This window comes from Dreissena polymorpha, chromosome 11, assembly GCF_020536995.1.
Source record: "Dreissena polymorpha isolate Duluth1 chromosome 11, UMN_Dpol_1.0, whole genome shotgun sequence".
Classification (NCBI taxonomy): Eukaryota; Metazoa; Mollusca; class Bivalvia; order Myida; family Dreissenidae; genus Dreissena; species Dreissena polymorpha.
Genome location: NC_068365.1, coordinates 65,485,516 through 65,629,694, shown reverse-complemented (window position 1 = coordinate 65,629,694; position 144,179 = coordinate 65,485,516). Strand labels below are relative to the sequence as shown.

The 144,179-nt window shown below is 35.6% G+C and overlaps 5 protein-coding genes and 1 long non-coding RNA gene across 23 annotated transcripts; 2 read left to right on the top strand and 4 right to left on the bottom strand.

Annotated features, from left to right (window-relative positions):
- The first annotated feature begins 7,937 nt into the window (after nt 1-7,937).
- LOC127851071 (uncharacterized) lies at nt 7,938-16,145 on the top strand. The gene is made up of 9 exons (XM_052384548.1): nt 7,938-8,044; nt 8,684-8,744; nt 10,257-10,402; nt 11,387-11,559; nt 13,139-13,251; nt 13,585-13,666; nt 14,651-14,831; nt 15,430-15,583; nt 15,934-16,145. The coding sequence occupies exons 2-9, from the start codon at nt 8,684-8,686 to the stop codon at nt 15,978-15,980; spliced, it is 957 nt and encodes a 318-aa protein (XP_052240508.1). The 5' UTR covers nt 7,938-8,044; the 3' UTR covers nt 15,981-16,145.
- An 18,240-nt stretch (nt 16,146-34,385) lies between these two features.
- Nucleotides 34,386-71,293, bottom strand: LOC127851066 (adenosine deaminase-like). 14 transcript variants are annotated; one of them, XM_052384527.1, is made up of 11 exons: nt 71,269-71,293; nt 49,789-49,831; nt 48,952-49,044; nt 48,236-48,297; nt 46,835-46,963; nt 44,755-45,008; nt 42,304-42,434; nt 41,307-41,378; nt 39,368-39,537; nt 36,162-36,288; nt 34,386-34,796 (listed from the first exon to the last, which is right to left on the bottom strand). In XM_052384527.1, the coding sequence occupies exons 3-11, from the start codon at nt 49,018-49,020 to the stop codon at nt 34,707-34,709; spliced, it is 1,104 nt and encodes a 367-aa protein (XP_052240487.1). In that variant the 5' UTR covers nt 49,021-49,044; nt 49,789-49,831; nt 71,269-71,293; the 3' UTR covers nt 34,386-34,706. The 14 variants fall into 14 exon arrangements, with proteins under 14 accessions (XP_052240487.1, XP_052240484.1, XP_052240483.1 ...); XM_052384524.1 differs by having other exon boundaries at nt 49,760-49,831; nt 71,269-71,286; XM_052384523.1 differs by lacking the exon at nt 71,269-71,293 and adding an exon at nt 66,688-66,708 and having other exon boundaries at nt 49,760-49,831.
- Nucleotides 71,294-79,249: 7,956 nt separating this feature from the next.
- Nucleotides 79,250-90,059, bottom strand: LOC127851069 (uncharacterized). 2 transcript variants are annotated; one of them, XM_052384544.1, is made up of 4 exons: nt 89,939-90,059; nt 87,195-88,095; nt 80,379-80,445; nt 79,250-79,648 (listed from the first exon to the last, which is right to left on the bottom strand). In XM_052384544.1, the coding sequence occupies exons 2-4, from the start codon at nt 88,077-88,079 to the stop codon at nt 79,467-79,469; spliced, it is 1,134 nt and encodes a 377-aa protein (XP_052240504.1). In that variant the 5' UTR covers nt 88,080-88,095; nt 89,939-90,059; the 3' UTR covers nt 79,250-79,466. The 2 variants fall into 2 exon arrangements, with proteins under 2 accessions (XP_052240504.1, XP_052240503.1); XM_052384543.1 differs by lacking the exon at nt 89,939-90,059 and adding an exon at nt 89,159-89,298.
- Nucleotides 84,770-86,141, bottom strand: LOC127851079 (uncharacterized). Its single transcript, XR_008035651.1, has 4 exons — nt 86,042-86,141; nt 85,424-85,486; nt 85,098-85,172; nt 84,770-84,885 (listed from the first exon to the last, which is right to left on the bottom strand). It is a non-coding gene; the product is annotated as an uncharacterized LOC127851079 (long non-coding RNA).
- A 3,126-nt stretch (nt 90,060-93,185) lies between the features above and the next one.
- On the top strand, nt 93,186-99,920 carry LOC127851072 (lipid droplet-associated hydrolase-like). 4 transcript variants are annotated; one of them, XM_052384553.1, is made up of 4 exons: nt 93,186-93,358; nt 95,271-95,388; nt 96,516-96,650; nt 98,526-99,920. In XM_052384553.1, the coding sequence occupies exons 2-4, from the start codon at nt 95,277-95,279 to the stop codon at nt 99,200-99,202; spliced, it is 924 nt and encodes a 307-aa protein (XP_052240513.1). In that variant the 5' UTR covers nt 93,186-93,358; nt 95,271-95,276; the 3' UTR covers nt 99,203-99,920. The 4 variants fall into 4 exon arrangements, with proteins under 4 accessions (XP_052240513.1, XP_052240512.1, XP_052240510.1 ...); XM_052384552.1 differs by lacking the exon at nt 93,186-93,358 and adding an exon at nt 93,936-93,961; XM_052384550.1 differs by lacking the exon at nt 93,186-93,358 and adding an exon at nt 93,974-94,210.
- A 12,379-nt stretch (nt 99,921-112,299) lies between these two features.
- LOC127851065 (phosphatidylserine synthase 1-like) lies at nt 112,300-140,237 on the bottom strand. The gene is made up of 12 exons (XM_052384521.1): nt 140,081-140,237; nt 132,154-132,245; nt 130,800-130,844; nt 128,488-128,606; nt 127,265-127,423; nt 124,744-124,895; nt 123,379-123,520; nt 121,128-121,240; nt 118,358-118,423; nt 117,543-117,642; nt 113,272-113,331; nt 112,300-112,626 (listed from the first exon to the last, which is right to left on the bottom strand). The coding sequence occupies exons 1-12, from the start codon at nt 140,227-140,229 to the stop codon at nt 112,444-112,446; spliced, it is 1,380 nt and encodes a 459-aa protein (XP_052240481.1). The 5' UTR covers nt 140,230-140,237; the 3' UTR covers nt 112,300-112,443.
- Between the last annotated feature and the right edge of the window lie 3,942 nt (nt 140,238-144,179).

The following is a 144,179-nucleotide window of genomic DNA, read 5'->3' as shown; positions in this document are numbered from 1 at the left end:
TCACCCTGACTTGACCTTTGTAAGTGTCCAATAAAATTCAAATAAAATTTCCCGCGGCTAGGTACGAATGAATACACTTCATTTACTCCATTGGCTGATTTGAGTATACCACCAGAACATTGGAAACATATCCGCGTCTTTGTACCACTGTTTTACTGTATGAAACAATTTTATCTCTTATGAAAAGGCTTAATAGGTAGAACAGTTTTACACTCAATTCTCGACATCAATACAGTTTGTGCGTACACCTTTTATTTTCAGAGTATTACCAGCGCAAAAGCGTTTATACTTAAAAGGCTATTTTCTCATATTTAGTACTTACTTCCATATTCCTGTCAACATGTTAACATGTAAAAGTATAAAGAGCAGTGGAAGCGAGGCCTCACTTTAAAGAATTGCATTTCAACCCGCGAGGTTTCGGGTCAAGTCGCGGGCATTCAGAGTTTATATACAGGTCATCACCGGAGTTCGCGGTCAGTAAAATAATCGTTATATAATAAAGACGCTATCCGTGAACTAGGTTACCTGGAATTTTCTTTAGACCAGAAATATGTTAAAAGAAGATATTCATCAATATAATTATGGTATGTCAATAATAGATTCTTAATGTGTTTTCAACAATACAATGATAAATATTATTTTTAATAAATTTAACAATAATTATTCCACCATATTGCCTAATGTACTAAAGTGATATTATGAGCATGTAACAGTTTATAGGTGTCTATCGCAACCGTTGATTATTTTTGATGTTTCTACTTCATATACACTTATAGTAATTAATGCAGCATCAACATACTAAAACAATATACCAGAAAGAGAAAAATAATGCATTTGAATATTAACCGTACTTTCGTTTGACAACTGATCATGCGTTTACGAGTTGAACCTAAATTTAGTTTTAGTGCAGATTTGTTCATACGACACAAAGACACAATATTGTTTTACGGATCATTTCGGCTTACAGGACTGGGTGGGTCACGTAAGAATATCGAATATAAAATATATTTTTATAAACAACTGGTAGCAAGGTGAGTTGCAGATAATTGATCAGTAACCACATTTTAACTAACTATTTTGACCTGTTAATTCTTTTCAGCTCAATTCAACAGTGCAAAATGCCCATAATATCACTTTAAGCATGAGCACGATGATTCTCGATACTGTTAATAATCGAATCAAATAGCAATGCCCGACAGACCACTAAAACAGGTTTGTTCTCGTGTGGCCGGTTGACTCATATGTTTAAATTTCACTTCCATTCTTCTTTTGGTTTTCTGTTTTGTATCTATAGGTTTATGACCAGCAATATGTTATAATGTAAAATAAGCCGCGAAAACTCCCCGTAACATCCCGTACTGCGTGTGATGCAGCTAAGAACTGCACAGAAAAAGACATTCGCTATCCTTGATCTCATTCATTAAACTATTTACGCCGTATATATCTTTTTAAAGATATTTCTTGTTTCTTTATATATGCAATCCTGGTTGTATCAAAAAAATACAACGACAACAACAGAATTCTCCAAATTATTCAATTGTTTCGCGTTGCAACGATTTATAATTTTCAGGTTTTTAAATCATCAAAAGATGCACTTAATGGATATTTTAGAGCATGGTTAATGTTCAGTATTACTGTTTCCTCACAAATAGCATAACTTCAAAGAAAATTTGCGAATCTGAAACAATTTTTTTTCAATTTGTCAATTTACCAAAGGGTGAAAGAGTCTCTTTAAAATCTGGGTCGCTAACAAACACCTTTATGTCATCTTTCGCACATGCGCAAGGCACCGCTCAAGTACAAACTACACAATATTAGCGTTATTGACATTAAAGGGATTTTATAATATTGATGCATTGACAACTTTTTTTTAAATTCAAATTTGCAAAGTTTTTCTGTATACTACTCAAAATTTGCTAAGGATCACTTTTTATTTCCACATAATCTTCAATTTAAATTAATATAATTTAAATTGTTATTTTGCAGGGTTTTATATTAGAATGTTTGATTTTAATTTTATCTTTATGTATTGATTTTTCATTGATGCGTGACTCTGGCTGAATCTAGCTAGGGGTTAACTTTTAATTACACATACTATAAAAAGTGATCCTTAGCAAATTTTGAGTAGTATAGTTATGTGTGTTGATGGGATATATTAATACTGGATATTTGTCATGCTCGAAATTATCAATTATATATACATATGTTAGCGATTGAAAAACCTGAATATTATAAAACGTTACAAACGCGAGTCGATTATATAATATGGGAAGTTCTCTTGTTATCGTTATAGTGTGTGACATCACCAGTGGTGACACTACGAGGATTTCAGATATAAAGATAAAATAATGCAATCTAAGTCAGCACGGATGGCCGAGTTGTTTAAGTGGTAACCTTTTTCCCCAAGTCTCAGTGGTTCGAACCGAGTTGTGCATTACTTTTTTACTACATGGGTGGATTTGCAGGTGACCTCGTTCCGCACATTGTAGCATTCGCCGGTGGTGTCGCTGAACTTTTCAGCCTCCATCATGTATGGACAGATTGCGCACCTCTGTGCCCGACAAGGTCCGCTTCTGTTGGGAACTCGGAAAACCCCCGTTAGCAGCATTCAGAAGAGACTGCAACCTTCAAGACATATTGGTTCATAAAAAACATAACCGGATGTTTTTCAGAGTTCCCAACAGGAGCGGACCTTGTGGGGCACAGAGGTGCGCAATCTGTCCATACATGATGGAAGCTGAAAAGTTCAGCGACACCACCGGCAAAAGCTACAATGTGCGGAACGAGGCCACCTGCAAATCCACCAATGTAGTCTACGCTGTACACTGCGAACGGTGTAAGACCTTCGTATACGTAGGAGAAACGGGAGATACCCTGTACCAGCGACATCGTCTTAACCTGTCCCGGATACGGACTCGACACAACGACCCGGTAGCCGAGCACTTCTACACAAACGGCCTCAGCGTCGCAGACTTCCGGGTCATGGGACTCGAAAAATTAAATGGAACCGACGAGTACCGGAAGACTATCGAACAACTTTGGAAACGCAAACTGAGGACGTTCAAACCATATGGACTAAACACAAAAGACTAAAATTGGCGCGCAATGTAATGTGCGATAATATAACGTCACGTCCGCTAAAGATGATATGCTTATTCACAAATAAACGCCGCTGAAGAAGACCGAGAGGTCGAAAGCTACGGCAAATTTAATAAAAGCGTTTTATTTTATATAAACGGCTAAAAGCGACTTTATTATATATATTTATATATAAACGTTTACACCATTAACGTTAAACGATATTATACTTTTAAGTGTTATGGTTTCTGATGATATATTATACCATTTATTCCTTTTAATAATATTTAGTTAAAAAAATATACTATTGATATTTTGCTAATTCAATATTTTAAACATTTAAATAGGAATCGCTACAGTATGATCGCGTGATAAAAAAATCTAATACATTTCCATATATAACAAACTGCACATAGACATTCAACAATAGAGTGGTCGAACTCGAACTTCTTGTGTGATCGTCCTTCTTCAACAATATTCGTGCCTTGTGAACACACTATACGCCAAATATACACCTCGTGAAGTCTATGAACATAAATTGTGTAGTGTATTCGCCACAGCCGTCAGTCACAGGTGCCACCTCTTTTTGATATGAATTAACAACAGAGTCGTTCATACTTCCGAGGTGGCGCTAAGGACCGGAAGTTTGCTTTCCACACAGGCAAAACGAAATCGATTGTCTCAATAAAATTCCACCATGGCACAACGAATAAAGTTCCCCACTTTTTCAAATTGGTTATTTTAATTTTATGTACATTTGCAGTTATCTTCGCTGAATCGCACAAGATTTCCAGATTCTTTGACCTACGCGATTTGTTTAAAAAAAAAAACATTAAAAAACCTACTCACCCTGTATCATTCTCGTGTATAAAAAAACACTTCCGGTAATAAGCGCAAACTCAAAAGTATTTTCGACTCGATTATGAATGCATCTAAAAAAAGAGGTGGCGCCAGGGGTTAGTGGTCTTATTCGCATTCTATTTGTTCGTGCACGGGGTTCACGGGGTTAATAGTGGAGGTAACCAAAATTGTGTGCGTAACGCTTTAACCGGTTGAACTTTTTTTCAAGTACGGGGTGTAACATATGCGAAGTAAATGTATTTTAAACATGTGCTGTTATGTTCATGCTAACATGTTCTGGTATGTTCATGCTAACATTTTCTGGTATGTTTATGCCTACATGTTCTGGTATGTTCATGCTTGCGTGTTCTGGTATGTTCATGCTTACATGTTCTGGTGTATTCGTGCTTACATGTTTTGGTATGTTCATGCTTACATGTTCTGGTATGTTCATGATTACATGTTCTAGTATGTTCAGGCTATCAAACACTGGTGGGATATGCTCCCCATGAAACTTTGTCAGAACGGCTTTGCAATGATATATCTGCCGTGTTCAACACTCAAGACCATCCAACAAGGCACTGAGTTTTGAGTACTGGTTCTACCCCTAAACACTGATTTAACTGCCTGAATCAATTTGTATTACTTGTTTGCTATAAATGATAACAACAACAACAACAACAGCAAAAACAACATTTCAAACTTGCGATGTAAAAACCTATAACATAATTTTGAAAAAAAATGAGTTGCGTCTAAGATCATGCAATAGCGAACAACTTCAGTGCCTTCAGCGCTTTGATTATTACTTGTTTGCAATCAATAATAACAATATGTATTCAATGCCAGAAAAGCGGTTTCATTCAGAATAAGAGGCGATTCGTTTCCAACATTTATGTATCATGGTGAAATTGAAAAATAAGAGTGGACCCATTATAGAATTGCACTTTTTGTCCAATGGACATGAAACATACATAATTATAACATATGTTGTAATGATAAATGTGTCATGTTTGAAATAGAATTAGGGGACAGGGGAGAGAAAGCTTGTGAACACTAAAAAAGACAATCTTTGAACGTGTGTTGATATATATCTATGTCGGGTTGATAATAGTAACGTTCTGTTGAAAAAAAATCATGGTCGCCCGAGTGCGGTATTTCTCTGTATGTGTACATTCAATACTCATTTAAAACAAAATTGATACAAGTTGCCAATATCTTCATAAAAGTTTGAGTCACTTGTTTTGCCCACAATCTTCCTCATTGGTAAATTTTTTATTTATGATTACTTCCTATTTGTATGAAAGTCATTTATTTCTAGAAAATGACCTTTTTTCACACCCTTTGACATACGTGCACTGACATACATGTTATCCAATCAGAATTTTACATCGCATTCAATGTTGATCGTGTTTTTCGATTAACATGATGATGATCGTGATTTTCGAATGGCGCGTTATTTTTCAAACAGGTTGCAGCCTAATATGATCTGAATTTACAACGGTGTTCAACTGGCAACGGTTAGCGTAGTTCAGACGTGGGGGAGGGGGTATTCAGGATCATTGCAATATTTTATTGTTATTCATTTTCTATAACTAGAATAACAGGTGTATATATTAATATTCTTAGTTTTAAATATATGTATATCTTGTAAGCATATCACGGGGAAACAATTTTTTTTTTCATAAAATAAATGAGAAGATCATTTTCTACCTTTTCTTCCCATAAATAATACCAAAATTAAAGTGTTTAAATTCTGAGATAAAAGTAGTATAAGAAAAGTTCAAAATGCCACAAATTGGCTGCGAAATGATGATGAAGCAATAAGGTTACAAAATCTGAAGACCTTGAGACCGTGTCAATAAACGGATAATAAGTTTATCATTTTTCCAATATGATTGATTTTTAAACTCAAAACTTTGGTTGCAAAAATTCAAAAACACCCCTTTCACCTCTTCGCCCCGTATTTCACCAAGATATGTCTTTTATACCATTTATTCGTCAATATGCATCGTAAAATTTAATAAAAACATCGCTTGAATACTAAAAAACTACAGTACAATCAGTTATGTTACAATAATGTACGCCAAGGGTATAAAAATACAACACAAAAATAGTAATGATTATGAAGGAAAATTAGTATTACAATGATTTATAACTATTTTGAAATGCGTTTTCGTATAACTACACTGGCTATTTTGCAGCAACTTCAGAGACCATGAATTGTAGGCGTTACCATTCTGCGTCATCAGTTATAAATAAAGCGTATAAACCAAGATATATGTTGACTTACTCGTAGTAGGCGTTACCATTCTGCGTCATCAGTTATAAATAAAGCGTATAAACCAAGATATATGTTGACTTACTCGTAGTAGGCGTTACCATTCTGCGTCATCAGTTATAAATAAAGCGTATAAACCAAGATATATGTTGACTTTCTCGTAGTAGGCGTTACCATTCTGCGTCATCAGTTATAAATAAAGCGTATAAACCAAGATATATGTTGACTTTCTCGTAAGAAGGAAGGCGAGGCTGATGCCTATGAACAATCCTTAATTAAAGTAGCATAAATACGCAAAGTCAACGAATAGTTCGGACAGTAGTTCGTAAAATAAAGTTTACCCATAAAAAGCAGCGTTCCTTAAAGTAATAGCCGGAATTTCAACGCTAGATGTGGTATGGTAACATAGATTTAACGAGATACAAAATGATGCTCGTTTTCATTTTTTGTCTTGGGTCCCCGATCAGGCATTGAATAAATAGAACATCTTAAAAAGACAGTGAAGGATCGTGTTTTTTAAAGTAATGTCTTACATATTGTATTACTAGTTCTTCATCCGATAAAAGAAGAAAAATACCATAGTTTTACTATCGAATAATCAACGCAAACATTTATCTCCTTGCTGATGGAAGAATTCATTTATATTTAAAGGCCCTATAAAGGTGACAAATCCAATTATTATGCGTATAAACTTGCCTAATTTTTACCGGATTTCAGTTACTCTTGCAAAAAAATGCATATAACACAGCTGAGGTGCAACGTTGTCAAGAATTATTGAAGATATACCCGTTTCATAATTGGAAGAAATGTTTACAATTTTGCAACTAGCGTGATGTGTAGCCCCAAAGCGGTGACGTATGCTAAAAATAGCCAAAAAAACATTCACTTTTAATTCTAGTTAAAACAACTTTTTAACAGCAAAAAGTAACAAATTAGATCACTACAAACGTTTTGACCATTATTAGAAGAGACATACTTTGTGAGTGATACCGGAAAACATTGAAAATCAACGATATATGTTCGGTGACGTGAGTCACTTTCACTTTCACTTTCCCGAGTAAACAGCGATGTAAATAAACTGATTGTTTGTAAACACGATTCACTTGGAGGACACTGTATTTTGAGCTCAAAACAAGTTGTATTGCTCATATTTTTATGGTAATGCCCAATAGCATATACATATTGTTTTTTGATAACCTTTATATATAAAATACGGAAAAAATATTAAAAATCGGTAAATAATTACGGATCTTTAGCTTTATAGAGCCTTTATTCAGTAATTGTTTTAAGAATCATGTGTGACATTATTAGCGTAACAGGAAGACATTCTTGAACAAAAAAGAAACTGACATTATAACAGAAATAATACATTAATACATTATGTGTTAATACATGAACCCATATTATATGAGCAACACTGTTTTCTATTACATTATAGACAACAAATGAGCTGCGTTCTGAGAAAATTGGGCTTAGTGCATGTGCGTAAAGTGTCATCCAAGATTAGCCTGTGCAGTCCGCACAGGCTTATCAGGGAAGACAATTTCCGCCTAAACTGCATTTTCGGTAAGAAGGGACTTCCTTGAAACTAAAACACAGACTGCACAGGCTAATCTGGGGCGACACTTTACGCACATGCATTAAGCCCAGTTTCCTCAGAACAAGGTTCATAAAGTGAATCCGTCGCATATGCTTGAGGTAAGTACACCACCGTGGTAAGACTTGTTTTCGCGCCATTTCACGAGGATTGCGTGGATAGCTGGTATAAAAAGACACACATCGGTCGTTCTAGTCTGTGACGCTACAGTTTGTAGTTGTGTGTGTTGCAAGGACGTTCAGCAGTTCAAGGTAAGTGTGTTTTATATGTATAATTATTACATTTGAATTTCAGAAGTTTTTTTAGTCTTTTTTTTGAAGTTGAGCGTGTTTTCTTTCGTTTGAAATTTCTGTTTTGTTTTAACTTGCTATGTAATGAACTGTTCGTATGTTGATGGGTGTTTGTAAAGGGCTATCAAATCTGTACATGTCCACTAAATGTATTGCCGATATAAACTACGTTGGCTAGCTTCAAATGTTAATCCGTTATCGCAATTTCATGTTTGAAATATTTGACTTGTGATCTGAACATTTTTACATGAATAAAATTTGAGTAACTTACACGTTATAATGATCATCGCTATACTACATCAACTACTGAAATAAGCAAATTTATATAATGTCTTCTACAATAATTCGATAATAAATCTAATGGTTTAGCTAAGCTTGTCTAAACCACACTTCATATTATGTAGCATTTTGAATCTCTGATTTTTTTTGAATGTTTTACAATTTCTCTTCATGCATTTCTTCACGTCTTTAGCCTTTTTCTCGTTTAATTTAGGAGTAATTGTAATTTCGGTGATGCGTAATCTTTACGTGGGAATGAATGTGTGGGCACAGAATTCTATAATATTTACATTTAGTGCTTAAATACATATTTGTTTGTAGATGTTTCGTTGCCTTCTGTTTGCGGCGCTCGTCTCGGTAACTCTGGCCTCAGTTAATTTCAGTAAGTTGTAGGAGAAATTTGAACCCATTTATGCCTAGTGGACTCTCCCATCCTTCTAAAATTTGATCAATTTATTTCCAAAATTAGGGATGTCGAGCATATTTTTTCTATATTTAGAATATTTCTGACAGAAATTCCTTTTTAAGCAAACAGCGCAGACCCTGATGAGACGCCGCATCATGCGCTGTTTGCCAAGACCTTTTTTTCTAGACGCTAGGCATAAATGGGTTAATTAGGCCAAAAAACTGTATAGTTTCCACTGATATCCTTTCAAAAAATTAGGATGCGTAGTATGTCAATTTTGGTTAAAGCAGGAGACTCTCTCTGTGAAAGGAGTTTTATGCATGTGCATAAAGCGCCGTCCCCGATTGTCATGTGCGGACTTCACTGCCTGATCTGGGAGCTACAAGGCGCACATGCATTTTAACTCCTTTTTTCACGGAGCACGGCCAGTATACGAGTCGCGGTCTGAGAAAACTGGGCATAATGCATGTGCGTAAAGTGTCGTCCCAGATTAGCCTGTGCACTCCGCAAGGCAGATCAGGGACGACACTTTCCGCTTAAAATAGATTTTCGGTAAAAAGGGACTTTTAAACGAAAAATACCATTTAAGCGGACAGTGTTGTCCCTGATAAGCCTGTGCAAACTGCATCGGCTAACCTGTGACGACATTTTACGCACATGCATTATGCCCAATTTTCACAGAACAAGACAATAAATTAACATTTTTTTTTCCCTCTTCAATAAAGGGATATTCATTGACGAATCTTCAAAATCGCATTGTTATAATTACTTTTCTTTCAATATTGTAAGTAACGTTGGCAACATGTTGGAAATCTCCACCTGAAAAAAAAGTATGAGTTGGCACCAAACTGGACTCTTTGCAAGGTGGAAATAAAATATCATATGCGTCATTATATGTGTCTTGTTCTGAGAAAAGTGGGCTTAATGATGCATGTGCGTAAAGTGTCGTCCTTGATTGGCCTGTGCAGTCCGCACAGGCTAATCGGGGACGACACTTTCCGCCTAAACATTCATTTTCGGTAAGAAGGGACTTCCTTTAATATTAAAATGCCATAGAAGCGGAAAGTGTCGTCCCTGATAAGCCTGTGCGGACTGCACAGGCTAATCTGGGACGACACTTTACGCACATCCATTATGCCCAGTTTTTTTAGAACGCCGCTCATATATACAGTTTAATATTCGGGTAATTGTTTTGTTCGATATCCTATTTGAAATAGATATAGGGTAAAGTGCTATAAACTAATTTTATTAATTTCATTAAAAAAACACCTCGTCATGCATATTTATGTCAAACAATTCAGATGTGTTCTTCACCTTGACATTTGAGTCGTGCTCTGTGAAAAGAGGTTTGATATGCGTAATAAATGACGTCCTAGATAAGCCTGTGCGGACTTGACGGGCATGCATTTAACCCACTTTTTACAAAGCACAGCTCATTTAGATGTGTTCGTCAACTTTACATGTGTAACCTTTCATACAATCCTTAAGGTTGCGGTGCAAATGGAGACATCACTGTCGTCGATGTACCCCCAACTAAACAATACGGATTTGCCATTGAGACGAGTTCATCAAAACAGTGCACATACTCTTTTAATTCTCCCACGAACAGCGCAATAATCTCTGGTTGTGATAAGGTTTGTGCACTTTATTTTCATTTAGCCATACTTTCAAGCTCACCATGGCCTATTTGGGCTCGATTGGTCATTGTCGGCTCTGGTACTACTTATATGTACCCCGGGTACTCTAAAGTATACTTATATGTACCCCGGGTACGGTAAATATACTTAAACGTACCCGGGCGATATTAGACTTTACCCGATTTGTATTCCCGCCCAAAATCCGATGTCATAAAACGTACCACCGATAACTCTAAAACGAGATTCTTTATCTTAAACAAACCCATCTTTAAAAACAATTCATCAACATGCTTTTCGGGTACGAGTTTCGATGATATAGAGGTCATTTAACAGAAAATATACATTATTATGTAAACAATTAATTAAAAAACAAATAGCCGACAACGACCGATTTAGCGTTCAAATTCCCGGGTACTTACGTAAGTACATTTACCCTACCCGGGATACATTAAAGTAGTACCCGAGCCAACAATGACCAATCGAGCCCTATTTGGTCTTTATTGTCGCCTCTAAGTTTGGACAGTTAAGATTGTACAGCGTAGTATTCCATACAGTCTGTCCAGTTTATAAACCTTGAGATATCAACTACTACGAGCAAACCATTCAACTCTTTTAGTGCTGGAACCGAATTTTGAAGGCCTTTGCAAATAGTTTGGATCCAGATAAGACGCCACACAACGTGGCGTCTCATCAGGATCCAAGCTGTTTGCTATTCTTATAGTATTTTTTTTTAAATATCGAGAAAAATGCTAAATTTTAGAAATTCAGCAGACGACATTTTAGCATACTGATTTCACAGCATGCAAACGGTTAAAATTACCCGATATCGTCTGATTTTAACGCGAAAATATACTGTTTTAGTAACAACATCGATAAACTTCCCGGTATTGCGTTTAAAAAAATGTTAAAGGTGCAAAAGTCGTCACAGAAATTTTTATGAAAAATGGCATGCAGTGGTAAATGTTGTTGTTGTTTTTTCAGGACCAACAGATTTTACTTACGCTGTCTTCATATAACAATATGACGGCAAACGGTATGCAAGCTGCGGTGTATCCAGACTCGGGATCAGCAGAGATAATAACCTATGTAATAACCTGCCAAGAAATACCAGCGTCTGGTATAACGAAAACGTTGAACCACACCCTTGCGCCCGCGTATGTGTTTATTTACGTTATTTGTTTTCTTGCGAAAACTAAGATTAAGAGAAAGTTAACCCATTTATGCCTAGCGTCTTGAGAAAAGCACTTTGCAAACAGCGTAAACCCAGATGAGACGCCGCATTATGCGGCGTCTCATCTGTGTCAACGCTGTTTGCTTAAAGGAATTTCTGTAAAAAAAATATTATAAATATAGACATGAATATACTAGGCATCCCTAATTGGAAATAAATTGATCCAATTTAGAAGAATTGGAGAGTCCACTAGGCATTATTTAAAGTCAACACTTATTTTTTTATCTGAGTGTCGCGGAAGAAGTAAGTTTATGAATGCTTAATAGTCCATTACATGCTACGTCAGGCAAGTTATACTTTTGCGCAGCGCAGTTCATTCCATATCTGAGGCTATTCATAGGTCACTTTCATGCGTCTTTTCCAAAACTTCGTTGTAAGCGCGTGTTACATTTTACGCAATACTATCATACTTGCACTAAATGGTATTCTTTAAGTCGTGGCTTCTTCACTTTTGAGTCGTGGTTCTAGAAATTGCGTGATAGAACGTTCCCGCATGATGCACTAGGTTACGGAAAAGTTTTGACAGGTCATCATCGTTTTGCTGATCAAAAATACCACAAAACAGGTATACTGTTATTCATCAAAACATTTTTTTTTATAAGTTTTCAAATTTTTCCTCTTCTATGTATTGTTTGTAAATTATTTACGGAGTATTTGCAATAATACACAAGTCTGACATTTTTTCCAAACAAATTAACCATCCCTGAACGGTCAAGTTTTAGGTATATTTATATTTTGCAAATCTGTAAATTACAATAGCAACTATCGGAATCAACAAGAAGAAATTTTCAACATGGCGGGTTGGCACTCTCAACAAATCGAGTATTTATGATTATAACCGACGATAAACATATAGAAAACAAAACAAATATATTAAGGCCGAATGATAATTGTCTTTATGATTTTATTGTCATATATTTATACATGTAAGTTTGTGAAACCTACCCACGACTCAACAATGCATAAAATACATTCTATCAATGACTGTTTGAGGTCTGTGTTCTGTAATTTGGATGGTAGTTAAATGCTTAACTTCAAAATGGTTCTTTTACAGATATAGATTGAAGCGAATATATACATAAGGAGTTATAAGAATCTAGACTTTCGTTTTAATATACGAACATCCGGGCTGCCAAAGTCCATATTTATCCGTGTGTATTAAGATACTCGCTCCATCCTTGAAGCGGTTTGTGAAAGTGTCAAACTGAGTGTCTGCAACTATTACAGTAGCACGTGACTTTACCATGTGGTTTGTTATATGCATTTTGCGCTTCTTGACATGACCGTATGATCTGTTATATGCATTGTGCGCTTCTTGACTTTACGGCTTTGGTAAGTCAATGGCCGAAAATTGTAACGCTTATAAATAATTGGAACACTTATTTATTGTTTCATCTTTCCCAATGGCATGGTTGATCCGGCTTTTTGTGTAAATTAAATAGGCAGTCTGTAAGATATGAAGTCAACACATCACTGTTTATATTTGTTACTTTTTTACTTAGGCTTGTCACCGACGGTCCGAGGACGTTCTCGCCAGCTATTGCAATCGACGCTGCGTTGGGTAGGTATACCGCTAATGTCGGAGACCTCGTTGATTGGATCCTTACCATCCCTGGTACGTTGTTTTTGATCATTCAATCTTTGTATGTATACTACTTCAGATTTGCTAAGGATCACTTTTTATAGTATGTGTAATTTGTAGTTCACCCCTAGCTAGATTCAGCCAGCGCCACGCATCAAGATAAATCAATACATACAAATGAAAAATCAAAAACACGCGTTCTAATATCAAAACCTGCAAAATAACAACATTAAATAAAATTAAATTGATGATAATCTTAAAATAAAAAGTGAAATTAGCAAATTTTGAGAAGCATAATATTTTTGGTATTCAGTCGTAAAGAACTTTCTTTGTGGCGAATAATTAATCTTCATATATTCATTTTAGTGCAATATATTGCGACAGTAGAGTCTTGTGTGGCTGAAGCAGTAGGGAACTCATCCAAAACAGTGACGCTTATGACGAACAAGTATGAACAATATTTTATTTTTAGATGTATTATATAATTTCGTCAAAAAATGACGTCATTTCACATTCGTCATTTCACAGTAACAGTGAAAATTATCGATAATTTTCACTGATAATTTTCACTGTTTGAAACAGTAAAATTACCAGTTTGAATTCACTGAAATTTATAAACCACCGGCAAGCATAAAATGTAATTTTCCTTATGTTATGCAAATAATAAAATTCCTAAAATTGTTTCCAATTTTACTTGCAAATCCTTTCTTTATATTTATGTCATCGTATTATATATAAAGGAAACTGTGCCCGTTTTGGTAAATTAACAAACTTGAAATTCTTATCTGCCAATGTTCCTTGTAGTTATGATAGTTACTAGGAAACAGTTATACCAAACATGTACTATGCTCTAATATATACAGGATTTACATCTTGACGATTTAAAAAAACCTGAATTGTAAATCGTTACAAACACGAACTATTGAATCATTTATCATTCGAGTTATGTTATAGATATATTTTGTGAAATTACGAGGATTGCTTTTAAAGTATAAATACAGTAATGAGGATATTAGCACGGATGACAGTGGTTTAACCCATTTATGCCTAGTTCCCATCATTCTAAATTGGATCAATTAATTTCCAAACTTAGGGATGTCTTGTATATTTATTTCTATATTTAGAATATTTCTTGCAGAAATAAATTTTAAGCAAACGGCGCTGACCCTGATAAGACTTATATCATGCGGCGTCTCATCTGGGTCTACGCTGTTTGCCAATGCATTTTTTCTAGACGCTAGGCAACATGGAATAATTGCTAGACATTAACTCCATAATGTTATTGTTTTAATGAAGCTATTTAGTTAAGTTTTTACATTTTAACAATTTAAACCATTAACTTACAAACTTCGATGCATGCCAAAAAAATGTGAAAAGGTCTAATGAGTAACTCATATATATGTATCCTATTATATGAATCCTATAATTTCAGCTGCGCTGTCCCTCCAGCCTTAATGAAACCCTTTTCCGCTTCTTATGACCCTACCGCGACAGCAACTACACACACCTACACTACTAAACTGACCGCCTTCCAGTTCTACGGACATAATCAAGTCTTGATATCCTGCAGAGTTAAAGTTTGCCCGAGTTCTGCTGGCGACTTGTGTAAAGCGGTAAGTCAAATCGCCCTTTGTCTGTCAACTCGTGCCAATTTAAGCTTGTAAAAGGTGCTCTATTTTCGATTTGTTTAATTACGAATTGTTTGTTTGCTGGACCGTTTTTCTTTCCTACCATGGTTGTCCAATGACCAACATGTACTCTGAACTAGAAAATATTGAAGAAATGTATTTGTATAATTTGCTGTCAAGGGAAAATAGCAGAACGTTACAACAAAATCAACTAAATTGCACGAATTTGTAAATGCAGTCCTTTTCTGAACAAATCTTAACAAATAGTGTATTATATCGTTGGCCATGTACTAGTATCTAAAACCAATGTTCTGATTGCCGTTGGCTGCTTGATTTAACCCATTTATGCCTAGTGGACTATCCCGTCTTTTTAAATTGGATCAATTTATTTCCAAATTAAGTGATGTCTAGTATATTTCTATATTTAGAATATTTCTAACAGAAATTCCTTTAAGCAAACATCGCAGAACCTGATGAGACACCGCATCATGCGGCGTCTCATCTGGGTCTACGCTGTTTACCAAGGCATTTTTTCTAGACGCTAGGCATAAATGGGATAACCTCTTTCTCTCTCCTCCTATAGCGATGCCCTGGAGCTTCTCGCCGACGTAGGGACGCACAATCCACAGCCCTGTCGACCAAGGACGCAGATTCCAGTGACGGCACATTTCTCTACCAGACTCGGAACGTTCTCTTTGTCAATGACCCATTCACCCTTTCCGCTGCCAGTCTATCATGTAAATGTACAATCTATGTAATGAAATGATAGCTTCTTAAAACACTTTGCTGTATGCTTTTATGTCTTCAAAGCATACACGCACGAATCGCTAAGTTCCCGGCATATATAATGGATTAGTGTACATACAAATTGACTATAGGTCACATGCTTGCAACACAACGACACCTTTTAGTTATGATCACTACGGACACTATGTTATTAAATAAACTTGCAAAATTTGTAATTTGTTTTAATAATTGTATACGCTCTTTCAGTACATTAATTAAAATCCTATTAGTAAAACATATATTACAATCTTACAAATGATGAAAACGTGTATATACGCTATACAAAATATTTAAATTTCAGTGCCATCGCTCTTTGCCATCGCTTTCGCACTCTTCGCTGCCCTTTGACGTAGTCGTCTGAGCGAAGTCACCTTCACGACGTCACCTTCACGTCGTCCTCTTCACGGCCAATGACGACTAAGAACCTTTTTGACCACATTAATGACGGAACAGTTTTGTGTTTGTTTTTTGTTAACCATAGCATCAAAATAAAAAAAGTATAGTTGATAAAAACATTGTGTTCTCGTTACATTATCTCGAAATGGTTGCGTTCTGGTATCTTGGCTTCCCAACACTAACAGTTCGTTATAAAAGGAGCGTTGTTCTGAGAAAACTGGGCTTAATGCATGTTCGAAGTGTCATCCCAGATTAGCCTGTGCATTCCGCGGGACTTCATTTAAACTAAAAATACCATAAAAGCGAAAAGAATCGTCTGGGATGACCCTTTACGCACATGCCTTAACCCCAGTTTTTACAGAACGCGACAAAGTATCACCCGGACCATGCGCGGACTACAACGCTGTCTATTCGCACCTAAAAACGTCAAGTCTATTTCAGCTGACCGTTGCAATACACAAACTCTGTCTGCAGACCTATTAACTCTGAAAGTGTTAAAACAAAACGCCTTCACAAAACAAATGTATTTGATTGGTGCACAAAGTCGTTTTGTTTTCAATCTTGACTGTATTTTCATCCTTTAGAGGCTCTATAAAGGTGAAGATCCGTAATTATTTACCGATTTTTTTTTTCATATTTTATTTATAAATGTTATCAAAAAACTATATATATATATATGCTATTGAACATCACAATAAAAAATAAGCAAGGCAACTTGTTTTGAGCTCAAAATAAAATGTCCACCAAGTCAATTGTGTTTACAAACAATCGGTTTATTTACATCGCTGTTTACTCGGAAAAGAAAGTGAAAGTGACCCAGGTCACCAAAAATATAACGATGATTTTTAACGTTTTCCGGTATCGCCCACAAAATAGGTCTCTTCTTAATGGTTAAAACGTTTGTAGTGATCTAGTAAGTTACTTTTTGCTGGTTAAAAGTTGTTTAAAATAGAATTAAAATTGAATTTTCTTTCGGCTATTTTTAGCATATGATACCGCTCTGAGGCTACCCATCGCGTTAGTTGCAAAAATGTAAACAATTCTTCCAATTATGAAACGGGTTTATCTTTCATAATTCTTGACAACGTTGTACCTTAGCTGTTCTATTAGCAGTTTTTATGCAAGAGTAACTGAAATCCGGTAAAAATCAGACCAGTTTATATGCATAATAATTGGATTTGTCACCTTAAGACCCTTTAAACAAATACAATACAAACGGATCATCTCGTCCCTGAATATGTTGCACAGGCTTATATGGAAGGAAACTTTTAAAAGAACCTCTATACACAGGCCGATATTCATATCTATGGATGATTGGAACTTGAATCGCAAATTGAAAGTTTAACTGAAGTTGATATGATTTATAAAAAATCGCGTGATTGTCAAGATGACGACGTCCATTCAGAGACGGGAGTTTTTCGTCAGTTTTATACCATTTTATTACATGCATTAATTTCTTAATGCCGCAGACTTTCAATCCATATCGGCAAAAAAGTTTCTAGCAGTCTATTTCGTGTAAAAAAAATCCGCTATGTATATCGACTTAACTCGCTGCGAAATTATTTAACTAAAGTAATAAAGGGTATAAAACGGCCAAATATACCATCTCGGCATGAACATCGCAGTCGCGTGATTATCCCCTCCGGAAATACTGCCTACAATGAAACGGATACAAATACTGTTTTTATGCCCACGGATCGAAAGATCGGGGGTATATTGTTTTGGCCTGTCTGTCATTCATTCATTGTGTGTCCCAAAACTTTAACCTTGGTTAAAGTTTGATAACTTTTGCATTATTGAAGATAGCAACGTGATATTTGGCATGCATGTGCATCTCATGAAGCTGCACATTCTGAATGGTGAAAGTTTTAAGGTCATCCTTCAAGGTCGAAGGTCAAATATATGGCTTCAAAGTGGCGTCAAAACTTTAACCTTGGTCATAACTTTTGCCATTGAAGATAGCAACTTTATATTTGACATGCATGTGTTTCTCATGGAGCTGCACATTTTGAGTGATGAAAGGTGAAGGTCAATGTCATCCTTCAAGGTCAAAGGTCAAATTTATGGCTTCAAAGCGGCACAATAGGGGGCATTGTGTCTCTGACAAACACCTCTCTTGTTATTAACTGGAAATTACATTTAACCAATTTATGCCTAGTGGACTCTCCCATCCTTCTTAATTGAATCAGTTTATTTCCAAAATAAGATATGTCTAGTATATTTTTATATTTAGAATATTTCTTACAGAAATTCCATTAAGCAAACAGCGCAGACTCTAATGAGACGCCGCATCAAATGATGCGGCGTCTCATCAGGGTCTACGCTGTTTGCCAAGGCCTTTTTTCTAGACGCTAGGCATAAATGGGTTAAGGAATATAACCCGACGAAAATTCCTCTTTTTTCAAATATCAATCTATAATTTGACGTGCATGTCTACGCTAAAAAATCGTAATTTAAAAGGTTAAAAAAAATCTTAACTAATTAAAGGGGCCTTTTGAAGTTTTGGTAAATGGACAAAATTAAAAAATATTGTTTCAGATTCGCAAATTATCGATGTATTTATGATATATTTGTGAGGAAACAGTAATACTGAACATTTACTATGCTCTGAAATATCCATTATATGCATCTTTTGACAATGTAAAAACGTTAAATATTATAAAGCGTTGCAACGCTAAACAATTAAAAAATTTGAGAGTTCTGTTGTTTTCGTTATATTTTGTGATACTACGAGGATTTCTTGTATAAAGTATAAAAACATCAATCATTGTATGAGCACGGATGGCCGAGTGGTCTAAGCGATAGACTTTTACTCCAGGGGTCAGTGGTTCGAGCCAAGGTGATGGTACTTTTTTCTTTTATTTTATTCTTGTTTTTTACTGGAGCTTTTAATATCCAATGTTTACAATTATCAATATAAAGCATTTAATGACAAACTTCAATACATGCCAAAATCTGTGAAAGGCCCGAAGAAACGCTTTCGACTAGGTGACCGAAAATTAGTGTTTTGTTTTAGTTTTGTCTAAAATTTCTATAAAATATTCTTGGAATTCTATTTAAATAGTTTATTTTTGTAATAAAGCTACTATTTTAAAATGATTTATCGACTGATAATTAATGCTTCTTTAGGACATAGGCAAAGTACCAAATTATTAATCAAATACCTTTAGAGCATATCGAGTCCATTCACAAAAGCTACAATGTGTGGAACGAGGTCACCTGCAAATCCACCAATGTAGTCTACGCTGTACACTGCGAACGATGTAAGACCTTTGTATACGTAGGGGAAACGAGAGATACCCTGTACCAGCGACATCTACTTAACCTGTCCCGGATACGGACTCGACACAATGACCCGGTTGCCGAGCACTTTTACACGAACGGCCACAGCGTCGCAGACTTCCGGGTCATGGGACTCGAAAAATTAAATGAATCGGACGAGTACCGGACGACCATCGAACAACTTTGGAAGCGTAAATTGAGGACGTTCAAACCATATGGACTAAACACAAAAGACTAATAAAAATGGCGCGAAATTTAACGTTCAATCTAATATGATTATAGGTGCTACCTAATTTACGGGCAAAAGCTTTTTAAGTTTTTTTTGATAACCATGTATTTTTAATAAATATATGGACATGATTGTGTTCAAAATATGATAATTGTTGCAATAATTGAGTAATGCATCCAAAAACATCAATCTTAAAACGAGTTACATGTTCCAAGCTTAAAGATCTAGCATCTTATTTTTTTTTCTAGCCACAGGAATTAATAGCTGATTAGGTGTCTGTGGTATAGTGGATGGGGTGTCTGCTAACTGGCTTAGTCACTGGGAGGTCTCTTTATTGATCCTTTAAGTGGGAGCATTCTTTAGATAACCCTAAAGACATACTATGGCGTACCATTTGGGTTGAAAGTCAAGAAGACCTACACGTTAAAAAGAGAAATGCACGTCGAAGTACAATAATTGTACGTCGACATGAATATAAAATACACTTTGAAGTATATATTTGTACGTCAAAGTACAATTTGTACTTCGACATACATGTTTGTACTTCTACGTACACATTTTCTGAACAGCCAATCAAAACACTAGTCTCTTGAGCCGCTTTTCCTTCAGATTTATTCATAATAAATGTTTAAAATCCCTTTTTTAGTTGAGGACAAAGTGAATAAAAATATCAGAATGGCAAAAAATAACACAGAAGTTTCAAGTATTTAAAGGGGCCTTTTCACAGATTTTTGCATTTTTTAACTTATTCATTAAATGCTTAATATTGATAAATGTAAACATTGGATCGTAAAAGCTCCAGTAAAAAATCAAGAATAAAATTAAAAAAAGGAAAAGAACATTGCCCGGAGCAGGTTTCGAACCAGTAACCCCTGGAGTGTGTGTGTGTGTACTTGAGATTTATTTACAGGTCGTCCAGCGTCTTCTCGACTACAGCTGTATCGACCTGCCCCTGTGACCCTTCAGGGGAGAAAATAAGGTCATATTATACATCATATCACGATGGCCAATGAGACCTTAATGTGACTAGATGCTTTTTTTTTTTTTTTTTTTTTTTTTTTTTTTTTTTTTTTAATGGATTATGTAGTGGTTTGCCTTTTATCAAAATGGTTTTTGCAGTATTCCTATTATCTCTGGATTATCATTATCCTTATTGGCATTAATGTTAATTCCTTAAAGTTTGTGTGTGGTTTTTGTGCTCTCCGCCCCAAGAGGTGTTAGTGGGGGTTCGAGCGGGATACAGAGGGCGCCCCGATTTCAGAGGCGCCCCTGGTTCTTTTAAGTGCCCGGTGTACAGCACCGATACACTGCACCCCGTTTAACGTCCCTCGCGGAGGACTTGGTAACCCCTGGAGTCCTGCCAGAGTCCTTAAGTAAAAACGCTTTAGCCTACTGAGCTATTCCGCCGAGTACACATACCTCACGTATTTTATACCTTATATAAGCAATCTTCGTAGTTATACAAAATTTAACGACAAAAACAGAACTCTCCAAATTATTCAAACGTTTCGCGTTGCAACGCTTTATAATTTTTAGGTTTTATAATCGTCAAAAGATGCATATAATGGCTATATTAAAGCATGGTAAATGTTCAGTATTACTGTTTCCTCACAAATATCATAACTAACACGAAAATTTGCGAATCTGAAACAACTTTTTTCAATTTTGTCAATTTACCAAAGCGTGAAAAGATCCCTTTAATGCATTGAAATAGATTATATACAAATTTGAAGAAGATTCAATTGTTACCTTTTTAAAATTAAAATTATTCAGCATATTGTGTGTATGAAATGATCATGCGGAGCGGAGTATCACGACCGTCCAGCGCATTACTGTGTAGGAAATTCCCAACGGTAACCAGTTACCAAGCATTAATGGGATAAATAATGTATTATAAACTCCCCGTTGGTCGTATTTTGTGATAACCATAACTAGCATAAGTCAGAGGTTAATTCCGCCACGCCAGGTCAATAAATACGCACAATATCTATGAGTATAATAATAATGGTCAATGTCAAAAATCACTAAAAGCAACAGACGTAAGGTGTCTTCTGATTGGCTAACACTCAAGGGTCGGTGAAAATTGTACGTCGAAGTACATTTTTCGTTCTACTTAGTAGGTCTTGTACTCTTTCGACGTCATGGTACGTCATATAGACACTAAGTACTGGTCCTACCCAGGAAACAGTTTGTTTCATCAAATGTCTCAATTCAACTTGACAGCTTGCTAAAGCAGTTGCATTTAGCATACAGTACACTGATTTAACATAATCACAATCATGTGATGTGTCAAATCAATTTTGATTGACAAATTTGACAGGATTTTTTTTTAATCCAATAAGTTTTAGACTGTCAAATAACACACACTACGTATTGAAAGCCATACCTGGAGCTTTCGTCTGTATATCACTGACTTCATCAGAAGAATGATTTCTACTGTTGGGAAACGTTAACACCACTAATTATCTTCTTATTTATTATCTAGTGTTTAATAGCCTGAACAAACTAGAACATGTAATCATGAACATACCAGAACATGTAAGCATGAACATACCAAAACATGTAAGCACGAATACACCAGAACATGTAATCATGAAAATACCATAACATGTAAGCATGAACATACCAGAACAGATAAGCATGAACATACCAGAACATGTAAGCATGAACATACCAGAACATGTAGGCATAAACATACCAGAACATATCATCATGAACATACCAGAACATGTAAGCATGAACATACCAGAACACGCAAGCATGAACATACCAGAACATGTAGGCATAAACATACCAGAAAATGTTAGCATGAACATACCAGAACATGTAAGCATGAACATAACAGCACATGTTTAAAATACATTTACTACGCATATGTTACACCCCGTACTTGAAAAAAAGTTCAACCGGTTAAAGCGTTACGCACACAAATTTCGTTACCTCCAGTATTAACCCCGTGAACCACGTGCACGAACTAAATAGAATTCGAATAAGACCACTAACCCCTGGCGCTACCTCTTTTTTGAGATGCATTCATAATCGAGTCGAATATACTTTTGAGTTTGCCCTTATAACCGGAAGTTTTTTTTCATACACGAGAATGATACAGGGTGAGTAGGGTTTTTAATGTTTTTTATAACACAATTCGCGTAGGTCAAAGAATCGGCAAATCTTGTGCGATTCAGCGAAGATAACTTGATAGCAAAATATCAAGTTGCTATCTTCAATAATGCAAAAGTTACCCAACTTTAACCAAGGTTAAAGTTTTGGGACACGCAATGAACGAATGACAGACAAGCCAAAGCAATATACCCCCGATCTTTCGATCCGGGGCATAAAAACAGTATTTGTATCCGTTTCATTGTAGGCAGTATTTCCGGAGGGGATAATCACGCGACTGCGATGTTCATGCCGAGATGGTATTTTTGGCCGTTTTATACCCTTTATTACTTTAGTTAAATAATTTCGCAGCGAGTTAAGTCGATATACATAGCGGATATTTTTTACACGAAATAGACTGCTAGAAACTTTTTTGCCGATATGGATTGAAAGTCTGCGGCATTAAGAAATTAATGCATGTAATAAAAGGGTATGATCTAGATGTAGTGATCTATTAAGTTACTTTCTGCTGGTTAAAAGTTGTTTAAAATAGAACTAAAATTGAATTTTCTTTCGGCTAATTTTAGCATATGTCACCGCTCTGAGGCTACCCATCACGTTAGTTGCAAAAATGTAAACAATTCTTCCAATTATGAAACGGGTTTATCTTTCATAATTCTTGACAACGTTGTACCTTAGCTGTTCTATTAGCAGTTTTTATGCAAGAGTAACTGAAATCCGGTAAAAATCAGACCAGTTGATATGCATAATGTTAACATTCATCAATATAAAGCATTTAATGACAAACTTCAATACATGCCAAAATCTGTGAAAAGGACCCTTTAAGCATAGTTGACACGTGGCAGTTATTGCAGGGTGCAGGATCACGTGACTTTGTGGGAACCGGCAAGTGGTGCTTTTTTCGAATAACTTTTTAAAACAATTTTCTTAAGAATTTTAACTAGCGCATCAAAGACAGGTTTGTATTCTGCTAATGGCAATGTGAAAAGTATCATAATTACTTTATTTAATAAGCTTGCGTTTTTGTTTAATAAGTCTTTGACTTGTGTACTGCATTCATTTTTACGGTTATGCTTTACTCAACGAGAAATGTTGTCACCGATTTCAGACGTATTCAATGATTTATTCTTATACCTTAAGAAATCGGCACACACTGCAAGGAAAACTGTCTTTTATCGCTAAAGATTTGTGACAATGTATTTCAATAACTTACGATATTTGCAAAAATATAGTTCTTAAAGGGTGTTTATATTCTGTCCAGCCTGTAACTAAGCCCCTGAAAAAACCCGTTGATTTTTCACCCTGTTTTGTTTTCTTTGAGCTATATACGTACATCTACGACAAAGAAACGTTAATCGATGGACGTCATGAAATACATTAAAATGTAACGTGAAGATTTCTTACACACAAATGGTCATCATGTACATACACATACTTTGCTTCTTTTTTACAGAAACATACATGGGTCTGATTCGCTCTTTGTTTTATTTAACCCATTTATGTCTATTGGACTCTCCCATCCTTCTAAATTGGATCAATTTATTTCCAAAATTAGGGATGTCTAGTATATTTATTTCTATATTTAGAATATTTCTTACATAAATTCCTTTTAGCAAACAGCGTAGACCCAGATGAGACGCAAACAGCGTAGACCCAGAGGAGACGCCGCATCATGCGGCGTCTCATCTGGGTCTACGCTGTTTGCCAAGGCCTTTTTCTAGACGCTAGGCATAAATGGGTTAAAACTTTTGTGTAGATGGTACTTTGTGAGTCAGTCTTACATGGAGCCATTGATAGTATGAATCTTGTGTTCCTGTGATAACAGATATTGTATATGAGAGCACGGAACGCCAACTCTGCGCGGAGATTGTATGTGAAAAAGGAACGACAACTCTGCGTGGAGATTGTATGTGAAAGCAAGGAACGACAAAAATCTTGGTTTTTCCTGGTAGTGTATTGGAGTCGCGTTCTGAGAAAACTGGGCATAATGCATGTGGGTAAAGTGACTGTCCCAGATTAGCCTGTGCAGTCCGCACAGGCTAATCAGGGACGACACTCTCCGCCTAAACAAGATATCGATAAGCAGGGACTTCCTTTAAACGAGAAATACCATACAAGCGGAAAGTGTCGTCCCTGATTTGCATGTGCGGACTGCACAGGCTAATCTGGGACGACACTTGTCGCACAAGCATTATGCCCAGTTTTCTCAGAACACGACACATTGATATGTTACATATATATGAGTAATTTTCAATTTGCAACATTTTTGACTTAAGATAAGGACTGATAGAACATTCATATTAATGTGTAATGTGTGTGGTGTTCTCGAATTTTAGCGAACCTGAGTATTTTAATCGTCTGCTGCATTCCTTCAAATTATACAAAAATTATACAAGCGCCATTTTTTTGGTTCAAAGTCCGTTCTATGTATTTATGTTCCATTGTAATTTATGATATCTTTAACATATATATTATTTTTTGTGATACCAACAAGTAACTTAAAATGGTCACTTTCCTATTGAAAACTTGTGATCACATTTTCTGTTATTGTCTTTTGAAAAAACATATAAAAAATCTGCGAATAATTCTTAAGCAACGTTCAAAAAATGGATAAAACAGCTTTGAAGCACAAGGCCCAATGTATCACTCACGTTTCTACTTCAATTATATCATTGCGCTATATTATAACTCTGCTGTATGTTATAATCTTCATAGGAACTTTTAGATCTAATTTTACAGTGTTCTTATTATAAGTATCAGGGTGCATGATCACGCGACTTTGTGGGGTTCCCCCCTTAACTTTAATGGATGTAAACACGACGGCAAGTGGTGCTTTATTTCAAATAACTGTGATAACAATTTTTTTCTTAAGAATTTCAACTAGTGCATACAAACAGATTTTTATGCTGCTTATGGCAATGTGAAATACGCCAGAATTACTTTATTTAATAAGCATGTGCTCTTGTTCAAAATTGGCTTTGTACAACACGGTTATGTTTCACGCAACGTACAATTCTTATACCTTATAATATCGGCACAAACTGCAAGACAGACTGTTTTTTATGCACTAAAGATTTTTGCAAATGTTTTTCAATTACTTGAGATACATGTATTTGCAAAAATAAAGTTCTTTACTGTGTGATTATAATATGTCCAGTCCGTGTGTAAACCCCTGAAACCCAATGCTTACGTTGTTCTTAAAACGTTATCTTTTGCCACGTGCGACTTGTCCTTTATCCAAAGAGTCTTACTTAAACTGTTGCGTTTCGTCATAGGAACTACGTCACGCGGTATACGTCATACATTTTGTAATTTAAAATCAAAGCGCTGAAGGGACACACATATTGGTGCTTATATTAAATTTTAAGCTGATGGGGAGGGGGTCTGTTGCTGCTAGTTTGATAATACCTTTTGAAAGGCAGTGGAAGTATGATTATTGGCACTAAATGAAAGCATACAGCACCCGATTGAAAAAACAGTTAAACCGGCGGTTAACCACATACCGGCGGTTAAAAGTCGGTAACTTGTTGGTTACTGGTCGGTAAGCGTTTGTATAAATTTGGGTAAGTTATACCGATCGGTTAAAACCCAGTTAAAACATACCCTGCTTCTCTAGGTGGGTAAGTTCAAGTAACCGAGAGGTAACTTACACAAAATGGCCGAGTCGCGCGACATTATAAAAGCTAACCATCGACGACCTTGAACATTTCGACAAAAAAACAGACAATTACAGCGACAGTAATGACACTTTATTTGACTTAATTTACAGGGCAATACGTTTTCCGACTTCGGAGGACGAATTTAAGGACGCGCAGAACGTGTTTTTATATAATGTTATGGCTATGCCGTGTGTGATCCGATGCATCAATGGCGCCTAGTTGCAATAATCCAACTCCCAGCTATTGACCCTCCGGGTCTGGGAGTTGCAACTGGTTTCGCAATTTACCATAGCAAAATCCCCGCCGGGATTTCAGGCGGGGATTTATTGGTAAAATTAGCAACATAAACTATTTTCTGGCATGAATTAACACAAATAGATCGTCAATATATCTATAATGAGCAAATTAAGATAACTTACATGATGTGGTGTGCTCGCAGAAGAAAGATTTTAATCAAAGTTTCAAACACGTCAAGCGTAAATGTAAATGTCAACTTGTTTGCATATCGAACAGTTTTTATTAACCAAAAGAAAAAATTAAAGGAACGCATGCGGTGTGTTTACAACATGTGCTAATAAACGGTTTACCTATGCTTTTCTCCGAACATACAATTTATGTTTTTAAGAAAGGTTATTTTTAAATATTTAATATTTGTTTTAAATGGACAGAAATTTTATATATAATTTGTTCAAATTTTAATTTATACTTATGTTAATTGTATATGAATAGCGCTCAGACAACAGACATTAGGAAGAAACAAAAGGAACGATGACCCTTAGATCTGCCGTAAGGGAATTATAACACAACAGCATCTACAGCAGCAACATTTATTAGCTCTAAAGCATACAATTGCTTTTAGCCATAAACAAAATAGAAAATAACAAAAGTGTAGTGCATGGATTATAAGAATTATGAAAACTAGGAATTGATAGAAGTTACAAAAAGTAATCACTGATAAGTAACATAAGTTTTATGACTTTCAATTGATAATGACTTATTCATCAGATATATTAATAAGGTAAGACATAAATTAAAAATTCACTTCTTAGTAACATAAGACTTATCACTTTAATATTGATATTGAGTGTAATTCATTTACTTCTGAGATAGACATTATTATACATTATAACAATAAGTAAAACACTGGAGCATGATTTAAGAACAATGATTTATATAAAACAACCCATTCAAAGTGTAACTTGTATTCATACATATATTCGAAAACCATATATTCATATGTATAGATACATATAATCAGGGATTTCCCCAGGCGATTTTAGCCACGCGGACTAAAATGCGTGCGCTGAACATTTTCAGCTTGCAAGCTTTAATCCGAATGCTGTCTACATTCGGCCAACGTTCAATCAAAACATGCACGCTCTTATCAGCGGTGTGTGCATAAGGGGCATAGGTAACACGTTTGAACGATTAATGGGCATCGAATATGGTCGTAATATCATAATAATGGTCGATAATGATCTATTATTACCGGTACATGTAGAGGTAGAGCAATTAAAGATATGCTCAAATTGTTTGTTTGTTTTATTTTAATTAGTTTAAACCTATTTATTTTAGCTCGATTGCATCGAAAGCCGTATGCTTTTATAAACGCTCTCGAATCTGTTTCCTGGGACAAGAACCAGTACTTGGTGTCTTTTGGGGGAGATCGAAGGAACGCTCACAGTGAGGTTTTAACCCGTGACTTCTCGATCGCTAGGCGGACACCATATCCACTACGCCACGGCGATCTTTTAAATATTTTAATTGTTAACGACTATTGCAGAAAATAAAGAAGTATAAAGAACTTGCTTCAAAAATAAACCGTAACTGATGTGTGTTGCGGTTGTGCGAATTTTAAGTTATGAATACAATTAATTGGAATCAAACGTCTTATTTCATTGCTCCCGACCATTTAAAATTTGTTCACACTATTTTCTTAACGGCGACTATAACTTCACAGTACCAACATTTAATATATTCATATACAATATATACATATATATAGTTTCTTTCATATTTACAGAATTCGCTATTCACCTAAAACACATTTTTCTTTAGTCTTTGTGCATGACAGAATACAATCTAATAAACGACAAGAAATTGGAAGCAAGATTTTCCATTGGTCACAGAATGTTTTTCAATCAATTTTTTGCTTTCTGTTTATTTTGGTTGTTATTTAATTTTATAATATATGACTTGACTGAAATGAACTGAGGACAAATACATAAATATTATGAAATTTTGTGTTTTAGTAGCTCCAAAGTAGTGTGGATTTTGATTTATAACATTTAGAAAGTATATAAAGTAATCGACACCAACCGCCTGCCGCTGTGCCTGACCAAATTTCTGGGGAAATGCCAGTACATATATATTCTTCGCTTGTTATTCTTGTCTGTGTATCATTACATTCTCATCAGTGACAATTATCAAATGAAAAATCTCTCCAAAACACCTATCACACCAACACATCCGCATTTTGCACAGCACCTCGAACAACACTGACAAAGATCACACTCACATACAGAACAATTCTTTAAAACGCAACCTTCCCTAACGCATAACTCACTTTCACCCATCTCTTTAGTTAACAAAGTCTTTAATACTGACAGCCTCAAGCACTCAACACTCTTAAACGTCTCTCTCAATCCACTGTCTCCCACTAACGAACGACCGTAGGGATAGACAACTGCAAGGGACGGTTTCCCATTCCGGCCTGCCCTGCCCACCTCCTGCCAGTATGACAAAGGATTTCTTGGTGCACCCAAGTGGACGACTAGACGAACATCCGCAATGTCAATCTGTAAATGACCAGATGTTAGATTTGTATTTTCAACACGGAACATAATGCCAACGTTATCGAAACATAATAAGTTCACCAATGCATACATACGCATTGCCCTGTACGCCATGAATTAATCGCTCTGTACTCAATCAATTTATCAATAACTTTATAATTAATTCGATAAATGAAGAGACTTCGATTATCAACAAGGTTCATGTATTCAATGTACCACATCTCCATGCCGTAATATCAAGATCAAACAAACACGTTTCGTCAATCTATTTACAGAAAGCTCGAGTAGTTGGTCACATTATTAATTGTCCAGTAACTTACCCCCAATCCAAAGGCGATAGTCGCCACCACGATCTTCACACTTCCGTCCCCGGAAAACTCGTTCAGGATTCGATTCTTTGATAAGTCGGTGGTCGAAGCATGGAACATCTATTTCAATTTGTATTTCAATACATGCATATACCAAAACACTCATATGGTAAACAAATTAACACATGCATTACCGCCTTTCAACTTTATGTACGTCTTCAATGCGGACTCGAAATATAAAATGATTTAATTAAACAATAGTAAATTATGCTCGATTGGTTATTGTCGGCTCAGATACTACTTCAAGTACCCGGTGTAATTAAAAAATATACTGCAAAGTATGTGGGGAACAGAAAATATATACCGGTTTTAAAAAGTATTCGGAGTATGACCGGGTGCGTATTTTCCGTATCCGGGGTACATTGTAGAATACTTCTGAGTACTCAGGGTACTTTTAAGTAGTACCTGAGCCGACAATGACCAATTGAGCGTAAATTATGTGTGGTGTCCCTCGATCTTGGTTAGGCTTTCGCTTTTAATAAGCACGATCACACACAGGGAAATATATGTAAATTTATCAGCTGTATGTGTGTATATGGTACCCCAGGTACTTTAAAGTTTACTACACTGTTCCCGGTGTACGGAAAATATACTAAAAGAACACCGTCGTATTGCCGGGTGCCTTTAAACGTATTATTCGTACCCGGGGAACATTTAGTTTACCTAAGGGTACACGGGGTACTTTAAAGTAGTTCCTGAGCCGACAGTGACCAATTGATTATGTGTGGTGTCCCTCGATTGTGCTTAGTTTTTCGCTTTCTGTAAATCTTTAAGCTGTATGTGTTTATATTTCATTATAACAATGCATAATCATTTCTTTGTTCTTTCTTGTTTTGTTTGTTTAGTTTATTTTATGGTGTTTCTTTTTTTCCATTTCTTTATACTTTGTGTGTGTGTGTGTGTGTATGTCTGCAATATTTTCTATGTATACATGTATATTAAATAATCTAGCGTAATAGCCGAAAACAAATGTGGAATATGTTCAATAACTATTTTAATTGGTTCAGAAAGTGTTTCATAGCATTTCAACCCTCATTCACTTAGTAAAATAGTAAAAGTTACACCAACACCACATAGTATCTTTATTTTAATAACAACTTGTTTACAATGCAAACATACGCCCGATATTATTCAACTTACTAACGGAACATGCCACTTATCCGATCGCAGCGAAATTACAGTCATAAGAATGTGTCCTAATTCAAACTACAATGTTATACACACAATACAATTTCAACTGCTACCATAAGACCATGATCGTCAGATACAACTGTGAAAACAATTTGTGCAGTGTAACCCTTTCTTTCCCTTTGCTCTAATCGACAATAACAACTTCCGCCATAAACGATTTGATATCAATTTTATGTTTTGAGCATTTCTCAACAAAGTAGACGCAAATTGATGTCGATTGTAACAGGTATTGTGTTTGTAACACTGTATTAGGTTGATTTAACTCGATTTTATGGACATATGTGTGACATTATTTTTTTACATTGATTTTAATTTTACAAAGAAGAACTATGAGCGCCCATGTTAAAATCATTTCTCCGAAAACAATAAACGACACAAGAACAAACAAAAACCGAAACACGTTCGAACTAGTATCTTACCTTTAATAATCCTTTAAAATCCATAAATAATCCATTTAACTCAATAATTTACGATTTTGCATCTAGGGTCTTTAATAATTATTTTAGCATAGTTTAATAAAGACCCTTATGCCACCCTATTACTATTTTCAAATGAGTTTATGAACTCGATAAACTTTCTTTTTCGTCAAACGCTACGTCACGTACTCTACATTACTGCTGTTCAAATGAACCGGAGCAGTTTAACAAATAATAGCCGTTGGTAAACTCGGTTACATTTGCAGATTTCTGCATACAAACATATGTTTAAACTTACACAATGTTTTATTTGTCTATGGTAAATGTGCTTATTGTACACGAACATAATTTAATATATAAGTAAACAAAGAATGAAAAACATTCCATTACACAACAGATACATGAGTCGTAAATACCCGTGTAAAAATGGGACATTCCGAATTCCAGTGTGGTGCTATTTTTATCATCATATACTTTACACATCTCTATGCCTAACATGAATTTAATCGGAATGCAAATATTGCAGATTATTTATGAATTGTGCGATATGTGTATGGCTTGTTGTACATTCTAAAAATGTCAAAAGTATATGCACGGATTATAAACAATGCACATTGCACGAAATAAGGAAAATGTGATCAATTGACAATTGAAATGCGTCGATATACAGTGCATGTACGTGTGAAATAAGTCGCGTTTATAATAAATCGTCAAAAAGACTCGCACTTTTCTCAATTTCAATATGCAATATTGGACTACAGACAGAGTGATTTTCGGACGTAATTTTAAGTTAATGATATACTCAGCGTTGTGCTTTGAATGTGTAAACATCGTTATTCGGCGAAAGATATAATTTTATAACGCAGTCATATGAAAACGGGTTATAAGCAAAATTAGAAGAATAGGCTAGCATGTTACGACGACCATGAATATGTTACATCATTTAAAAAACAAGAAAATTAGGCGTCTTTGCAAGCACTCTCTCGCAGTTGGAAGCACCAGGGATTCCGCTAAATGAGGCAAATCCCGACATCATGATTTTTCCCTGGTCTGTGACATATGTTCGTAAACATTTTGAAAAATTTGATGAACTCATAGTTAAAATGTACACTTTATTTTATTGTAAAAGCATTTGTAAATGAATTTGATCAAAAAAATACATGACGCTGTTTATTGTGTTTGTTTACGAAATCGAAGCGTGACACTTCGCGCGAAAATTACGTCATAAGAAAATGCATTGTGGGAATGATTTGGTTAAATTTACCGTTGGTTAAATTCCACTATGCGCGGTTTAGTTACTTTGCGGTATTTCGTGTTTATACAATCGAGTTACCTTGACGGTTACTAAACCTGAATAACCGCAAACTTACCAAGGTTAAAACGTAACCGAGCGGTAACTTGAACCAGCGTTTATACAATTTGGTGCAGTTGTTCGTTCCAGAAATGATTGAAAGACAAACCCCACGATTACCTTAATAGGGGCCTTATCACAGATTTTGGCATTTTTTTAACGTATTCATTAAATGCTTTATATTGATAAATGTAAACATTGGATCGTAAAAGCTCCAGTAAAAAATCAAGAAAAAAATTTAAAAAAAGGAAAAGAACAGTGCCCGGAGCAGGTTTCGAACCAGTGACCCCTGGAGTCCTGACAGAGTCCTGAATTAAAAAAGCTTTAGTCTACTGAGCTATTCCGCCGAGTACACATTCTTGACGTATTTTATACTTTATATAAGCAATCTACGTAGTTTCACAAAATTTAACGACAAAAACAGAACTCTCCAAATTATTTAATCGTTTCGCTTTGCAACGCTTTATAATTTTTAGGTTTTAAAATCGTCAAAAGATGCATATAATGGCTATATTAGAGCATGGTTAATGTTCAGTATTACTGTTTCCTCACAAATATCATAACTAAAACGAAAACTTACGAATCTGAAAAAACTTTTTTCAATTTTGTCAATTTACCAAAGCGTGAAAAGATCCCTTTAAGCAGATCCTATTGGTTTCCTAACTGGATTACACCTTAACGCTATAGGGTGAACCTTTTACCTATATCAAGTATGGATGCACATTTTCCCAAATCAAGGAAATGTAACGGTCTACACAAATGTTGTATTCATCTGCCAAGTTTTTATTCCGTTGAATAAACACATGTGTGATGAGTCATTAAGATCAGGAAGAAATCTGGTTTTCTCAATAAGAGTGACACAAAAAATATATTGGCTGGAAATGAGAGTGTCTGAAATTATAGAACGTCCGAAAACTAAAAGCAAATTACAGTGGAAAATAAGTACAGCATGTCTATGAAGTGATCTATCCGAGCGATGGTAATGTCCGAAAACAATGTATCAGTTGATGTTTAGCTTTGGGTCAAACGAGAATGAGCGGTATGCAAAAAGAGACGGTGTGAGCCGTGTAAACATGTGCAATGAGGACAGTGTTTGTTAACATATGGTAGCATGTAATAAACTTCAGCGATTCCAAACAAGTAGCCACATTGCCAGAACATGTGAGAATAACGGGCCGACACGTTTGTTTGCGATGGTTATATGGTAACTCAAACATAATTGTGTGTAAACGTGTGTGCAGTTTGCGTATTAAAAGAGTTTCTATGTGAACAAGTGAGGAAAATCGTGTGTAACATGGCCTGATATACGCCCATCATATGAATGGACCCTTTATGTAGAAAAGTTGGTGAATAGTCGGCGAAAAGGTAATGAGTTGAGAGAGAGATGAAACGGCGAATTTCGCATGTTTGTATGAACATAGGTCAACGACTCACAAGTGCCTGGTTTGATTTTTCTGGTGTGGAACTAATTCTCCATTTTCAGTAATGTTTGAAAGTTTGGCCCGTGAATACGTCGCTGCTTGACTCTGATCGTCTGGTAAAACGCCTTATATTTGAATGGAACAAGAATAGCTGGATCAAATCCCTACCTTCATTACCATAGAAAGCGAATTGAACCATTTGATCTGCAAAACTATGTGCCGTGTTTTGAGAAAACTGGACATAATGCATGTGCGTAAAGTGTCGTCAGAAATTAGCCTGTGCAGTCCGCACCGGCTAATCAGGGCCGACACTTTCCGCTTTCATGGTATTTTTAGTTTCAAGGAAGTCCCTCCTTACCGAAAATCAAGTTTAGATGGAAAGTGTCGACGCTGTTTAGCCTGTGCTCAATGCACAGGCTCATCTGGGACGACACTTTACGCACATGGATTATGCCCAGTTAAAAAATGAATAATTTTGTGAAATTTTTCAATGTTGATTTTTTTGTCAATGTATAAAAGCGAAGATTTAACTACAACACAACTTTATTGCAACACAACTGAGCACTGTTGTTTATTTAGATATAGACGATGTTTTTATGTATTTATTTGGATATACTGTGAAATATAATAATGTAAACCACGAAATACCATCGGTTATTTTGTTCATCGGTAGTCTGTCTTTTAACCAATAATACACGGCTTTATGTGACTGACAATGTGACTTTAGTTAACGTTTGTGACGTCATGCATCGTGAGGTTTTTGTTCATTCCGCGTAAAAAAAAACTGGACTTGTGACGTCATGAACCGATGTAAGTTTCCGCAACTCCGCCTATGTTCCACCGTTGTCAATGGTCACCGTATACTTGTTTTAGCTCGCGGACTATTCTCTTCCTTTCGTCGTACGACGCAAAACAGGAACGGGCGGCGTTGAAAATCTGCAATAAACAAGAGTTTTGTCACAGACGTGACGAATACCCCCACATGCCGCATTGACACAGAATATTGTGCATGTTGTCTTCACAAAAACAATGGACACCATGCTCAATGTTTAAAACGCACTTAGTGACCCCGTGACTTAGTTTTTGACCCGGCATGACCCATATTCGAACTTCATCTAGACATCATCTAGATACAACATCTGACCAAGTTTGGTGTAGATCGGATGAAAGCAATATTTTAAATTGGATACAGTAAATTAAAATTGTTCTTTCTCGACAATATAGTGTTGGGTTACCCCCGGGGGGGGGGGGGTTAACTTCCCAAATTTTAGGGTAGGGGTGTCCCGCTGAGACTTCCGAAATGTGACCCATTTATATATCGGAACTCTGATAAAGTAGACCCATTTTGATACAAGATTTTTTTAAAGCATACCCATTTGTATACGATACAATTGAGAAATTGGACCCATTTCAATACAAGAAGTTTGATAAACTGGACCCATTTAAATACTAGAATTTGATAAAGTGGACACATTTCATACTAGAATTGTAATCTCTTTCATATCAATACAGTATACTTATTGAATTTGCTATTATATCATTCCCGCTACTGAAATTTACTTTTTGATACCCATTTATATACAAGAATGACATTTATCATACCCATTTTGATACTGATACTTTCAAATCTATATGCATTTATATAGAAGGGAATTTCTGATTTAAATACCCATACCTATACTAAGATGCTCAAAACCATACCCATATCTATAATTTTAGTAGAAAAACACACCCCATAAAATCGGCACACCCCTATATACCCGTATATAGGAAGTTACCCCCCCCCCCACCCCCCCACCCACCCCCCGGGTGGGTTACAGTCACACATACTAGGAATTACTTGAACATCATATAAAAAAGCAAGTAGCTCCGTATGATCTCATAATGTAAGGAAGAATACATTACCCCCTTTTGAGCCATTATGTAAGGAAAAAAAACATTACACCATTTTGAGCCATTATGTATAGAATAATACATTACGCCATTTTGAGACATAATATAAGGAAGAATTCATAATAACTTTTGAGCCATTATATTAAGAAGAATACATTTCCCCCTTTTGAGCCATTATTTATAGAAGAATACATTTCCCCCTTTTGAGCCATTATTTATAGAAGAATACATTACACCATTTTGAGCCTTTATTTATAGAAGAATACATTACACCATTTTGAGCCTTTATTTATAGAAGAATACATAACAACATTATGTATAGAAGAATACATTACACCATTTTGAGGCATTATGTAAGGAAGAATTCATTACCCACTTTTAGCCACTATACAAGGAAGAATACAGTACCCCTCTGATGATTTCCTCGTCGGTTAGCCCCATGTCGCCTGCGAACTTGAAATCGTCGGTCAGGGTGTTACCGAGTACGACTGGATCGTCGGTGTTGATCGAATAGCTCACCCCGTCCTTGACAAATCTGCGAACAAACGATCGACGTTTAAAGCCACACACCTAATTTGGCATAATAAATTTAAGTATAAATAAGAAACATATTTTATCTACGCCATTTAGAATATATCTGGCGTTTACAAGGTATAAATCCGTCTTTTTGCGCTTTAAAACTTAAAAATAATCGCGTTTGTCGAAATGGACGTATACGTCTAGGAATCATACTTTCGGTTTTAAAAGCGGTACCTTTTGAAAAAAAACGACAACTTGCTAACTAGGCTATATATTTGATTTTATCTATGCCAATAAGAATATAACTGGTGGTTACACGGTAGAAATCCGCCCTTTTTGTGCTTTAAAACTTACAAATAATCGCGTTTGTCGAAATGAATGGACGTTTACGTCGAGAAATCCTACGATCGGTTTTAAAAGCGGTACCGTTTGAAAAAAAAACACTTGCTAAGTAGCGTATAGATTTAATGACAATTTTGCACACTTTCAAATTGCATCTATATGTATTGATAAACATGTATTTCTTTTCAAATTAGAGGGAGTGTGTGTGGCTTTAAAGCACGTCATCGATTAATACGCATGCAAAAATATGAACAAACGCTCGACGTTTTAAGGTTTAAGTTAAAGGTGCGGTTTATAGTCTGCTTCGATAACGTATGCATCTTCAGCCGACTTCGACATTAACCCCTCCTATCACTGGGATTGAAGTGGTCCGTTCACACTTGGCGCCGAAGGCAGCCACGGCACATTCGCTTTTTTTCCTCACAGGTACCCATTTATACACCTGGGTGGAGAGGAGCAAGCGTGGGATTAATTTTTTCTCAGAAAAATCCAGTGCCCGGAGCGGGCTTCGAACCAGCGACCTTCCGATCCCTAGATCAGCATCCTACCACTAGACCACTGTCCCACACGTTTAAAGCATGTATTCGATAAACACGCATGCAGAAATATGAACAAACGCTCGACGATTAAAGCATGTATTCGATAAATACGCATGCAGAAATATGAACAAATGCTCGACGTTTAAATCATGTATTCGATAAATACGTTTGCCGAAATATGAACAAACGCTCGACGTTTAAATCTTGTATTCGATAAATACGCATGCAGAAATATGAAAAAACGCTCGATGCTTCAAGCATGTATTCGATAAATACACATGCCGAAATACGAACGAACGCTCGTCGTTTAAATCATGTATTCAATAAATATGCAGGCAGACAATTTTATGAACCAATGCTTGACGTTTAAATCGTGCATTTGATTAATAGGTATGCAGAAATAGGAACCAATGCTCGACGTTTAAATCATGTATTTGATAAATACGCGTGCAGAAATATGAAACAATGCTCGACGTTTAAATATTGCATGCGATTGAAACGTATTCTGAAATATAAAACTTTCTAGAAAAGACGCTTCAAATCGACATCTATTCGATCCAAGTAAACACGCAATGAAATCGGTAAAATAATAACGTTTAGCTACCGACGTAAATCGCCCTCAACATGTTTGGTTTATTACATCGCACTTACAATTTGAGAGAATGTTGTTTTCGTTGTTTTTTGTTGTTATTGTTTTGGTGATGCGGGTGTGTGGTTAGTAAAATGGTGCTTCCTGTTTTGGCTGTTTTAGTGTATTATTACGGTTTTATTTTATGCTTTCCGGTGGTTTATAGAGAAATATCAGTGAAATAAAACTGTAATTCACTGTTTCAAATAACAGTGAAAATTGTTCGATATTTTTCACGGTTTACTGTGAAATGCCGTATTTTTTTCGACGGAATGACGTCGTTATTCCAGTGAAATTCTCCGGTTAAACTCTTTTACCATGTAAATAAACGGGTAAAAAAGCATAAAATAAAAAGAAAATTTGTTGGATTCGGTGGGATTCGGTGGGACTCGTGATCATAGAATCTTTATATTAACTTATTACTTTCTATGATCACTCGTGAATTAAAATCGATATTCCACCGAACCCAACAAATATCCTCTATATATTTTTAGGGATGCTTTCCGACAGTTATTATATTTATGGGTTATAAAAATGGTTTTCCTGGAATATCCGATATGTTGAATGTCTCGATCTATCAAAAGGTGCCCACTGATACAGAATAGGGTTCTCAACATCTTCTACTAGAAGACATCTAATATTGGTTCGACCCAGAAAATAGACTTGAGTTTCTAATTAAGCCTCAGTTTTTCGGTGCAATCTGGGTTTAAATTAAAGCTTATTTGTTATATCTAATGAAATAACATGTCTTTTAAATAAACACTAAACAATTTTTATGTTATCCGTATACTTGTACCATTCCATTCTTTGTGGTTATTCACCCGTATTTGAACTATTTCAATAGCACCATAAATATGAGACAATAGTATTATTTGCGTCGCACTGAAGTGCGGCGACTAGAATGTAATACTTTTTTTTCGCTTATAGGAGGAGAAGTTATTTTACGGATCAATCTATACATTTTTGTTGTCAGAATATCTTGCATAGTGGTGATTTTTTGTGTAAATTAGTGTAAATAAGTACTGCATTTGTGCCTATTACATTTACTACAACATTTATTGCCAATAATGCAAAGCTAATTCTTTTAATTAATCTTTGCGTAATTAACATCGTAGTCCTCTGTAATAATAGAGCTACCTATTAATTAAACATTTTCTCTGACATTTGACAAATTGAATTTCAATGCCAACGGACGCGGCCATATTTGGAAATAGTTCAATCAAAATGGCGAACATTATACCAGAGACTGAATTGTTGTACCGTTTTTTTTTCTTGCATGTGTACCTCACAATGTTTTAGCGGGAGTTTTTAGCGAGTGTTTTGCAGGTGTATTACGCGGTTACTCACTGTTTTAGCGGGAGTTTGTAGCGTGTATTTTTGCAGGTATATTACACGGGTACTCACTGTTTTAGCGAAAGTTTTCAGCGGGAGTTTTTAGCGGATGATTTGCTGAGACATTACAAAGCGTGTTTTTTACAGTATATTACACGGGTACTCACTGTTTAAGTGGGTGTTTTTACAGTTATATTTCACGGGTGCTCACTGTTTCAGCGGGTGTTTTTGCGGGTATATTTATGGGTACTCACTGTTTTAGCGGATGTATTTGCGGGTCCGCCTCGCAGGCTCGGGACATGATACTTGAGATAGGGCAAGTCTCGAGGTGGATGTGCTCGCGTATAACCTTCTCGTAGACATCTCTGTCATCGTACGCGTGGTACCCATGCCCCACCCGCTCCGCCCGGAAATGATCGATAGCCTAGCGGAAGTGACGTCATAAATATGTCATCAATTGCCGTGTAGAAGTGACATAATAAAAAAAGTCATTAAACGTTTTTAAAAGCTTGAGTCAGTTTACTGGATATACACAGAGCCTAGCGGAGGTGACGTCATAAAAAGTTTGAGATATAACCAACAAATGTTTTGATTTTTGTTTAATTTGTTCAAAAGCGTAAGACTAATAAAACGCTTTAAACAGCTCGAGTCAGTTTTCTTGATAGAAATAGGCACAATAACTATGATCGTTACCATGGCACATCTAAGACCCTCATAAAAACTATAAATCGTTGCATTTTGACCGATTAATAACGAAAAATCGAAAATAAATTTTGGAAAAATCATTTGTTATGTTTATATTTTATTTATAACTTTATGTACTTCTTCATTCAAGCAACATTGAGCATGTTGAGTGCAAGAAAACGTGTCTTATTATAAAAAAGTATTTCACCATTATATATTTCACAAATGAGATGAAAATAAAATACATTAAACCACGAAAGAGAATACACCTAGATCGAAGTTCAAAATATGTCATTTATTTACAATCAGAAGAATTTATGCAAGGCAGACAACGGTGAAGTTTCCGCTAATTTCGCTTATCTCGCACCTTTGATTACAAAATGCGTTATCTTGCGTTATCTACATTGACTCTAATAGTATAGATGCATAAAAAGAATTAAAATGTTTGTACTATCTCATATTTTAATTCAATTTATTCATCACGTGTACATGTTTGTCTAACGAAACGCTTTATAACTCAATTTTTACTCTTGCACTATCTTTATGGTTTCATCCCCAAAATTAAATTTACAATAAAATAATTAAATTCTGTTCATCCATCTTTTATAAATGTATATATTTGTCGCGTGAAACTTTAATATTGTAATTTCATATTTTGTAACTTGTAAAGACATGTACGTCGAATTTATTATTTATATTCGATTTATTAACCATCTGTTTTTAAAACCACACACCTTAAAATGAAAGTAAATTTTAGTATAAATAAGAAACATATGTTATCTATGCCAATTAGAATATATCTGGTGGTTACAAGGTAGAAATCCGTCTTTTTGCGCTTTAAACTTAAAAATAATCGCGTTTGTTGAAATGTACGTATACTTCTAGAAATCTTACTTTCAGTTTTAAAAGCAGTATCGTTTGAAAAATAATAAATTACTTGCTAACTAGGCTATAGATTTAATTTTATATATGCCAATTAGAATATATCTGTTGGTTACAAGGTAGAAATCCATCTTTTTTGCGCTTTAAAACTTACAAATAATCGCGTTTGTCGAAATGGACGTTTACGTATATAGAAATCCTACTTTCGGTTTTAAAATAAAAAAAAAAATTACTTGCTAACTAGGCTATAGATTTAATGACAATTTTGCACACTTTCAAATTGTATCTGTATATATTGATTAATATGTATTTCATTTCAAGGTGTGTGGCTTTAACAGTTAATGTAAAAAATCACACAAAATATATTATTATATATATTTTTGATAAACTTTACGCGAACAAGATTATATTTAGCTAAATGCAATTATGTTAACGTTGACAAAAGTATACTTAGATATATGTCTAACTATTTGTGAATGACACAAAACTGTAAAGTTAACGTCAATAAAACAGTCTGCCCGCCCGCCCGCCCGTCCGTCCGTCCATCCGTCCGTCTGTTATCTTTTTTAATTAATGGAAGGGGAAGAACTGTAAAGCTACTATGACTTTTCTGCAAACATGAATTACCTCCTTTACTGCGCGCGCTGTTCCACTCTCCCCTGCGTGAACAGTCCGGTGGATTCCGCATTTTTCGGCTTTCTACAAATTACGATTATTATTTTGACCTTGTTCTGGGATATCTGGGTTTAGTGCACGTGCGTGAAGTGTCGTCCCAGACTAACCTGTGCTGTCCGCATTGGCTGATCAGGGACGACAATTACGCTTTTATAATTGTTTTATTGTTTCAAGTTCAAAGTGTCTACCCTGATTATCCTTTGTGTACGTCACTTTACGAATATGCATGAATACTTGTTGTACTGCTATATATATGTAGGCGTGAACTACTAGTCGTTCATGAAAGACATACTACCCCTCGGCCAATGCCCCCTACCCTCTCTGGCCAGACGCTTGTAGAAAATTACTGCACCACCAAAATATACGGACGATATATAAGTTAACACCGGTAATATGCTGTAATTAGATGGTGAACACAAATAAAATATACCGATAAAATAAAGTATAAATTAAGGTATAATCATTCAAAAGTGAAATAAGTTGGGGAGGGGATAATGTCCAGTGGATTTAACCCCGGGGGGGGGGGGGCGGGGAATAATGTACATACACCTTATTATCAGAAAATATTTACTTACTTATCGGGTATATTTTATTTATTTGAAAATATCTAACATCAAGGTAAATTTGATTGTTAAAAATAGGGATCTACACAGACAAGAAAGACCCCCTCCAACCCCTCCGGCTGTTATTGCATGTAGGGAAATTATGTGTTAATTTCTAGAAAATGTAAATTAATATGCCTGAAGTGCTCAAATGAAACTACCCCACTTGAAAGCTGTGGCTTACGTTAAATAAAAGATTTTGTATAACGTGCCTTTGCAGTGAAGTTGTTTAGAAATGTTAGGTGTAACACATAGCATGCAAAGGTTTCAAACTATTTTAAAATTCTACAATTGATTTAATCAGTATATATATTTGTGACAAAGTAGATATACGCAGGAGCCACTACCTTGAACACTTTCTTGATCGCACATTCCTCAGCCGGCGTGCCGGGCTCGAATTCCATGCCCGCCAGGTCAATACCGACCACACCCTGGTCCCGGAACTCATCGCAGAGGGCCAGAACTTCCGGTGCCCACTCTGGTTACCATAGCAATGCAACAGTGTTAGTCTATTATATTAATAGATCAATATGACGGGGCGGCCTATTTCTCAGTTCGGTGTTGAATTTCCCAATAATTTGAAAAGTCCCTTCCAAGGCGCACACCCAAGTTTCATATACATGTTTGTTAAAGGCCCATAAATACTAAAAAATCAACGAATATTTCTTACAATATTTCGAAAAATGAAGTTAAAACATAAAACATCAATGTTCCTTATAGCAATAGCCAAAATTTCAACGCTAGATGTGGTCTTGTGAGTTTTTTTCTCGTGAGAATTTCCGGCTACGATATCCGAACATGTACGAGCAAATGCGACATTCGTTATCCGAACATTTACGAGCCGAGCGAACGCGACATTCGATATCCTAACATTTACGAGCAAATGCGACATTCGTGCAGATGTGGACGCACGGCGTCGTTCTTATTACGTCGTTCTTCCGACGGTGTTATTATATTCATGTAACTTTAATTATTTGTGTACAATGTGTGGTATTTGTCGTGATTATGTGTCGCGTTGCACCGTTTGGCATTCGGTTCGTTCCCATAAATAGAGAAAAACGTGCTACAATAAATCCTCCCACTGATGATGCAGCGGAAGTATAACTTTGTTTATATTTTAATAAAGAATCAGAAGAGAACGATTGATAAATAATTGAGCCTCGCTCTGTGAAAAACAGGGCAATTTGCTTGGGCGCCAATTTCCGCATACATTAGGTTTTCGTTAAGAAGACGTCTTTTTAACGAAAATTCCGATGGATGCGAAAAGTGGCGTACCTGATTAGCTTGTGCGGATAGCAAATGCCATTCTGAGACGATAATTTACGCACATGCATTTAGCCCGGTATTTTACAGAGCGCGGTCTATACATTGGAGTACTTGATAATATATAAGTAGATAGTTGGTAGGCCAGACAGTAGATTACATACCGCGCAGTATAACTTATCAAATGCAATGTATTCCCTTGACCCTACTATATAGTGAACATAGTTAATACTTAAGGAGGATTTGGTAGCATGGTACTAAAGATCGCTCGGTTATACTTCATCAAGATTTGGTAACATGGTAAGATAGAATACAATGTCAAACTTTACCGAGATTTGGTAACATTGTAATAACGGCCAAAAGATCATACTTTAACGAGATTTGGTAACATTTTAATAACGGCCACAAGATCATACTTCAACGAGATTTGGTAACATTGTAATAACGGTCACACGATCATACTTTAACGATATTTGGTAATATGGAACACAATGTCATACTTCAACGAGATTTGCTAACATTGTAATATAGAACACAAGGTCATACTTTAACGAGATTTGGTAACATTGTAATATAGAACACAAGGTCATACTTTAACGAGATTTTGGTAACATTGTAATATAGAACACAAGGTCATACTGTAACGAGATTTGGTAACATTGTAATATAGAACACAAGGTCATACTTTAACGAGATTTGGTAACATTGTAATATAGAACACAAGGTCATACTTTAACGAGATTTGGTAACATTGTAATATAGAACACAAGGTCATACTTTAACGAGATTGGGTAACATTGTAATGTAGAACACAAGGTCATACTTTAACGAGATTTGGTAACATTTTAATAACGGCCACACGGTCATAATTTAACGAGATTTGCTAACATGGTACGTGTAAGTTACATTTTACGGCAAAAAAAATATCAAGTTGGTATCATCAATATTGCAAAAGTTATGACCAAGGTCAACGTTTTGGGACAGACACACACATACAATGACAGACGGACACACACATACAATGACAAACAGACAGACAGGACAAATCAATATACCCCCGATCATTCGATCCGGGGGCATAAAACTCTATTTGAGTCTCGTTCTGAGAAAACTGGAGCTGACGGCATGTGCATTAAAAGTCGTCCTAGATAAGACTGTGTGACATATCATGTAATACACGTTCCGCCTAGATTTGATTTCCCAATTTCGTTTAGAAAATATTTAATTTAAACGAAAAAAATCCATGTAAGCGGAAAGTATCGACCCATATTAGCCTACGTGGACTGCACATGCACATTTGGGAGGGCTCTTTAGCCACTTGCTCTAAGCCCGGTTTTCCAAGAACGAGGCTAAAATAAACAATGAGACCACGCTGTATACACATGCCTTTTAAACTCGATCATATTAACTCAGTATTATAATTGTAAAATCAATTTTTTTAAATGTGATATTTTTTTTTAAATCATAAATTGTGGAAGGCTAAAAGCCCGTTAAGCCCGGTTTTGTCAGAGCGAGGGGCATTCACACCAACGCACCTGGTTGGTGGGTCATGCAGCACAGTATAGACCGCACGGTCACACCAAAGTCCTTCATGCCGCGTTCCAGTGCCTCGTTAACCGCCAGAACAACGTCGCGAGGCGTCAAGTCGCCCTTCTCCGTTGCGTAGCCGTTGTCGACGGTGTTGGCGAACAAGTGGGGACTGTACCGTATTTCCATGTACCGGATGCTGTGTTTCGCAGCGTCCTCGCATCGCTCGTATGCGATGCGGGAAACCGCCTTCCGACAGCCGCTGAAATGATAGGCGTACTACAACACCACTGAAATTGTTTTGCTCATGCTGCTAAAATGTTGTTGTTTTGTTGTTGTTGCTAAGTTGTTGTTGTTTTGTTTTTGGTGTTCAGCTGTTGTTATTTTGTTGTTGCTGTTCTTTGCTTTTTTCGGGGGGGGGGGGGGGGAGGGGCGGGGGCTTAATTAAAAAAAGGTAAAACTAGGCCTTTAACTAATCATATATACAGAACTGTACAGAACTGAACAGTGTCAGGACCGGTCCGATTGGTGAAGTATCAGGACCGGGCCGTTTGTTGTAGTGTCGGGACCGGGCCGACAGTTAAGGTGTCGGGACCGGGCCCATTGTTTAAGTGTCGGGACCGGGTCGATTGTTGAATTGTCGGGACCGGGCCGATTGTTGAAGTTTCGGGACCGGGTCGATTGTTGAAGTGTCTGGACCGGGCCGATTGATGAAGTGTCTGGACCGGGCCAATTGTTGAAGTGTCGGGGCTGGGCCGATTGTCGTAGTGTCGTGACCAGGCCGATTGTTGAAGTGTCGGTACTGGTGTTGTTGTGAACCCGTCTAAACTGAACATTGTCAGGCCCGGGCCGATCCTATTGGTATCAGAGGTGTTCGGTATATCAAGGCTTTGAAAAATGCAATATTCTTTATTATGAACGGCCGGGTATGTCATCTTAATTCGTTTAAACAAGATGTGTCAGTTAACAGGTTTATTATTGTTACAATTTATTTTTTACTATATGCACGGTAAAATTATATTTTGTGCATTAGACAATGCTGAACATAAACATGATATGCTATTAAGTTACGATGCATAATGGGAACTTATGTTGCATTTTATAAAAATACATGAAAAGTTTGCAACAACTTACTGTTTATATTCTTTAAATTGATATTTTGATATCAACTAATTGCATTTTGGTAAAATATTGAAAACGAACATATATATTACATATAGTATGGACTGTCTTATCAGAATAAAAAACGACCTAGTGATCTGTTAAAACGAGGTATGCACTTACTCAGAAAGTGAATAATTTTCAGTAACATTTAATATCTGGAAATTGCAGCAATATTTCAACATTCGTTCTGACTTTCGTGTGTCTAAGCAAATTAAGTAGGAGGGCTGGGACACACTATGGGTCCTAACATTAATCAGCCCCAGTCCCGGAATGACGCAATTAACAATGAAATACACATGCGAGTTTATATCCTGCCTAATAGAACAAAGGTTAAACAATATAAAAACAGTCGCACATAGTAAATTTTACTACATGAAAAAATATATATACAGTCGATTTTTGTGTTTTCGTGAACCATGTCCTTATAAAATTTAAGTGAAACATTGGCCTACTTACGTGATTATCGGCATGAGGTAAGAAAACGACAGCAGCAGCTGCTCCGGACTGCTCGGTTCCACCAATATCACATCTCGGTTCAGTTCCTCCACCATATTAAAACATTGACCTACTTACGTGATTATCGGCATGAAGTAAGAAAACGACAGCAACAGCCGTTCCAGACTGCTCGGTTCCACCAATATCACATCTCGGTTCAGTTCCTCCACCAGAGTAAAACATTGACCTACTTACGTGATTATCGGCATGAAGTAAGAAAACGACAGCAGAAGCCGCTCCAGACTGCTCGGTTCCACCAATATCACATCTCGGTTCAGTTCCTCCACCGTAGTAAAACATTGACCTACTTACGTGATTATCGGCATGAAGTAAGAAAACGACAGCAGAAGCCGCTCCAGACTGCTCGGTTCCACCAATATCACATCTCGGTTCAGTTCCTCCACCGTAGTGAAACATTGACCTACTTACGTGATTATCGGCATGAAGTAAGAAAACGACAGCAACAGCCGCTCCAGACTGCTCGGTTCCACCAATATTACATCTCGGTTCAGTTCCTCCACCGTCTTATGAGGGAGCTTATCGGTCATTTCTCGTTCTCTTTAAAAGGAAATCAAAACACTGACAACACTCAAAGACAAAGACAAAAAAAGCATGAAGCGACGTCTCATCAGGGTCTGCGTTGTTTGCTTAAAGGAATTTCTGCAAGAAATATTCTCAATATAGAAAAACATATACTAGACATCCCTAATTTGGCAAATAAATTGATCCAATTTAGAAGGATGGGGGAGTCCACTTGGCATAAATTGGTTAAAATGCTTACAGCATTGAAGGACTGAAAGCGTGAAATGATCGTAAAAAATAATAATCCAAACTCCGACAATGCTGACAGACTGATAGCGAGAAACAAAAAAGTTTCAAAAAATCAAAACGCTGACAGAATGATCTTTTGTTGCGAAACAAAACTGAGAAAAACAGCTTTGGAGAGTATGTGCATGCCTATGTCTACAATGCCATTACAGGCATGCACTTCTCTGTTTAGAAGAATTCAATTTAAATGATGAACCGGTATGTCGGTATTAAAGCGGGTATATACGATCTTGTCAAATATTAATTAATTAATATAAAATGTGTAAAAACTTATTATACATATATTTCAATATAAACTAAAATAAAAGTTAAGAAGAACATGTGTCGAAAAATGCTAAATAAGCCAGATATTTAATTCTGAAATCCAAAAAGGCTGTACAGCCGAATTTCCCAGCATGTATATCATGAATGTACGATGTGAATCTAAATTTAGTTTAACGGTTCATTTGAAATTTCTGCAGCGATATCGATTCATACGACACACGAACACTTACTAAAAAGACGAATGCATCGGTTATTGTAGGAAAATATGTACGAATTATCTTCGTCACAATCGGCTCGGGGCGCTAATTTGTATTTGCTGCATTTTATGAAATTCGTCTTAAATGTATCATTTTTCTTGCATATTGTGTGTTATTATAACATATTTGTATCAATATATTACAATTCAACACATATAAAAATCGTATAATCTCGCTTTAAGGCTTGCTTGAATCTTTTCTCGCAAACATCAACCTAAATGATTTAAGCCTCGTTTTTGGAAAACTGGGCTTAATGCATATGCGTACAGAGTTGTGCCAGATTGAAGACGGCACCTTCCGCTTGTATGGTAGTTTTCGTTAAAATGATGTCTCTTCTTTGCAAAAATCCAGTTAAGGCGGAATGTCTCGTCTCTGATGAGCCTGCGCGAACTGCACATGCTTATATTCGACGACACCTTACGCGCATGCATTAAGCACAGTTTTGGTAAATCGAGGCCCATATCAAAATTCCAACCGTTACCTGGCGATCTCAAGAACTGTCTCTGGCCTCACTGCGCCGTCGAGATGCACATGTAGCTCTACCTAGAGGATTCAATGAAGCCTCGTTATGGAAAAATGGTGCTTAGTGCATCTGCATAAAGTGTAATACAAGACGAGGCTGTGTAGTCCGCACAGGCTTATCAGGGACGACACTTTCCGCCTTACTGGAATTTCGCTGAGAAGAAACTTCATTTAAACGAAAAATACGATCACCGCGGAAAGTGTCGTCCCTGATTATCCTGTTCGAACTGCACATGCTAATCTGGGATGCCACTTTACGCACATGCATTTAGCCCCATTTCCCCAGAACGACGCTCTATTTACGACAAAATGGGTGAATGACTAATGTACGGCGAGTTTCGATTCACAGTGTTTAAATGGACTGTTACGCTCTGGTTAGAAATAATATAGCCTATGATCCGTCATTAAAAAATACATTGTTATAAAGGGATGTCAGTCATAGCGAAGAACATTTAAAATGTTAATTAAATTAAGCAGAATATTAGTAGGATAAATAGTAATGACCTTATCTCTCTTAGTTCATTGTCTAATGTAGTCTATCTCATCACATTAAAGGGACAGAATCAACTTTTAATTCGCGTAACGAGTTATGAATATTCGGATTGTCTTCCTTTTCAGTATATCGTGCATCATCGCAACGAGGACAAAAGCAATGAAGAACAAATATATAAGTACCTTGTACGGAAAGCGACGGTTATATTCCGCAATCAGTTTCAGCTCTTCTTCGGGTTGCATAAACTCCATGGCGGTGCGTGTCTGGTATTTAAACTACGGGGAAAACAACAACTTATGCGAGTTTTAATAAAAATTTCTATTTTTAGACAACTTCTATTTTTAGAAAGTTTCTATTCCAGTCTTTGGACGCCCTTGAATGTTCACAAAAGCGATTAACGCACCCGGCGTAGTACGGCGTACACTATTATTGCAAACAATATTGAAATTGAAATCACACACGAACACACTTACGAATGCACTGACAAGACTTTTATTGTATTGAAATCTTTGGTTTCCACTAGATGTACTCTTAATATGATATTTCAACGTTCTGTGAATAATGCAACGAAATCCGGATACTTATGAAATTGGGACCCTCGCAATGAGCTACGTATGCTCATGGGAGGCGGAAAACTACAACGGGCGAGGCATGGTCAGGGGTGATAACCCCCAAAAAGGGTTAGGGTAAGGGTTAGGGTTAGGGGTCGGGTTAGGGTTGGGGTTGGGTTAAGGCTTACCCAAACCCTAACCCGACCCCTAACACTAACCCAAACCCTAACCCTAACCCTCTAACCCCCCCCCCTTGCGCAATACCATACCATGCCTCGCCCGTTGTAGTTTTCCGCTTCCCACGTATGCTCACTGCAACCTGCACTTCGGATTAAAAGCAACAGCTTCAGATGGAAATCGAAAGTGCGATCAACCAAATCTTCCGAAAATGTTGATAGTCAATTCAGTTTTAGATGACATCAAATATAGAATCACCCACAATGCTCTTCGAATGGTAAGTGTACGTACTGTCAAATTCGTACGAAACAGTCCGTGGAAATACTGCTTTCAACTGAAACATAGGCAGAAATACTGTTAAATCAGTGTTATTCATAACGCATTAATTTTCGTTTAATTCGTGGGCCCACAAATTTAACTGAAACATTTCGGGAAATGATCGACGAAAATTCCTCATTTATCCCAAATCAGAAATCAATGAATTAACGTGTTCACAAAATGTTATTTTTTGTATTTTCCATTTTTTAAATACCACGAAATCGTGCCGCACAAACATAAAATATTTTACTGGATTTATTTTATAGGGTGCGAAAATATCGATTAACCAAATGAACATTAACTCCAATAAATCAATGAAAGAAATACCGTCTTTAAAAATGTTTCTGACGCACTTAAGGATAACTCGTAAAACTTCTTTTTGATCGATGTTCTGTTAGTGTTAAACAACTAAATCATCTTAATTTTTTTTAAATAATTCTTATATACAATTTTAATAAAATTAACTTATTTTAAAACTTCTTAAACACTCTTAGATCAAATGAAGAAAACATGTAAAAGTAAAGTACTCGAAAAAAGTTTCCACTACTTATTTTATGCTGTCTGAATGCCGTCTGAAGACAGATTTCAATAACCCAGTTTATTATGAATTACCTTAAGAGCTCAAATAATTCCCAAATGTCGGTCGTTATTCGGTAGTGTTTCGAGCGTTACGCAACTTAGGCCAAAAAAATAGGTCCGTTTCCGGTCTCCTCGGGAAAAAAACAGGGTCGGTAGGTAGGGATTTTTTTTTGTCTTTCGGGTACTAGAATGGAAGACTACTATAGCTTATAAGAAGAAATACATGTATATATATATATATATATATATATATATATATATATATATATATATATATGCGTTGTTTGCTTGATATTACATATTATATTGATAAATATATGTATAATATTTGATTTGTTTGATTTTTTCCATATTTATTGCAGAATGTATTAATAAAATTTCATACGGTGTAAAAGGACACAGGTCAAAACGTTTAAAACAAGTACAAAAAAATTATTTTTTTCGGCACCCCAATAAAAAGTTTAGGGTCAGCGCCGATTCGGGAGACACGGTCGGGCGACCGGAAACCAACCTATTTTTTTTGGCCTTAGCCATTTAAGGTCACATTTTATCTTTAAAATGTATGGAGAGATTTTCATTTTACATAGAGACGGCGGTATTAGTGATCATTACTCTAAAAGATAACAGCGAAGATGAATATACTGTCTTGAAAATAGATTTAGCGGACTCTTCAAATAATATATTTGTGCCACGCTCTGTGAAAAATGGTTTTAATGCATGTGCGTAAAGTGTCGGCCAAGATTAGCCCGTGCAGTCCGCACAGGTTAATAAAGTACGACACTTTCCGCTTTTATGATATTTTTCGTTTAAAGAAAGTATTTTCTTAGAAAAAATCAAGTTACGGCGGAAAGTGTCGTCCCCCATTAGCCATTTTAACATTTTACCGGTGTAGCGTAAAAAGGTTAACATCTATTACACGGTTTTTAAATAATAAAGACACGTGTGTTTGTGTTACGACTTGGATTGAATACGGAAAATAAATTTATTGACAAAATGTTAATGTCACCGAAACACATATACATTCATACGTATTAGCGGTTCGTTTTTTATATTAGTATTGAGTATCGCTGAGTATATGCTTTGTCTGTTGTTGACTACTACTATATACAACTTAAGATATTACTAGGTTGCATTACATGCTTGTTTGTCTTTTTCGTTTCCGAATGCAAATCATTATTGTTCATTAAAGTGGCCCCAGGACACAACCCTCCACCAGAAACTCTATGGAGACGTGGATGACCTGAGACGGACCACATCATTTATCGATGAAACTGGCATTTTCGTGTAGAGCGAACACCAAGAAGAAAAAGATTATTGTTAAAAGTCATATTGTACGTGTACTCGTTTGCAATTTCGAAATAAAATGTGTTGGAAATTATATATATATATATATATATATATATATATATATATATATATATATATATATATATATATATATATATATATATATATATATATATATATAATTTATATAATATATATACAAGCTTAAAGTGTTCTCCTTACAAATACGTATGTTAACAAAAAGATCATAAACGTAAACTACTTAAACTCTTTAACGCTATAACATCCATATCCACATAGGCATTTTAACCCATTTATGCCAAGTGGACTATCCCATCATGCGGCGTCTCATCTGGGTCTACGCTGTTTGCTAAGGCATTTTTCTGAACGCTAGGCGTAAATGGGTTTATTGTTCATTAAAAGTTCTACTTGTGTTGCTTGGGTTAATATCGAACCATTGAGAAATAGAATATTAATTCAAATGTTAAAAAAGTTTTGAGTATCTCAGATTTAAATGAATGTACAATGTAACACTTGACATAAGGATAAAATACAATAATACTTACATACGTTAAAATGCTCAAGAAATGAATTCCAAATATCTTAAAAACTTTTTCAATAAGAATTTATAACTACGTGCGATAAAATTTACTTAATGAAAGCTCTTAAGCGGAACCAAGTTGTTTATTTTAAAATTAAAAGATCGTATCGTGAAATCCGCAGCGATGCTAAAATTACGCAATCCAAGAAATGACGCACCGGAAAGACATAGCCGTTCCTTTATTCAATGAAATTAGAAATTACGTGCAAATAATAGCGTTTACTTCAAAATAGGATATGATAACACGCAATACTCCCAATAGTATTGGATTAGAATGACGCTCCTTTAAAAATGGCTCACATGCGTTCAATATGTTGCGGCGAATAAAACTTAGGCTTAACGGATAGTTCAGCGTCAATTCTTCCTCAATTTATGTGTGTTTTTTTAATGAGCAAACCCAATTAAAGGGGCCTATTCACAGATTTTCGCATGTATTGAAGTTTGTCATTAAATGCTTTATTTTGATTAATGTAAACATTGGATCTAAAAAGCTAAAGTAAAAAAAAGAAAACAAAATATAAAAGGAAGATAAAAGTAACCCTCATTTTGGCTCGAACTGATCCCTGAACAAAATGTCTAACGCTAAGACCTCTCGGCCATCCGTGCTCATACAATGAGCGATGTATTTTATACTGTATACAAGCAATCCTCGTAGTGTCACAAAATAAAAAGACAACATCAGAACTCTTCAAATTATTCACTCGTTTTTCGTTGCAACGCTTCATAATTTTCTGGACTTTAAATCGTCAAAAGATGCATATAATGGATATTTTAGAGCATGGTTAATGTTCAATATTACAATTTCCTCACAAATATCATAACTTTAACGAATATTTGTGAATCTGAAACACTTTTTTTTTCAATTTTGTCAATGTACCAAAACGTGAAAAGGTCCTTTCAAGTATTTACACCATTTATTACAACTTGAGTTGTAACGTTACAGTACGTCTGCTGACGACATTACCACGATATTCATTTTCCACTTTTGATAGCCGGACGCGAACAATGTGCGGTTTCTTATGTGTGCACTCAAAACAAGTACATGATGCGGATTAAAATCAATCTGAAGCGGACACGCTCTGCTGTGTATTTATAATAAAATATTAACATATATATACTATATAATTAATTGTATAATTGTATTATGTACATCTCTTAAATCACGTCTTTCTTCGGTGACGTAAAGGTCAATATATACAGTCATGATTTCAGTGCATTATTCATTCATTTATTCATGCATGCATTCATTTATTTGTAAGGGCTGTTCCCCCTTTTCTGTGGGTCCGAATATAAGCCCCACTCCCAACCGCTATTTTGCCCATCCAAGTAAAAATTACAAACCATTAAAGGGATCTTTTCACGATTTGGTAAATTAAAAAAATAATATAAAAAAATGTTTCAGATTCGCAAATTTTCGGTTTAGTTATGATATTTGTGAGGAAACAGTATAACTGAACATTTGCCATGGTCTAATATAGCCATTATATGCATCTTTTGACGATTTAAAAACCTGAAAATTATAAAGCGTTGCAACGCGAAACGATTGAATAAGTTGGAGAGTTCTGTTGTTGTCGTTTAAATTTGTGAAACTACGGAGACTGCTTATATAACGTATAAAATACATATCTCATGTGTGCTTGGCAGGATAGCTCAGTTGGCTAATGCGTTTTTACTTCAGGATTCCGGGGGTCACTGGTTCGAGCACTGCTGCGGGCAATTTTTTTTCCCTTTTAATTTTTTTTTTTTTTTACTGGAGCTTTTAACATTTAATGTTTACTTATATCTATATAAAGCATTTAATGACAAACTTCAAAACATGCATAAATCTGTGAAAAGGCCCCTTTAAAGATAAATTCCAATATTTTTTTACATTTCTCAGTGTCCGGCTGAAACCAACGAAATAAACTTACCTGGAATATGAATATACTGCTATCTTGTTTTAACTTCACATTATCAAATGAAAATTATACATTCGTCTTGAATTCTTATTAAGCATGAATTTTAAATTGCCCTGGTGTGTGTTTTATGTAAATGTGACTCTCTAACAAAATGAAAGCTTCGTTCAATGGTTATTATGGCTTGATTGGTCATTGTCGGCTCGGGTACTACTTACATGTACCACGGGTACACTTAAGTATACTTACATGTACCCCGGGTACGGTAAATATACTAAGACGTACCCGGGAATTTTAATGCTAAATCGGTCGTTGTCGACTATATTTTTTTAATTAATTATGTTCATATGAATGCCAATTTTCTGTTAAATTGCCACTTTATTATCGAGACTCTTACTCAAAAATATGTTTATGCAGATATTTTTAATTGAAGTTTGATTTGTAATTACGGTAATCGATAGCGCGTTTTACCACATCGGATTTTGGGCGGGAATGAAACTGGGGTACAGTGTAATATCGACCGGGTACGTTTTAGTATATTTACCGTACGCGGGGTACATGTAAGTATACTTACATGGACCCGGGGTACATGTAAGTAGTTCCCGTGCCGACAATGACCAATCGAGCGTTATTATGCATACAATTATGAATACATACACTATTTTTCCCCATTTGGTCTTCGTCGCAATAAATGTTTTCCCAAAGTGGTAAATTGTACGACACTAAATTCCTGAACTTTCTATAGGGCGTTTTTTTTCTTCAAATATGTAGCAAAAACTCCTAGTACATTAAATGAATTCATACACATGCTAATCAGAGACGACACTTTCCGCTTTTATTGAATGTTTCGTTTTAAGGAAGTCTCTTCTAAACGAATATCCATTATATTAGGAAAGCGCCGTCCCTGATAAGCATGTGCGGACTGCACAGGCTGATCTGGGACGATATTATACGCACATGCATTAAGCCCCGTTTTCCTAGAACGAGGCTCGATATAATGAGCTGTATACGTGTAGTTGAAAGTGAAAAAAACAGATAGCGCTTTTGCTCGCACATGTGGGTGTATGTAACCTTATTCTGTACATATCCGCCAATAAGTACTAAATCTGTGTAAAGATGCGTGTGATAATATACGACAAGTAATACACTTCCCCGAGTTCATGCACATCGCGCAATTGGCACACGCAATATGGACGGTACGTTGGGGGTATTTAGGTCACAATATACTAAATAGTTTCCCTATATAATTCAATGTAAAAGCGACAACTTTGAGCGAAAATAAATGCAACATTTTGTACATAGAGACCCCCATAAACATACCTTTTCTGAAAGGCCATTCTAAGTGGAATCGATTTATACAATAAAAAAGATATGTCATTTTCAAACCAAAAAGAACTTGACGCTTATCAAAATCGACTGATTTTGCAACTCTTTTTTCGACCGTTTCTTAGTGGAATGTAACCTTTTCAGTGCAAGGTTTACTAAAGTCTCCAAATTTATCACATTTCAGGGATTCGGTCGTGAACACCTATTTATGCCCTACTATTATCTTTGAAAGATAAAACCCGAACAATAGTTTAAAGGGGCCTTTTCACAGATTTTGGCATTTTTTTAACTTATTCATTAAATGCTTTATATTGATAAATGTAAACATTGGATCGTAAAAGCTCCAGTAAAAAATCAAGAAAAAAATTTAAAAAAGGAAAAGAACATTACCCGGACCAGGTTTCGAACCAGTGACCCCTGGAGTCCTGCCAGAGTCCTGAAGTAAAAACGCTTTAGCCTACTGAGCTATTCCGCCGAGTACACATTATTGACGTATTTTATACCATATATAAGCAATCTTCGTAGTTTCACAAAATTTAACGACAAAAACAGAACTCTCCAAATTATTCAATCGTTTCGCGTTGCAACGCTTTATAATTTTTAGGTTTTAAAATCGTCAAAAGATGTATATAATGGCTATATTAGAGCATGGTTAATGTTCAGTATTACTGTTTCCTCACAAATATCATAACTAAAACGAAAACTTACGAATCTGAAACAACTTTTTTCAATTTTGTCAATTTACCAAAGCGTGAAAAGATCCCTTTAAGATGTAAAACATGCCTTCGAGTCAACAATGATATTTTTTTAGAGAGTACAGCCTTGCATGAAACAAGTATTTAGTATATTGTAACCTTAACACATTTACTGTGCACTCATTATTATTCGTGGTTCTTTAATTAACTCCAAATTAATCACGCATCACACATTCGTAAATAAACACAAAACTCATAGCAGTGCAGTTCACTACAAAAAAAAAAAATAACAGAGGAGATACTACTGTACAATTATTAACATTTTGGAGACATTTTTATAACATAGGAGTAACTACTGTAAAATTATTCAAATTTGTGGGACATTTATTTTGGGTTATTTATTGTGGGACATTTATTTTGGGTTATTTATTGTGAACATTTATCGTGGGACATTTATTTTGGGTTATTTATTGTGGGACATTTATTGTGGGACATTTATTGCGGAACAATAATTTTCGTTAATTTCTTGGGTTGTTCGATCCACGATTTTAGCAAAAACACTTCGGAAAATGACTGACGCAGATTCCACATTTATTTTTCAAGATCAGAAATCCACACAAAGTCGTTTATAAAAAAAAAACACGAAATTGCATGGCGATGAATGTAAAGGATTTTACAGCATCTTGTTAGCTTCTTTTACTTGAAGGAAATTCTTTCCTATCCCCGTTTTTCTTTCGGTATAAAAATTCACAGTTGTCTGCGTACAAAGCATAGAATTGGCCTTCACATTAACCCATTGCATGCTGGGAAATTTGTAGTCTGCTTAAATGTCGTCTGCTGAATTTCTAAAATTAGCATTTTCTTAGATTTTTTTTTCAAAAATTACTATCAGAATAGAAAACAGTTTGGATCCTGATGAGACGCCACGTTCTGTGGCATCTCATCTGGATCCGAACTGTTTGCAAAGGCCTTTAAAAGTAGGTTCCCGCACTGAAATTGTTGACCCATTTATGCATAGCGTCTAGAAAAAAGGCATTGGCAGACAGCGCATCGTGCGGCGTCTTATCAGGGTCTGCGCTGTTTGTTTAAAGGAATTTTTGTAAGAAATATTCTATAGAAATAAAATTAATAAATATACTAGACATCCCTAATTTTGGAAATAAATTGACCCGATTGAGAAGGATGGGAGAGTCCAATAGGCATTAATGGGTTAACAACAAACATAGCGTAAAAATGTAAAATTTCCAAATATCGTTAACATTAACATGAAAAGTATTAAATAGTTTACTATTCTTCTTTTCAAAGTAATATCGATAATAAGCGCATACATTGCAAATGGAAAAAACTCAAACTATGCGAATAATCCCCTCGATGAAAGTATTTCTACACAATAATTACACGATTCTATTCATAAACACAACTGGCCGTATAAATTATAGTATTGCTACATCATTATTACACAATTCTATTCATAAACACAACTGACTGCACTGTGAAACGCATTGCGGTTACGCTAAAATTAGGAGGCAAACACAAAATCTGCACGCGAACATGTAGCGTTAAGTATGGTGTAACATTATGACGTATTTCTCATTTTGTTATATCAAAACATCATACATGCGTAATATAACGCACTGTTGAAGTTACAAGTATTTTATTTTTAAGGACTTAAAGTTACGCAAGCGACCTAACGACTTTCCCGCTACAATTGTGAGAATTTATGAAACTTTGCTATATACTGCTTTCAAGTAGTACGTTGTGTTTGAATGTTATATACATACAGTCCGACAATCATTTAAATATGATAGAAAACAACATAATATTTTCGCATATACACACACAGAATACAACGCGATGCTGAAGTTTTAGGTATACATATTACATTGTTTTTTGTTCATATTTGGGGCCTGAAAAAACAACAAACTGTATTCTTTACCTACAGTCAAACAATCATTCAGATATGAAAGAGAAGAACAGCATATTTTTGCAGTAAACAATTTCAAATTACAACTTTGTTTAAAGACCGTTCGCATGCGTTATGAGTCTTTTTTTTAAATTATGGCCGATCGTGAACTACTTTCTTCTATGTACTAAGTTGCACTTACATTTGACATCCTTGCCCTGTTCAGAATTTCTTGTAAGACTTGCTTTTGCTAAGTTAAAGAATTACCGGTATACGTGCAAAATACGTACTGTCTCGTTTTTCAATCGGACAGTGGACCGTGTTTTTGCAATAAAGTGCGGGTATAGAAACACACAAAAAATGTTTCTACGGAAACGTGATAGAAAATTGTGTATGCATTACAGTAAAAGTATAGTTGTTTTTTTTAAGCAAAAATATATATTTTTAACATTTGTATGCATTTTTGTGGATATTCAGATATTAAGATAATATATCACGAATGCTCGCAATCATTATTGGAGTAGGCGATTTTTCCTTTATTATAAAGTACCCATTAAAGATACTTCCCCAACTCTGAACGATTCCCAAAAGGAAGGAACGTTCCAAACGTTCATTTCCTGAAAGTGAACGAATAAAATGAGCACTGCAGCTGAAAATGTCAAGCCAAAATGCAGGAAAATAAAATTTTTAATAGGTTTATGCAATTTTAACCAATTAATTTAAAAGAACCATCATCTCAAAACTGAAGATTTTACGACGCGAATTTGCCCATTATCAGGGTTTTTTGCGTTAATTTTTCCCAATCGGTATAGTATTGGTACTTAACCTCAATTGGGCGAAAAAACACTTGGCGTATATTCAGTATTTTTTCGATATTGGATATGGTGCCCGGACCCTTGGTAAAATTCGCGTCGATTTAACTAAAATTGGGACATTGGTGTTTTTGTTATTTGCTTAAACATTCTTAAAAATTTAGCAATTATTATTTTTTGCTAAGTTTCCATTTATAGAGCTAGATTTGAAAATCAACTACATGTTTCCTTTGGATTTTTATGTGCACAATTTCAATTTGAAATGTTACGCAGTAACTTAGGAAAAATATTTTCTTTTTAGGATTGGGAATGGGGTCAAATTTTGGCAACTAATTTGATTAAACAAGAGATGTGTGTGTCAGAAACACAATTCCCCCTTCTGCGCCGCTTTGAAGCCATATATTTGACTTTTGACCTTCAGGGATGACCTTGACCTTTCACCACTCAAAATGTGCAGCTCCATGAGATACACATGCATGCCAAATATCAAGTTGCTATCTTTAATATTACAAAAGTTATGACCAATGTTACAGTTTTCGAACGGACGTACAGACAGACGGACGGACTCATGGACAGTTCAAAAACTATATGCCAACCTTCGCGGGTATAAAAACCCACTAATACTGGAATAATAGTATAGTTATCCCATTTTGGGATTTTTGTCTCCGGAACAGACTTTCTGTATTGCTGCATTGAAAGCTGCTTAAGAACGGATCACGTAGTTGCCAAAATAATGCCGTATAATGTTGTTAACCCATTTATGCCTAGCGTCTAGAAAAAAGGCCTTGGCAAACAGCGTAGACCCAGATGAGACGCCGCATGATGCGGCGTCTCATCAGGGTCTGCGCTATTTGCTTAAAGGAATTTCTGTAAGAAATATTCTAAATATAGAAATAATTATATACTAGACATCCCTAATTTTGGAAATAAATTTATCCAATTTAGAAGGATGGGAGAGTCCACTAGGCATAAATGGGTTAATGGAGCCTTATCATGTTTTGGTAAATTGACAAAATTGAAAAAAAAGTTTCATATTCGAAAATTTTCGTTTTAGTTATGATATTTGTGAGAAAAGGTTACACGCTGGGTATGCAGATACTTTGATAACAGATGGCACTTCGATACCAGATAACAACAAGAGCCACGCGCGAGAGGTAAGTTCATCAGTTTTTTTAAGTTTTATCATACAGATTAGTTTTTAGACAAGGCGCATAGTCGAGTTTATAAATGGTGTATCCTTTTTATATTGGAAAGAAAAAAAATCACGGAAGAATGGTAGAATTTTCTCCCAAAAATAGAAAATTCAGTCGGAAAACAAGATGAACTGTATGAAAAGTAAACATTTCAACAAAATAAAACTACTTAGAAATATTTCAAGAAAGTGTTTGATATTCCAGCATGTAGGGTAATACCTGTGCTTCAAATACTGAAATTTTGATAGTATTCAATGAAATATTATCGAAGATAGAGCATGTTTTAATACGTGGTATTCATGAAGTTGCGGGCACTTTGATTCCCGATATAGGGCACTTCGGATAACAGAGACTTTCAACAAATTGGGCACTCTAATAACCGAGTTTTATCTTCTACATGAAATGCATTCATGTATATTATGGCTATTCTTACTAAACATATTGAAGTAAGAATCAATTTGAATTGTCAAGCGCGACACATTGGGAATCTATGCATAACGTAATTACATACACATGTGAAATATAACCAATGGCGTTGTTTGCTTTCAAAAATCTTATTACTATTAATTTATATATTTAATGTTGTAAGTGCAAATTCTTAATAAGATTCAAATGCTTATTTCTGCTTATATAATTATGTCACGTATATCCAAGTTCGTATGCAAAATGTTTTGTGTTTATGTTAATAACAACGACGGGTATACACAACTTTGACACCACTATCGTGTGATAAAATCGACCGCCTGTACCATTATTGCTATTTTTTATTTCATGGCATTGAGCTAAAAAGTTCTAATAGAATTTCGAACATGCAGCGTTACAGAAATTTAGCTCTTAGCAGTTTTAGCGGAGTGATGTTTCATGACACGCTATCTAGTATATAAGTAAATTCCTTAGTACCTTTATTAGGACATAATTATACATGCTTTAGATCAGCCGTTTCGCTACAAAGAATGTAATTTAAAATTACATAGAACATGAGGTTAAACAATTTTAAATTAACATCTTCGATATGTCTGATGAGTTACATTTTAAATGTAATTTAAAATTGTTAAAGCGTGTGTACTATGCGAAGATCCAGCTGTTGGGTGACTCGAAAACTGGAAAATTATGGTCATAAAGACTGTATTCATTAGGCATATCGAATTAGTTTCACGTGTGTCTATCACATTTATACGAAATCGTTATCATATTCCATAGGGATAAGAACATGTTTCGGTAACTCGTTTTTAATTTACGTCAGTACATACATTTTTATTTATTGCCTGCTTACTATAACAGTATTCCACAGCGAATTCTGCATTTCTGATTCACTAAATAGAGTGTGTTGTATCTGGAAAAAAGTGTCGAGTAATCTGGAATCGAAGTGCCATTGTCTTTGAGATGATCGGTAAAACAAGTGTCCATGAAAATTTGGCATCCGACTCTTAAAACATTTGAATTTTCTCAAATACGTTAGTTAACTAAAATTTAAAATGTTGTAACATGAATGGACATATTGATCTTTTATTTCGATAAGTCGGCACGTTCTTTCTTTATTTCCAAGTATTTTTATTTTGTTGAAATACGTACTGATCATTGAATTGATAATGATTATCGATAGAATTATATATTTTTTATAATAATCCACTGTTTTTCCACGATTTTTTTACTCCGCAATACGAATAACACCATTAATCGACCAAACAATGTTACGGGTCTGAAAACCAAATGAACAGACCATAAATGCAAAAAAGCTGAAAATTCACATCTCGCGTGTCGCTTTTGTTGTTATCTGGAATCGAAGTGTCATCTGTTATCAAAGTATCCACATACCCGGCGTGAGTAATACTTAACATTTCAAATGCTCTAAAATATCCATTTTATGCATCTGTTGACTTAACAACCTGAAAATTAGCAAACGTTGCAACGCGAAACGATTGAATAATTTGGAGAGTTCTGTTGATGTCGTTGTATCTTGCGACACTACGAGGATTGCTTATACGAAGTATCAAACACCTCACTCATTGTATGAGCACGGATGGCCGATTGGTATAAGCGTAGACTTTTACTCCAATGGCCATTGGTTCGAGCCCAGATGAGGGTCCTTTTTGTTTCTTTAATTTGATACTTGTTTTTTTTACTGGAGCTTTTTAGATCCCATGTTAACATGTATCAATACCAAGCATGTAAAGCATTTAATTACAAACATCAATATATACCAAAAGCTGTGAAAAGGCCCCTTTAACTGTTTCGTATCATGTATTGGGGTGTGATCGCAGTTTAGCTTGTATATGCAATTCTTGTGTAATATCGTATGGCCGATCTCTTGAAAATTTCACCAGTAATGATATATAAATGAAAAAAAACAATTTCTTGCTTTATGAAAGATTTCAACCGGCACCAATGTGCTATTTTTAAAATTTGATATCGTTTCACGAATTGAGAGGCGTTGCTACAATTGCGCCCTACAACAAAAGACGCACCTGTAGCCGCGTTTTATTCAATAGAATCACGCGCCAATAACGCAGACTTCTTCTAAATGCGTTATTTTCACATGCAATTGTATTGGATACAAAAGGACTTTCCTCTTAAAATTACTCACAAGTTCACATTGTTGCGGTGAATTGTTCATAAGTTTATATAGAATTCTGCTATATTTCTTCCTGAATGTTAATTTGGAAGAGCAAACTCAATGCAGTATTTACTGTATTCATAACGACTCGAGTAGTAATTTTGTCATTTCGTTTGCAGATTATTCTCCACTCCGAAAGCCGGAAGAGATCTGAGTGATAGCCTAAGTGTGTACTCGAATACGTACAGGACGTGAGTTAAAGTCAATTTTAAAGTGCATACGTCTGAATAGAAGCTCCATTCCCAATCGCTATTTTGCTTATTTTCCCATCAAGTCAAAATTTCCAAAAAGGTGGTTAAATACATGGATGAAACGTGTGTTTTGTACACAATATTAAACAAATAAACTATCTACACATTATAGGATAAAACATTCGTGATCGCTATGTTTTATGTATGTCACTGCAAATGCTATAATTGTGATTTCATAGCGAAATAAATGCTTTCATAAATGGTTACTATACATGAATTTATTAATAAACAGTTCTTTTCACACACTATTTTCCCCCATTTGGTATGTTTCGTTATTACTTTTCTCAAACTGGAGAATTTCAAGACGCTAGATGCCCGAATTTCCGGTGCTGCGTTTTGACAAAATGAAGCAAAAGAATCTCAGTTTAAGTTTATTCATACATTCGTTTAAACAGAAAACCATTAATTAAATCACGTGTATCGACGGCACATGTAATAAAACGACTTCGAACGAAGTGTATATAATAATAAGAAACGGGTCCCGCTGGGTCAAAACGGGGCTAAATGTATGCGCGTCAATTGTCAGTTGGATTTCCGTTAAAGGGAGACTTCATTGAACCCAAAACTACCATTTAAGCTCAAAGTGTGTACCTGATTAGCCTGTTCAGTTTGCACATGCTAATCTGGGACGACCTTTACGCATATGCATTAAGCCCTTATTTCCCAGAACGAGACACGTGCACTTATTTATCCATGTTGTCAAAAGCAAACAAGAACAGCTAGCGCTTTTGCTCGAAAAATGTGGCTGTATGTACTGTACATGACCGACAATATGTAAGCAAGCTATCTGAAGATCAATGCGATTATATACGACAAGTATTATACTTCCCCGTGTTCGTGCACATCTCGCGCTTGGCACGCGCAAAACTGAAGGTACGTAGGGTATTTGAACATTTACTGAACAATCTTTATTAGGACATTAATTTTCCTTGGTTGAATTATTCTGGCATTAAACATAAAATCATCGGAAAATGATCGACGCTTATTCCATGTGTATTTTCCAAAATCAGAATTCAACGAATTTATGTGTCAACGAAAATGTCATTTATCGAAACACTCCGAATGCGATATTACATGACGACGAATACACAGGATTTTACAGTATCTTGTTAGCTTTCTTTTATCTTGCAGGCGATTTCTGCACACACTCCCTCTCCCGTTTCTCGGTCAATATTAACATTTGTCTACGTACATAGCATGGAATCGGCCTTGGCATTCATAACTCGTCTTCAAATGTGCAAAATTCAAGAAATCGTTAACATGCAAATTACAATTTCTTTTAAGTTTAGTAGTTTTGTTTTCAAATTAATGTCGACATGAATAAGCGCATACCTGTCAAATGGAAAATCCGAGCTAAGCAAATATTCCCTCAATGATAGTATAACCTCACTCTAAAGACACAATTCTATTCATAAACACGAATAACCGCAGCGATGATAGTATAACCGTACAATAATTAGTTTAAGTACATAATTCTATTCATATACACAACTGACCGTACCGAGAAACCCGGTCAGGATATGAATGAAGTAAAGACGCGAATGTAAACAATAGATATGAAATCAATCGATCTGCTCAAGGATATTTGTTATCAAGTATGGCGTTCCATTCTTGAGATAATATGAGCCGATCTATGAGAAAACTGGGCTTAATGCATGTGCGTAAAGTATAGTCCCAGACTAGCCTGTGCAGTCAGCGCAGGCTAATCAGGGACGACACTTTCCGCTTTTATGGTAGTTTTAGTTTCAAGGAAGTACCTCCTAACCGAAAACCAAGTTCAGGTGGAAAGTGTCGTCCCTGATTAGCCTGCGCGGACTTTCCACTATACAACTGCAACCTTCAACATTTGACCCCGCACTTGTTATGCGTTTGATCATCTGTAATAAATGTCCTAAAAAATGCAAATGTGAAGTTTGCGTCAACCAGAAAGATTTGTACGCATTTTTGTGACCATGCATTCAAGCTTTATTCTGTACACGCGACCAACCATAGAAATCTAAGAGGTTGTTATTTATAACATCGTTTACACGGCGTTATCTAGCAAAAATAAAAATGGATCACAATCGGTTGTAATAAATCTCTTTATTCTAGTGTACGACTGGTCTAACTAATCATATAAGGGCATGGTAATCTTTTGCAATTTGTTAAGATATCACGTTGAGAGGTATCTTCATTATTTTAACGCTCGGTTTAAAGTTATACCAAACTGTCATTACGACCAATTTTCAACTGTAAACTTGTATAATGTTTGCATGGGTACGGGTTATCTTGACCTTCAAATATAATTACTATAAATTATTAGTAAGCGACAGTTTTTGATAACTTCGCTGTATTCAACCAACTGGTTTAAAGCACAGTACAGGCATTCTAAATCATAAGAGATGCTTAAAGGGACATTTTCACAGAATTTGGCATGTATTAAAGTTTGGCATTAAATGCATTATATTGATACATGTAAACATTGGATCTAAAAAGCTCCATTAAAAACCATACTAAAATTAAAGAAAGAAAAAAGTAACCCTCAACTGGGCTCGAACCACTGACCACTGAAGTGAAAGTTTAACGCTTAGACTACTCTGCAATCCGTGCTCATACAATGGCAGTTGTATTTTATACTTTAAATAAGCAATCATCGTAGTGTCACAAAGTATAACGACAACAAAAGAACTCTCCAAATTATTTAATCGTTTCGCGTTTAATTGATAATTTTCCGGTTTTTAAATCGTCAAAAGATGCATAGAATATATTTTAGAGCATGGTAAATGTTCAGTATTACTTTTTTTCCCACAGATATCATATCTTCAAGGAAAATTTGTGAATCTGAAACTGTTTTAAATTTTTGTCAGCTTATCATAACGTGAAAAGGTCCCTTTAACTTATTGACATGAAATCAACGCACGTCATTTGACTATGTACCCGGTACTTGTTATGCGACTGATCATCCGTGTTTAATGCCCTAATTGTGATAAGCAAATGCAAAGTATGCGTCAACCGCATTGATGTTTTGTAGTTGACGTGCACATGATACGGGCTAAGAGACCAATTGTTTAACACACAGGACAGAAAAACACCAATACCCGTCCGCCACAAATATGGGATAGGTTTTTATGTTATCATTTAACAAAATTATTACTACGAGGAGGAATGAAAGCTAATAAATTTCAATTTAATATAAACTACTGAATGGCAAGATACAGGACCAGATCCGAAATAATCGAAATAAACTTTCATTCAATATAAATCGATTAGTGTATAGTTTAATACTCAAATTATAAAATGATAATTATCCAATAACATTCTTGTCAGCTAATTGATAAGCATGGGACTTAAAATTGCCACGGCGTTTGTTTAATGTCAATTGTGACTCCATAACAAAACACAAATGTCATTCAAATGTTATTATACATGTGATTATGAATACGTACATTATTTTCCCCTTTTGGTCTTTTTGGCAAACAGCGAAGACCCAGATGAGACGCCGCGAAGCTTAAGTCCTGAATTTCCGGTGTGTTATTTTTTTTCTAATATGTAGAAAAAACTCGGAATACATTATATTAATTCATACACAGACTAATTAGGGACACCACTTCCCGCTATATGGTATTTGTCGTTTTAAAGAAGCATCTCTAAACGATTATCCAGTCCCGGCAAAAAGTGTCGTCCATGAATAGCATATGCGGATTGCACGTGCTAATCCGGGACGACACTGTACGCACGTGCATTAAGCTCCGTTTTCCCACAGCGCCGGTTGAATTCTGCACATTGACCTTTCACAGAGGAGCATGGGAATTCCACGCAACAAAACGCCTGATCATGGCGAAAAAATCCGACGTGATATCAAAATCTCTCAACGCAAACAACAGTAACTGAGCGGAAAACAAACATTCATGATCTTCTACATAAAAAATTTCACCTTGACATTCACCGAGGAATTTGTTTATGTGTGTGGCACATTGTCTGAGTATCAGGAAATATAATCCGAATATCAGTTATATACAATCGTTCGATGGATGTTTAAGTGACCGTGCGGAAATTTACTATCATATATCTTTAAGCCTTACAATGCGGGAACCGAGTTTTGAAGGCCTTTGCAAACAGTTTGGATCCAGATGAGACGCCACAGAACGTGGCGTCTCATCAGGATCCAAACTGTTTGCTATTCTGATAGTATTCTTTGAAAAAAAATAGAAGAAAATGCTAATTTTAGAAATTCTGCAGACGACATTTTAGCAGACGACAAATTTCCCAGCATGCAAAAGGTTAAGTGTGACCTTCTCCTTTGACCTAGCAGCTTGTTCGCCATCAATCGTCTTGGAGTGTGGAATAATTCGAAGATATTTTGTATCCGTTTAAATCAATGTTGCCAGTATAAAGAAGTGAAACTCCAGCTGCTGCAGCAGTATTGCATTTTTATTTTAGACATTTTCGTGGTCCTTGACGAACGCGGACGCAGTACACGAACGGCAGTCAACATGAAAGGTCGACTTTCAAGCATAGATATTAGTGAAAAATTAATAAATTTAGTAAGGGATCACCCTGAAATATACAACCAACGTATGAAAGAATACAGAGACAAAGGCATTGCATCAAACATCTGGCAAAGCATAGCCAAACACATGTCAATTGATGGCGTTTCAGGTAAGTGAGAATAGTAATATGCGAATATATATCGTCTGCATATTGTACACTCTGTAATCGCTTTTGAAAAGACACAGTATATATTTCAAACAAGATATAACGCTAAAAGAAGTCGCTATTTAATTTATGTTTTTTTGTCTATGCGAGTTCACATATAAGTTTTGAAGTCTGTCTAATACGAATAAATCAGTAATGTTTATCAATATGATTATAAGGTTTTGGGAATGTGAATAAATAATGACTAGATATATCTTTAACTATTTTAATTTCATAGTTCATTTCAATGAAATAAAAGAAACTTTTCAAATACATATATATAGGAAATACAAGGGCACGTGTGTTTTTTTCACTTATAGGGGAATGGTGGCGGGGCCCGTCCAAAGGGGAAAAAATGCGTCGTTTTTTAGGAAAAGGGGAAAATTAAAAATTCACTTGTTTATATGTAATGATATTTATTATATTAATACACATGTCTATATGAATATAATATTAACAGCTGAATGTCTTTGTCTTTTTTTCTAAAAAATAAAATATATATCAATGATTTTTTTCAACATTAGTTTCAGACAGTTCAGCCCTTATGCACAGTCTCAGTTTTCTTGGCCGTTTTGAGTCTAATTGGGATCTTTTAAATCGATAAAATGGCAAATTTGAGCAATTTTTATCAATAAGATGGACCAAATTGGAATGATTTTATCAACAAATATTGACACAATATAGATACATCAGGCCTTTTCCTGGCCATTTTGGGAGAAAAATGCAATTAATGTGAAAAGTCCGCTGATTTGGGAAAAACTATTTAACATAACTCTTTATAATAATTCAATATAATATAAATTATAGTTATATACTTTGTTAGTTGTTTATGAAATAAATTTGATATATATTTATCATGATTATGAGACAGTTCTTTCTAAAAAAATATTTATTTTTTAACTTCTCGAGGGGATTTTTTTACAAAATGGGGACAAAATATGTACTCTTTTTTTAGGGGAATGGGGCCGAATATCGGCCCCGAAATTGCCATAAAAACACTGACCTATGTCTGCGTTTCCGTGTACTAACATGCAGCACTGCAAAACAATGTGTGCTCTTCTAATATCGACATGTAAATTCAAGTAAGACCACGTTCGGAATGAGCTTTTGACACGGAAAGGCTAATTTTATTCTGTCACAAACAGCCAACCATAAACGTATATTAACAGGTTAACCCATTAATGCCTAGCGTCCTGAAAAAAGGACATTGCAAACAGCGTAGACCCAGATGAGACGCCGCATGCGGCGTCTCATCAGGGTCTGCGCTGTTTGCTTAAATGAAATTCTTCATGAAATATTCTAAATATAGAAATAAATATACTTGACACCCCTAATTTTAAAAATAAATTGATCCAATTTAGAAGGATGGGAGAGTCCACTGGGCATAAATGGGTTAAATACTGTTTACACAGCGCAAACATGCAAAACGTTATCTGGTATTGCAAACGGAACAAAATTATCAGTGGTTTAAATAAATCTCTTTATTCTGGTGTATAACTGATCTAATTATATTAGCACGTGGTAATCTTTTGCAATGTGTTAAGATAACACGTTTCGTGGTATCTAAATATATTTTTACGTTCGGTGTAATGTTTTACCAAGCTGTAATTACGACCAAATTTAAACTAATAGCTATTATAATATTTGGGTAAAGGTTCGCTTTACCTTGAAATATAACTACTATTAATGATCATTAACCGTGTTTGACATTACGCAACTTCGCGTTAGAAGAATTAAACCAATCAAATTCAAAGGACGTTAAAGGCATTTCTACTCTTAATAGCCCATAAACCCTTAAAATAAACACATTTTTCGAAATAAATAATGTAAAATAAAATACACATAAACAATCAATGTTCCATATAGCAATTTAGCCAACATTTCAACGCTAGATATGGTCTGGTAACATAGATTTAACAAGATACAAAATGCTCTTTTTTGTTTTTCGCGGAACACAATATATTAAACACATTTTCACGTATCAAGTTAGTGTTCGTGTGACGTATGTTATGATATCGTTGCGTGAAATTAAAATGGAATTAAGTGCTCCACACAAAAAATAAAAACGAACATTTATATCTCTTCAAATCTATGTTACCATACCACATCTAGCGTTGAAAATTTGGCTATAGCTTTAAGAAACATTGATTTTTTATATGTTAACTTTTTTTCGAAATATTGCACGAACGATTCGTTGATTTTGAATATTTTTGTTACATTAAGGTAGTGCACCTCTAATGATTTCCCGCGATTTCTTCGAAGGTTGAAGAGCCTACTATTAGGTGCCGTAGCCTAGTGGTTAAGGCGATAGACTAGAAATCTTTTGGGATATTCCCGCGCAGGTTCGAATCCTGCCGACGACGTATACTTTTTTGCGACGCGTTTTATTTATTTTCTAACGTAATTTGATTTAATATGGCATATAAGCTATATTTATTGTTAAATATGTTGCAATTTTTATGCACATTGTTCAATTATTAAAATTAAAACAACGTTATGGCGAAATCGGGTGATTTACTGTTGAAAATACGAACCATGCATGTTGCATTTTTATTTTTATTTCAAAAAGTAAACGGTAAATCTGTCTAGTTCTTGGTATTTTTGTGGTATATAGTGTTTCTATAAAAAATAAGTTTAAAATATGACTTAAATGATACTATTTGAAATTTTATGACACTTTGTTTTTAACCGACCCAATTTTTACTTGGCTGAAATCACTTACATTTCATGGTGCTCTTCCATAGATAAAAATTTGTAAAAAATAAATGTCTGTAAAAGAATACTTATTTCATCTTGTTTAAACTTTAAACACCTTTACAGCATCTGTACACACCAACTGCATGCCCATATTTGGAAATTTGAATGAATTATGGAACTTTTATATACCCCAGGGGTGAAAATAAACTGGACAAAAGCCGAGCGTGGGGGTGGTTTTGAAAAAGCGGTATATTTTTTTTAAAAAGCATGGAAAGCCTTCCTACAAATTTGCATGTAGTTCAGTGAAATGATGCTGATTAAGAAAATAATTAATAAGATTATATTTGGATATGTGCCCATTAGAGGTGCGCTACCTTAAGAGGTGTTAATCTTATTTATATGAATTCAAAACTCAACATTTGACCCCGTACTTGTGTTTATTGTAGTGATTTGGAAATGTAAAGTAAGCGTCAATCAGATGGATGTGTTTTGTGTTGCTGTTAACTTACATACTTTAAGAATGAAGAGAACATTTAGTATTATAAATAGGACAGGACAACACCGCCACCCACGTCCGCCATAATGGGATAGAAGTTTGTAAGATTTTTTTAATGTTAGATTTTAACCGTTTTTTTAGTATTACAAAAGTTATTAGTTTACAATGGGAACAGTCCATTTTTTAAACATATTAACTATGATGTAAGAATATTTTCAAAGAAACATGTTAAAAGAAAAACTGCAGGTCGTGTCTTTAAGGAAAAATTAAAAGCTTAGTTGTGTATGTCTAGTTTCTGTTTAGTTAAGTTAAATAGAATAGTACATTTTTTGTCCATAAAAATACAATTATTAGATCTAGATCTATAGCCAGTGACATATACATTAATTATGTCTAAACAAGATTCGCAATGTTAAGCAGAAATCCTTACCATATGAACTGCATGCGTCAGTGATGACGTAACACGAACCCAGACATGACATCCGATGACGTCATACTTCTATACGCAATGTGCTTCAAAGATACAAATCTGTTGCACATCAAAGAAATGTATCGTCGAGTATTCCAACATCGTGGGAGTTCTTACATCGTGGTATCCATTATTCTCGTGACCTCTCGTCGCGTGCGTTATTTTTCCGCGTGCGACTTCTGTCAAAAGTGACAGCGGTTTGTTTACATAGCGTCCGAAAAGAAATTCAGCGAAAATGCGATTCAAACAGGTAAATAACAAAAAATGAATTACCGCATTTCTAAAAAATGATATTTTACTATTCCATGTTCATATCACGTAAAGAATGACCGATATAACGCCCCAAAGTGTTGCCCCCATTTTTTTTCGTTTACAGAGCAGACGAACTGATCTTTCCAGGGCCGCGTATGCAAATGAGTATCTAAATTTAAGGCCAAGCAATTTTTATCTTTCGGTTAAAGTGACTTGATATTTTAGCTGTTTCTACCTTTTATCAATGGTATGCAATAAAATAGCACTGAGTTTAATGGGTTAAGTAAACGCTACTTATTATATCATGCCTATGGTTTTCACTGGATTATCATTCAAAGGACCTCCATGCTGCAGTATTAAAGGTATATATTATAAGAATACAAGTTTTAAAATAGAAACTTTCACATTTAATGAATAATAAAGAATGTATATTCCTGTTTGTTACACACAATAAAGTGAGTATGTATTTTCCAGGATAAGGCATCAGTCCTAAATATGTTCTTATTTCAGCCAATTCATCAGCATGTGATTACAAGGAGGCAGTACTCACCTACAACCTTAACAAAGGCATACCTTGCAGTCAAGGAGGAACATTTGAGTGTCTATAAAGCCTCCAAAGTGTTTAAAATACCAGAGCAAACACTTCGTGATCGAGTGATCGGCAGAATCAGCATCGATACAACAACCACTGGTCGCTTTCCTGTCCTTTCACTTGATGAAGAAGAAAAGTTAGCATCCCATCTTCAAGTTATGGCCAAATATGGTTATGGATATATACGACAGGAGGTATGCAACATTGCTACCGACTTTGCCATCCAGCTTGGGAAAAGGACAAAGGAGAATCCTTTCACTCTTAATTGGTTCAACAAGTTTATCAAGCGATGGCCCCAACTGAGAGTATTGAAACCAAGAGGTTTAGAAAAAGTAAGAGCTAAAGGAGCCTCCGATTCTGTTGTCGCTGACTACTTTAAGGAACTTGAAGCCATAATAAAAAAATATGATCTTAGCGACAAACCACATCTGATATACAACATCGACGAGAAAGGAGTTATGCAAAACCATACTCCACCTGCTGTTGTTGCTGGCACTGACTTTCATCCCCCATCAGTTGTTTCCCAAAAGGGACAGACAACTACAATTATTGGATGTGGTTCTGCAAGTGGTGTAGCTGTTCCGCCCTTTTTTGTCTTTGCTGGTAAACGATGTATTCCAGATCTCATGAAGGGTGCATCACCAGGAGCTGACTGCATGATGTCTGACTCAGGGTGGGTGAATGCAGATGTATTCAGATACTATATGCAGAAGCATCTGACAAAATTTCTACCACAAAGAGAAATTGAACAACACCTTCTACTAATTTTGGTTGGTCATAAGTCCCATATATCGCTTGACCTTGTAGAATGGGCAAAGAAGCAAAACATCATTCTCTTCATTTTACCAGCTCATTGCTCCCACATTCTCCAGCCTCTTGACGTTGGCTGCTATGGACCATTCCAGAGGATGTATAATTCCACCTGCAATAAGTTCATGCGAGAGACATCTGCAAGTATTTCCAGATACAATATATGTGAGCTATCATGCAAAGTTTATTCTAAAGCTCTTTCAGCAGAGAACTTGCACTCTGCATTTAAGAAGACTGGGATATGTCCTTTAGATAGCACGGCAATAAACAAAGAAAGTTTAATACCTGCTGAAGTATTTTGTGCTACAAGTGGAACTGAAAGTGACAAAGAAGATTTCAATGAAAAGGATGAACACCATATGCCTGCTTCTTCAGATCGGCAGATAAATGAAGATGCAGCTGGTGATCGGAATGAGGATATTTTCACGTCAAAGGTGAAGGATTTATTTGAAATCAAAGGGAGAATGGATGAGAATATACGAAAAAGGAGAAATGTGAGTGATATAATAGCAGGGAAACCCATCACAGAAAGCCCAATGCAATCAAAATTGATTACTTATAAAGAGCAGCCAACATCAACACAGAAAAGAGAAAATGTCAAAAGAAATAAAGGGAAAGCTCCAAGATCAAGCCAAAAGCCTAGGTCGGCCTCATCTCAGAACAAATCTATTATAACAAGGACTCCAGCTGATGACACACACAGGCCTGGTACATCTCATGTTTACTTAAGTGAAAGTTCCCAAGGTGAAACTGATGAAGAGATGCCCGAATCTGAAAAGTGTTGCGTCTGCAAGCGATTCCAGCCTAAAGAATTGGTCAATTGTGTATCTCTTGTTTTTACCAAGTGGGTTCAGTGTACTGTATGCTCTCATTGGGTGCACCTAATATACTGCAGTGACAAAAGAGTTGTAAGGAGTGGGGATCCCTTTTACTGCATCCATTGCTCCCCTGGTTCAGAGGAATAAGTTATGTTTTAATGAGACATGTTAATAGTGTTTTTGTTGTTTTCAGTGTTCAAAAGTTAGAACTTGTTTATCCCACATACAAAAAAATTCTCAGCTAAATCAAAGTTAATTAGTTACTGTAAACAATTGTTTTAATTTTGATTGGCCTAATGCAAAAAAAATTAACATATTGAAACCGGAAGTTGATACATTTTAACCTGGAATGTTTACCACGAACTTAGGATACACAGGGACCGAGACGCTGAGCAATGGGTATGCAATTAAAAGGTAAATTATGTAATGTTTTGCTGCATGTTTTTTTGTTTTATCTATCGTAGTTAACATTAACCAATAACCGATGTAATATTTAAGTGTTGAACCGCCATGATCTCTTGACAGTTTACGTCGCGCGCGGCCGACTTTTGTTATTACCACGATGTTAGGATACTCGAGGATACAATGATGAGCTTGTATAAAGAAAAAGTAAGTAATTTTGTTGTCTATAACCCCTTCGTCCAACACGAAAAACAATTTCCGGGGACGCAACGTTTAAGAGTATGTGCATCCGCAAGACGCACGCTATTTTCACATAGCGAGTCCGTCAGTCATCATATGTGTTGAAGTTGCAATTTCCATACGGGATTAAATGTATGTTATCTCGGCGTTCCTTCAGAAATTGCAACACACGTAATAACTGGATAATCAATTCGCTTTGGACCAATGAAATTCGTCGTTATTCAACGATTTAATAATAAATATAGATTTGTTACATCCGCTTGAAAACAAGCGCATTGTTCCTCAAGTCACCGAATGCCTCTGTAAAAACGGGTCCGAAGCACCTGTAAGGGCCCCTTTCGGACTAACACGAGTTATCCACCGGAAGCGACCTATTGCACGCTGACCTTCCGTCAGCTGCCTGTCGGACTGACCTAGTTTCGGCCTGGGATTTTAATTGGGGTTTGCGTCACATACAGTATTTTTAACGTATTATGCGTTATTTACATCGCGAGTGGATATGAACTTTTAAAGGCCCATTGCGGACAAACAAGAGTTATTACCCGGAAGCGACCTAGTGCATGCTGAACTCACGTCGGCTGCCTGTCGAGCTGACCTAGTTTTTGCCCGGGGTTTTAATAATGGTTGGCGTCGCATACAGCCTATTTAGCGCATAAGGCCCAATTTACATTGCGAGCGGGTAAACACCTTTAATGGCCGCTTTCGGACAAACAAGAGTTATACCCCGGAAGCGACCTAATGCACGCTGAACTCCCGCCGGCTGCCTGTTCTAACCTAGTTTCGGCCCGTTGTTTTAATTGGGGTCGGCGTCACATACAGCCTATTTAGCGTATTAGGGGCCGACATATACATAGCGAGTTGGTATGCACCTTTAAGGGTCACTTTAGAACAAGCATGAGTTATTCCCCAAAAGCGACCTAGTGCACGATGAATTTCCGTCGGCTGCATGACGGGCTAACCTAGTTTTTGAAGGATGACCTTTGACCTTGAATGATGACCTTGACCATTACCTTTCACTACTCAAAATGTTCAGTTCCATGAGATACACATGCATGCAAAAGTTGCTATCTTCAATTTTGCAAAAGATGTGACCAAGGTTAAAGTTTTGGGACAGAATGAATGACAGACAGAATAACAGACAGACAGACTTACAGGCCAAAAATAATATACCCCCGATCATTCGATCCGGGGGCATAACTAAAAGTGTGCATGTATGTTTATGAAACACAGTGATATTTAAAGCGCTATTGCAAAATTGGTGTTTTTGGGTTATTTATTTCTGTCCCACTGAGCGCGAGGCATTGGTTTTGCACTTGTCCGTCCGTCCGCACGTATTTCCGTACGTTCGACCGTTCATACGTCTTTGCGTCCTGAAGCACGGGTTTCAACTCCCCTTTAACTGCCTGGTGGAAATATCTAAAATCTTCACCGTTGAATAACCATTATTGTAGATGGTCGTAAAGAAAGAAATGTTGTATGTGAGGAGTTTTGGAGGAGTATGGTCATTTATCTATTTCGGCGTCCCGAAGCTTGTGTTTTCAACTTTTCGTTTACTTCTCTATCGATGGCGCTCAAACTTTCAAGCTTAAAAGACGATTCTGTAGACGATTCTTAAAATAGGCACGACTTTGGACCTTTGTCACACATATTCATATCCCAACAGATCCCCTTAACACTACATGGTGATGTGAGCTTATATTTCGAATGACGAATTTTCAGTCTGGAAAAGCTATACTATACCCGAATTCAACATGTAAACTCTCTGAGTGACCTTGACTTTGCAGGAAGATTAATACATGATACGCGCAACACACAGCACATGCCAATTTGTCATTGACTTTGGTACAAATTTAACCTTCGACCTGTAAGAGTGACCATAATTATTGAGGTAGAGTTTTAAACGCGATAAAACATCTCATGATAACACTTGAAGTAAGTTGTTTAAAAATCGCATGGTTAATGGCGAAATTGAATTACGCACAATCTTCGACGTACTAAAGCACGCGCTCAAGCCCATACACACGACAAAAACTCATCCAAAGCCACGACAAGCATTCTCGCTTAGTCTCATCTCATACTTCTCTATATTAAGTCATTACAAGTCAATTTCAGCGAAGGTTTCCCACTTTATTTTAAATGATTGGTTTACTTTGTATGTTCCCTCAAATTGTTTAGTTCAATATATATCCATTTTTTAATTGTTCTTTTATCTGATAAAAGTATATTCGTGGTTGCGTTTTGTAATATTGTTCAGGCTTTTTCAACAACCATTTAACACGTTGTTTTATCTAATTAGTCCACAGTCACTGTTCCCCTATAGTTATCGTTGGTGTCAATGTCAGCCATCGTGATGCCCTTATCTTTCAACTGTGTGATTACTCTGATACAATCCATTCTGAAATAAAGACAATATAATAAGAGCTTCCAGTGTAACAGAATGTTTTCTCCACATAAGAAATAAGGAAAAATGTGCGGATGTACGAATTTCAACGGTATCTTGAATAATCTTATTTTTCTCCGTCTAAATTGTTTAATTGTAATGGAACTAACTTATACATATATTGCTATTACATATTTAAATATTTGCGTATTTCAGCGACATGCCTTGATTGACGACTCAATCATAATTGCGAGTACGCAGCATCTATGACATCAAAACTGATCGTGTATTTCAATTATATCAAATTGATAATGTATGCATGAATCCAGTATTTTCTTCAATTTGAAATAGGTTTAGTTAACCAGAAAGGAAAATGAGTTTCTTTACGCACACCATGAAATGGTTTGTCCCCGTCATCTTATTGTTACTTTTGTTTCAATGTAGAGTATTGTCCACATCCACACGTGCGATGAAGTAATTAACTATAAACCCCATTATGCTTTAGTAGTATTTAAATATTGAATATTATCTCAAACATTTAGCATTTTTAACTTCATATGTGTTCTTGTTATATGTACCTGTGCTACACATACTTATATCGTTGCATGCACAATACAGTTAATACATACTCTGTCATGTAGGCTGAGCTCCGAAGCTCTATGCCGTTCAATACAATGGCGCCATCACTGTTAATGGTAAACAGCAATTTCCTTTGAAAGGCTAGCTTAAGCATTCTGCAAATGTTTTTTCCGTTGTTCGAGTAAGGGAGATCCACGTTCACATTTAAAGCCTTATACATTTTGCCATCCTAGAAGAAACAATAACAAGAACTGTATGCGCGCACGAGTTTATAAACTTGATTAAAATTTTTTGCTTTTGGTGATTTGTCGAATGTTTGTTTCACTTGTGTCGTTACAAAAAATCATTGCATTCATAACTTGTTATTGTAGTGTGTTTCTATAACTACACTACAATTCAATTTGATCATTTGCAACGAGAAACATGTAAACTCTTGGTTGTAAGCAACCTTCACAACTTCAAAAACGTGTTTGATCACTCCGGGAAACAAAATTGATAAATTTTCCTTCATTAAAGCCAGTATATGCCTTCTTGTTTAAAGTTGTTCGCTTGCACAGTGCTTGGTCATAGTAATTATATATTTTCACGAATCACATAAAAGTAAACATTATAATATATATTCTAAAACGGCACGCATAAACTCACATATACATTTGGAGACTTTACTAAATCAACACTTTTCAAACTTAAATATCTCAGTGATGAGTTAAGATTTTAATTTAAAATTGCACATGTAATCATTTGCCTTTATTTCGTGCAAGATAACGATACAATCATTCATTCTTAACAATCGGGCGCTTTTGCACGAGTGGTAGGTGTGGTTTCATCTTTTTGTACGTAAAAATGGTAAAACTCTATATGATTCTACTTTTATGTCAAGTTCTACATTTAAGGAGGATTAAAACACCAGGAAAAAATAATATTAATTTAAAATTCAATATTTCTCGTATCAAATTTCCGGAGCGCAACAGCGCAATCGGCACATCATAGGATATCTTCCCCACTTGCTGAAGCATCCGATCGTCACGGATGAATGATTTAATCGTTTGCATATACATACTGTAATCGAATGATCGCATCTACAATTTTACATAAAAAATATTTACTAATAACTGAAATGTTTAAGTTTGAAAAATGCTGCGTTAAAAAAAACTTGGTGTAGTACAACGCTATATAATTTCAATTTAATTTCAATTTCATGATTCTCGGTTGGTTTTTACCAAGAAAACATAACATTCATTATACAAATAATATGGCTCCTATGACTTTTCATGAGCACGATGTTGCAAGCCGGTCGGTCTTTAAGACGTGTAAGATAATGCGTTTTACTTGTCACATTATTATTTTACGATATACGATTTTGAGAATTTTACTTGTTGAGCGATTGTTTTAATTTGTTATTTTTGATATTTTGTTGTTGATCAATTTCAATTAAATTTACAAGAAATATTCGATATGTGTTGAATAAGTCCGAGTCTAAATTTTAACAAAATCCGTTCTAAAATAAGGAAGCTATATCGATTTGAATACGTGATACATCAGAAAAGTCTCCAAGTGTACAAAGTAAATCAGCTTAAGTTCATTATGTTATAATTGTGAGCATTCCAAGCTCGCGCTTAGAAAAAACAGTTGAGTCGATACATTTGCCATATGTGTGATAATAACTTGTTTTAGAAAAAAGCGTCGAGCAAACTCTTTCAGGTCTAGGGTGGTATTCCATAAACATCTTAAGTCATTTCTTAGATAATTACACTTAAGGTCAAAATTACAATGTTTTGTATTTCTTTATTAAAAAAGGAAACACCTTTTTTGATATACCTTAAAAGTATTGACAAATAATGTTATTGCCATGTAAATCTTGATGCCAAACTATTGAAATATGAAATGAAACACTAAAGAAATTTTCCCAATTTAAGGATAAGAATAAAATTTAATTTAAGATTCTTCTGGAATACGACCCCTGATAAATTTCTAGCATAATCTATATAAGCATCACAAATAAATAATTGAAAATTATGAACACACAATTTTAAATTTTATTCCTCAACTGGTTCTTTGGAAATCAGGAGGTTCGCCTTTAACGCGTTCACCTTTTGGGGCATGACAAAAATAAAATGTACGTACACTGCCATGTAGTTTTGTAAACGCGACTTATACATACCGATTGTTGTCCATTTAAAAACTCGTACTTAATGCGAACATGGGGTGCGGTCTTATGTACCCAAAAATGTATCGCTTCAACCGTCATCTTTCCAGGAGGTTGATTACCTAAAATAATATTTTACATATTTTGCATTTCTTTCAAAATGAGATTTACTTGTACCAAATTTATATAATGATTGCACTACATTTTTAACTTAAATCGACAACATCTCAATATTTAAATAACTAATTTTCTAACAAAGCTTTTAAAGGGAATTTTTAAAGATTTTGGCATGTATTGAAGTTTGTCATTAAATGCTTTATATTGATACACGCACGCACAGGATCTAAAAAGCTCCAGTATAAATAAGAATAAGATTAAAGATATAAAACAGTAACCCTCAAATGGGCTCGAACCAATGACCTCTGGAGTAAAAGTCTAACGCTTGGAAGACTCGGCCATCCGTGCGCATAGAGAATTGATACATTTTATACTTTATATAAGCAATCCTCGTAGTGTAACAAAATATAACGACAACAACAGAACTCTCCAAATTATTCAATCGATTCGTGTTGCAACGCTTTATAATTTTCAGGTTTTTAAATAGTCATAAGATGCATATAATGGATAGTTTAGAGCATGGTTAATTTTCATTATTTGCGTTTCCTCAGAAATATCATAACCAGAACGAAAATGTGCGAATCTGAAACAATTCTTTTCAATTTTTTCAATTTACCTAAACGTGAAAAGGTCCCTTTAAAAGTTCTCAGCCCTAACCCGTGGGTTTCACGAATGCTGGGCAACATGGGTTAATTTTAATCGATTGATCAATTCTGTTTGTACATAAAATGTTACCGGACGCAAAATTCTTCGGTTGTGTTATTTTCCGCGCACAGCTTTCATCTGCATGTTCAGGAGTCCCCTAAAATATATAACGTTTGGACAGAAACTACATGCATGGATTTCAAAATCGCTGAAAAGAAAAAAAGATGTTTTAAATTTGTTTTCATTTAAGTTCTGCGATGAATTTTTCATTAACACATAAGTTTTTTTAAACACCCCTTGCTTAGCATGGACCGTTCAAATATTAGTTACCTGAAGTTATTAGATACCGTGTTGTCCGTCCTTCCGTTATGTATTTCTGTTTATCGATAAGTCATGTGTGTACTGTTTGAATTGTGTAATGTATGAAGTCATGGACCAAAAAAGGGATTTTAATTAAAACTTATACAATCTTTATAACGCTTGATTTATGTAGGGAAAACCTTCGTCTGGTCGGGAACTTATTGTTCATAGATTTCCTTAATTGATAAAACTCTACGCAGAGTTATCGTTCCATGCTCTCAAATACAATCACTTCTAGCACAATAAAATCCTACCAGATTTGGTAGGATTTTCATTTTGTGTTTAGGCATTATGTTATGAAAAATAGTATCATTTTCTTTAATATTGTGAAAATAGTGTATACATTTAGGTTCATAATAATATTTTTTAAACTAAAATTAAAAAGTAAAATTAACAACGGGAAAATCATTGTACCACGTGGCTCAGCTATCATCAAGTGGTTGGTGTTGAAGGCAGTAGTCCGAGAGCCCACGGGTGTTTATTGCAAGTTTTGAGGCCAAGATTTTTTTTTGTATATTTGAAAAGGGTATTTTATATCCTTCCAGAAAACCCATTTCTTAAGTGTCACAGCCGTATATATCTATGATTTTTTTGGTAAAATCACTCAAAATCGAAAGTATTTCTGCTGATTTCTGGAATTATTAAATAAATACACATTTTCAGTCATGCGAATTAACCCAGGGTTTCCGTTTTGGGGTTTTAAAATAGGTATCAGAGGCCTGTTCGATAATTCAGTGAAAAAAATATAATTTTCCAGGTATTTTTTTTTAAAGTTAAAAACCACAAAAATTCTCATTTTTTAGCCGAATTAGCCCATTTTTCAATTTTTAATTCTGCAAATGCTTTTGCAAAGTTAACAATTTCCAACATATTTGTCTAATTAGTGTTTTAAAAACACACATATGGCCTCCTTGTTTCATTCCAACAACGACTTGTTTTGATCAGCATCTATTAGTGATTTTGGGGGGAAATGAATAAAATCACTCACAAAACTGCTGATTTCTGGAATAATTTGATTTAATTAGATTTATAAGACATGTGATCATTATAACAATCAAATATTGTTCGCATATATACAATTGCACTCTAAACAAACCATGCAATAATCGCAGAGTGATTTTAGGTTAAAACCACTATTTTTTTTTACAGTTTATGTAGGTTAAAAACCACTAAATTTTAACTAGTTTAGCTGTTTTAGTCCATTTTTCAGGTTTTAGTTCATCGAATTTTTACTCTACTGAAATAATTTTCAACATATTAGTCTAAATACTGTATTAAAAACACACACAAGGTTCTCCTGATTTAATTCAAACATGAACATTTGTTAATGAAGACTTTTAGTGAGATTTCAGGAACAATAAACGAAATCAAACACAAAACTGCTAATTTTTGGAATAATTTGATATAGTTAGATTTAAAAGACATGTGATCACGATACTAATAAGCACTCTTCGTCTTTGTACATATGCGTATAACATAGCTCAAAACAAAACATTCCAATGAGTACAGTGTACTTGTAGGTTAAAAACCACTAAATTTTTAATATATTCTTTCTTTTTGAGTCATTTCACCTGATTTATTTCAGCGGTTTTCATACCCACTGCAAATTTCGAAATTTATCTGCTGACATTTTAAATGATCTAACATTGCTTAAATATGCCCTTTAACATATTCAGTATTTTCAGTTAAACATAATCTGATGTATTGATATTAGTGTTTTTAGGTTGAAAAAGGACCACTTGGTCCTTTTAACGACTTTTTTGATTTATTACAATACTTTGTTACGGAACGCAAAAATCTGTACTATATGTTATACATTTACAGTATCATTATAAACAAAACATTTACTAACATTTTATGTCACACAACTGTTACATGTAACAACATTTGGCATGAAAATCAAACAATTATTTAATTTCATCTAGACATTAACCATACTTTATGTACATAATAAATTATTATATTTCATACATGTACTGTTTTTCATGTTCACACATCTACTAGAATTTATCACGAACAATTCTTATCAACATAAAACAATAGTTTAACTACGTATACTTTTTTTTTTTTTTTTTTTTTAACAACATTTGTCACGAAAATCAAACAATTATTTAATTTCATCTATACATTAAACATACTTTGTATACATGATAAATTATCATATTTTATACATGTACTGTTTTTATGTACACACATCTACTAGCATTTATCACGCACAATTCTTATCAACATAAAACAATAGTTTAACTACGTATACTTTCAATAAATATATATTTTTTTAACTAAAATGTATTTACAAAGTAAATAATGACGAACATTATAATTGTCATCCGGCCTTGTTATGTACTAAGTATGTGTACATCATAAATCTTTCACATGACTAAAAGCAACCATTTCCATATTCATCTATGTGTAAGTAAAGTCATCCAGTTGTGCTAGTACATTTAAGCAAATGCCAAAACATGATTATTCATGCTAATATTTCATTGTTGTATTAATCAGTATTTGAACAATCTTCGTCATCACCATCGATATCATCAATCTCCAACTCAACTTCATCAGTGTCATCTGGCTCATCAACGCTCTCCGAAAGCACACTTTCAAAGTCTGTAGGTAATTGTGGTCCAGAAAACCACTTCAACTTAAAGTATCCATCATCTTCCAACCATCCATTTTCTGTTGGATCCAATTCCAGAGGGACTGCCTTGTGAGCATGCCGCCAAATATACGACACCAAATTTGTCCGTAGTAGCTTTTGGTGTAAAACAGGTTTTGAAGGAGGTAGAAGAGTGGCATCTGCACCTTTAATTTTACCGAGTGGTTGTGCTTCATCAGTTGGTGCAAACTTTGTTCGGAAGATGGAGTATCTGACACTTTCAACATCACATAATCCTGGCTTCCCATACATCGCACAAACAAATGACTCAATAGTACTCTCTGTTTCTGGTGTAAGTTCCTGACTTTCTCCAAGGGCAGCAAATGCTTTCTGGAATAATGTAGATTTCTCGACAAGAGAGAATGGCCTAACCTTTCCCTTGCGGACAAATGCTGCAGTGTAATCGCAGCCTGTAAAAGCATGCACTGCAGGTAAGGCATCACAAATACTTTGCCCAAGGACGGATCCGAGCTTGTTGACTTCTATATATCTCCTGTTGTTACTGCTACTTTGTCGGTGTCACTACAGCGTATGACTACATTTTGTGAGTCTTCGGTATGTTGCGCAATGTGATGAAGGTGCCAGATAATACGCGTGTCTGCTTCTTCGTGTTTACAGGCCAAATCGCCTATTTCAATGCGACTAACTGTTTCCTGGTCTGACGTGAACCTGTAACATTTGTCTTCAAGCCCAAAATAGAGACAACGGTCCTTCAAAAATGGTGCATATTCATTTCTCGCCCACTCTTCTGACAGGAAAACCAAAAAAGAGGTCTTGAATGACTCTGATCGCAATGCTTTATGAAATTCCTTTGGTCTTCTCTGATCTCGAACAGACACAATGAATCCACCAACAACTGCGCTACGCGATGTCCTTTCAATGTCTTTAATGGATGGATGTCTGTACGTATCACACACAAAGTCCACACGGGAAGATAAGCCGGACAATCGAGAAATTATCACCTGTGCTATCTCGGCAAATGTACTCGGCAAAGCGGTCATTGTCTGAATCAAGAACATGCCGTCAATGATAGTTGCGTCAATTCTTTGGGGTGGTTCACTTGTTATTCTGTCTTCTAGAATCTTCATTAATTTCGATTTATCTGTTTTCATTACACTCCCATCAACATGTGCTAGGGAAAGTGGCACTGGCGTTAGTGGAAACGAGAAGATTTTCTTCAGATCTATTTCAATTGTTGTGGCCAAGTATAGCAAGTTTAGTGTGTCTGTTCGACCAAGCTTACTTGTTTACTTCTTTGTTGAATTGATTGGTTTTATTTGATTTGATCTGATCTGGATTGATTGATTGATTGATCAATTGATTGATTGATTGATAAACACTCTTGGTTAATCGGAAACAAGATATTAAACAAACAAAACTGATGTAAAAACAATTTGACCGAATGACAGACTCAAACTGTTTGTTTTGCATTTTATTTCATTAATAATCTCTAATTTATTGCGACATGAATAAAATAGAGTAATCTTTAAGTTTAAATACCAGAAAGTAGAAGTTATTCAGGCAGTCTAATGAAGCACAGGTCATCCATCAACATACTGCTCACTTCTTCTCTGTTAACATCTGAAATGTATTTTCTAAGTATTAAATTGTATTATTGGCTTGTAGAAATGCAAATATCAAAGTATTCTTATCAGTCAGATTGAATTACTGAACTCATTCCATTGAAACATTACTTGTGTGACAACATTATTTTCAACAGTCCTACATTCAGGAAATGTTATTTTCATATTTCCATGCCTTTTGAGTGATTTTCAAACATGTACCATTCTTACCCCCAAAACTGGTACTCGCATGTGAGGGTTTGAGTTGTCAATGCACAACCAGTTTGACGACCTAGACAGCAAGACCTGAAATATACAATACATGTACTGTTGTTGTGATTGTTGTAGTACAATCAATTTATGGATGGATAATTAAACAATAACATATTTGAATAGTAATGAAGAAAGATAAAAACAGAGTAAATTGAAAACATTTTTAACATAGTAATAAGACTTTGAAAAAATAACTTTTATAGGGCAAAGGCAGGTAAAAGAATTTAGAAATTTGGTGGTTTTTAACCTTTTTTAATAAGAACTAGAAACTTCATTCAACCAACCTGCATAGTTTGCTTGATGCTGATAAACATTGTTACTGTTCCCTTTATATCATTCAAACATTTCTGGAAAGAAAAAATGACTCTGTAGACCAAATGCGTATTTAAATTCAGAATTATAAATGATTATCTTGGCGTACATTATAGTTTCGCTAAAAAAGGCAGTCTGTCACTGGGATTTGTTATACCGTGATGATGTGAAAGATTATTTAATGACACACAATTCCACAGACAGCCTCATAGTATGACTAACGTTCAGCATGATGCCCGTAACTTTGGGAGCACCATTTAAAGTAGAATTTATCCGAAAATGTGCATAACCGTATACTATTACACTTTCTAAAAAAATGAAAATGACCCTTCTGTACCGTTTCTCTTTTTTTTGTGTAAAATGCTATTCTAACCCTTTTGTTGAAGTACTTATAGTACTGTTTTACCAAGGTATGCTGAGTTAACATGCACAGATGGTCAATATGAACTGGAAAAGTCATCAACATGTCATACACAGGAACTGTTCGATGTTTAAACATATTTCAAACAAACGGTTATACTATATAAAATTAAGCCTATAGTGTATGAAGTTTGAAATAGTACATTAATAGATGAAAAAACATTACTTACCTGAACTTATACTTGTAAATCTAGGCAAGTCCTTCTGTTTTTCATAATTTTATTTTGACCTCTGCAGACCGATCATGGCGTGTTTAAATCAAAGGGAAGCAACTTTTGTAAAAGTGGTTCAAACATTAAACAGGTCAGTATTGGTCTATTAACAGGATTTTAAAGAATATATATACTATGTTACCAATGTTTGGACATAGAAATGATTGCAGTTTTTTTTTATCGTAATTAGATTAATTAAATCATATCACAAAAGGCAAAATTGTGTAAATTTCATTTTTCTCAACATTAAGCGGTTTTTAACCTATAAGCAAACTGTGCACACAATCTTGGCATAATGTAAGCATTTGATTCAATATTTTGTTTTGTGTGATTTTATATACATATGTACATGAATGAACAACATTTTACCATTTATAATGATCACATGTCTAATTAATGACATTTTGGAGCAGAAACCTGCAGTTTTGCGTGTGACTTAGGTCGTCCCTAAAATTAGTGTTTTTAAAACACTAATTAGACAAATATGTTGGAAATTGTTAACTTTGTAAAAAGAATTTGCAGAATTAAAAATTGAAAAATGGGCAAATTCGGCTAAAAAAATGAGAATTTTTGTGGTTTTTAACTTAAAAAAAACACAAAAAAACATGGAAAATTATATCTTTTTCACTGAATTATTGAACAGGTCTCTGATACCTATTTTAAAACCCCAAAACGGAAACCCTGGGTTAATTCGCATGACTGAAAATGTGTATTTATTTGAATATTCAGAAATCAGCAGAAAAACTTTCGATTTTGAGTGATTTTACCAAACAAATCATAGATATATACGGCTGTGACACTTAAGAAATGGGTTTTCTGGAAGGATATAAAATACCCTTTTCGAATATACAAAAAAAAATCTTGGCCTCAAAACTTGCAATAAACACCCGTGGGCTCTCGGACTACAGGGATTCGATCCAGCTAAGCTGGTTCCAGTCAAATCTCTGCGCATACGTTGTGCGTTGAATGTCGGTAAATTAGTTGCCTTATATAAACAAGTAGAGGGTCGTAACAGGAGGTTCACAACTGGTGATATTTCCGGTGTTTCATTGTTGTTGTATAACAAGGTTGCAGCCTGAACGATTTTGTCTTGTGACAGATGAACACTTACCGTAAATGAAGCATGTGTATCGTCAACTATTTCTTCGCTTCCATCACAAGCCTCCTGAAGTGTTCCGATTTCAAGAATTGTTTTCTGAAGAATATTTTCCAGTGTTGGGTGTTCTTTAAATGTGAATTTTGTAATATGGTTTTTGAAGTTTGACTCCTTAATAGCTGTTCTTATTTCATCAATTTCAATGGCCAGTTTTTTAGAATATATAAACAAATGCCGTTCTTGGTTTTTCTTCGATAACTCCTCGATTTTTTTTCCACGCATTTGAATACGAAGAGAAACGTCTTTGCAGATTTTTGCAAGTTCAACCAGACTGTTCATATTTTCTTTGTGTTTCCTCTCTGTGGATTGTTCTGCTTTGAACTGTAACTGGTTAAGCCTTAAATCAATTTTCTTTCGAAAATCTTTAATTGCGTCAATAGATGAGGCTCTACACTCGTCATTTAGTTTAACATTTCTGTCTACACGGACCTGAAGGTCTTTTATTTCGCCTTCGATTTCGTTCAAAGAGACCAGAAGGGCATTCGCCTTTTGTTCATCAAACTTTGTTATATGTAGATCAACGATTTCATCTTTACAAGTCATGTGGTCAGCCAGTATACATCGACCACATATGGTTGCATCATGCCTTCCACAATAAAACGACTGAGGGTCTGTTTCGTGCTTTTGGCATTTTTGTTCATGTATGTCTTTTTCTATGGGTACCGATAAGCATGTCTCGTTGTCTGAGTTATCCAACGGAAACACAGCATGACTAGTAAATAAATGTATCTTAGTATGATTTGAGAAGCAACTTACACCAAGCAAAATATTACAGTTTTCACAGAATCCAAATACGGGTTCTTTAAAGCAAAACCCACATACATCTGATGCCAAAGCCATTCTGAGGTGTATTTTCCTGAAAAATATAAAATATGCATTGTCTTGACTAAACACGGTTGTTTTAAAGACATAGACACTACATGTAACTTTTACGTAGATTTCGTACGATTCCAATCAATTGTCCGGAACATCTAATTAATTCAGATTTTGAACAACTATTGTTTCTAACAACCATCTTATCGACCATCCTGGATGAAAACAACTTAATTAAATAACATCGTATCGAATATATTAAAGTAGCTGTCCGTGATAGTTTATAATACCGTTAACAAAATCCCAAATAGTAAAACAAGGTGTTTTGTATTCACACCATGTGTTTTATTGTCATAGTGAATTTTATTCCGAAAACAATAATGAGAACTTGAATTGTGTCAAAACGTAATTGGCGATAAGTATGATGTTAATGTGATATACTCTGTTGTATTATTATTGTGTTTTAAACACACATTTTTCATTCCATGCCTTCACACATATAAACTAGGATCTAAATCGAAATGCTTGTTTTATGTTGTAAGAAAACAAGCTACACATCTGACCATTTTCAATGCCATAGCAGTACACTCAGTTCATCGTTAATGAATAGGATATTAAAATTATTAGATAAATAAAATATGATAGTACATTGTACTGTCTATATGCTTCTTTAAATTAAATCGTTTAACTTCAATAAAAGCATTGGTATTTTTCCTTGTGCAGTATCGTGTCGTAACAAAAGTTGAAATCCCAAGGCAATAGTTTGACTTCTTAATCAGACACAATCGCGTACAATCTGCATTTGTCAACAAATGTGATAATATGATTAAGGTCAAAATACAAGTCACAATCCGACTTATTACTGTATAATGGACCACATTCTTCCTTTGGTATAAACATACTACTTTTTATTAGTTTATATTGGTGTACAGGCTTCAAAGTGACTTGAAGACTACAAAGCGAACGTTTATATTTGTAGTTTTTAACATGATCACACATGCATATTTCTACTTTCGATTTCAAAATTGACAGTCGAGCAGTTCACCGCTTCGTTGCTTTAATAGGCTTTACTACAATTAAACAATAACACTTTCACATATACATACCTTATCTATTATTCCAATAACATAATTCATGTAATAAAGAAAATCTAACGCGATTATGTGTAATTATGCAACACTGAGTCTACATTGACACGAATCGAAATAGAAGAGATGGGCGATTGTCGATTTGGTGAACGATACATACTGTGATACAAAGAACAAGAGACACATTCAAGCCAACTTGTATATGAGGAATAGGCAATTAAATCATTCACATTATGATCAAATCCCCCAGTGTTAACATTTTAGTAATGTTTTTTTTTCTATAAACTATAATTAGCATTCATCCGTCCTTCCGTAACGTATAGCCCGAGCTCCGGGTTTCAAGAATTAAAAGCCACACATATGAACTTAAAAAAATGAAAGCAATATTAATATATCATTTTAATAAAACGTCCAGGTTTGATGATTAGGGAATTCCCCAAGCACAAAAAACCAGGCAATAACTCTGACTTCTTTATCAGACACAATCGTGTTGCCAAAAATCGTGATAACACGAGTAAGGCCAAATTAAAAGTCACAATTCACCTTATTAGTTTATCATGGACCACATTCGTCCTTTGGTATAAAATACTATCTTAATTATTTCATTTTGGCTTACATGCTTGAAAATGAATTTTAAGACTACATATACAACTTTTTTATTTGCAAAGTGTGTAACATGTACATACATGCATACTTCTACATTCGATTTCATAATTGACAGTTTAGCAGTTCACCGCTTCGTTTCTGCTTTAACTTACTTTACTTCAATTAAACAATCACATTTGTACAAATACATACCTTATATTTTATCCAAATAACAATATGCTATAAAGTAAAGGTGACGCGATTATGTGTAATTATGCAACACTGATGCTATATTGACAGGAATCGAAATAGAAGAGATTGGCGATTGTCGATTTGGTGAACGATACATTCTGTGATACACAGCAAACAGACACATTCAAGCCAACTTTAATATGAAGCATATGAAAATAAATCATTCACATTATGATCAAAGACCCTAATATTAATATTTTAGTAATGTTTTTCTCTATAAACTATAATAAGTATTTGTCCGTCCTTATGTACATGTAATGTATAGCTCGAGCTCCGGGTTTCAAGAAATATGAGAAATACATAACTTAGAAACAAATAATAAAACAAATATTAATATATATATTAATAAAGTTTCCAGTCTTCGTGATTAGGGACCAATTGATTACGATAAATCAACGCTCAAGCTATAACTTTGGGTCTGATCAATACTTTATTGACCGCTTGCTACTGCCTTAAAACACAAGACTTCAGATCAGACACAAAAGATCTTAGGTCAAGTCGACGAGACTCCGGGTCAATTAAGTCGGGACACTTGTTCCTAAAACGCGGCTTTAATATTGGGACGCAATTGATGCGAGCTTTTGATGGGTGGTTATCTAGATTTCTCGGTTCTTAAGACGCTAAAAGATTATTGTTAGTATCAAAGCGCTCAATTTCCATATTGTTCTTTAAAACAATATTGACTCCCCGAAAACAAAATTTTGTTAATACGGGCAAAAGCCCGCGAAGCGGGCATTGACCGTTCATACATATGGAAATTAAGACATAAAGTTACATAAGAATACCACATATGGATGCGTCTAAAAAAAAATTGTGACGCGACATATATTTTCGCGATGCTATATATGACCTTGAACAAATAAAAACACTTTGACATATGCTTAATCTCATGTAAATATATACCTCAGGAAAAATTATATCAATGACATCATAATTGTGTAGCAACTCGCACTAAATATTCTCGCATTATTTGTTTTTCTTCGCAACCGTTCCAGAGTTAAGACATTACTCAATTATCTCCCCTGAATACGCATCTTCAGTGGGTGTAAGCCGAAGACTGGTTCACTACATATAGTGACAGTCTTTTCCAAACACAATTTACGTGAACAAAACCCGTCTTAAAAGTTAAATATATTGCCGAATCTCAGATTTCTGTCGAATTTACTTGCTTTGATCTTTTCGATATCTTATTGTTATTATTATCCTGACAAATCATAAACGCTTGTTAAAAAAATATTTGTTTTAAACATTATAGTTGGTATCTCTATTCTTCCAGTATTATCGCGGTATTTCAATAACGACACCCTACTGTTTATTTGTCAGAATTCGTGACGCATTTTCCATTCGCTCTCAGAAAGAAGTTGTACGTGTGATCATGAGCAATATTCTGGTAAGTTGTCGTTGTTATCCATTAGAAACACATTACCGGTAATTCACAAAATTTAAAGATATTCCGATCCAACTTTCTAGTCGTTTAGCTTTAATTTTTAACGTATTTACACCTCGTCTGCTCGCACTTTACCGATATCCCGAAAGGGGACATATCACTATAATACGTTTAGGCCTAAAACCACGAAATCCGATACCTTTTGATTTTCTTAATACAATTATACGTAAAATTCTTCCAGATTCGAAGTCAACAAAAAACAAGATATTTATAAATTGTCTGCACAATTGATCAGATTTAAAGATATTTGTTGGTTTTCCGTCTTTAGAAGCTGTTCTGCCAAGGCAAGAGCTGGGCATCACAAAAGCAATTCTATCCAGCAAAACTGACAGTGTTGGTTTACAGAAATCAACAAAGGAGGGATTCCTGAACTATCAAAGTTTCCAAGCTATACCCACAGTTATTATCTGTGGTGATCTGTATTGGTTCTGTTGGTTTACTTGGATGGAACATGTGTGAACTTTTTTATAACTTTGAAAAGTCTATATCTGTCTATCTGTAAACAAAAATCAGTGGATAGTTACATAGTTATGATCATTTATAGGTTTCGGTGGCCATCTTGGCGGCCATTTTGGACGCCATTTTGGATTTGGGTGTAATATAATTAACTTGTACAATGTCTGATGATCTTTACCCCTTGAAACCTATGTATATCCACCAAAATAATAACATTTAGTGGATATTTACATAGTTTTGATCATTTAGGTTTTGGCGGCCATCTTGGCGGCCATTTTGAACGCCACGTTGGATTTGCGTGTACTATTCTAAACTTAAACAATATCTGATGATCTTAATGTGTTATTTGCCCTTTGAAACCTATGTATAGACACCAAACTCATCAAATTTGATCGTATAGTTACATAGTTATGATCAGTAATAGGTCTTGGCGGCAATCTTGGCGGCCATCTTGTAAAATAATATCTTTCCGGAAGTCCGATTGTGGTAAATTTTTGATATGTTTTTAAGAACCTTCTACCCCACCAGTATCAGTTAAAATACCTTTTGTAGCAACTTTTTGGTGGTTGAAGGTATTCTTTTCATACAATGACCCTACTACAGTTATGATTATTTTTGTTGAATTCTGATTTACCCCACCCACCTTTTAATGGGAATAAAACAACAACGCCGTGTCCATTTTAGATGAAAATAGCATCACTGTAAAGAATATTGATGCCCGTACACTATACAAGAATAAGTCTTGTTGATTGCAGCCGGAAGGGGAATAGTAAATGTTGAATATGCATGTATGTAAAAAATGTGTTAAATGAACAAGTTGTTCATATGATTAAAATACATTGCATATAAAATTATTGTGTACATACTGCTATAAAAAAAATAGTTGTAGAATTGTACTTGGTATAGGAACCAGTAAGATCAGATTTGACAATTCATTAATGGCATGTTGTAATTAAAAAGAATGCAAGTTATAGCTTGCACTTTTGGAAACCAGAATATATAACTGGTCATACATAAGTATAACGCTTGAATTAAACTTTTGTACATATGAACAACGTTATACAATGTTAGAAGTGTACTTGATTTGCCAGGGCTGAAGTCTTGTATCTGCGTTGATCTCATATATTGGGAAAGAAACTGTAAAACAGAAAGCATGTTAAAAACCTCGTTTGAATAATAAAATATATTATAAATGTATACGGAAGATAAATTAATATTTTCAGACGAATGGGAACTTGTTAGTAAATCATAAGTATATTATTAATAAGATTTGAATAATATTGTTAAAAGTAGCAATGCTTGTCAAGACTGAAAATAAGATTAGTTTTAATTTTTGAATTTATTTTTTCTTTCCTTCTTCTTCATTATTTTTTATCGAGTGCACCGGGATTGTCTCCCATATGACCATCGCCCCCAGAAAGACGTGTTAGTTGGTTACGGGGGATAGTGCAAGATACAGGAGACACCCCGTTCCATAGGTAACCTTGGGTCTTTTAGTGCCCGGTGTATAGCACCTAGTACACTGCACCTCGGTTTAACGTCTCATGCGAAAGACGAGTTAGTAGGTTATGTGCAGCGGGGGATCGAACCAGCGATCTCTGGATTGTGAAGCCAGTGTGTAACCACTAGACATTTTTGACATTCATATATTGTTTATACTCTGTACTCTGGGAAGTCATCTTCCACTGAAGGAGTCATTGCTCCGACTTAGGACAACGCCTTTCAAAGGTATTATTGGAATCTAGTATTTAATAGAGTAAATAATAAAGGGTTATTTCACTTATTTCAATTTTGCGTTGACTTACTCCCAAAAGCCTTTTAAGGTTTAATAGTTAAATTGAACCCGAGACTATTACAGTCCTATTACACTTACATACCTCATGACCTATCTTTGTTATTGTTTAAATCAATTCGGCTTGGAATGCTCTTGAAGAAAAGGTATGAGGGTGTCTACGCGCAAAAGTTTGACTTTATTTGAAGTTGGTTTTACATTGAATTTGTTTAGGAAATCTTTTGGTATATTGTGACCTGTTATCGGAAAATGCGGGAGATTTGCCGAGCAGAGATATCAGATATTAGTGGTGTGTAGCTTAAATGTGAAAGAAACAAATTGAACAAAAAATACAATATCATTCAATGATGCGCAATACATATTCAGCAAACAATAAAATAAATCGTTTGATTTCTAATGGTTATAATGCGTAGACATGCAAGCCTCAGTTTTTTGTTAATTACGAAAAAATGGTTGATGCAAGCGACTTTAATCTTGTACCATCACGTTTCGTAACTTAAAGGGGGTGTGTGCAAATACAAAGACAGGTGTTATTTTGGTAATATGCTTAATTGCGTTTTGTCGCTCACGGTATAGTTCAAAAGGATTGTTTTTATATACAAATTTATGTTAATTAGTATATTGTATGAAACTACAATAAAACGAAATAATTCTACACACTTGTCCACCGTTTTGAAATATTTTATTTCTGTCAGGTGTTATTCAATATAAATTGCCGCCTTAGAGTCTTTTAATGATTTTTGCTTTGGCAGACTCTTTAGTGTAGTGAAATAAGGTCACTTCCAACAGTCAGATTTATTCTGAACGCGAATTATTTCAGCTAGTCAGGTGTCAACTGCATTGTAATTTAACGTCGCCATTATTGTGAAAATATTGAGCCCAAGCCGGGGATTGAACCCTTGACCTCCAGAATGGTAGTCAGAGACACTTTAACCGCATCGCTAAAGATCCACCCCAACAGCAAGTCTGTTGGAAGTGACCTTATTTCACTACACTCTTCCCCTTTTTAATGTTTCAAGGCCCTGACACGCCCGCTACAGCATGTCTATCATCTGCATGGCCCGCTCAGAAACCATTAAACAGCTGAGACCCATTTCCGTATTCACAGTCCTTTTTTGCCTCGTCGCCATTAATGTAAAAAATACTGAGCTCAAGCCGGGGAATGAACCCACGACCTCCAGAGTGGTAGTCAGACACTTTAATCGCATCGCTAAAGAGCTAGCCCAACAGCAAGGCTGCTGTTGGAAGTGACCTTATTTCACTACAACACATTTAACAACCAATACACATACTGGTTATCAGGTAGTTGCCATAATCTAACTAAAACTTCTAAGCTAATGACCCTCCTGGTCGTTGGGAGCTGTACGTATGAACTTACAAAAGCTCAAAGCATTCAAGAAGAACTAGGTAATTAGGGACCTTTACAAACATTGTGGTTTGTATAGGTCATTGATATAATTTTAATTTCACTCCACATGTGCATATGAACATTTGTAAAAACATGTTTAATTATATAAGGAAATTAAGCTTTTACTGTTTAATGCTATTTAATATTTGCAAAATATTTTAAATTTCAAATGAGTTTCAAACTTTTACAGCAAATAATGTCTGCTCGAGGAGTACAGAGGTTTGTACCAGTGTTGGGTATGCCAACATCAGTGTTGCAGATTGGTACAGTAACCAAAGAAACCAAGCATGCGTTCCTAGTGATACCAGGTGGGTTTCATAAAAATCTTGAGGGAAAACGGGGTTTTATGCATGTGTGTTAAGTGTCGTTCCAGATTAGTCTGTGCAGTTCCCTTAACTGGATTTTCGCTAAGAAGAGACTTTCTTTAAACGACAAATACCATTAAAGCAGAAAGTGACATCTCTGATTAGCCCTTTCGGACTGGTATGATACCTACTTTGAAAGTAAGGTGTGAAATTGAGCTTAAATAATAGGTTTTAACTAAAGTGAAATTTATGAAAAAAACACACAAAATTACTTGTGTTAATCTAAGCATATGAAAATAAGGCCAGGGCTCGAATTTAACTTTTTTTCTACTTGCAAAACATTGCGTGCAGCTTTAATACCAACTCGCAAAATCAAAAACATTCTCGCAAATATTGCTGGAAACATAATTTAATTTAATTTTTTTATTCAACAGTTAACTTTGCTTTATCTTTCGTATTGTTATTTCAATCCGTGGGCAAAAAGAAACTAGTTATTTTTTGCCTCGACGCCATGTCTGTTCAAGTTCAATGAACACGTGTGAATGAGTCGACTATTTAACGTTCTTTGTACCAATACCATCCTCGTATCTGTACTATAAGTATACTAGTCTATATACAAGGTGCGCGCTTCCGCATACGGGTATTAGGACGTTCTATGACATATGGTTTAGCGTTCAGGATGTCGAACGCATTTAGCAATATTACTTTTTTTTTTCACTATTTCGTTACTCGCAAAAAATTACCAGTGGCTTAAAACTTAACTCGCAATCGGTATTTTTCACTTGCATTTTGCGAGTGTGGGAGTGTTAATTTCGAGCCCTGAAGGCTGCATAGTTTAAACATTATTATTTTAAAGCTATATGAGGCTGGTTCTGCTAAAACAGTGTTTAATGCACATGCGTAAAGTGTCCTCCCTGATTAGCCTGTGCAGTCCTTGAGTTCGGATTCTACCTGGAAACCAAATGCCTTGATAAGTCTTAAACTCTCAATGAAATGAAGCATTATGAATTACATGTATGATTGTTAAGATATGAAAATAAACCTTCATAGTTTATACATCCCCATCATCAATTTGTTACGTACTTCACTGCGTACTTGTGATACATATTATTGTGTACATTTTTTTACAGGAAATCCAGGTGTCATAGAGTTCTACAAATCTTTCATGGAAAAACTGTATGATAATTACCAAGGAACAATACCTGTGTGGGGGATGTCACATGCGGGTCATGTTAAACCACCAGGCGGGAACCAGGCCCTGTATAGTGAGTTAGAAATGTTGATAAGTCAGTTACTAGTCAGTTACTAAGCAACACGATTATGTATGTTGTAAACCAATGGCACATGATAGGTTCTACTCACTAACAGACTTAATAGACAGTACAGCGAGTTAAAAATCTAGATTAATCCTTTCCCACTTAGATACATATTTTCACGTATTTGTAGTCCCTTAGAAAGTTAAATCTAATTAAAGACCTTTCTTACTTGATTCAAGTTTTTAAGGCTTCATTTCCAAACCTTAGATACAGATGAGCAGCAAACAGCATAGAACCTGAACAGACTGCGAGTTACTCGCAGGCTGTACTGACTTCTGTTTTTCTGCTGTTTGCACAGAGCCATTTTCCACTAAGCTTCTAAGTGGGATAGGGTTTTAGATTTTGGTGTTGTCGGTCCGCGTGTCACAAACTTTTCAGGGCTATATCTCTGTATGGGTGTAAAGATATCAATGAGAAGTGCCATGCACAAGAGCCATAACCGTACTTTTTCTTAAATAAGAGTTATTGCCTTTTTCAATTTTTGTATGATGTAACTTTAAATGAGTGAAAAGTAATGAAAAGTAGCACACCGGTTCAAATGACCTTTCTATTAGTTCTGATCCCATCAAAAATGTTTATTTGTTGCGGATATCAATTTAAGTGACTTGCTTGTTTTCTAACTAAGCAACAAAATTATTATGTTGCGAACAATTGGTGTATGAATGGAAGTTATCACTAGAAAAGTAGCTCAATAAAAATTGTAACATTAGAGATCTCATCTCCTCTTGAGACACCAAATATTGATTCTTCTTAGGAACAAACTCAATAGTGTCTCAATAAATCTATTTCCTTGGATGCTATCAAGCTAAAATAAATAGGTTGGAAGTAAATTAAATGAATAGTACAGGTAATTGTATGTTTTTAATTCAAAGAAATCCAACATTATAAATTCATGTGCTCATTCCTGAATACTGGGTACATATAATAAAATATTGATTTTACCATATCAGAATGAGATGCATCTATATGTGCCTTTTTGTGGGTAAATGGGGTTTGAATTGTTTAATGCATGTGCGCAAAGTGTTGTCCCAAATAAGCCCGTGCTGTCCCCACAGGCTTATCAGGGATGAAGCTTAGATTAGATTTTTGCTAAGACGCGACTTCATAAAAAAACAACAACATAAGAGCGGAAAGTGTCCTCCTTCATTAGCCTGCGCATTCTGCATAGGCAAATCAGGGACGACACTTTAGGCAGCTACACTTTATGCACCAACTTCGTTTTCCAGGAGGAGTAAGGCTCATATCTATTTTATAATTATAATATAATTATTATTTTCATTATTATTAAACCATTTAAAAAAATGTATACACTGAGTAATACATAAATATCAATGTTATATGAGATTAATAAATTATAATATTTCTCCAAAAGTTTTTTATAATTTTTAAATTTTTTAGCTCGGCTGTTTTTGGAGTAAACCCGAGGTATTGTCATAGCCAGCTCGTCGTGTTGTGTCGTCCGCGGGCATCGTGCTAAAACCTTGACATTTTGCTCTAAAATCAAAGTGCTTCCACCTACAACTTTGAAACTTCATATGTAGATGCACCTTGATGAGTTCTACATGCCACACCCATTTTTGAGTCACTAGGTCAAAGGTCACTGTGACCTCTAAAAGAAAAAAAGTTTGACAAGCTTTCATTTATTCAAAACTGCACCCGCAGCCGAGCGTTGGCACCCGTTATGCGGTGCTCTTGTTAATAGAAGTAAAATGGGCAGGGCCTTGGGAGGGCAGGGTGGGGCTTCGGAAGTGCAGGGCGCGGCGCCCTTCCTTTTAGGCCTAGCTGGAGCACTGGTTTTTACATTTCTATTCTTTTTACTTGCAGACAAGCTGAGTTATGAATTGTGCACGTTATCTGGACAGATACGACACAAAGTTGCCTTCATAGAAGAAAACATCCCCAAATCTGTGAAACTCGTTCTAATTGGTCACTCCATCGGCTGTTACATCATTCTCAAGATTCTCGACCAATTAGGGCACAGCGTACAACGATGCTTCCTGTTGTTCCCAACTATTGAAAGAATGGCGAGTTCACCGAACGGAAAAGTTTACACGCCCGCGTTGAAATACCTCAGATGGCTAGCTCCGTGGATGGTATCGGCCATTTCTCTTTTGCCTGAGCGGACAAAGGCATGGTTGATTAACCACCATTTTTCTGGCGAAGACGTCCCACCCTGTGCCATTTCAGCCACACTGAGTTTCATTCAGCCGTTCAGCGTCAGCAACTCTCTGTTTATGGCAAACGAAGAAATGCAAGCTGTCGATCAACTTGATACCGGGCTCGTAGGAAAGTTCTTGAATTTGCTGAGTTTTTACTTTGGTTCCACTGATCGCTGGTGCCCCATCCAGTACGCGAGTGAGCTCCAAGCTTTGTTTCCCACAGGTGATATTCGAATGTGTGAACGAGGCTACAGTCATGCTTATGTGATTGACGCTAGCCCACAAATGGCTGACATCGTATCTGAATGGGTGAAGCCCTATTTAACAAACTTATGTTCCTAGTACATGTTGTATTTGTGATTGCGTTTTACAATCCTTATTTATCTTTTGTGTTATTTATAATTGTGATATTTATTAAGCTGAACTTATCTTTATTTTACATTTACACAAACGTATCTTTTCACAACAATTACCATTAGAATTCTATGTATAAATGTAAACATTGGATCTAAAAAGCTTCAGTAAAAAACAATAATAAAATTAAAGAAAAAAAAATGAAACCTCAACTGGATTCAAATCACTGACCCCTGGAGTAAAAGTCTATCGCCTAGACCACTCGGCTATCGGCGCTTATACAATGTGCGATGAATTTATACTATATATAAAGGAAATTTTTGTAGTATCACAAAATTTAAGGACAACAAAACTCACCAAATTATTCAATCAATTCGCGTTGCAACGCTTTAGAATTTTGAGGTTTTTAAATCGTCAAAACATGCATAAAATGGATATTTTAGAGCATGGTAAATGTTCAGTATAACTGTTTCCTCACAAATATCATCAACTTGTAACTTTCAATTTTGTCAATTTACCGAAACGTGAAAAGGCCCTTTTAAATACTACACCTTATGGTTTTGGAGCTATTTTTGTGGTTAATTATTGATAGGGCATGTGGGCAGCTTATATGGTTTAATATGTCCTTAAACATGTTTATTTTTAATAATACATATCATTTATTATGTAATCACTTAATTGCCTAATCACATACATGTAGGTAATACTATGAATATTTTTTTTTTTAAAATAAATTCTTTTAAGAAAGTTGTTTCCGGATAACATAAATCTTTGTTCATGCCATGCACATTTAAGCAACATAAATACTCAAAATATAATATTTCTTAAAATAAGGTAAACTCAAATAGCAATTTCCTGCGACGATATCCGAACATGTACGAGCAAACACAAGATTGGCATCAGGAAGCGTCGGAAGCACGACCTACTTCTCATGAGCTTCCAAAAGCCAATCTCATGTTTGTTCATTAATGTTTCGATGCCATCATGGGAAATTCACATGGAATATTTTGTCGCACAAAAAATAAACCTATGTTACCAGACCACATCTAGCATTGAAATGTTGACTATTTGTGTAAGGAACACTGATTTTTTATGTGTTAACTTTAATTTTTGAAATAATATACGGAAGTATTCGCTGATTTTCAATGTTAATGGGCTTCTTAGTAATGCACTATTTATTACATTACTTACATCCTGAAAAAGTCCAACCAAATGTGATTATTCTTTTAAGAGTAAGATGTAATCCCCGAGGGACTGTGTATTTTAACACAATATTTTTTCAATTATTAATTTCTTTCCTTACAAATATAAATAAATTTCTGCTGGTTGATAAATAACTGAAGAGTTGTAAGTAATTTTGTTTATTTTGGGCTCCTTTACACATGTTTTTGTTTCTTCTTCCACCGATGCATTATGGGATCTAGTCTGACTGGTAATACAATAAATGTATGCTCAGGGATTTCAAGTGACATCCAAATACTGTTTTTTGTTGAGGGCTTTTTTTATCCCACGCCATAGGCGGAGGGATATTATTTTGGCATTGTCCGCCCATCCATCAGTCCGTCTTTCCGTCACTTTTGTGTCCCGAGCCATATCTTTGAAGTGCTTTGGCGGATTTCATTGAAACTTGGTATGAGTATATATATGGATAAGAGGATGATGCACGCCAAATGGCATTGTACACCATTTGTTTATAATGGAGTTATGGCCCTTTGTATCATGAAAAAATGCTTTTTTGAGTGTCAAATATAACACTTTTGTGTCCAGAAGCATATTGGTGGGGGATATCAATTAAACAAATTTGCTTGTTCTTTTATCAAATGCTATGGCAAATATTAAATCTGCTTTACGTCATTTTGATGTACCTGTTTTAAATTTCTTACTTTGAAAGGACTTAAGATCATATTTGCTATTATAATTATGTTATTTTATGATGATTTCATCACTAAAATCTTATGAAGCGGTTTAAAAGTTGTACTAATTTGTCGTGCCAGTAAATTAGGTATTCGTTTAAAACAAGTTTTATCAGGGTATTTTGCTCTGCCATGAATTATTCGTTAAAATTTAAATTCTTTTTATATTGTAAGAAAGTTACATATGATGAATACCTTTTTGTTGAATAATTTGTTCAATCAAAGGCATTGTGCTGATTATCCGCACGCTCCAATTGGAGCGGGATCTCCGCCATCTGTCCGTCCTGGCCACTATCTCCTCCGACGCTATTAGCACTACAACCTTGAAACTTAAACACATGGTAGCTATGAGCATAATTATGTGCGACGGTGCACTGTTTGGAATTTTGATCTGACCCCTGGGTCAAAAGCTGCGGCGTGGGGATATGTGTCAGCCGCGCCATTTCTAGTTGTATACATGTAATGTGTTCTTTTGGCACTAGTCAGTTGCTCCTCAGTTTCACACAGGTATTAAACATGTACATGTATTTGACGATGACAGTTTTATGTCGGTGCCTTTGAAAATATTTGCTAGGATTTTTTAAATAAAAATTGATACACTTTATTGACCTTTCTTGTGTGCTTTTTGTAACCCCTCACAATATTGCTGTCTACCAGTCTTGAAAGCAAATTCAAATACATAAATATCTTTAATTGCAGTGGAATTATAGAGATTTGGACGTTGATGATCTGAAATATTAACTATATAATGCTATATTCTTAAATCTTTTTGTAACAAGGGCTGTTTGTAAAACATGCATGCCCCCCTATATGGGCTATAAGTTGTAGTAGCAGCCATTGTGTGAATACGTTTTTTGTCACTGTGAATGGTGGTGGTGGTGGTGGTAGCAGAAGAAATAGTAGTAGTAGTGGTAGTAGTAGTAGTAGTAGTAGTAGTAGTAGTAGTAGTAGTAGTAGTAGTAGTAGTAGTAGTAGTAGTAGTAGTAGTAGTAGTAGTAGTAGTAGTAGTAGTAGTAGAAGTAGTAGTAGTAGAAGTAGTAGTAGTACTAGTAGTAGTAGTAGTAGTAGTAGTAGTAGTAGTAGTAGTAGTAGTAGTAGTAGTAGTAGTAGTAGTAGTAGTAGACGTAGTAGTAGTAGAAGTAGTAGTAGTACTAGTAGTAGTAGTAGTAGTAGTAGTAGTAGTAGTAGTAGTAGTAGTAGTAGTAGTAGTAGTAGTAGTAATAGAGTAGTAGTAGTAGTAGGTGGTAATGGTGGTAGCAGAAGAAATAGTAGTAGTAGTAGTAGTAGTAGTAGTAGTAGTAGTAGTAGTAGTAGTAGTAGTAGTAGTAGTAGCAGTAGTAGAGTAGTAGTAGAAGTAGTAGTAGTAGTAGTAGTAGTAGTGGTAGTGGTAGTAGTAGTAGTAGTAGTAGTAGTAATAGAGTAGTAGTAGTAGTAGGTGGTGGTGGTGGTAGTAGTAGTAGTAGTAGTAGAAGTAATAGAAGTAGTAGTAGTAGTAGTAGTAGAAGTAGTAGTAGTAGTAGTAGTAGTAGTAGTAGTAGAGTAGTAGTAGAAGTAGTAGTAGTAGTAGTAGTAGTAGTAGTAGTAGTAGTAGTAGAGTAGTAGTAGAAGTAGTAGTAGTAGTAGTAGTAGTAGTAGTAGCAGCAGCAGCAGCAGCAGCAGTAGTAGTAGTAGTAGTAGTAGTAGTAGTAGTAGAAGTAGTAGTAGTAGTAGTAGCAGCAGCAGTAGCAGTAGTAGTAGTAGTAGTAGGAGTAGTAGTAGTAGTAGTAGTATGCATTACAAAAATGCAGTTAGCCTTACATTTGGTAAAATTTAAATATATTACAAGGGAGGCAAATCTGTAAAAATAAATTTTAACTTATTGCATTTGTTTCCCCTGTAGTGTATTACCTACCCTGTCCTGCTTATATTTATATTAATCAACAAAATTAAACATTAACACAATATTTAATATACAAAATATACAAAAAATCTCATATTCTGATAATATTTTTACTGATCCACTGTATTTTACTAAAAAGATGATGTTTCATTGGACTGATAATTATAGATTTAGGATTACAGACCAGTTGCTTCAGTAATATTGTTCAGAGTGTGCCCTGTTCGCCGCGTATGCATTCTTGAATTATCATTCAAAAACCATTTTACTATTTCGAGTTACCGTGACCTTGACCTTTGATCTAGTGACCTCAAAATCAATAGGGGTCATCTGCGAGTCATGATCAATGTACCTATGAAGTTTCATGATCCTAGGCCCAACCGTTCTTGAGTTATCGTCTGACAACCATCTGGTGGACGGACGTACCGACCTACCGACATGAGCAAACAATATACCCCCTCTTCTTCGAAGGGGGGCATAAAAAGAAGGGATGGAGTAAATTGTGAAACTGCCTTTTTTATATTTTGCAATCGGGAAACAGCCCGTAAGATGCCGTTATTTTTGGCAAATAAAATCACTGTTATGAATTTTGAAATGCAACCTTCAATACTTGCTCCACACAAGAAGCAGACTATACAAAACAAGAAACAGACTATTATGCCCCAGACAAGAAACAGACTTTTATGCTCCACACAAGAAACAGACTATTATGCTCCACACAAGAAACAGACTATTATGCTCCACACAAGAAACAGACTATTATGCCCCACACAAGAAACAGACTATTATGCCCCACACAAGAAACAGACTATTATGCCCCACACAAGAAACAGACTATTATGCCCCACACAAGAAACAGACTATTATGCCCCACACACGAAACAGACTATTATGCCCCACACAAGAAACAGACAAAAAATAGACAAAGATCAAGAATGTAGATGAACTCTTAACATTGAAACACTCACACACGTGGCTTTTTAAATGTTTGATATTGCCGACACCAAATAAGTGAACTCATTATTTCAAATGCCATTACTCCTTGAAAAATGGAAATTATTTTTTTTCTGAAAAAAACATACACCAATAAAAATGATGTGTTTTTAAAGTTTGATGTTTTCTTCCTGATTTGCATAATAAAGTGTTTCGTGTACATTGCTTGCTAAGACAATAAGCAAGGGAAAAAGAAAACAAATAATAATAATTTTACAAGTTTTAATGAAATTTCAAAAATGTGCACATACAGTTAGAGAAAGAGCAAGGGAACAACACAACAACTTATAATCAAAATTTTAAAGTTTTAATGAAATTTCAAAAAGAGTCTTTACATAAAACATACTACATACATTTTGGTAAGTGCAATACTCAGAAAAACGTCTGTGAAATTTGATCCCACTTGGCAAAGTTTCGTAACAGACACACAAAGTTTGAAATCGGACGCCATAAGACACCATTTATTAATACAATACTTTCAATTATAAGGAAAACAGTGAGGAAATGTAAGCTTAGGTGATAATAATTAAACACATAACCTGAGTATTGTACACAAGATCTCTATAGTAACATATGTTTTGTTTGGGCATTTACCCTTTCCCACTCAGATGCAGAGAGAAAATGGCTGTGTGCAAACAGCATATAACAATAACAGCCTGCGAGTAACTAAGGGGTAAAGAGTTAAAGTTACCATAATCAATAACATGTTTATTTCACCTGATACCCCCCCTCCCCAAACAATTTAACAACAGAACATGTTTAATTTAAATGTCAAATTCGAATGTTTCAAGAAATCCAACAATAAGATCAGAGAATTTATCGAATAATTATAGCTATTTGCAAAACCATTAATGCCGTTTGTACGTTCCTGTTTACGTCTTATATAAAAGCATTTAGTCAAGTAAAAATAAGTACTTAAAATGATTAATCTGAAGCTATAAAACTTTCATTAAGTATTACAACCGTTCAAGCCTTAAACAATTACTGCATTAAAACACATGAACAACATTTGGTACAGCTTTGACATAAATATATACATGAGTGTAAGAGATTAAAAGAATAAATCACTTCCTGGGTGCAAAAAGGTACCATGTGATATTGAAATTAGAAGGCACATGGTACCTTTTTTCCCCAATGGGGCGAAATTACTATCATAGGACTGAAGAAAAAAACTTGTAAAGACAAGTTAAATTGAGCGCAAAACAATTGTATCTATTATACAAAAGTAACGCGGAAACAACTACTTAGTACTCAACATTTAAACATTGCAGTGAAACTAACTAAGAACAGTGCAAATGCATGCTTATTATGTAAGAAATTCACAACAGATTACAAATATGGTTATTAAAGTGACTTTATTTCACAAACAAAATATTTCATCTATTCAAACGTATTAAAAATGTCAACATTCATATTAAGAAACTATTTCGTTTGTTTTTGTATTCAAAATTGTTACCTGCCGTCAGGTATTTCTTTTGTTTTTGTATTCAAAATTGTTACCTGCGGTCAGGTGTTACAAAATATCGCCTAAAATCATTGTTGTTTATGCAGATTTTCACAAAATATTCGGTTTTCCATTTTAGTTTTTCATAGTTTATGTTTAGTTAATGGTATTCATTCACTAATTTAAATTTTACATTAAATCTGCTCTGAGCTTTTTTCTCTGAATAACATAAATTTGATAATAAGAGAATAAATTTCATTATTAATTAAAACCCTTTTTGGTTATTCATTGCAAAATGGTTTTGTCAATGTTGTTACACTCCTAACCATACAGTTATTATAAAAAAAGTTTAGTTTTACATTAATTGCCATTCTACATTAAAAAGGAACAAGAACTTAAAGCACCCAAATTATAATCAAAATAAATAAAAAGGGATCACAAACTTAGCACCCAAATTATAATCATAATACCTGGAACCACAATGTACCAACCTATCACAATAAAACATAATACTGCAGACAAAACAAAACATAACAAAAATGCTTACATTTATCTCTAATAATAAGCAATATATTAATGTATACGACTATATGAACACTTAAAAATGTTCTATAAAACTGCCAATATTCTAAACTACACTGCTCAATCGATAAAAGTTAAATAGTGTCGCCACGGTGTAGTGGATATGGTGTCCGCCTAGCTATCGGGGAAGTCACAGGTTTGATAACCACTGTGGGAGCGTTCTTTAAATCTCCCCCATAGACACCAAGTACTGTTTCTAGACCCACAAAACAGACCTGAGAGCGTTTCAAATAAACCTAAGGCTTGCTATGCAGTAGAGCTAAAATAAATAGGTTGAACCCTTTCCCTCTTAAAGGCAATGTGAAAATGGAAAGTTTACCACTTAGAAACGTATTTTGACACATTTGTAGTCCTTTAGAAAGTGACATTTAATTAAAGACCTTTCTTACTCGATTCAAGTTTTAAAGGCTTCATTTCCAACCCTTAGATACTGATAAGAAGCAAACAGCATAAAACCTGAACAGACTGTGAGTTACTCGCAGGCTGTTCTGGTTTTATGCTGGTTGCAAAAGGCATTTTCACTTTGCTTTTATGGCGGAAAGAGTTGAACTCAGATAAAACAAGGGCTGTTTGTAAAACATGCATGCCCCCCATATGGGCTGTCAGTTGTAGTGGCAGCCATTGTATGAATACGTTTTTTGTCACTGTGACCTTGACCTTTGACCTAGTGTCCTGAAAATCAATAGAGGTCATCTGCCAGTCATGATCAATGTACCTATGAAGTTTCATGATCCTAGGCCTAATTATTCTTGAGTTATCATCAGAAAATAGGGGTCATCTGCTAGTCATGATCAATGTACCTATGAAGTTTCATGATCCTAGGCATAAGCATTCTTGAGTTATCATTCTGGAAACCATTTTACTACTTGGAGTCACTGTGACCTTGACCTTTGACCTAGTGACCTGAAAATCAATAGGGTCATCTGCCAGTCATGATCAATGTTCCTATGAAGTTTCATGATCCTAGGCGTAAGCATTCTTGAGTTATCATCCGGAAACCATTTTACTATTTCGAGTCACTGTGACCTTGACCTTTGACCTAGTGACCTGAAAATCAATAGGCGTCATCTGCCAGTCATGATCAATGTACCTATGAAGTTTCATGATCCTAGGCGTAAGCATTCTTGAGTTATCATCCGGAAACCATTTTACTATTTGGAGTTACTGTGACCTTGACCTTTGACCTAGTGACCTGAAAGTCAATAGGGGTTTTCTGCCAGTCATGATCAATGTACCTATGAAGTTTCATGAACCTATGCCTAAGCGTTCTTGAGTTATCATCTGGAAACCATCTGGTGGACGGACAGACGGACCGACCGACATGTGCAAAACAATATACCCCCTCTTCTTCGAAGCGGGGCATAATAATTACAAATGCAATTATCAATGACTCAAATTTAGATCATGATAACAAGTCAAGTAACTAATCGCAAAATAATCACTAAGAAAATGCATAACAAAATATAATGCAACAACATATGAGATATATTGTTTTAAAATAAAATCTGTACAAAGTAGGAACTATTTTTGAATGAGACTGTTCGTTATAGGTCTTTGGAATAAATAATACTTGTCAATGTTTGGATATTTATATAATTTTGTAAAGTACAGTACAATTTACACAAATACAATGATTCATAAATGATTAGATAATGAATGGTTCACCATTTACCACTCAGAAATGCACATTGATGCATTTAAAGTCATTCAGAAAATCAAATTAAATTTAAGTCCTTTCTTAATATATTCAAGTTTGAAAGGCTTCATTTCGAACCCTAAGAAACTGATGAGTAGCAAACTGCATAAAACCTGAACAGAATGCGAGTTACTCGCAGGCAGTTATGGTTTTATGCTGTTTGAAAATAACCATTTTCACTTTTCTTCTGAGTGGGAAAGGTTTAACCCTTTCAGTGCTGGAACCAAATTTTGAAGGCCTTTGCAAACAGTTTGGATCCAGATGAGACGCCACAGAACGTGGCGTCTCATCAGGATCCAAACTGTTTGCTATTCTGATAGTATTTTTTGAAAAAAATCGAAGAAAATGCTAATTTTAGAAATTCAGCAGACGACATTTTAGCAGACGACAAATTTCCCAGCATGCAAAAATTTAAAGACCAATCTGGAAATATTATTCCTGAAGTTAAAAGGTCTTGTATGCACTAAAGGTCAAATGAAACTTGTCATTATGTTAAGAAACTGTTCAAAACTGTACTGTAATTTTGTTTAGTTACAAGTTTTAACAAACTTACTTATAAAACAAGAGCTGTCTCCATAGGATGACATATGCCCCCCGATAAACGCTTTGATAGAAGTTATGAGCATTTTTCGAAACCAAAACGCAGATTTCGAAACCGAAACGTGGACCCTAAGTTCAAGGGGGTCAAAATTTGTGAACGTATGGTGTGCCTTGTCCATATACACATGCATATCAAGTATGAAGGTTACATCTGAAGGGACATAGAAGTTATGAGCATTTTTCGAAACCTAAACGCGAAGTGTGACGGACAGACAGACGTACGGATGGACAGACAGACAGACAGTGCAATCACTATATGCCCTCTTCGGGGGCATAAAAATACACAAACTAGTGCAATATTATTGCAAATAGGGTCCAAATTTATACCAAAACATATCAAAGTACCATGAGATTTGTTCGTTTTTACATGCAACTTAAATGCACCGAATTAGACTCAGTAATTGTTTTGTTTGGTACAATATAATGTCCTAAATTAAAAACCAGCAGTAACTATATTTGTAGTTTGGCAATAGATAAACATTTCTTATACAAACTGCATTATTTATATTAACACGTTTTATATAAAATACATGTGTTTCTATCACTAATTATAAACCTTAACACAACATCAGTAACAGAAAGTGCTTAAACATCGCAAATGCTATGTGCAATTAAAACATAACTAAAAATCAATTTGGCAGCAATATTCAACTAAATGCAAATGATTGAATGAATCCTGAATAATCTTTTTCAGGATGGTTAGGTTTTTCAGTACAGAACAAGAGATGTGTTTGTCAGAAACACAATGCCCCCTATTGCACCGCTTTGAAGCCATAAATTTGACCTTTGACCTTGAAGGATGACCTTGACCTTTCACCACTCAAAACGTGCAGCTCAGTGAGATACATGTGCATGCCAAATATCAAATTGCTATCTTCAATATTAAAACAAGGGCTATCTGTAAAACATGCATGCCCCCCATATGGGCTGTCCATTGTAGTGGCAGCCATTGTGTCAATACGATTTTTGTCACTGTGACCTTGACCTTTGACCTAGTGACCTGAAAATCAATAGGGGTCATCTGCTGGTCACGATCAATGTACCTATGAAGTTTCATGTTCCTAGGCAAAAGCGTTCTTGACTAATCATCCGAAAATCATTTTACTTTTTCGGGTCACTGTGACCTTGACCTTGTGACCTCAAAATCAATAGGGGTCATCTGCAAGTCATGATCAATGTACCTATGATGTTTCATGATTCTAGTCGTATGCATTCTTGAGTTATCATCCGAAAACCATTTTACTATTTCGGGTCACTGTGACCTTGACCTTTGACCTTGTGACCTTAAAATCAATAGGGGTCATCTGCCAGTCATGATCAATCTACCCATGAAGTTTCATGATCCTAGGCGTATGCGTTATTGAGTTATCATCCGGAAACCATTTTACTATTTCGGGTCACCGTGACCTTGACCTTTGACCTAGTGACCTCAAAATCAATAGGGGTCATCTGCAAGTCATGATCAATCTACCCATGAAGTTTCATGATCCTAGGCGTATGCGTTCTTGAGTTATCATTCAAAAACCATTTTACTATTTCTGGTCACCGTGACCTTTGACCTAGTGACCTCAAAATCAATAGGGGTCATCTGCGAGTCATGATCAATGTACCAATGAAGTTTCATGATCCTAGGCCCAAGCGTTCTTGAGTTATCGTCTGACAACCACCTGGTGGACGGACCGACAGACAGACCGACATGAGCAAAGCAATATACCCCCTCTTCTTCGAAGGGGGGCATAAAAAGTTATGACCAAACTTAACAAAAGTTTAAGTTTTAGGAAAGAAATATACAATGATATTTGACCTTTGACCTTGAAGGATGACCTTGACCTTAAATTTTCACCACTCAAAAAGTGCAGCTCCGTGAGATACATATGCATGCCAAGTATGAAGTTGCTATCTGCAATAATGCAAAAGTTATCAAACTTTAACCAAGGTTAAAGTTTTGGGACACACAATGAATGAATGCATGAATGAATGAATGAATGACAGACAGACAGGCCAAAAACAAAATACCCCCCATCTTTCGATCCAGGGGCATAAAAAAGCAATACTAATTTTCAGATTCTAAATGGGATGAATCCATATAAATTATATACACAAAATTAAAAACACAACAACAATACCATGATATAGTGTAAAAATGCTGAGAAAATCTGTAAAATGATTGTTGAAAAGATTCAAACAGTGAAAACATATCGTCAAATATTATGTAGTTTTGAGGGATTCCATCAAAAATCACTATTTAAAAATAATACTGGCAGAATTTCTAATGACAAAGAACAAAAGTTCAATGTTAACCTGCCTAATACACAACACTGATACTGCAAACACTCTTCAACGTTTACAGGTCTAAAGTTGTTAACCTGCCTAATACAAAACACTGACACTGCAAACACTCTTCAACGTTTACAGGTCTAAAGTTGTTAACCTGCCTAATACACAACACTGATACTGCAAACACTTTTCAACGTTTACAGGTCTAAAGCACAAACTCATGCAAATGGTACCATTAAAGCAAGAAATAGTTGCTTTTTATTTCCTTTGTTATTCTTCGTACGCTATATCCACCATATTGAAAAACTTTCATAATGTTGCAGACCTAAAGTGTCGCTATCACTTAGTTCCCAGAGCTTCCATAACACAAATTATCAAAGGCTCTGGGAGTACGTTTATAATGCTGGACCACCTACACACAAAAATTCAGTGTAAAACTTTAATACCCCTATCCAAACTAAAGTAAGCCATTTTCTATTGTTAATTACTGTGACCTTGACCTACCATGCCCCAAATACAATCCTAGGATGCGTCTCAATTAAAGCAGGCCTTATCCTTACGCCAAAAATAAACCCATGTTTGTTTCCCGTTCTCAACCCATGCAGAATGGGCCTGGATTGGGAAGTAAGGATTTTTTTTCCATTTAAATTTTGAACTTGGAGATTACTTAAACCTTTCCAACTCAGATGCAAAATGAAAATGGCTATATGCAAACAGCATAAAACCAGAACTGCCTGCAAGTAACTTGCAGTCTGTTCAGGTTTTATGCTGTTTGCTGCTCATCAGTATCTAAGGACTATAAATTATGTGTAAGATTCAATGCTAAAACACTATGTACATGCACTACAGACTAGATTTAAAATGGACAAGATCGTAAAATGTATCGCTATACATTTCTGACATGTCATAATAAATATATAATGAGACTTATTATGAATCAACTAAAAATCTGACTACTATTTCTTAACCCATTTATGCCTAGCTTCTAGATAAAAGGCCTTAGCAAACAGCGTAGACCCAGATGAGATGCCACATGATGCGGTGTCTCATCAAGGTCTGTGCTGTTTGCTTAAAGGAATTTCTTTAAGAAGTATTCTAAATATAGAAATAAATATACTAGACATCCCTAATTTTGGAAATATATTGATCCAATTCAGAAGGATGGGAGAGTCCACTAGGCATAAATGGGTTAATTGATGTTCTCAATATTATGTGATTTAATCAAACCCTGGTAATTGATGAAACTATTATTTCAATTCGTATTATGGCTATCAAGCGATCATACACATTAATTGAAAAGTAATTGTTTTATAATTTAAATGAGAATCTTTACCTTCAGAAAATATTACTAATTTTATAGATGAAAGAAAATAGACTTGGCAGAGAGAATAAAAAAGTGGATAATCAAACAAACAAAGGTATATTCTTAACGAGTGTTTTTTGGCTTTAGTCGATGTACTGGAATTCTTCAAGTCAAACTAGGCTACTTATACAAACAGACTGGAGAATCCAAAATTCATCAGTCTCTGCAAAAGTCTGTAAGCCCTTGAGCAAACTTAAGCCTAAATTTAGGAGACTGGACAAAGTGTTTTTATCGCCATTTTGTTAAACAAAAAGCCACGAAATTGTGTAAGTTTGTGTAATTATAATTCAACCCCTTGGCGTACTATGTGACATTGAAATTAGAAGGTACGTGGTACCTTTTTGCACCAATAAGGCGAATTTATATGACCATATGGACAATGCGTGGTAACACTTGAAAAGTCAAGCCCTGAAACAAAGAGCCTAGAGGAAGCTGGTCAGCAGTCTAGATCCTAGACGGGACCACAGGCAAAGATGAGATGATGATCATATATGACCATTTTTGGGCTTCGTCCTGTTACGTAAATTGTAATTGTCTCCGGCCCCAGACATGGTTTGTTTGTTGACCCCGTTCTTCAATGGTGACGACAGTGGTGTGCGAGACTGGTGAACGGGCGTCGAGGACTCGGAAGACTCGTAGACGCACCTGTCAGTGGTGTCGTCGAATATCTGCCAAATATGACAACGTTTCAGCCTTACTCGGTGGGGTTAAACAGGACAAATTTACAGAAATACTGGGTTAATAACTTCACTACGTTAATCAAAATTGAAAAAAATTTGTTTCAGAATTGCAAATGTTCGTTGCAGTTATGATATTTGCAGAAAACAGTAATACTAAACATTAACCAAGCTCTAACATATCCTTTAAATGCATGTTTTGATGATTTAAAACCTTGAAAATTATAGCGTTACATAAACGAACGATTGAATAACTCGGAGAGTTCTGCAGTTGTCGTTATATTTTGTAACATTTATAGGATTGCTTATATAAAGTATAAAATACACCACAAACTATAAAGGCACATGGCCAAGTGGTTTAAGAGCTAGACTTTTACTCCAAGGGTCAGTGGTTTGAGCCCTGATGAAGATTCTTGTTTTTTTCTTTCTTGTATTTTATTCGTTTTTTTTTTTTTACCAGAGCTATTCAATTTCAATGTTTACATTTATCAATTTAAAGCATTTAATGACAAACTTCTATATAAGCAAAAATCTGTAAAAAGGTTCCTTTAAAGTGCTCATAAGTCAATATTTGCCTGATTTTTAAAACGGCTATTTTGGTAATATTGTGTCCAATTGATTGTCTTTTGCACATACCTTCCAACATTTCCTTGCATACACCACACACAGATACACGCATAGACAGCTGCTTAGCATCTATAATAGAAATACATGTATATTGAGAACAGTGCTCCAGATAACATGCGTAAAGGCGTAAAAACTAATTAAATGTCTTAAATAACGATTTGGATTTAAAATCTTTGCGTAAAGTTACGCATTAAAAAAATAAAACACAAAATCGAATTTTTCGAACGTGCTTTAAACTTCCAGTAGCAAATTAAGTATGGTAAACATTTCATCCCGGTTCTGGCTCGTCTAGGCGCTCAATTAAAACTACAACTTTAAATCAACGGCACTCAAGCGTTTGCTGTGAGGAAGAGCCACACCTAAGAACGGTCGAAAGGCCAAACGGTCTCGATTCTGTTCTCCTAGATTTGCAGGCGAGTCATTACTGTTTATTGTACCTATTTAATTACACTTATTATAATTTTTATACACAAGTAATATACTGTATACCTATTTAAAATGCCATTAAAATTAAATGTTAAATATAGTTTTTGATATGACTTTAACGGAGACCAAAAGGCCATTATGACCTATATAAAGCCAAAGTGTGAGTGACCGTTTTACAGAAAAATCTAAATGGCCGACTGAAGCGGTGTATTGAAGCGTGGAAGGCAAAAAAGCCATTTCAGTGTCAAAAGTCCTCGTTGCATGCATTTTTTCAATTAGATTCAAATACCCAAAGCATGGGTTCGTCAATAATTGATGAACTTATAAGCTCTTGCGTAAATGACTGCGAATCTGAAGCACTCAAAATTATTTGGTAATATATTGTTAAGAATTAACTTTATAAATAGGGGGTAAAATAAGAATTAATTTTTAAAACAGGGGGTAAATAAGAATATGACCAAATTTTTATCTGGAGCTCTGTTAAGAATATTTAACTCTTTCAGTGCTGGAACCCAATTTTTAAGGCCTTTGCAAACAATTTGGATCCAGATGAGATGCCACACAACGTGGGGTCTCATCAGGATCCAAATTGTTTGCTATTCTGATAGTATTCTTCGAAAAAAATCGAAGAAAATGCTTATTTTAGAAATCCAGCAGACAACATTTCAGCAGACGACAAATATCCCAGCATGCAAAGGGTTAATGAGAGCTGGAGAACAATAAGCCTCATTCTTGAAAAACTGACAATTTGAAGATGAGACATCTTCAATAAGATGTAAATGCATATCTAGACAGAAATACCCCTAAAATTTGTACTGAACAAGGCTGTGGCTAGTGATAATGAAACTTCTAAGAAATTAAAAAAAACTTTCAATGTCGATCTAGACAGAAATGCCCTGCTCCTTTTTTGTTCCCAACAGCTGCCCCTCTGGGCCCTAAATGAGTCATGAAGTTAAACGTGAACCTTGCTCTGGGAAAATGGGGTTTAATGCATAAGCATGACATGTCATCACAGACAAGCCTGTGCAGTCTGCACAGGCTAATCAGGGACAACACTTTCTGCCTCAACTGGATAAATGCGAAAAGTGTCATCCAACATTTGCCTGTGCTGACTGCACCTGCTGACTGCACCTGCTGACCTGGGACTACACTTAACGCAGATGCATGCTGACCTGGGACTACACTTAACACAGATGCATGCTGACCTGGGACTACACTTAACACAGATGCATGCTGACCTGGGACTACACTTAACACAGATGCATGCTGACCTGGGACTTCACTTAACACAGATGCATGCTGACCTGGGACTACACTTAACACAGATGCATGCTGACCTGGGACTACACTTAACACAGATGCATGCTGACCTGGGACTACACTTAACGCAGATGCATGCTGACCTGGGACTACACTTAACGCAGATGCATGCTGACCTGGGACTTCACTTAACGCAGATGCATGCTGACCTGGGACTTCACTTAACGCAGATGCATGCTGACCTGGGACTTCACTTAACACAGATGCATGCTGACCTGGGACTTCACTTAACACAGATGCATGCTGACCTGGGACTACACTTAACACAGATGCATGCTGACCTGGGACTACACTTAACACAGATGCATGCTGACCTGGGACTACACTTAACACAGATGCATGCTGACCTGGGACTACACTTAACACAGATGCATGCTGACCTGGGACTACACTTAACGCAGATGCATGCTGACCTGGGACTACACTTAACACAGATGCATGCTGACCTGGGACTACACTTAACACAGATGCATGCTGACCTGGGACTACACTTAACGTAGATGCCTGCTGACCTGGGACTACACTTAACACAGATGCATGCTGACCTGGGACTACACTTAACACAGATGCATGCTGACCTGGGACTTCACTTAACACAGATGCATGCTGACATGGGACTACACTTAACACAGATGCATGCTGACCTGGGACTACACTTAACGCAGATGCATGCTGACCTGGGACTTCACTTAACGCAGATGCATGCTGACCTGGGACTTCACTTAACACAGATGCATGCTGACCTGGGACTACACTTAACAAAGATGCATGCTGGCATGGGACTACACTTAACACAGATGCATGCTGACATGGGACTACACTTAACACAGATACATGCTGACCTGGGACTACACTTAACACAGATGCATGCTGATCAGGACTACACTTAACGCAGATGCATGCTGACCTGGGACTACACTTAACACAGATGCATGCTGACCTGGGACTACACTTAACACAGATGCATGCTGACCTGGGAATACACTTAACACAGATGCATGCTGACCTGGGACTACACTTAACGCAGATGCATGCTGACCTGGGACTACACTTTACGCAGATGCATGCTGACATGGGACTACACTTAACCCAGATGCATGCTGACCTGGGACTACACTTAACGCAGATGCATGCTGACCTGGGACTACACTTAACGCAGATGCATGCTGACCTGGGACTTCACTTAACACAGATGCATGCTGACCTGGGACTTCACTTAACACAGATGCATGCTGACCTGGGACTACACTTAATGCAGATGCATGCTGACATGGGACTACACTTAACACAGATGCATGCTGACCTGGGACTACACTTAACACAGATGCATGCTGACCTGGGACTACACTTAACACAGATGCATGCTGACCTGGGAATACACTTAACACAGATGCATGCTGACCTGGGACTACACTTAACGCAGATGCATGCTGACCTGGGACTACAGGTAACGCAGATGCATGCTGACCTGGGACTACACTTAACACAGATGCATGCTGACCTGGGACTACACTTAACACAGATGCATGCTGACCTGGGACTACACTTAACACAGATGCATGCTGACCTGGGACTACACTTAACACAGATGCATGCTGACCTGGGACTACACTTAACACAGATGCATGCTGACCTGGGACTACACTTAACACAGATGCATGCTGACCTGGGACTACACTTAACACAGATACATGCTGACCTGGGACTACACTTAACGCAGATGCATGCTGACCTGGGACTACACTTAACGCAGATGCATGCTGACCTGGGACTACACTTAACGTAGATGCCTGCTGACCTGGGACTACACTTAACACAGATGCATGCTGACCTGGGACTACACTTAACACAGATACATGCTGACCTGGGACTACACTTTACGCAGATGCATGCTGACCTGGGACTACACTTAACACAGATGCATGCTGACCTGGGACTACACTTAACACAGATGCATGCTGACCTGGGACTACACTTAACACAGATGCATGCTGACCTGGGACTACACTTAACACAGATGCATGCTGACCTGGGACTTCACTTAACACAGATACATGCTGACCTGGGACTACACTTAACACAGATGCATGCTGACCTGGGACTACACTTAACACAGATGCATGCTGACCTGGGACTACACTTAACACAGATGCATGCTGACCTGGGACTTCACTTAACACAGATGCATGCTGACCTGGGACTACACTTAACACAGATGCATGCTGACATGGGACTACACTTAACGCAGATGCCTGCTGACCTGGGACTACACTTAACGCAGATGCATGCTGACCTGGGACTACACTTAACACAGATGCATGCTGACCTGGGACTACACTTAGCACAGATGCATGCTGACCTGGGACTACACTTAGCACAGATGCATGCTGACCTGGGACTACACTTAACACAGATGCATGCTGACCTGGGACTACACTTAACACAGATGCATGCTGACCTGGGACTACACTTAACGCAGATGCGTTAAGCCCTGATTTCCCAGAACGAGGCTAAAATGGGCCTGCGTCACGTACCTGTATTACTAGCCAGGTGAAGACATACATGATCTCAGTCTGTTTGAAGAGCTCTCGACCAAACTTCACGCATATGATTGCCTCGGTGAACGTTATTGCACTGGAAATAGACCATCAATAAAGGCAATTGTGGTTTATTCATACAGGGTGCAGGATCAGGTGACTTTATGGGGTTCAAAAGTGGATGTTTATATATGTTAACACACGGGTATTAAAGTGGTGCTTTTTTTTCAAATAACTTTCTAAAACAATTTTTCTGAAGAATTTCAACTATTGCATAAAAGACAGTTTTTTTATGCGGCTCATGGCAATGTGAAAAACATCAGAATTACTTCATTTGATAAGCTTGTGTTCTTGGCCAAAAATTTGATTCACATACACAGTTATGCTGCACACATCGTGAAATTCACATACACGGTTATGCTGCACACATCGTGAAATTCACATACACGGTTATGCTGCACACATCGTGAAATTTTGGCACTGATTTCAGACCTATTCAATAATGTATTCTTAACTCTTCAGATATCTGCACAAACTGCAAGAAAAACTGTCCTATATGCACTAATGATTTTTTAAAAATAAATTACGTCATTATTCCAGCAAAATCCTCCAGTTAACTCTCTTACAAGCTGAATAAACAGTGAAATAAATCCATAAAATAAAAGGAAAATTTGTTTGATTCGGTGGAATATCGATTTTAATTCACTTGTGATCATATAATTTTTTTATTTTTACTCGTGGCTGGGCAACTCGTGAAAAAAGTATTTTTTATGATGAATCATGATCTAAGAAATAATGAAGTGACATCATACCAGAACACCCAGCATTGAGTACCGACCCTCCTACATCGAGTGTCTGTCGTATATACATAGAATTGCCTGAAATATAAGACATATATGGAGGCATTAGAGCTAAAGTCAACCAAAAACTAGAGGATTTCCATTAACCTGACGTATACCTTTGCACTGCTTTGTAAGGTGTGTTCAATGGCAAAGAATTTCAGAATGAGTAGATTGCGGGGGATTTCTAATCATCTTAACATCTGCATTTACTGAGAAATTTAGCAGAAGTTGAAACCTAAATTGAATTCCTTATTATGTAAAAACACAGACTGACCAATGTTGTTAATAATACTAATTGAACTTGTTGACAATATTGTAGCTTTGCATAAATACAGTTTTTTGTGGTGAACAATTGCATGACTTAACAAGAGATGTGTTTGTCAGAAACACAATGCCCCCTAATGCGCCGCTTTTTTTTTTGGACCTTGAAGGATAACCTTGACCTTTCACCACTCAAAATGTGCAGCTCCATGAGATACACATGCATGCCAAATATCAAGTTGCTATGTTCAATATTTCAAAAGCTATTGCAAGACTTTACTGTAAGGTTAAAGTTTTGGGACAGAATGACAGACAGAAAGAAAGACAGACAGGCCAAAAACAATATACCCCCGATCATTCCATCCGGGGGCATAAAAAGATATCAACTTTTCCACAACCCCTACATTGGATTTCTTGCTTTATTATCCCCCGCAATAGGTGGGGGGATATTGTTTTGGCGTTGTCCGTCCTTCCGTCCGTCGGGCACTTTTGTGTCCGGAGCCATATCTCGGAAGTGCTTTGGGGGATTTAATTGAAACTTGGTATGAGTATATATATGGATAAGAGGATGATGCACGCCAAATGGCATTGTACACCATCTGTTAATAACAGAGTTATGGCCCTTTGTATCTTAAAACAAAATTGTCACAAAATCAGGTTTTCAATGTGAAAAAAAAGTCTGATAAAGGGAGACAACTCAAACTGAACTGATTGTTTATAATTAACCCCCTTTGATTCAAAATAAATCTATTTTGTTGTGGCAACCTTGACCTTGGAGATATTGACGTAATTCTTTCGTGTGACACACCTTCCCATGATGGTGAACAAATGGGCCAAATGATATTAAAATCTCATAAAGAATGACATAGTTATGGTCTGGACAAGCTCATTTATGGCCATTTTTGACGTTTGAACACAAAGTGTGACCTTGACCTTGGAGATATTGACGTAATTCTTTCGCGCGACACACCGTCTAATGATGGTGAACAAATGTGCCAAATGAACGACAAAGTTATGGCCCGGACAAGCTTGTTCCGCCCGCCCGCTAGACCGCCCACCCGCCAGACCGCCCGCCCGCCGACATTCGCCAATCTAATAACCAGTTTTTTTTCCTTCGGAAAACCTGGTTAAAAATGCTTTTTAGCGGAGTGTCAAATATGACACTTTTGTGTCCAGAAGCATAATGGCGGGGGATATGAATTCAACGAATTTGCTTGTTACTTTTATGTTACATAATAAAATAGCAAAATATGGAAAACAAATCAGCCTTATACAGATAAAGTGAGGATTAATGCATGTGCGTAAACATGGTTCAAACAGAAATCGCAAACCTAAATTCAAGCACTTTTAAGGACTTTTTAAGGCCAAATTTTCATTTTCAAGGCCAAGAACAGTACGTTAGTTTCCTTTAAAAAAAAATGCTTTTTCAAACCAGATTAATACAGTAAATGTCATTTAATTGCTCAAACTCATTAAACTTATTCCATATTAACTCATACATGTTATTTAATTACATACAAATACATGTTCTAATATCCATCCTTAACTCAATGAGTCTCACATATGTATTCACTTTTTAAAGTTATTACAAACAAACACATTGATTCTCAATTTCATGTTTTCTGTGTGGGTTTCCCCTTTCTTGCGGCTTTTCAAAGCGCTTTCCCCCATCCCCCTGACATCAATGGTTTTCATACATTCTCGACAATGTGCTTTACGAATGTCATTTGTTTTCTGTACCCAGGAATATTCAGTTAACCACCCTGGTTTGAAACGACACTTCCCCATCGCTGCGTTTTCACTCGCGAAAATTGATCACAACGAAGAACCTCTGACGTAGTACACATAATCTGTGATGTGTACACATAACATTTCGTACTCAATAGTGTACGAAGCTTATATTTCGTACTCAACTTTTTGCGCGAAGGAATTTATGATAAATTTTCATAATATTTCCCTTAAGATCGATTTAAGTTAATAATTAAAGCGATGATAAAAGTAATTTTGAGCAGAAATAAACATTTTCAAGGCTTTTTTTAAATTGAATAAGCACTTTTCAAGCACTTTTTCAAGGCCAACCTTTGTTCAAGGGCTTTTCAAGCCTAGGACTCATTTTCAAGCACTTTTCAAGCACTTTTTCAAGGCCAACCTTTGTTCAAGGGCTTTTCAAGCCTAGGACTCATTTTCAAGCACTTTTCAAGCCCTGTGCGAACCCTGGTAAAGAGTTGTCCTAGATTACACTGTGCAGTCTGCACAGGCTTATCAGGGAAGACACTTTCCTGATTAGGGATAACACTTTCCGCTTAGACTGGATTTTCGTTAAAATGATTTCCTTCAAACCACAATACAATAACAGCTTCATAAAAGCTGAAAGTGTCGTACCTGATTTCCTGTGCTGACTGCATAGGCCAATCTGGGACAACACTTTACACAAATGCATTAAGACATGTTTTCACAGAGCACAGCTCAATACCGTTACCTGATGGTAGGTGCAGATATGACACTTATAAGGGCCAGACGTATCCAGTTCAACAGATGGGGTGGCGGCACCTCTAGTACGTGTTTTAGGAAGAAAGTGTTCAACTCGGCCAACTGAAAAAATAATATGACAATGTCTTAAAATAGTTCAAACCTATCTAGGTTTGCTCGAATGCATCAAAAGACATAGGTTTATTGAAAGACTCTTGAGTCCGTTTTCTGGGTAGAACCAGTACTTGGTGTCTATGGGTGGATCTAAAGAACCCTCGTAAAGTGGGGCATGAACTCGTGACCTCACAGTCGCTGGGTGGACACCATATCCACTAAGCCAATGTCTTAAATTGAAGTGTCATCTTTTGGGGGCTAAGTAGTTCATTTATTGTGGGAATATAGTTTAGTTTAAACCTATTTATTTTAGCTCAATTGCATCGAAAGCCTAAGGCTTATATAAATGCTCTCGAGTTCGTTTCCTGGGCCTAGAACCAGTACTTGGTGTCTTTGGGGGAGATCTAAAGAACGCTCCCATGGTGGGGATCAAACCCGTAACCTCCCGGTCGCTAGGCGGACACCATATCCATTAAACCACGGCGACGTGGGAATATAGCGGCAATGCTTTCGCAAATACATTTAAAGATTAAGTATATGGCTAAAATAATGATATAATTGATAGCATAATTTATTGCATTTGTGAGCACTCAAGATTACAAATGAAAACAAGAGCTGTCAGAGTACAGCGCGCTCGACTATTCGAGTGCTTGACAGTATAACGTAAGCATGGGGAAATTGTTCATATTCAATAATTTATTAGACGATCTTTCAAAAAGAAAAAAAGGAAACCCAAACAATTTTTTTTTTGGGGGGGGGGGGGGGGGGGTTGAGAGGGGGTATAATGTGGGGTGTGGTCATTTATTAGACGATCTTTCAAAATACAAAAAAAGGAAAAAAATAATTTTTTTGTGGGGGGGGGGGAGGGGGGTGAGAGGGGGGTATAATGTGGGGTGTGGTAACTTTTAAGATGATGTTTAAAACAAAAATGGGGGGTAGGGGGCGGGGAAGGGGGGCGGGGGGTGAGAGGGGGGTATAATGTGGGGTGTGGTAATTTATTAGATGATGTTTAAAAAAAAAAAATACAATTTTTTTTGGGGGGGGGGGGGAAGGGATTCTGGGTAGGGGCGTGGGGTATTGTTTGGTGGAATCCATTGTGGTATTCAGGTAAGTGTTGTTTTGTCAAATTAATAATAAAATGTGATCATAAATAAAGAAGTGGTCTTCTCTTGTTTATAGGTTGGGGTCATGTTGGTAAACAAGTATGCAGCATATAAAAGCAATATGTCAAAAGATATAGGAAATATTTGGGGTAGTACGCAAACTTTAACATAGATTTATAAATAATATGCATATTCTAAGTATAAAAGGGGCAATTATTATGACAAAATGCTTGATAGAGTTGTCTGCTCTTGTTTATAGGTTGGGGTGATGTTGGTAAACAAGTATGCAAAATATGAAAGCAATATGTCAAGGGACAATGAAAATAAATGGGGAAGTACGAAAACTTTAACATTTGCAGCATATTCTAAAGTGGAAAAGGGGCCATAATTATGACAAAATGCTTGATAAAGTTGTCTGCTCTTGTTTATAGGTTGGGGTCATGTTGGTCAACAAGTATGCAAAATATGAAAGCAATATGTCAAGGGACAATGAAAATAATTGGGGTAGTGCGAAAACTTTAAACATTTGCACGCTAACGCTAACGGAAATGCCGACGCCAAGGTGAGTAAGATAGCTCCACAATATATATTTCATATATAATAGTCGAGCTAATTATTTAAAAGGTAAAGTGCGTGTTATGTTCCAAACCAAATTTGTTTTGTATCATGATTGTTTCTTCCAACCAGAAATGTTGAACTTGATTGCATTTCTAAACATGTGTTTCGCAGAATCTGTACTTGCCGGACAGAAATCTCACATGTTCAACTCTACAAGTTTACACTTTAAGAGATAAGAACTATTTGGTATATTGTGTGTGATGTATACAAGATATTTAGTTTTAAGTGCGGCTAAACTTGGAGTTTTAGAGGGAATAACTGCATATTAGTAAAGCTGATATTTGAGATTTTTTGCGAGCTGAACGACATTTTTTACCTTAGAGGAAGTACAATTTCCATATTTTGAGTTGAGTAAAAAGAGAGAAAGATCTTAATAATTGGCCCTGTCTTGTATCATAATCAAGTCCGTTTAAGATAAACACTGACCTGCCAGATGAAGATGAGAAAGGTGATTGCCACGAGTCTCATGTAGCCAGAGTTGGGGTCAAGCCATCGTACATGGGTCCATGTGGCCGGGGTGAACTGTAGGACCGCGCGCCGGATCTTACCAGTCGTGGAGTGAATGTCTCTGTGGAAGAGAGGGAGAGAAAATGGCTATGTGCAAACAGCATAAAACCAGAACAGCCTGCGAGTAACTCGCAGTCCGTTCAGGTTTTATGCTGTTTGTTGCTCATCAGTATCTAAGGGTTGGAAATGAAGCCTTTAAAACTTGAATTAAGTAACAAGATGTGTTTGTGAAACACAATGTCCCCCTATATGATGTTTAACTTGTAGGATGACCTTGACCCTTCACCACTCAAAATGTGCAGCTCCATGAGATACACATGCATTTCAAATATAAAATTGCTATCTTCAATATTGCAGAAGTGACATTACATGAGCAATTTTGACCCATATATTTGACCTTGAAGGATGACCTTGACCTTTCACCACTAAAAATGTGCAGCTCCATAAGATACACATGCATGCCAAATATCAAGTTGCTATCTTCAATATTGCAAAAGTATTCATAAAATTAGCGATTTGGGCCACATATATTTGACCTCTGACCTTGAAGGATGACCTTGACCTTTCACCACTCAAAATGTGCAGCTCCATGAGATACACATGCACGCCAAATATCAAGTTGCTATCTTCAATATTGCAAAAGTACTCATAAAATGAGCGATTTTGGCCACATATATTTGACATCTGACCTTGAAGGATGACCTTGACCTTTCACCACTCAAATTGTGCAGCTCCATGAGATACACATGCATGCCAAATATCAAGTTGCTATCTTGAATATTGAAATACTGCAAAAGTGTACATTAAATGAGCGATTTTGACCCATATATTTGACCTTTGACCTTGAAGGATGACCTTGACCTTTTACCACTCAAAATGTGCAGCTCCATAAGATACATATGCATGCCAAATATCAAGTTCATATCTTCAATATTGCAAAAGTTATTGCAAATGTTAAAGTTGGCGCAAACCAACCAACCAACAGACCAACAGACAGGGCAAAAACAATATGTCCCCGACTACTATACTACATAAATAAGGTCTTGAATAAAATTTAACTTTCTGAGGGACTACAAATGCATAAAAATATGTATCTAAGTGGTGAAATATGTCTCTAAGTGGTTAAATATGTATCTAAGTGGTGAAATATGTCTCTAAGTGGTGAAATATGTATCTAAGTGGTGAAATATGTCTCTAAGTGGTGAAATATGTATCTAAGTGGTGAAATATGTATCTAAGTGGTGAAGGGTTAGAATAGGACTAATAATCACACTGCCTGCCTACTTGATGCTCTCCCAGTGGTAGTTCCTCATCTCGAGGAAGTTGCAGATCCTCATGCCGACCCAAATACCGAGCCCGTTACAGACGAGAACGTCCAGCAGCCACGAGTCCCACCAGCACTCCAGGAAGTTGGGCAACAGGTGAGCAAACACCACCTGGAGAAGTGTGCATAAAAATACATATGAGCCTCCAGGGCCCTTGTTTGACTGTTTTTGGGGCCGAAATTTGGCCCCATTCCCCCATTAAAATAGTATACTTTTTTCCCCTATTTCAGCTAAAAATTCCCTCCCCTCCCCCACTCAAAAAAAAAAGATTTTTTTTATATTTTATACCTATGTTGCCAGCTGGTATCGTGCTATTAACCTTTGATTAAATGTATATTTATGTAAATTAAATTAAAATATAGCAATTTCAAGTATATTTATGTAAATTACATTAAAATATAGCAATTGTAAAGTCTCTATAAAAATCAATGAAAATTTTGTTAAGTATTTCGTAAAATAAAGTTAACACCTTAACAATCAGTGTTCCTTGTAGCAATAGCCAAAATTTCAACGCTAGATGAGGTATGATTACATGGATTTTTGTAGATACAAAATGCTCGTTTTTATTTATTTGTGGCCACCATTAATTCCCGCGAATATATCTTTTCATACAACACACAAACACCATGTTAGTGTTCATGTGTCGTATGGAGAGATATGCAAAACAATAATAAAAACGAGCATTTTGTATCTACAAACATATACTTTACCAGACCACATCTGGCGTTGAGATTTCGGCAATTGCCATAAGGAACACTGATTTTTAATTGGTTAAATTTATTTTACGAACTATTGTACGAAATTTTCGATGATTTTGAGTAGTAATGTTACTTTAAGTGTTGAATGGTTGGTGAAAAATTCTTTTAAAATTCCCCTTTTCGCCCAAAACAACACAACATTCCCCCCCTCTAAGGGCCCGGCCCCAATCCCCCAAAAATGTAGCAAGGGCCCTGAGAGAGCTCCACCTGGAGAAGTGTGCATAAAAATACAGGTGAGCGAACACCACCTGGAGAAGTGTGCATTAAAATAAAGGTGAGGGAACACCACCTGGAGAAGTGTGCATAAAATACAGGTTAGTGAACACCACCTGGTGAAGTGTGCATAAAAATACAGGTGAGCGAACACCACCTGGAGAAGTGAGCAATAAAATAAAGGTGAGCGAACACCACCTGGAGAAGTGTGCATAAAAATAAAGGTGAGCGAACACCACCTGGAGAAGTGTGCATAAAATACAGGTGAGCAAACACCACCTGGAGAAGTGTGCATAAAATACAGGTGAGCAAACACCACCTGGAGAAGTGTGCCTAAACATACAGGTGAGCGAACACCACATGGAGAAGTGTGCATAAACATACAGGTGAGCAAACACCACATGTAGAAGTGTTCATTAACATACGGTTTATATCATACTGAAGACAACATGTCAAAGTGTCAAAGAAATTCAATGACCAAACATCAGCTTTAGAAGTGTAAATAAAAATACAAGCGAGTGAACACATCAACACCACCTGTCATAGTTGTCATGAAGATACAATATGGGCCTAGATCTGGGAAAACAGGGCTTAATGCATGTGCAAAAAGTGTTGTCCCAGATTAGCCTGTGCTGTCAACACAGGCTTACCAGGAACAACCCTTATTGTTTCTAAGGTATTTTTTGTTGAAAGAAAGCCTTTCATGAGCAAAAATCCAGTTGAGCAGGAAAGTGTCGTCCCTGATTAGCCTGTGTCGACTGAACAGGCTAATCTTGGATTACACTTTACCCACATGCATTATGCAATGTTTTCACAGAGTACGGCTCAAACACTACTGGTATCTACAGAGTGGTTCAAGTATCAAGAATATCTCATTTTACTTTGAAATGATATCATGATCTAATCAATCTAGAGAAAAACAGTTGAAACAAAAAATGAAATAGTTTTGTATGAGATTTGTAAACACAGTTTGAGAAGGGGGAGGGGCGGGGGCGGTGAGGAATGAAATACACAATTTGTAAGTAGCTCAAGTAATAACTAGAATTCACATTAACCTATTGATTTATTAATTCCACAATATATTTCCTCTGTGATTGATTGATTGACTACCTCTGTGATTGATTGACTACCTCTGTGATTGATTGACTACATCTGTGATTGATTGATTACCTCTGTGATTGATTGACTACTTCTATGATTGATTGACTACTTCTGTGATTGATTGACAACTTATGTGATTGACAACTTACATGATTGATTGACTACTTCTGTGATTGATTACTTACTTATGTGATTGATTGACGACTTATGTGATTGATTGACTACCTCTGTGATTGATTGTATACCTCAGTGAATGACTGACTTCCTCTGTGATTGATTGACTAAATCTGTGATTGATATACTTCCTCTGCTACATTTATTTGCTGTTTACATCTTTGATTGATTTACGTCATCCATATTTTGTTTGCCAAAGTGATTTATTTGTTACCACCGTGACTCAATCCTTACCTCAGTGATTTCCCACATGATGCTGATGGTCCACAGTATGCCGTAATGCCGTATCAGTAGCGCTTTCATAGCCCAGCCAGAAAAGTGAGCGAACGCAAACATGTCCACGCACGACCACACACGACTCACCGTGATGTCTGAACAGTTCACTGCATACTCCTGTAAGCAAAAATATATGAGCCATGCTCTTGTTGCATTTTCCTAAAGTGTCGACCTTGATTACCTGTGCAGTCCGCTCAGGTTGTCAAGAACAACACTTTCCACCTAAGATAAGCTTTCAATTTAGGCTTCCTTGTATCATTTTTACAGTCTCAAGTAATAATATCAGAATTTCGACTTGCTTCTTCATTTTCGATTTTTCATGAGTCACTTCCATGTTTAGCAGCCCTCTGCAAAAATGGGTTTTAATGCATAAAGTATCGTCCCAGATGAGCTTGTGCAGTCCACACAGACCAATTAGAGACAGTACTTTCTCCGTAAACTAGATTTTTGTTTAAAAAAACAACCTTTAAACAAAATATAACATACAAATGGAACGTATTGTCCCTGATCAGCCTGGATGGACTGCACAGACTTATACGGACTGACACTTTAGAACTTGAATAAAGTAAGAGAGGTCATAAATTTAATTTGAATTTCTTATGGGCTCAGGCCTTTTTCTGCCTATCTCACGGGTCCGATAGTGGGCCCCATTCCCAATGACAAATATGGTGTGTTTTTTTCTAAATCTCAATTTTGTTTTTCCAATTTCCGACCGAAATGATTAAAGCCGAAAAATGTGTTTCTTGGTAGGTATCCTTAATGACATATCGTGCTATGTATTTTATTTGAACTTCAAGCATAACAAAGTCTGTTGTTTTTTTATCATACACATACTTACGATAGCAGTTGACAAGGACTGTTGCATGGTAAAAAAACAGTTTAATATTTTTCTTATCATTTTTGGGCGATACCTATGTATGAAAACATTAGATTTAATAAGAAAAAATCAGAAAAATTATTTCCCAAATAATGCTTTTGTCGATGAAAATTCTTCCTAATTTGGAAGATTTCGCAATTCGCTTTTGTCAATAAAAATTCTTCCCAATTTGGAAGATTTCGCAACTCAAAAAACCGCAATTTTGCTAGATACCTTTTCCCAAAATAGACAGAAAAAGATCTAAATGAGTTTAAGTGGGTATCTGAGCGGTAAATGGTTCACATGTCACTTCCTATATTTCTACCTTCTCTGCCAGCGTGTGGTTGACAAGGTCCGGGTAAAGCCACTCCAGCATGTGTCTCACGTCGCGCCGGTTTTGGAACAGTATGAACACCAGCAGCATGAAGTAGAGAACACTGAGACCTATGAACAGGTCAAATAATTGGTTAGGCTCATTTATGAAATTATGAATGCAAAAACTTGAAATCTTAATTTCTCTATATACGGTAACATCATTTGTATTTGCCAGAATGCAATTTTGTGTTTTAAAAATTCCTTTTTTCCTGGAAATGTAAATTTGTGGCTTTCTGATTTAGGAGAAAAATATAGGTATTTGGGTCCGTCATTTTCCAATGTGTTTGTGTTGAATTTGTGGATTGCCCACCCACAAAATCAATGAAAATTAATGCCCCAAAAATAATAATGATTTTACAGTATTTGTTTATGATCAGTAGGAAAACGACATGAATCATACTTCAATTCTTAATTTCTCTTAATAATGCATATAAATGTAAGCAGGCCTCATTTACATACATCATCCTGTAATGCACTATACTGGAACTTCACTTCAAACAGATTGACTGGAGTAAAATGGCAGTAAATTGAGTCACGTTCTGAGAAAACTGGGCACAATGCATGTGCGTAAAGTGGCGTCCCAGATTAGCCTGTGCAGTCCACACAGGCTTATCAGGGACGACACTTTCCGCCTAAATTATATTTTTGCTAAGAAGTGACTTCATTTAAACGAAAAATGTCATAAAAGCAGAAAGTGTCATCCCTGATTAGCCTGTGTGGACTGCACAGGCTAATCAGGGACACACTTAAGATTATGCATTATGCCCAGTTTTCTCAGAACGTGACTGCACTATACTGGAACTTCACTTCTAACAGATAGAGGGGAGTATAACAGCAGTAAATTAATGAGTGAATTTCTTCAGTGTAACAAATTCCTCAAGGGAAGAACACCATTATGGGCAGGGTAAAGCCAATTGATACAGGTTGAGTTTAAACATTTTGTAATGGAATGAACAGCAGCCCCTATCAAGTGACTGCTGTCTGAAATACAACAGATTCCTCACAAGTTTCATGACTTCTTCTCTGACCTAAAAACGGAAATAACCTGCATATTCTCCATATTGTCCTGTATCACCATACTGATTTTCATCAATACCGCTTCAGTTGTTTTTGAATAATCCCAGGATCAAGATTCAGACAGACAGACAGACACATGGACGGACAGTGGGTAAACTAATTGTTACTAATAGTCCACTCTGGTTACTCATTAAATGGACTAACCATTTCCCACTTAGAAGCAAAGTGAAAATGGCTATATGCAACCAGCATTAAACCAGAACAGCCTGTAACTCGCAGGCTGTGCAGGCTGTATGCTGTTTGCTGCTGATCAGTATTTTAAGAGAAAGATATCAAACCTTTAAAACTTTAATTTAAAAAAGGTCTTTAGTGACTGGCATTAAAATTTACTTTCTAAGAGACTACAAATGAGTCGAAATGAGCATCTGATCCGCAAAATTTAAGTAAGAAATAGAGGATATTTGTTGGAATTTGTGAAATATCGATTTTAATTCACAAGTGATCATTGAAAATGATATTTTCACAAGTTGCGCAGCTACAAGTGAAAAAATATTTTTCTATGATCATAAGTGAATTAAAATTGATATTCCACCAAATCAAACTAATTTTCTTTTTATTTTATGCTTACAAATGATTATTTTTGTATTTTTGCCATACCAGACATATAATTCCCTGTTGGGCGCCTCAAAACGTTACACAATTTTAGGTTCAAGGGAAGCTTATCTGTTAAATTTTATAAACATTCAATGCAGATTAGTTTCCCTTGGTAACATTGGGGGTCACAAACAGGAACTTAAAGATATCTAAATATACATGTAGTTCCATTCAAAAAATGAAAATTAATGATAATTTTGACTATTATTTTTCACTCTTTGAAACATTGAAATATCAGTTTCAATGCATTGATATTTCTCTGTAAACCATTGGAAAGCATAAAATAAAGGTGTTTTGTTTGATTTAATTTTTAATGGAACTACAAAAAGGTCAAAATGGGCTTATAATCATCTACAAAAAATGTCAAATTCTTTCCTTAGTTTAGTTTCATTTATTTTAGCCTGATTGCATAGAAAGCCAAAGGCTTATTAGAAACGCTCTTGAGTCCGTTTCCTGGGCCTAGAACCAGTACTTGGTGTCTATGGGGGAGATCTAAAGAACGCTCCCACAGTGGGGATCAAACATGTGACCTCCAGATGGCTAGGCGGACACCATATCCATTACACCACTGCGACCAGTTTCTCTCCTTACCAAATACCATCCGCCATATCGCAGGGTGGGGTCGTGTAAAGGGACCTGGAAACAACAAAAGAGAGACATTGTATTACTAGTATGTGAATTGCAATAACAACTGTCAGTTTCATATTTTGAATGTAATTCGGTAATTCTTTTTCTACACTTTTAGTATAGTAAGCACTTTTCAATGACTTTTTCATTTACAATGATTGCATTTTTCATCATTATGACTGTATTTTTACACTGTGTTCATGCACATATGGACAATATTTTATTTTTGTTGAGGATTTAACAAATAATAATTTAACATCCAGTTTTGTAGTAAAACCAATTTAAACGATGCAAGTGCCTATTTAACTTATAATGTGTCAAAATAAATAAAAACACATGTATAATGCATTGTTTACAAAATGTCTTATACAGATTCACTTAAAGGGGTGTTAAAAAAAAAGATGCATTAAAAGAAAAAAGAAATAACTGAGAATTATTGACAATCAGGCTTTCTGATGACTTTGTGTAATTCTAGATCTTTCCCCAGCCAAACGCTACATATTTAAAATAAAGTACAATAATATGACACCATGTTCAAGCGGAAGTAAAATAAAGGTGTTAAATTATTTACACTTATATCTTATGAACAAATACATGTAGTGTGAAACTTTCCACCACCATTGTTCGGGCCCTGAGGCCATTGTGTCAACACTGCATGTCACATTTGTGTGAAATGCAATTCAATAGAAAACAAAATTAATTATTAAATTAAGCATTGCTTCAGTTGAAATTTTCTTTCCTGTTTTTGTTGTGATCTCGTGCTAAGAAAGAAGCAACATTTTTATTAAGAAATTCTTGTTTTGGATCATTGACATTAATTGACAGATTTCAAAAAGACAGTTTGCCTGTTTCTGTATAAGGGTGTTTGTCCAATGATGACTATTGTTTTAACAAGAACGACAAGAATGATTAAGGATAAGAGCACCGCATAACGGTTGCCAATGCTCGGCTGCGAAAGCTTGTCATATTTTTTTTTAGAGGTCACAGTGACCTTGACCTTTGACCTAGTGACCCAAAAATGGGTGTGGCGTGTAGAACTCATCAAGGTGCATCTACATATGAAGTTTCAAAGTTGTAGGTGGAAGCACTTTGATTTTAGAGCCAATGTTAAGGTTTTAGCACGACGCCTACGGCTGACGACAAGCTGGCTATGACAATACCTCGGGTTTTCTCTGAAAACAGCCGAGCTAAAAAAATGGTCAGCACTATTTATATCTATTGCTGAAATCAATTGACAACTAGTCTGTTTCAATAATATATAAAATTTTAAAACATGTTTGTACAATCTTATCCATCTAATTACTGAAATCAATTTTACCATTTGGGAAAGCCAGTATGCTTATGACGAGAAAAAAGAACACAACGCAAAGAAACCCTCTCCAGATGTTCGACTCTTGTACATGGTCGTCTCTGAAAATATAAATAAAACAGTAAGTAGTACAAAATCTCAACTGTTACATTTCAAGTACTTTTTAAAAATGAATGGGACTTTCTCTGGGAAAACAGGGCTTAATGCATGTGCCTAAAGTGTGTGTAATCCCTAAGCCTAAGCGCCTGAACAACACTTAGAGTATCGTGCACACGAATAATGGCGATGTTATCCATATCGAAGTATAGTCTAAAACCCGTACGAGACCGGATAGGACTATGCTTTGCGTAAAGCGAAACAGCCGATGTCATTAGCGTTTTTTTCCCCAATTGGGAATTTTTTAGCAAATTTTGGGAAAAAAGTATACTTATTGATTGGGAATGTAGCCGAATTTCGGCTATAAAATCGGGCCAAAAAAAGCCCTGCAACTTAGCCGCATTCTTGGGAAATTGGGCTTAATGCATGTGCGTCAAGTGTCGTCCAAGATTAGCCTATGCAGTCACCAAGGGCTTAACAGGTTCATATCTTTCAGCATAAACTAGATTTTTGTTTATAAGAGAAATCCATGAAACAAAAAATTCCATAAAAGTGGAAAGTGTCGACCCTGATAGCATGTGCTTCACAGGTTAACCCTTTGCATGCTGGGAAATTTGTCGTCTGCTAAAATGTCGTCTGCTGAATTTCTAAAATTGGCATTTTCTTCATTTTTTTTCAAAGAATACTATCACAATAGCAAACAGTTTGGATCCTGATGAGACGCCACGTTCTGTGGCGTCTCATCTGGATCCAAACTGTTTGCAAAGGCCTTCAAAATTCAGTTCCAGCACTGAAAGAGTTAATCTGAGAAGGCACTTTATGCGAATGCATTTAGCCATGTTTTTCCAAAGCAACACTCATACTTAAAAGCAAGGGTAGGCAACTAAAATATAGTGCTTAGCGTAAGATAGCTAGCATGCTGCAAACCACTTACAATAATAACTGTTCATCTTTTAACAATATAAAATTAACTTCCATTAGGCTTTCATGTTTCATAACTTGGCATTATTGATTGTTTTAATGACAAAAGGCTATTGTCAACTTCAATTCACTTTAACTTCATCGTGTTTTCTTTATTTAAAAAAAAAAAATAAATGATCCTATCAAAGTAATGTATTTTCATTCAAGCAGCTATAAGACAAGAGAGAAAGCATTAACGTATTAACATTGCATGTTTTAAGATCACTAAAACCATCTTGTAGTATTGATTGTCTTTAAATCACAATTACAAAGAAGATGAAGGTACTAAAATATGAGCTAATGAGGGAAAACTTGACTTATTTCATGTGCGTAAGGTGTAATATGAGCTAATGAGGTAAAACTTGACTTATTTCATGTGCGTAAGGTGTTGTCCTAGATGAGCCTGTGCAGTCCGCAAAGCGTTATCAGGGAAGACAATTTCCGCTTTGACTCGTTTTTTGTTAAGAAAAGACTTCTTCTGAACTAGAAATTCGATAAAAGAGGAGAGTGTGGTCCCTGAATGGCCTCAGGGTTGTCTTTGACAAGTTTTTACTCACTTAAAGGGACATCCCAGCCAAATGAACTTCTTTTATGAATCGATGCAAATCCTTTGATATAGAGTATAATCATTAATTGTAGGGTAATAATTAAAAGCTAATAATTAAGTGTACGGTAATTGATTCTATGACTTGCAATTTTCCTCATTAATATCAATACACCCATGAAGTTTCATGACTTTGAAATCCTGAATGGTATCTGAGAGTTGTAAAAAAAATATCATACATAAAACAAGATTAGGCCTGCATACAAGTAAATATTATTAAACAGTAATTATGTATTACTGGAGATATCAATTTGCAGAAATTACTACTGCTAACGTCACCAGTAAATGTTTTTTACTAGTCAATTTACAGCCTTGAAATATTCAGGGAGCAGAATCAATGGGGTTTACACATGAGCTGAACGGAATGTAAACACACCGTTAAGATCTTTATTTTTTCAAATATGTCAAGTTATTGAAATTCGTTTGCACAAATCTTAAGTGCATAAAAGACAGTGTTTCTTGCAGTTTGTGCCGATATCTTAAGGTATAAGAATAAATCCTTTAATACACATAAAATATCTGTGACAAAATTTAATGTTGCGTAAAGCATAACCGTGCATTACACAAGGATTTTTTGAACGAGAAAACAGGCTTTTTCATTAAGTAATTCTGATGTTTTTCACATTGCCATAATCAGCATAACAATCTGTCTTTTATGCACTAGTTGAAACTTGTAAGAAAAATTGTTTAAAACAGTTATTTGAAAAAAAGCACCACTTATCGGAGTGTTTACATACATTAACATTTAATTGTGAAACCCACAAAGTGATGTGATCCTGCACCCTGTATAATCATCGAGTATCTGCTCGCTAGTATCTGCTCGGCTAGTATCTGCTCGCTAGTATCTGCTCGCAAGCCCTTGGTCAAAATCAACTGGCCATGGTGTAATTTAAAACAAGAGCACCGCATAATGAGTGCCATCGCTTGGCTGCAGGTACAGTTTTTAATAAATGAAAGCTTGTCAGAATATTATTTTTTTAGCGGTCACAGTGACCTAGACCTTTGACCTAGTGACCAAAAAATGGGTGTGGCGTGTAGAACTCATCAAGGTGCATCTACTTATGAAGTTTCAAAGTTGTAGGTGGAAGCACTTTGATTTTAGAGCCAATGTTAAGGTTTTAGCACGACGCAGACACAACATGCTGGCTATGACAAGGGGGGTTGTAGTCATTTTGGAAAAAGGACTCTCGTCAAATTGGGACTTTTTAAATTAATAAAATAGGCACATTTGGGAATTTGTTATGGAAAAATGGACAAACTTGGCATTTTTTAATAAAAAAAATTTGACAGATACGGCCTTTAATTCAAATAAGGAGAACACACTCATATTAATTATAGTTATATACTTTCTTTGATGTTTATCACATAAAATTGAGATATAATAATCATTAGACACTTCATTTTTGGGGGGGGGGGGGGGGGGGGGGATTGGTATACGGTCTGTTTTACAGCATTTTTCATTGACAGAAAACCCCTATATGCTGGTTTAGTATGAATAAATAATCTTTGAGGAATAACTTAGTTATCCAGTAGCTGCATGTATTGCAGGCAAAAATACTTTTCTATACAAGGTAAAACAAGTACCTTGTGAATTATTTATAGATCAAATGGAAATAATCCATTATAGCTACTGACATACCAGACCTATATAAGATGCAAGATCAAATAAGATTTGTATTAAACAGTTCCTCGTGTTTTATTATGTTTATGTTTATGAGTATGTGATTTTCTCAAAAAATAAATATAATTATATGAAGTAGGGGCAATATTTATTTAAAGTAATCAATTAAGTTAGAAATTGGGTGTACATAACATTTCTGAATCCATTCCAGTATCATCATCATCATCATCATCATCATCATCATCATCATCATCATCATCATCATCATCATCATCATCATCATCATCAGGGATTTCAATAGATTTTAAAAACCAGGAGCCAATGACCCCTGGACTGAAATTTTGAGGAGTCAAATTGAAAAATGCTCGGGTCAATTTTGAAGCGTGTTAATTGTGTTTTTGTCTGTATTATTCAATTTTTTAGATGAAAATATGCTCTAAGAGTAACACAATATCTTAAAAAGTTATACTCCTTTATTAAATTACAATACCACGATACATAACACAACATATTTTAATGAATTTGTACATTTAAATCTACTTCCTTATAACACATTTAAGTCTTTTAACACATTTAAGTAATTTAAGATATGTACCAGTAGCACCTTTTCATCACATATTTATTGTCATTATATTATCATTATCCTTATGATAGCTTTTGTAACAAAACACAATCTAAATGCATGGAACATCTAGTATACATGTATATCTATTACTGTTTATCCGAATACTATACATGTCCAAAATATGTAAACTTAAGAATGCCTTACCTGTAGTAGTTTAACTTTAATCATCCAAATTTTTCTTGTTGTTGTCTGGTTTAACAAACCTTATCAAATGTTTGTTAAATCCAATTAATGCTTTCTCCATTATTGAATCACCATTACTTGCACTTTGAATTGCCAGCTTTGAATTGAACGCGGGTTGAGCACAATTAGGAGCACAGCGGGACTTTTTACCATGGAACTCGATATGTTAACTGACTGACGCACGGGTCAAATTTTCGATGCGTCAAAATGACGCACGGTAGAAAAAGGGTTGCGTCAAAAACGAGTCATTTTTAATTTGCTCCCGTCAAAACGCAGGATTCTGCGTCTATTGAAATCCCTGATCATCATCATCAGCAGCAGCAGCTAAATCCCTATGTTAGTCTTACATCATTCTACTGGAGCAATAGTCAGGTGTAGCAGGGCTTCCCCTGGCTCAAAAATTTCTTTAGCCAACATTTTAGCCAATTGGATTTTTTTGTAGCCAAATTTTAGAAACTGTAGCCAAAGTTTTAGCCAAGCATTTAGGCCGCCTCGTGAAAGTCTAGGGGTGTAAGAACACAAATAACTACAATATGAAGCTTAAATATATTTATTACTATAATCATCCTTTTAAAATATTGTACATAACAGAATATCAGTTTATAACAAAAAACATTTATAGATATGCATACATCTAGATATACATACATCAATGTAATAATCATACTTTTTTTCTACATTACAGAATATCAGTTTATACATACATCATAAGCACATGTTCAGTTCACATTGTTTACAAAATAAGCACATTTTCATTATATTAAAGATATTCATTCTTGAGCACATATTTCAATCTTTGCAAAACATAACAGACTAAAGATGCTTTATTTTCAAAGCCTCTCACTTCATATTGTTAAACAGTTATATTTGGTCATTTAGATATGATATACATCAGCTTTGACAGCTTCTGTTGTTAAAACATTTTCTGAAAGTGGTGGATGATTTCTGGGCTCAAATAAATGAATGTTTTTCACGCATATTTCTTCACAGAAAGGCCCAGATAATTGCCACCATCCATTCTAGTTGCCTGAAATATGATAAAACATAGTTTTACTAACTATCAACAACAAACCAACACATAAATGTCCGTATCTTTAAATGTCCGAATTTTTAACATATCCGAAATATATTACAACAAGTGAATGGTATACTTTTTATTTCCGAAATGGTTGGTTTCTTAATCAAACTTTACCTTTCTCAAAATATTATAATAATGAAACTATTTAACAGAAATGCTCTCAAATTCCTGTTGAAACAAGATTTCATGTGTTTTTGTGAAGAAATAGTTTTTTGTTAAATGCTTTTGCCAGGCCCGTGGTATTGACATAATGTTCGATAACACCTTTTGTTTTCACACCAGCAAGCGTACTATACATAGATGGTGACGTCACTGCCAGTACACAATGCACCAGCAAGTTTCCTCAGCAAGCCCTGGTGTAGTATGTGGAGGGGTTTCAAGTAGGATTTTCTGGCTGTTATGAAATATGCCAAAATTCGGTCACAAGGTTACCTCAACCCTATTTAAAAAAAAAAATATATTAAGAAATGGTCCTTGAGTAAATTGGATCTGCAGAAATCCTCAAAAAATCACACCTGTGTTTTTTTATACATATTTTGTGTTTCTAAATATCAAACATAATTAGATTTGTGCCTAGTTATGTTTATTAGTAAACCATTAATTTTTATGATGTTAAATGTTAAATAGATTTATTTTCGACGTTCTAGATGAAAAAATAGAATGATGAATACACATGCAGTGTTTCGAATGGTCTGGTTGATAATTGTTTGCATTGTACTCATGAGAATTGGACCTAGAAAGACTATAAACAAGAACAATAAGCTAAGGGGATTGGACTCTTCCCTGTATTCGCTTTATCATACGGCCTCAGACTCTCTGCTTAATTTTTCGAATTTATAATTTGTGACAATTAACACTTAACATAATTTACTGACAGGATATAAACCAGCGTTTTTTTTCCCCAAAGGGGAAAGGTACCTGTACCCCTACAATTGGGAATTTTTCGAGTCGTGAAATCTTCAAATTGGGAAAAAAACGAGTCGCGAAATCAATGAATTGGGAAAAATTCGAGTCGCAAAATTGATGAATTGGGAACCTTTAAAATGCATGTAATCTATCATTTGGGGCTATATTCTGCATCACAAAGCATTTTAAACTCTAGGTTCTGACAGAAAAACTACAGTACGTTAATGATATTTTGACTATCGTATCATGTCATGTGAAAATTGTGTTATTGCCACTTCAGTAAGAATGTGCCCGTGAATTGGAAAAAAATATCTTCCAGTGATAGGCATAAGCACTGAGGTTGCATAAAAAATAATATTACTAATTTTGTTTAAGCCCTTAAAAGTCTTACAAGCCCTGCAATGTTTCATGTGAGTTAAATTAAAAACTTAAAAACTGAACAAAAACAACAACAATGGAACTTGTACTGGTTTGACATCTTTTAACAATATACAGTGAGAATAGTCACACGTAACCAAAATGAGTTTTTAGAGTGGAATGCTTTACAATAATTTTCAAAGGCAAGTCTTATATTTTGTTTTGATTTTTTTTCAAATCATCAAATAAGATTTTAAGATCATCTGCCATTAAATGCTTTTGTATATGTTGTAAATAACTATAGGATTTTACTCCCATGTCTCATTATTTTTAATTTTATGTTAAACTTTTATTTGTTTATATCCGTATCCGAATAGTTACTGTCCGGATTTGACACTTAAAAAACTATACATAGAAGTAATATGCGCATTTAACTCAACACGGTTACGTTTTTTTTTAATGCCAACGAAAAATTAGTGTTGAGAAAGTTTATTGATGTAAGGAAGACTGGTCTTAGCGATGGAATTCTTTCACGGGAAATATCGATCACTCGTCGCGGTTATGTAATCCATTCACATTTTACACAGCGGTAAGAGTTGCGCCCCATTTGAAAAGTTTTGTTTACTTTCTACGCAACAATGTCCGGCGAAAATAAATGGCCGAAAATGAAAGGCTCGACAATATCAAAAGATATTTCCAGCGAAAATAAAAGGCTATGGCTATTGGGAACGGCACCTAAAATCGTTCTGAACGGTAGATATCGAGATTGGGAAAGGTCCGGTGCTAAAATTGGGAAGCCTCCGGTAGGCTTTGGGAAAGGTGCCGTTCCCCGGTACTAGTTAAAGAAGGAAAAAAAACGCTGTAAACCTTTGCATCTTGACTGCATATTCTAGGTATTGATTGACGAGTACCTGCATACAATGTACATAAGTATTTTAATTGTATCGAGTCATTAAATATTATAATAACATTTCCAGTAAATTGGGAGAAACTGTTATTTGCAATCCTTATCAATAATGAATTACACCTTACCTGCAATAAGTTCTATCCAGAACTGTCCAAAATATAGACTTCTTTTAAAAACATGTGAAAAACAGTTTGGGCTAGTAAACTTTGGTTCGGGCTAGTGAAAAATTCCATCTGGTAGCCCGAACGGGCTAGTGGTTTCAAAAGTGAAATTTGCACACTGATTACATGGTTATCAAAGAAGCTTTTACCTGTAAATTAGGTAGCACCTATTATCATATTATCTGTTTTTAATTTGAAATGTCTAAATATTACAATTTAATAAATAATGATGCAACGGCACCAATATTTGACACACGCCAAACAATCTTGAAAAACAGTAGAAACTTGAAACAAAAATTAGAATTAATTTAATGCATCTCTTTTTTAATAGTTTGGGTACGAAGTAATAATTTGCCTTAAAATTAAAACATGCCTGTCAATGACCTTTCACAGAATATCGCGAAAACACATTACAATGTAACAAAACTCTAAGCTTACCGTGTAAATGCTGTATAAATAAGTCCAATTATGGAAACGGTTAGAAGTGTTATCGTGTGGGGCTTATAGAAAATTTCCAGAGATATATCATCAACTCCTTTTTCGTTTATGAAACGGAAATGTTCTTCTTCGTCTTCTCGTTCGTCCATTGCGAATGTCTGCTAATAGACTGTGTGCGTTACTTGTGACCAATACTATATATCAAAAGGACATAATCGGAGAGACGCAGTCTAGGATAAATTATAGGATTACAACACACTAATATGTTTCCCGAAAGCGTTTTTAAATTGTCTGTTGTAAAATCCATAGTGACAGTTGTCCGTTGCAAAATCCAATGCTACTTTAAAGATATGATTATAGGTGCTACCTAATTTACGGGCAAAAGCTTTTAAAGTTTTTTTGATAACCATGTATTATTAATAAATATATGGACATGATTGTGTTCAAAATATGATAATTGTTGCAATAATTGAGTAATGCATCCAAAAAAATCAATCTTAAAACGAGTTACATGTTCCAAGCTTAAAGATCTAGGATCTTATTTTTTTTTGTTTTCTAGCCACAGGAATTTATAGCTGGTTCGGTGTCTGTGGTATAGTGGATGGGGTGTCTGCTAACTGGCTTAGTCACTGGGAGGTCTCTGTATTGATCCTTTAAGTGGGGGCATTCTTTAGATAACCGTAAAGACATACTATGGCGTACCATTTGGGTTGAAAGTCAAGAAGACCTACACGTTAAAAAGAGAAATGTACGTCGAAGTACAATAATTGTACGTCGACATGAATTTAAAATACACTTCGAAGTATATATTTGTACGTCAAAGTACAATTTGTACTTCGACATACATGTTTGTACTTCTACGTACACATTTTCTGAACAGCCAATCAAAACACTAGTCTCTTGAGCCGCTTTTCCTTCAGATTTATTCATAATAAATGTTTAAAATCTCTTTTTTAGTTGAGGACAAAATGAATAAAATTATCAGAATGGCAAAAAAACAACACAGAAGTTTCAAGTATTTAATGCATTAAAATAGATTATATACAAATTTGAAGAAGATTCAATTGTTACCTTTTTAAAATTAAAATTATTAAGCATATTGTGTGTATGAAATGATCATGCGGGGCGGAGTATCACGACCGTCCAGCGCATTACTGTGTAGGAAATTCCCAACGGTAACCAGTTACCAAGCATTAATGGGATAAATAATGTATTAAAAACTCCCCGTTGGTCGTATTTTGTGATTACCATAACTAGCATAAGTCAGAGGTTAATTCCGCCACGCCAATAAATACGCACAATATCTATGAGTTAGCGGTCGATAGTCGCATAATTTGGTATAAATTATAATAATAATAATGTTAAATAAATACGCACAATATCTATGAGTAAGCGGTCGATAGTCGCATAATTCGGTATAAATAATAATAATAATAATGTTCAATGTCAAAAATCTCTTAAAGCAACAGACGTAAGGTGTCTTCTGATTGGCTAACACTCAAGGGTCGGTGGAAATTGTACGTCAAACATTTCTCGTTCTACTTAGCAGGTCTTGTACTCTTTCGACGTCATGGTATGTCATATAGACACTAAGTACTGGTCCTACCCAGGAAACAGTTTGTTTCGTCAAATGTCTCAATTCAACTTGACAGCTTGCTAAAGCAGTTGCATTTAGCATACAGTACACTGATTTAACATAATCAAAATCATGTGATGTTAACACCACTAATTGTCTTCTTAATTATTTATTATCAATGTATAATTATGTGTAACAGCATAACAACATACTTGATTCGCAATTAAAATATTTAATAAATACAGGTATCTTGCAGGTTTCTAATTTTCTTTCCCAAACTATTGTTGAATAGTTTAAATTTTGTCGCCACTAAAAAACTAGCCATTTTGTAGCAATTCTAAAATCACAGTCTAAACTGCATACACTTAGCTCTATAGTTACAATTTGAATGCAAATATTAGAATGCATCATGTTATATCATCCATATTTTTTTATTTAAACATTTAAATAACACATAACACAGTACATATATAAAAAGGTATGTGGTATTGTGTGGAGATACAAAACACTTCACATCATTTATTTGCACATAAAATAATAGTTACAAAATAAGTAAAACTAAAACACTGTCATCAACCTACATTTCAAGAATATTTACTATATGAAATTACAAAGTGGTGTTATTGTATTACCTTTTACTAAATTAACATTGCTGGTTTTGTACTAGCCATAAAACATATATCATGGATTAACAAGTAACAACCTATTAATTACACAATAGAACGGAAATCATATTAATTGCATTATGCATTTACTAAACAAGCTATTTGCTACTGTTTAGAATTACACTATCTTACTAAAAAAGATCACAGGTACTTAGTGCTTTTACATACTTGTGGTAAGTTTTGTATTACTAGTTTGACAATTATCGGCAGACACTTGTTGATATACAGACAAAATTTGCATGGGAACTCTCATATTTTTTCAGCATAATTGCCTTCAAATTGTTAATTTAACAACCCTTTGACATTGTTTGCACATCTGATCTTATTATACAATAGCTGATTTTTGTTTATAGATAGACATATATAGACTTTTCAAAGTTCTATATAAGTTCACACATGTTCCATCCAAGTAAACAAACAGAACCAATAAAGATCACCACAGATAATAACTGTGTGTATAGCTTGGAAATTTAATAGTTCAGGAATCCCTCCTTTGTTGATTTCTGTAAACCAAAACTGTCAGTTTTGCTGGATAGAATGGATTGTATGATGCCCAGCTCTTGTCTTCACAGAACATCTTCTAAAAACGGAAAACCAACAAATATCTTAAAATTTGATCAATAATGCAGACAATTTATAAATGTCTTGTTTTTTGTTGATTTCGAATCTGGGAGATTTTTTACGTAAGATTGTTGTACGAAAATCCAACGGTATCGGATTTTGTGGTTTTAGGCCTAAACTTATTATAGTGATATGTAACCTTTCGGGGATATCGGTAAAGTGCGAGCAGACGAGGTGTAAATACGTTAAAAATTAAAGCTAAAAGACTAAAAAGTTAGATCGGAATATCTTTAAATTTTGTGAATAAATGTGTTTCTGGTGGATAACAACGACAACTTGCCAGAATATTGCTCATGATCACACGTAAAACTTCTTTCTGAGACATTGTGTACACACCGGTCTTACTGACAATAACGAAGTGACGTCACCGTCTATGTATAGAATGCTTTCTGAGAGCGAATGGAAAATGCGTCACATATTCTGACAAATAAACAGTAGGGTGTCGTTATTGAAATACCGCGAGAATACTGGAAGAATAGAGATGCCAACTATAATGTTTAAAACAAATAATTTTTTAACAAGCGTTTGTAATTTGTCAGGATAATAATAACAATAAGATATCGAAAAGATCAAATCAAATAAATTCGTCAGAAATCTGAGATTCGGCAATATATTAAAGACGGGTTATGTTCACCTAAATTGTGTTTGGTAAAGACTGTCACTATATGTAGTGAACCAGTCTTCGGCTTATACCCACTGAAGAAGAGCATTCAGGGGAGATGATTTAGTAATGACTAAATTCTGGAACGGTTGCGAAGAAAAACAAATAATGCGAGAATATTTAGTGCGATTCGCTACACAATTATGATGTCATTGATATAACTTTTCCTGAGGTATGTATTTACATGTGATTTAGCATATGTCAAAGTGTTTTTGATTTGTTCAAGGTCATAAATAGCATCGCGAAAATATATGTCGCGTGGCAAATTTTTTTGAGACGTATCCATATGTGGTATTCCTATGTAATTTTATGTCTAAATTCCCATATGTATGAACGGTCAACACCCGCTTCGCGGGTTTTTGCCCGTATCACTTTATTTAATTCAGTTTAGTCTTGCTCTGTGCATATACGTAATGTGTCGACCATATTAGCCTGTGAAGTCCACAGATGCTTATCAGGGACGACACTTTCCGCTTTCATGGTATTTTTTGTTTGAAAGAAGTATCCTCTTAGCGAAAATCCAGTTAAGGCGGAATGTGTCGTCCCTGATTAGCCTGTGGGGACTGCTCATGACGA

What these genes read in the sequence shown, in the direction of transcription:
- LOC127851069 (XM_052384544.1), bottom strand. Translation starts at nt 88,079, where the DNA reads ATGGCTTTGGCATCAGATGTATGTGGGTTTTGCTTTAAAGAACCCGTA. An exon ending in ATACACATGCTTCATTTACG is followed by an intron (nt 80,446 to 87,194) that starts GTAAGTGTTCAT and finishes TATATATTTTAG; the next exon opens with GGGACTCCTGAACATGCAGA. An exon ending in ACCGAAGAATTTTGCGTCCG is followed by an intron (nt 79,649 to 80,378) that starts GTAACATTTTAT and finishes ATATTATTTTAG; the next exon opens with GTAATCAACCTCCTGGAAAG.
- LOC127851071 (XM_052384548.1), top strand. Translation starts at nt 8,684, where the DNA reads ATGTTTCGTTGCCTTCTGTTTGCGGCGCTCGTCTCGGTAACTCTGGCC. An exon ending in TCTGGCCTCAGTTAATTTCA is followed by an intron (nt 8,745 to 10,256) that starts GTAAGTTGTAGG and finishes ACAATCCTTAAG; the next exon opens with GTTGCGGTGCAAATGGAGAC. An exon ending in GTGACGCTTATGACGAACAA is followed by an intron (nt 13,667 to 14,650) that starts GTATGAACAATA and finishes CTATAATTTCAG; the next exon opens with CTGCGCTGTCCCTCCAGCCT.
- LOC127851065 (XM_052384521.1), bottom strand. Translation starts at nt 140,229, where the DNA reads ATGGACGAACGAGAAGACGAAGAAGAACATTTCCGTTTCATAAACGAA. An exon ending in ATTTATACAGCATTTACACG is followed by an intron (nt 132,246 to 140,080) that starts GTAAGCTTAGAG and finishes TTATATTTTCAG; the next exon opens with AGACGACCATGTACAAGAGT. An exon ending in GATATGGCGGATGGTATTTG is followed by an intron (nt 128,607 to 130,799) that starts GTAAGGAGAGAA and finishes ACCTGTTCATAG; the next exon opens with GTCTCAGTGTTCTCTACTTC.
- LOC127851072 (XM_052384553.1), top strand. Translation starts at nt 95,277, where the DNA reads ATGTCTGCTCGAGGAGTACAGAGGTTTGTACCAGTGTTGGGTATGCCA. An exon ending in TGCGTTCCTAGTGATACCAG is followed by an intron (nt 95,389 to 96,515) that starts GTGGGTTTCATA and finishes ATTTTTTTACAG; the next exon opens with GAAATCCAGGTGTCATAGAG. An exon ending in CGGGAACCAGGCCCTGTATA is followed by an intron (nt 96,651 to 98,525) that starts GTGAGTTAGAAA and finishes TTTTACTTGCAG; the next exon opens with ACAAGCTGAGTTATGAATTG.
- LOC127851066 (XM_052384522.1), bottom strand. Translation starts at nt 63,865, where the DNA reads ATGTTCAAATACCCTACGTACCTTCAGTTTTGCGCGTGCCAAGCGCGA. An exon ending in ATGTGCACGAACACGGGGAA is followed by an intron (nt 49,832 to 63,796) that starts GTATAATACTTG and finishes CCTATGTTTCAG; the next exon opens with TTGAAAGCAGTATTTCCACG. An exon ending in CGATCAAGAAAGTGTTCAAG is followed by an intron (nt 41,379 to 42,303) that starts GTAGTGGCTCCT and finishes CGTAATTTGTAG; the next exon opens with AAAGCCGAAAAATGCGGAAT.